Below are 144,179 nucleotides of genomic sequence, written 5' to 3'. Positions count from 1 at the left end.
ATAAGATAAATGAACTAAAACCCACTAATCTTTGACGTCACTCAATGTCGCGTTCAAAGTCTTCAAATCTTTGGTTTAGTTCGTCAAAGAATGGTTCGTAATAGACATATTAAGCAGTAGTTGGGGCGAGCTGATTTTTATTACCAATAGTGACGTAAGACCGTTTCTGTCAAAAATCGTTACAATGCGAGGACGCCGACTTACCAACTTTCCCCTAATTTATACTTTTCTCAATCGTACTTTCCAGAATCATAAAAACTTCTCCTCTAATTATTTTTAATAACTGTGACCTTCTAGAAGCTGACGTATGCTATTTAATTAACTTGTTTACTCTGGTCATCTCTGATTTGACCAGGGCTTATAGAAACTTGTCGAATTAGGTCACAGTATCGACTCGTAACTTTATTATCCGTTCAGATAAACTAGCTTAAAGCAAATATGTTTTTTTATTGTATACAATTCGCATCTTTTTGCGGACCTCCTATGGTCGTCTCTAGAACCCTCTGGGTGTCTATGGACCACAGTTTGAGAACCACTTGTCTTTTAGATGTATATTTTTGAGTTAGTATTCAAGATACATATATATTTATATATATATATATATATATATATATATATATATATATATATATATATATATATATATAGATATAGATATATATATATATATATATATATATATATATATATAGATATAGATATAGATATAGATAGATATATAGATAGATATATACACATGATTATTTAAAAATGATAATTTTATTTCTAGAGCGCTGTTAACAAACAAATTTTTTTTTTAAATTGTGTATAAATATAGTAGTTAATATAACAGAACTTACATAACTTAGCAATACAAATGTAAAATAGAAAATGTTTTGACTAAAAATCTACAACTGTTTTCATAAATGTGTTAATTATATGGCATGCTCCGTGTGCCTTCACAAAAGAGTCTCCAGTGTTTCTTATTATTAACAGTGAATAGTTGTAAAAGTGGTGCATTTTTATGAAAAAAATGCTTGCATAATTGATTTTAAAAATTAGATTTTTCGCTTTCAGAAAAGAAAAAAAGTAGCCGTTGCATCAGAACTTTGAATGGTCTAAAATATTATGATGTCGGATTTGTACAATCTTTTTTAGTTGACGAGATCTAAACGGGACGGACGGACAGACATTCCACACAAAACTAATAGCGTCTTTTCCCCTTTCGGGGTCGCTAAAAATTGATTAAAATCCTATTTCCCATTGTAGAAAAGGTAATTTAAATCTTAGCGTTATTTTAAGATTTAATTACTGCATCCACTTCAATACATTTGAAGTGTTTTTATTTATTTACCTCATTCCCAATATTAACTTTAATATCATTTTGACCGTATTTGCTTTTAAAAAGCAGTTATAAGGACGACCTGAATTCGAACTCATGGCTCGACCTCCTCAAGCTTACATATTGAATACTAGGAATGTGAGGGTTCCCGGTCATTTCATCCCTGGCCAGTTTATCCAATTGTCTTTCATCCCGATTCACTTCATCCCCGGTCATTTCATCCCCAGTCACTTCTTCCATGATCACTTCATCCCCTGGTCATTTTATCACCAGGTCATTTCGTCTCCTGATCACTTCATCCCCTGGTTATTTCATCCCCTGATCACTTCATCACCTTGTCATTTCATCCCCTGGTCATTTCATCCCCGGTCATTTCATCCCCTGGTCATTTCATCCTTTAATAAATCAAATAATAGTAGGTACAGAAGACGATCCATTGTGTTGTATTGATGTATATAGTTTGTAATGTCTTGGCCAGTTTTGCGTGTTTCTTGAAGTCAGCGTTTATTAGAAAAAATATAATGTGATATCAGGGTTTGAAATGACACGCTCAGATTCAAGTAAAAACTATTGAAAAATAATGGTAAAGTGAAAGATGGCCATCAGGAGATAAGCTATCAGCGGCACGATCAGAAGTAGTCTAATCGTTCTTGTCTCTCAAAAGACTTCCACTACTTTCAAAACACCTTGGCCTTTGATGATAAGCAATGAGCGCAGAGCGGCTTGAACATTATTATTCCAATCGTACTTCTATGTCTCAAAAGATTTTCCCCACTTCCAGCACACCTTGGCCTTTGATCATTACATCACGCAATATGCGCAGAATAAACATAACTATAGAAATATAACTAAATACAAACCCCGCTCTACAATGTATCTTCATATTGAAATATATTCTTTAAATTATAGAGTAGCATAAAGAGAGAAGGGGAACACTATAAACACTATAAACACTATGAGGTTATGTCCAAAATATCAAACAGTTGTCTAAATTTAATGCATATTTATTTACTAGATGAAATGAGTGCTTAAAGGAAAACCTTTAACAGCACAATTACACAATGACTAAGAAAAAAAATTTAACTGTGGATGAAATGACCGGGGATAAAATGACTTGGGATAAAAATCACTGGAATGAAATGACTGTTATCGTTAGTAAGGTAACTATGGAAATAAAAAAGATTGTGTAGTTATCTATTGTTTGTTACAAACTTATTTTAATGCAGCGACCTTATAGAGAGACCTAATTCAGCTTCTTCCTCCACTTTAGTCAAGTACAATTTTTTTCCCTTGTTCGAGATATCAAACTAAATAATTAATTAACAATGGTTAATTAACTAATTTTTTTAAATTGATTCTTCAGTGGTCAGGTAAAAGAAATAATTGTGCAAATTTCAGCTTAATCCGAAATTGGGAGTCGGAGAAATCACGTGAACAAACCTTGTACATGAGAGACAGACTGTCTGAGTTGAAATAAGCTTAGTAAAAAAAAATGTTACCTATTGTGTTTTACAGATGGTTTTTTTTAAGTCCGGAAAGGAGTTGGGGTTAGGCAAAGGTCGTCTTCCTGTCCTTCATCCATATGTTTGGACTGTCAAGTTTTTTTTCTTTGTTATTTTTTTCCCTTGTTCTAGACTGGTTTACTTCCCTGAAATAATAAACCAACAGGGTTTTACTTTCTATTAAATATTATATATAACGTTTATGACGAATACAACAACCATTAAAGAATGTTATATAGATGAATGAGTTTAAAACCATATTTAAAAAAAAAACAACTAAAAAAAAGGGGGAGGGGGCTTATATTATGTTTTTTTATATGTTAATTTAGATCAGCCAAGTATTTAAATTTGTAATTGATATAGAGTGAAAATATAGACTAACAATAATTAATTTAAGCGATTAGAAACATTTGTTTTTTTGCAAATTGTTTTTGCTTAGCGCATTTTAATGCTTTTAGCTTTCTCTATGATCCATCTTTTGTTAGGACCTGTTGGTAAAACGTGGAATGTAGAAAGAAAGAGGGTTGAGTAAAGGTTACTATGATAGCTTTGACGTATTTGTAAAACTTGTATGATTGGTAATCGACCTGGAGGGCTCAAGCCACCCCATACCAATGTACCATTCACCATTCAGTGCTTATTAAAATTGAATAAACTAATTGGTTTGTTGTTCTTTTGCTATTGTTGTGTCAAGTACAAGAAACAATTGTGAAAATATTTGAACTTGTTCCGAGATTGTGTGTGGGAGAAATCATGTGTACCAGACAGACAGAGTAATTTCATATAAGCTTTGTAAAAAAACAAAACAAAAACAAAAAAAAAATTGATTTGGTTTAAGAGGCTGATGTGCTTAAATTTAAAAAAAAAACGTATAGTTTTACATAGTGATGTTTGCAAATTTGATTTTTTTAAACTCAAAATTAAAATACAAATGCGTTTGTTTTATTTCACTTATATGTCTTAAGCTATCTTATATAATAAGTATATATAGTTTAAAGCCATCTCTAGTAAAAAGGAATATTATGAAATTTCTTAAATAAAGTAGTTGTTTTTTTTCATTAGAAATAGAGCTTTAACAGTAAAAATTCTTACGAAAAATGAATCAAGTAAATCATTAAAATACATTAATCTAATAAATATTCAATATAATAAACTAAAGTAAAAACAAAAATTTGCAACAAATATCTTAGAAAATTGATCTTTATTTTTTTTATTGTATAAACTACGAAAAAAAAATGCAATTATCAATACAACGACTTTGCGTTGTAACGAAATAAAAAAAAAAGACTACAATTAATTGGCTATCCTATCTTTCCAATGTTGTGTCCATTTCATTCATTCTTGTCTTTAGTTTTTGTTATGACACTACTACTTGAGATAAGACTGGCATGGTCACTACCAAGTAAAACCAACAATTTGTACCGACACCTTGGATCTACCACTTTCAGTGTTTGTTTAAGTGACACGGACTAGAACAAAGCCAGAAGCTTTGATAACCCGACGACAAGCTGGTCAACGTCGGTGTCATCGATGACCTAAAGACGGCGGTACCACGCATGAGAAATCAACCGTGACGGTGAGTGATTAGCCAATGATGATATACTTGTGGAGAAATTAGGGATAGGTTTAGAGTCGCTTTTTTACTAGTCATTCAATAAAAATTGTCGGGCTATTCAGCTATTGGTCAGAAAATTACTGACGCCATGATGAGAAGTGGACCTTATATAAACTGACCAGTTGCACCTACAGTGTCAATGTTTTCATTAAATCTCTGCTCGCTCAATTCTGTGTTACATATTCAGTTAAGACTTAGTGTTTAATTTCCTCGGATATACTAGCTGTCTTCAGTTGTGAATTTGTAAGTGTGAGTGTGTGCTATCTTAGTGTTTAATTTCCTCGGATATACTAGTTGTCTTCAGTTGTGAATTTGTAAGTGTGAGTGTGTGCTATCTCTTTGTAAGTAGAAGCTTTGTTGCTCTAAACTTTAGCTTTCTGCAAAGTCTTCCAATCTCTGTTGATAAGGAAAAGCGATCTGTCGAGACATCCGAATATGGCTGCCAACATGAGTTCTTTGATTGACGATGTTCTTGAGACAGACATCTTTGAAGAATTGAATCTCTCCGAAGTAGCAGTGCTGGGCGTCGGCGCCTATGGAAAAGTCGTTCTGGCCGTCTCGAAAGACGACCCGAACGAAAAGCTGGCACTCAAAATGTTTTCTTTAAGTGAAGATGCAGCGGATGAAGACGCCAGAAAGGTGGATGAGGAAACAAAGAGAATGTTCTGTAAGGAGGTCCAGGTCATGAAAGGTCTCCACCACTGCAGCATCATGCCTCTTCTCTATTCGGTACAAGCACCAGATTGTTTGGCACTGGTGATGCCAGCGTGCGAGCGTGGTGCAGTTGCAGATGCCATTACAACTCTACTCCCAAGTCAGCAGCTTAAATATATAAGACAGGTAAGTGTTTTAAATAACTTTGTAGGCTACTGAATTTTATTTTATTATGTCGCTATAACATTTATTAAGTCTTAACATTTAAATTCTTAATATTTTTACATTAAAATTACAAATTTCTTTGACTGAAAACACAAATAATTTGTAGAATGATATTAAACACATATTTCATCTCTCATTTCATAAGTAATGAGTATACTCATAAATTACAAGCGAAAGCCGCACTGCAAAAAAAAAAAATGATCGTAAAGTGACCTTTAAAATATGTTAATTTTATTGAAGTTGAAAAAAAAATCATTTTATAAAATACATCAATTTTGAAACATTTGTTTCTTTAAACTTTAAATCAAGTGTCCATTAAATGGGCTAAATTTATGCAAGTAAAAATACGTATGCAAGGCGTAAAATATCTTTTTTAAGATTTAAACTCTACTAGTCTAGATCTAGATCAGGTTTCATACAGCATTTATATAGTTGGATAGGTCTATGGTCTGTGACCGAGTCTGATAACCTAATATAAAACTATGTCCTATTAAGTATTAACTAGTAGGCCAGCAAATTAACGACATCTACAAATGCATATAAATAGGAATCTAGTTTAAGACCTAAAAAATTTTAATATTTATTAATTTCCACTATGATATTGTAACTGTTACTTTTTAAAAAATAAATATATAAAAAGGGCAAATGTTTTACTTAAGTATAAGCCAACATTTATTTATGCAGCTATGCCTACGTACAATTGGACACATAAACTATACGTTTAGAACCTTAAAAATACACATATCTTAGATTTTGAGCTTTTATTTAATTATCCTTTAAAATACAGACGATACTTCAAAAAAAAAAAGATTACGTCTTACACGTGTCATTAGGTCAAACAAGTCAAGCAATAATAGCCTGTACTGTAGTGGTACAAACTCTTCGTATGTTTGTTGTGAATTGTTTCTCTATCAGTTACATTCACATTTACAGACAATTTAGCCAATATTATAGAGCTCTTCTATTTTGAATTCACCAACCCTGTAATTATTATTTAATTACAAAAGTTAAGCTGTTTAATTGATCAGCTATTCTAATCACTAAAATAATCATGCTTCTGAGCAGTAATGCGCATGGTTTCCAAACCGGGGTTTAGGGGTTCGAATCCTAATGAAGACTGTGATTTTTAAGTACGCTATCCTTTGGCGCCTCTAAATTTAACATAAGATAAGTTATATTGATCCAATCAAATGGAAATTCAGTCTGACTACAATTGACAACCTTGGCATAACCACTGTACCCATATCTAATGTGTACCTGACATTAGTTAGGGAAAGTTATAGGTGGTTGGTCGTTTTGCTGACCACACGACACCCTCGTTAACCGTGAGACACAGAAACAAATGACCTTCACATCATCTGCCCCATAGAGCTTAAGGTCTGAATGGGGAACTTTGCTTTATATCAATATCTTTTATACGTTTAATATAAATAGTCTGAACTAAATGGTTTGAGTTACGTGTACAGTTTAGTAATCCGACGTTTTTGATACTCCAACAGCCCCTCAGGCTCGTAACCGTCAGACTATCGAGAGTTTATTATATTAAGTATAACTATGGTTACGGATCATGTAAACAACTTCTGCTCAACTACTCACCCCCCCCCCCATCATTTTTATTTATTTTAAAAACTCCAAAACAAACACAGACACCCTCTCAAAAATGTTGAATTATTTCATAAATTCGGCCTACTCTCATTGTAATGAAATAGATTATCTTCTTTACATTTGTCCGATTTTGAGACTACACTCGAATACTGTGATAAAAATTCCTATAAAAATAAATATTAAAACTGTTTCTTTCTTTTGAATAATATTCTTGAACACTATAAAACAAAAATCCCATTAATAGCTGTTTACTTATCAAAAAAGTTTAACTATTTTCCATTCTATATGTTTTAGCTGTGTCAGGCCATACACTACCTCCATGAGAAAAACACGGTCCATCTTGATATCAAAGCAAACAACATCCTGATTGACGACGACGACAACATTCTTCTCTCAGACTTTGGCTTCTCTCGAGTTCTTCCAAACAAGCATGTGGAAATCTTTGTAGAGCTCGGAACCGAGTATTACAGAGCCCCAGAAACATACTACATATTAATGTAGAATGTGCTCATATTTTGTTTTTAAATTCCTTTTATATTGCGAATATCTCCTTCTTATAACATGTTCAGTGCGCCATAGTCCTATCTCTTTTGTGGACCAGTTAGTGGGGAGAGGATGGGGGATATCTGTGAGAAAGTTTGTGTTGCACTCAGGCATTTAGCAAACACAAATATCCTTTAGAAGAATGGTTGAACTATTAAAGAAGCTATTATTGTAATATATATTTGAACATATTTCTAATAAAATAAGTCCGCCAGTATTTAAAGTATAAGCCACATAATTGTTTTGTTAAAAATACGATTAGTTTTATTATAGATTAACATTATTTTGAAGATTCATATTTAGAACCATAAATTCAATAGTTTTTGGTAATCTTTTCTCCAGGTGGACATGTACGCCTTTGGAATGACCTGTTGGACTATAGTGATGAAAACAAGACCTTCAAAAGTGGACTTTCTGGACATCATCAGAAACAGCTTGGGTGTGCCTTACATATACAGGTAAACATTTGATACATTGATGTCAACTTTAATTTTTTTTTCTTTGTATTTATTTATTTATTTTTGATGTTAGTTGTTCAAAATTATCTCTTCATTTTCATGTTTTCTATTCCAGAAGGATGGTGACTTTCCTCATGCAACCTGACCCCGACCACAGGCCTTCCGCTGCTCAGGTCCTTGAAATAGTTTGTAAACTTTAGCTTGCAGTCGACTTGGTACAAGGATTCCCTCATAGAGATTGTCACTCTATCTATAGGTCTCCAGTGAGTAGTTCCTGTTATGAGGGCTAATCAATTAAAGAAGTCGAAGTTTTATAAATAAGAACCTCTTCTTGTAATGAATACACTATTCAAAACTAAGTCAGGTCCAAAGTAGATGTCCTGACTGTGTGATTTTCTTAGACTTACTTGCCTGAGCATCATATCTAGGCTAGAATTGTATTCTACTAGACATGTGCAACACTACTTGCCTGAGCATCATATCTAGGCTTGAACTGTATTCTACTAGACATGTGCAACACTACTTGCCTGAGCATCATATCTAGGCTAGAACTGCATTCTACTAGACGTGTGCAACACTACTGGCCTGAGCATCATATCTAGGCTAGAACTGTATTCTACTAGACATGTGCAACACTACTTGCCTGAGCATCATATCTAGGCTAGAGCTGCATTCTACTAGACATGTGCAACACTACTTGCCTGAGCATCTTATCTAGGCTAGAGCTGCATTCTACTAGACATGTGCAACACTACTTGCCTGAGCATCTTATCTAGGCTAGAGCTGCATTCTACTAGACATGTGCAACACTACTTGCCTGAGCATTATATCTAGGCTTGAACTGTATTCTACTAGACGTGTGCAACACTACTTGTCTGAGCATCATATCTAGGCTTGAACTGTATTCTACTAGACGTGTGCAACACTACTTGTCTAAGCATCATATCTAGGCTAGAACTGTATTTTACTAGACATGTGCAACACTACTTGCCTGAGCATCATATCTAGGCTAGAACTGTATTCTACTAGACGTGTGCAATACTACTTGCCTGAGCATCATATCTAGGCTAGAACTGCATTCTACTAGACGTGTGCAACACTACTTGCCTGAGCATCATATCTAGGCTAGAACTGCATTCTACTAGACGTGTGCAACACTACTTGCCTGAGCATCATATCTAGGCTAGAACTGTATTCTACTAGACATGTGCAACACTACTTGCCTGAGCATCATATCTAGGCTTGAACTGCATTCTACTAGACATGTGCAACACTACTTGCCTGAGCATCATATCTAGGCTTGAACTGTATTCTACTAGACATGTGCAACACTACTTGCCTGAGCATCATATCTAGGCTAGAACTGTATTCTACTAGACATGTGCAACACTACTTGCCTGAGCATCATATCTAGGCTAGAACTGTACTCTACTAGACATGTGCAACACTACTTGCCTGAGCATCATATCTAGGCTAGAACTGCATTCTACTAGACATGTGCAACACTACTTGCCTGAGCATCATATCTAGGCTAGAACTGTATTCTACTAGACATGTGCAACACTACTTGCCTGAGCATCATATCTAGGCTAGAGCTGCATTCTACTAGACATGTGCAACACTACTTGCCTGAGCATCATATCTAGGCTAGAACTGCATTCTACTAGACATGTGCAACACTACTTGCCTGAGCATCATATCTAGGCTTGAACTGTATTCTACTAGACGTGTGTTCCTTGAATCTCATTCTACAAAGTTCAGTCTAGCGTGTCATAGTGAAAACTTTATCAACGAAGTTAATTCATTTATAGCCAGACATAATGTAGCATATTCGTCGTATAGGAATGGTTTCGAAAACAAACCACTATACCAAGATACAACTTTAATGCCGATGAGGTGTAGTCCCCTTGAAAGAGTCAATTCCAGGTACAGAAACAATATTTTAATGATGCATTTCTTGATTGAAATAGTATTGCAATACGAAAAAGACGGAGATAAAATGTAAAAAAAAAAGGCAAATGTTAAATTTTTTTTTGATCAGACCTTTTAATGTTTTTGCTATGTTTAAGTTTAGTTCACCTTTTAGCCCTTAGGATTTACATGGCAGGTGTTATAAATGTCATCTGATTCTATGTCTGACAGCAGTAACGAGGGTGTCAGGTGGCAAGTACTATAAATTTGCTATCCCCAACTAATGTCAGGTACCTATAATCCCCTAATTAAAAATTCCAGTCCTGACGAGATTACTGCTCAGCCACTTTGCACCCCTCCAGCCCCCTTATATTTAAACTTTTTAATTTTAAAATTAAATTTCTTTGCTAAATACAGTTAGTTTTACTGGTTAAAAGGTGATTTATGTCAGCTAAGCAAAGATTGTTAACTCTAATGAAATGGAGATAAATATCTGTATTTTTTACATATATTTTTTTCTTGAAAATACTGTAATAAAATTGGAATTTTCCAACTTGAGTGTTATTTCTTTATAATATCTAGAATTAGTTTTTTTTGTTTAATAAATTTTTTTGTTGTGAAAAACATGCAGAAAAAAAAAATTTTTAAAAGTCTTAAGACATTGGAAACTGGCAGAGTCAAGTTTTGTCCCTTTAAGTTGTACAATATGTTGCCCTTTCTTCCAAACTGACAAACCAACGAACTTTAATTTCTTTAGATATATTTACACATAGTGATCTATTCCATTTTATATAGTTACTCTTCAACCATACGTATTACTGTAAATATATACTTACTGGGAATTTCAATACCCAGACAGAGTGAGGAATTTTAACAGTAAACTTCGATCTAGTCTGGACTTTAAAAAAAAAATATTAGTATATCAAGGCTAATAAACACATTTTAAAACTTATTTTTCAATACAAATGTTTAATTCTAAACAATGATAATGACGCTAAATTAAAAGATCATTGCAGCAAATAAATTAATTAAGAAATATTAAATAAATACTTTTTAAAAAATCTATATAAGAGAAATATTTCCGCACTTGCAGCCTATCTCCCAATACTGTAAGATTTGTTTCCCATTTTTGATTTCAAACAAAATTAATTAATTACCTCTAATTTATGAACTAACTGGTACATTTTTTATTGATTCAAGTTTTGTTAGAAACAATGAATAATGAACAACTTGATCCGAGAATGGGAAGTGGGAGAAGTAACGTATTCAAAATTTGTACCAGACAGATAGACAGACAGACAGTGAGTTAGTTGATATAAACTTCTTTAATATATCGAAAGAACTTAAAAAACTTTAGTGTGATAGGGCTAAAACAAAATATAGAAAATATATTGAATACCGAATATTGGTGACCTTAATGCATTGGTTCTCAACCTTTTAAGTTCGGTGACCCCTTTTTACAATCCCCCATTCTGCCGCGACCCCCCCCCCCACACACACACACATACAGCAATAGAAGAGTAGACAATAACAATCCATATTTTCGATGGTCTTAGGCGACCCCTGGCAAATTGTCAATCGACCCCCAAGGGGGTCGCGACCCATAGGTTGAGAACCCCTGCCTTAATGCTATGCAGCACGAAATTTGAAAACAAAATCCATACCGTGATTACGTGTGATGGCTGTTTTTTTCAGGTTCCCAAAAAATATGTAGCATTGACATATAAAATAAAATGGACTTATAAAAGAGCCCTATAATTCAAATATCCTTGTCAAGTCTAACTACGGTACTGTGCATGCGTGTGCTGTTTTTTTTAGCAGTATATGTCTATGTTGGTCTATCTGCTTGATATCGCTTCTGAAAAAAACTAAATAGAGCAGTGAGATTCATAAAATACAAATATTCACATTTGACTAGAGGAACACATTTAGTAAAATCACTAAATTTAGAAATACGTCTGGATAGAAGACTCAAAAGTAAAGTAGCAATTATGCATATAACACAGAACCATTATTTTGAAAAACAAAACTTATTAAAATACTCAAAAAGACACAAAGCTAAAGGCCCATCACCTGTTCCTAATGCTAGGACAAATTTGTATAAAGGCTACTACTTTAGTGCTATTAGAGCATGGAATGGGTTGCCTGAGCCAGCCAGGAAAACCAATGATTTGTCAAAATTTAATTCATTGGTTAACATGCATGACTAGATTGATCTAGGAACACGCGTTTGACGTAACGCAAGTAACGTCTGTATTTTATAAGATAAGATTGGTACTAATAAGGCTCTATTTAATTTCTCTGTATTTTATAAGATTGGTGCTGATAAGGCTCTATTTAATTTCTCTGTATTTTATAAGATTGGTGCTGATAAGGCTCTATTAAATTTCTCTGTATTTTATAAGATTGGTGCTGATAAGGCTCTATGTAATTTCTCTGTATTTTATAAGATTGGCGCTGATAAGGCTCTATTTAATTTCTTTGTATTTTATAAGATTGGTGCTGATAAGGCTCTATTTAATTTCTCGGTACATTTATTACTTTGTGAAAGCGTGAAATTAGGCCTAAAACTAAATTTGAAAAGGTGTTCATTTAGAAAACTGTTCTACGAGGATGACGCAGCTATTATTATGACATCTGCTTCTCGGCAACAGACACTGGTTGACAGATGTGGGTGTAGTGAATGTAGTGTGGGAGATTTGACTGAGAGTCCAAAACCGCTTGGCTACGGCTTGGCCACCTAAAAAGGAGGCTCAAGTTCTAATCCCGTTAGTCGAGTCCGTAATAAGATGTTGTCACCTTGGATTGCTAACACCAACTTACTAATAACAACCTAACGTCTGTATGAGATAAGATAAGATAAATAAACTAAAACCCACTAATCTGTGACGTCACTAAATGTCGCGTTCAAAGTCCGTTTAACTATGGTTCGTCTCTGCATTTAGTGTCTCACGGGATAGTTCAATAAGCTGCTCCTGTATTAGTATGTATTCATCTGTGATTGGGATCTGAGTTTGTCCAAACACTAAAGGTTTGAATACCTAGTTGAGTATATCCAAGTGAAGGATGTCTTCAAATCTTTGGTTTAGGTCGTCAAAGAATGGTTCGTAATAGACATATTAAGCAGTAGTTGGGGCGAGCTGATTTGTATTACCAATAGTGACGATTTCTGTTTATTAATTTCTTGGCAATGCTTCTTATATTAATTATCGATCAAACAGAATCAATACACGCTGGAGATTATATGAATAATTTGAAAATCAAAAAAAATAAATAAATAAACAGCTGTGTTTTGTTTTAACTTCTTTAATAAACTCATTCAAATTACACATATTAGTACCTTCTCAATTCAATAACTTTACTTGAATATCTTCTTAAAAATGAACCTTTCTAATGCTTTAACTGATATAAATAATTAGTGAAATAACTTTATGATACTCATTCATTAAAAGTAACTTCAACAACTGGGCCCGCAAACGTTTAAACGTAAGACCGTTTCTTTCAAAAATCGTTACAATGCGTTACTAACTAACTTTCCCCTAATTTATACTTTTCTCAATCGTACTTTCCAGAATCATAAAAACTTCTCCCCTAATTATTTTTATTAACTGTGACCTTCTAGAAACTGACGTTTGCTATTTAATTAACTTGTTTACTCTGGTCATCTCTGATTTGACCTGGGCTTCTAGAAACTTGTCGAATTAGATCACAGTATCGACTCGTGACTTTATTATCCGATCAGATAAACTGGCTTAAAGCAAATATGTTTTTTTATTGTATACAATTCGCATCTTTTAGCGGACCTCCTATGGTCGTCTCTAGAACCCTCTGGGTGTCTATGGACCACAGTTTGAGAACCACTTGTCTTTTAGATGTATATTTTTGAGTTAGTATTCAAGATACATATACATATATACATATATATATATATATATATATATATATATATATATATATATATATATATATATATATACATGATTATTTAAAAATGATAATTTTATTTCTAGAGCGCTGTTAACAAACAAAAAATTAAAAAAAAAAATTGTGTATAAATATAGTAGTTAATATAACAGAACTTACATAACTTAGCAATACAAATGTAAAATAGAAAATGTTTTGACTAAAAATCTACAACTGTTTTCATAAATGTGTTAATTATATGGCATGCTCCGTGTGCCTTCACAAAAGAGTCTCCAGTGTTTCTTATTACTAACAGTGAATAGTTGTAAAAGTGGTGCATTTTTATGAAAAAAATGCTTCCATAATTGATTTAAAAAATTAGATTTTTCGCTTTCAGAAAAGAAAAAAAGTAGCCGTTGCATCAGAGCTTTGAATGGTCTAAAATATTATGATGTCGGATTTGTACAATCTTTTTTAGTTGACGAGATCTAAACGGGACGGACGGACAGACATTCCACACAAAACTAATAGCGTCTTTTCCCCTTTCAGGGTCGCTAAAAATTGATTAAAATCCTATTTCCCATTGTAGAAAAGGTAATTTAAATCTTAGCGTTATTTTAAGATTTAATTACTGCATCCACTTCAATACATTTGAAGTGTTTTTATTCATTTACCTCATTCCCAATATTAACTTTTATATCATTTTGACCGTATTTGCTTTTAAAAAGCAGTTATAAGGACGACCTGAATTCGAACTCATGGCTCGACCTCCTCAAGCTTACATATTGAATACTAGGAATGTGAGTGTTCCCGGTCATTTCATCCTTGGCCAGTTTATCAATTGGTCTTTCATCCCGATTCACTTCATCCTTGGTCATTTCATCCCCAGTCACTTCTTCCATGATCACTTCATCCCCTGGTCATTTTATCACCAGGTCATTTCGTCTCCTGGTCATTTCATCTCCTAATCACTTCATCCCCTGGTTATTTCATCCCCTGATCACTTCATCACCTTGTCATTTCATCCCCTAATCGTTTCATCCCCGGTCATTTCATCCCCTGGTCATGTCATCCTTTAATAAATCAAATAATAGTAGGTACAGAAGACGATCCATTGTGTTGTATTGATGTATATAGTTTGTAATGTCTTGGCCAGTTTTGCGTGTTTCTTGAAGTCAGCGTTTATTAGAAAAAATATAATGTGATATCAGGGTTTGAAATGACACGCTCAGATTCAAGTAAAAACTATTGAAAAATAATGGTAAAGTGAAAGATGGCCATCAGGAGATAAGCTATCAGCGGCACGATCAGAAGTAGTCTAATCGTTCTTGTCTCTCAAAAGACTTCCACTACTTTCAAAACACCTTGGCCTTTGATGATAAGCAATGAGCGCAGAGCGGCTTGAACATTATTATTCCAATCGTACTTCTATGTCTCAAAAGATTTTCCCCACTTCCAGCACACCTTGGCCTTTGATCATTACATCACGCAATATGCGCAGAATAAACATAACTATAGAAATATAACTAAATACAAACCCCGCTCTACAATGTATCTTCATATTGAAATATATTCTTTTAATTATAGAGTAGCATAAAGAGAGAAGGGGAACACTATAAACACTATAAACACTATGAGGTTATGTCCAAAATATCAAACAGTTGTCTAAATTTCATGCATATTTATTTACTAGATGAAATGAGTGCTTAAAGGAAAACCTTTAACAGCACAATTACACAATGACTAAGAAAAAAAATTTAACTGTGGATGAAATGACCGGGGATAAAGTGACTAAGGATAAAAATCACTGGAATGAAATGACTGTTATCGTTAGTAAGGTAACTATGGAAATAAAAAAGATTGTGTAGTTATCTATTGTTTGTTACAAACTTATTTTAATGCGGCGACCTTATAGAGAGACCTAATTCAGCTTCTTCCTCCACTTTAGTCAAGTACAATTTCTTTCCCTTGTTCGAGATATCAAACTAAATAATTAATTAACAATGGTTAATTAACTAATTTTTTAAATTGATTCTTCAGTGGTCAGGTAAAAGAAATAATTGTGCGAATTTCAGCTTAATCCGAGATTGGGAGTCGGAGAAATCACGTGAACAAACCTTGTACCTGAGAGACAGACTGAGTTGAAATAAGCTTAGTAAAAAAAATGTTACGTATTGTGTTTTACAGATGGTCCGGAAAGGAGTTGGGGTTAGGCAAAGGTCGTCTTCCTGTCCTTCATCCATATGTTTGGACTGTCAAGTTTTTTTTCTTTGTTATTTTTTTCCCTTGTTCTAGACTGGTTTACTTCCCTGAAATAATAAACCAACAGGGTTTTACTTTCTATTAAATATTATATATAACGTTTATGACGAATACAACAACCATTAAAGAATGTTATATAGATGAATGAGTTTAAAACCATATTTAAAAAAAAAACAACTAAAAAAAAAGGGGGGGGGGGGCTTATATTATGTTTTTTTATATGTTAATTTAGATCAGCCAAGTATTTAAATTTGTAATTGATATAGAGTGAAAATATAGACTAACAATAATTAATTTAAGCGATTAGAAACATTTGTTTTTTTGCAAATTGTTTTTGCTTAGCGCATTTTAATGCTTTTAGCTTTCTCTATGATCCATCTCTTGTTAGGACCAGTTGGTAAAACGTGGAATGTAGAAAGAAAGAGGGTTGAGTAAAGGTTACTATGATAGCTTTGACGTATTTGTAAAACTTGTATGATTGGTAATCGACCTCGAGGGCTCAAGCCACCCCATACCAATGTACCATTCACCATTCAGTGCTTATTAAAATTGAATAAACTAATTGGTTTGTTGTTCTTTTGCTCTTGTTGTGTCAAGTACAAGAAACAATTGTGAAAATATTTGAACTTGTTCCGAGATTGTGTGTGGGAGAAATCATGTGTACCAGACAGACAGAGTAATTTCATATAAGCTTTGTAAAAAAACAAAACAAAAAATTTAAAAAAATTGATTTGGTTTAAGAGGCTGATGTGCTTAAATTAAAAAAAAAAACGTATAGTTTTACATAGCGATGTTTGCAAATTTGATTTTTTAAAACTCAAAATTAAAATACAAATGCGTTTGTTTTATTTCACTTATATGTCTTAAGCTATCTTATATAATAAATATATATAGTTTAAAGCCATCTCTAGTAAAAATAAATATTATGAAATTTCTTAAATAAAGTAGTTGTTTTTTTTTCATTAGAAATAGAGCTTTAACAGTAAAAATTCTTACGAAAAATGAATCAAGTAAATCATTAAAATACATTAATCTAATAAATATTCAATATAATAAACTAGAGTAAAAACAAAAATTTGCAACAAATATCTTAGAAAATTGATCTTTATTTTTTATTTTTTTTTGTATAAACTACGAAAAAAAAATGCAATTATCAATACAACGACTTTGCGTTCTAACGAAATAAAAAAAGACTACAATTAATTGGCTATCCTATCTTTCCAATGTATTGTCCATTTCATTCATTCTTGTCTTTAGTTTTTGTTATGACACTACCACTTGAGCACCAACTCAGTTGCAGAAGCTGCCGGAGGGAATTTCATAGCTGATACTCCCAACGCCTAAGGGGCTTCACTCCTGATTTCTCCTCGAGGTTGTCTCCTGAAGCCTCAGTACCGCAAGGCAGCGGGGGTTTGAAGTCAGAGTACCCCTCTCCTAGATGAACTGCCTTACTAGGCTGACGAGCTCCATCTGCCCGAAGCTCCCGGTTTTGTGGCGCCAGGTATCCGCCTTCACCCCTTCACCTGTTAGTAAGAGCAGTTTCGCCGGGCTTAATATCTAAGCCACACGAGCAGGCCAGGTGCTGGACTTAGTTGTCAGAGGCTATTTGAGACGCATGCCATTAGGAGTACTTTATAGACAATGGGAGCTTAACCCCATTGACACCCCTGGCCATGACAACCTTTGAAACCAAATGTAATGCGATGCGTTCCTTTGGATCACATCAGCAAGGTCGAGAGAGGGATCATGACGCATGGGCCACCCATGACCCCTTTATCTAAGGCCCAGGAATGCGCCCCGGAGAGGAAACTCTGGTGCTGCTGCAAAGCGACTAAAACAACACGGGAGACAACAGTTACGGGTTATAAGTCCAACTTGATTGGCGTAATGTATGGACGCCACGGGTTGTCTCTGACGGTGGGAGAGGTCTTCGCGCCTCACTGATCAGCTACCGCCCGCCTCAACCTGGGCAGCCCCCAGTCAGTTAGGTGCTGATCCGCCACAGCCTGCCTGCTCTAATGGGTGCTTAGGGCTTAGTTTAAAACGACAAGTAGGCTGGAAACTTGCACCAAGCAACAAAAGAAGAAAAATTAAACTGAAAAAGAAAATCCCTGTCATGCGACTGGCCACTTTGAATGGCAGGACAATGTGTTCTGGTCTCACTGATGATCTAAGGCAGATCGACGATGCAAGGAAGACGGCAGTTATAAACAACGAGCTAAAAAGGCTACATATTGACATTGCAGCCCTGCAAGAAACCCGACTGGCCGAAAACGGCATGCTCCGCGAGACTGACTACACTTTCTTTTGGAAAGGGAAAGCACAGGATGAGACTCGAATACATGGTGTGGGCTTTGCTGTCAAGAACAGTCTTCTTCCCATGATAGTCCCCCCAGTTGGTGGCTCGGAACGGCTACTAAGCATAAGTATGATGACAGCATCTGGAAAAGTCACTCTAATTAGTGCCTATGCCCCCACACTATGCTCGCCTTAGGAGGACAAAGACAAGTTCTATGAAGACCTCAAAGAAGCCATTGCAAACATTCCTCAAAAAGAACATATGATCCTTCTAGGTGACTTCAATGCCAGAGTAGGATCAGATCACACTACCTGGCCAGACTGTCTTGGGCTTTTTGGAATCGGAAAGATGAATGAGAACGGACAAAGACTGCTTGAATTCTGCACATACCATAAGCTCTGCATTACCAACACATACTTCAGAACAAAACCACAGCACTGTGTCTCATGGAGGCACCCTAGGTCTGGGCACTGGCACCAGCTGGATATGATACTGACACGAAAAAAGGACATTGGAAATATACTGCTGACACGTAGCTACCAAAGCGCGGATTGTGATACTGATCATACTTTAGTGTCATGCCGGACAAGACTGCTGCCAACTAAGATCCACACTTCACAGGGAAAAAGAAAATCACGCCTGAATACTACTAGCACAAAAAATCCTGATCTTTGCACCGAATTTGAGAACAAATTAGAGGAAGCTTTTAAAAACTTCTCTGTGACTGAGGTAGAAAAAAGCTGGACGTTTATGCGTGATACAATCTACCAAACATCATCACTGGTCTTTGGAAACAAAACCAAGAAAAGCGAAGACTGGTTTGAAGCTAGTCTACCAGAAATGGAAACTGCCACTATGAACAAGAGAGCAGCCATGCTAATCTACAAGAAGGATCCCACCCCAAGCAACTTAATAAGGCTCAGAGCTGCACGTAACAATGCCCAAAGAGTAGCGAGACAATGTGCTAACAAATACTGGCAGGAGCTATGCGAAGATATTCAATCTTGTGCCGACTGTGGTAACATAAGAGGACTATATGAGGGCATGAGAAAAGCCTTTGGACCTCACACCAGCAAGTGTGCTCCACTCAAGTCAAAAGATGGCTCAATCATCAGCGATCGTGAGCTGCAAATGGAAAGATGGGTAGAACACTATGCAGAACTCTACCAGATTGAAAACGCCATCTCACCAAATGCTGTCTCCAACTTCCCATCACTTCCAGTTTTGACGGAATTAGACGAAACGCCCTCAGTAAAGGAGCTGAGCATTGCCATTGACATGCTTGCACATGGGAAAACACCCGGAGGAGATGGCATTTCTGCTGAAGTAATTCAGGCTGGAAAACATGCCCTAATCAAACCACTCCATGAACTGCTAAGCTTGTGCTGGGAACAAGGAATGGTCCCCCAGGAATTGAAAGACTCCAACATTGTTACAATTTATAAAAATAAAGGCGACCGCTCTGATTGTAACAATTACAGAGGCATCTCACTGCTTAGCATAGTCGGAAAGGCTTTTGCTAGAGTGTTACTAAAGCGATTACAGATTCTGGCAGATCGTGTTTATCCAGAGTCGCAGTGTGGCTTTAGGGCAGGAAGATCTACAACAGATATGATTTTCTCTCTGCGGCAGCTACAGGAGAAGAGCAGAGAACAAAAGCAGCCCCTCTTCATAGCTTTTATTGATTTGACCAAGGCCTTTGACCTTGTTAGCAGAAGCGGTCTGTTTGCTGTACTAGAGAGAATCGGCTGTCCAAATAAGTTAAGAAAACTAGTGTCAGCTTTTCACGAAAATATGCAGGGCACCGTTCAGTTTGAAAGTTCTTCCTCCAGGCCATTCTCCATTAAGAGCGGTGTAAAACAAGGATGTGTACTGGCCCCTACACTTTTTGGCATCTTCTTCTCAGTCGTACTATCCAGTGCTTTTAAATCCCTGGAAGACGGAATATACATCCATAGCAGATCCGATGGAAGGCTCTTTAACCTGGCACGTCTTAAAGCCAAAACGAAAAGGCGTCGTATCTTGATAAGGGAGCTGCTGTTTGCCGATGACGCGGCACTCGTATCTCACTCACAAGGAGGTCTACAGAAGCTAGTGAACGCCTTAGCAGCTGTTTGTCAAGAGTTTAGCCTTACTATAAGTCTCTCCAAGACCGAAATCCTGGCACAAGACGTTGCAGAAATACCTATAATACAAATTGGGAACCACACCCTTTCAGTGGTGCAGGAATTTACCTACTTGGGTTCAACAATTGTCAGTAACCTAGACTTAGACATCGAGCTGACAAAAAGGATAGGAAAAGCTACCACAGCATTGGCAAAACTCTCCAAGCGCGTCTGGGAAAATGGTAAATTGACCACAGCGACCAAAATCCTAGTCTACAACGCCTGTGTTGTGAGCACTCTCCTTTATGGCAGTGAAAGCTGGTCAACATACATGTACCAAGAGCACAGATTGAATAGTTTCCACTTGCGCTGCCTGAGACGCATAATGGGCATCTCTTGGAGGGACCATGTCTCCAATCAGGAAGTTTTGAGACTGGCCAATATGAACAGCATGTATGCTCTCCTGACACAAAGGAGATTACGCTGGCTCGGACATGTCACCCGCATGCCAGATGGTAGAATCCCGAAAGATATCTTATATGCTGAGCTTGTGGAAGGAGTCAGACCCAAGGGCCGCCCAAGACTAACATATAGAGATGTCTGCAAGCGAGACATGAGAGCCTCAGGCATCAGTGAAAGTATGTGGGAAAACATAGCCAAAGACCGGAGTGCATGGAGACAGACTGTGCGTGCTGGGACAACCCTTGCTGAGAACAAAAGAATTGAAGCGGCTTTAATCAAGAGGGAAAAAAAGAAAGCTGCCCTGTCTGCTAGCCCTAAATCAGAGGCATACAAATGTACGAATTGTGGCAAAGTCTGCCGTTCTAGAATTGGCTTGATTAGCCACACCAGATTCTGCCCCGTCTCAAGATTAAGCCAAAACCAGTGACTCACTTGGGCGCATCTATTGCCTTTCGAGACAAAAGGAGCCATATATACATACCACTTGAGATAAGACTGGCATGGTCACTCCCAAGTAAAACCAACAATTTGTACCGACACCTTGGATCTACCACTTTCAGTGTTTGTTTAAACCAGGGCTGACACGGACTAGAACAAAGCCAGAAGCTTTGATGACCCGACGACAAGCTGGTCAACGTCGGTGTCATCGATGACCTAAAGACGGCGGTACCACGCATGAGAAATCAACCGTGACGGTGAGTGATTAGCCAATGATGATATACTTGTGGAGAAATTAGGGATAGGTTTAGAGTCGCTTTTTTACTGGTCATTCAATAAAAATTGTCGGGCTATTCAGCTATTGGTCAGAAAATTACTGACGCCATGATGAGAAGTGGACCTTATATAAACTGACCAGTTGCACCTACAGTGTCAATGTTTTCATTAAATCTCTGCTCGCTCAATTCTGTGTTACATATTCAGTTAAGACTTAGTGTTTAATTTCCTCGGATTTACTAGTTGTCTTCAGTTGTGAATTTGTAAGTGTGAGTGTGTGCTATCTCTTTGTGAGTAGAAGCTTTGTTGCTCTAAACTTTAGCTTTCTGCAAAGTCTTCCAATCTCTGTTGATAAGGAAAAGCGATCTGTCGAGACATCCGAATATGGCTGCCAACATGAGTTCTTTGATTGACGATGTTCTTGAGACAGACATCTTTGAAGAATTGAATCTCTCCGAAGTAGCAGTGCTGGGCGTCGGCGCCTATGGAAAAGTCGTTCTGGCCGTCTCGAAAGACGACCCGAACGAAAAGCTGGCACTCAAAATGTTTTCTTTAAGTGAAGATGCAGCGGATGAAGACGCCAGAAAGGTGGATGAGGAAACAAAGAGAATGTTCTGTAAGGAGGTCCAGGTCATGAAAGGTCTCCACCACTGCAGCATCATGCCTCTTCTCTATTCGGTACAAGCACCAGATTGTTTGGCACTGGTGATGCCAGCGTGCGAGCGTGGTGCAGTTGCAGATGCCATTACAACTCTACTCCCAAGTCAGCAGCTTAAATATATAAGACAGGTAAGTGTTTTAAATAACTTTGTAGGCTACTGAATTTTATTTTATTATGTCGCTATAACATTTATTAAGTCGTAACATTTAAATTCTTAATATTTTTACATTAAAATTACAAATTTCTTTGACTGAAAACACAAATAATTTGTAGAATGATATTAAACACCTATTTCATCTCTCATTTCATAAGTAATGAGTATACTCATAAATTACAAGCGAAAGCCGCACTGCAAAAAAAAAATGATCGTAAAGTGACCTTTAAAATATGTTAATTTTATTGAAATTGAAAAAAAAATCATTTTATAAAATACATCTATTTTGAAACATTTGTTTCTTTATATCAAGTGTCCATTAAATGGGCTAAATTTATGCAAGTATAAATACGTATGCAAGGCGTAAAATATCTTTTTAAGATTTAAACTCTACTAGTCTAGATCTAGATCAGGTTTCATACAGCATTTATATAGTTGGATAGGTCTATGGTCTGTGACCTAGTCTGATAACCTAATATAAAACTATGTACTATTAAGTATTAACTAGTAGGCCAGCAAATTAACGACATCTACAAATGCATATAAATAGGAATCTAGTTTAAGACCTAAAAAAATTTCAATATTTATTAATTTCCACTATGATATTGTAACTGTTACTTTTTAAAAAATAAATATATAAAAAGGGCAAATGTTTTACTTAAGTATAAGCCAACATTTATTTATGCAGCTATGCCTACGTACAATTGGACACATAAACTATACGTTTAGAACCTTAAAAATACACATATCTGGGGTAAAAAACATATTAGACAAAGTACTGCTAATGTGTTGCTTAAGTTTTTGAGATTTTATTTAATTATCCTTTAAAATACAGACGATACTTGAAAAGAAGAAGATGATTACGTCTTACACGTGTCACTAGGTCAAACTAGTCTAGCAATTATAGCCTGTACTGTATAGGTCCAAACTCTTCGTATGTTTGTAGTGAATTGTTTCTCTATCAGTTACATTCACATTTACAGACAATTTAGCCAATATTATAGAGTTCTTCTATTTTGAATTCACCAACCCTGTATTATTATTTAATTACAAAAGTTAAGCTGTTTAATTGATCAGCTATTCTAATCACTAAAATAATCATGCTTCTGAGCAGTAATGCGCATGGTTTCCGAACCGGGGTTTAGGGGTTCGAATCCTAATGAAGACTGGGATTTTTAAGTACGCTATCCTTTGGCGCCTCTAAATTTAACATTATAAGATAAGTTATATTGATCCATTAAAATGGAAATTCAGTCTGACTACAATTGACAACCTCGACATAACCACTGTACCCATATCTAATGTGTACCTGACATTAGTTAGGGAATATTATAGGTGGTTGGTCGTTGTGCTGACCACACGACACCCTCGTTAACCGTGAGACACAGAAACAAATGACCTTCACATCATCTGCCCCATAGAGCTTAATAAAATAGGTTTCTTTCATTAGAAATAAAGAGTTAACTAAAAAAAAATCTTACTAAGAATAAAACAGCTAAACCATTTAAATACAGTTAGATAATAAAGACCTGTAAATTTAGATTTCTTCTATAATTTAATTTTGCTTTGCAAAACATGTAGAACTTGTCTAGCTAACCTACATTTAAGCCCTTAGAATTTTCCCAAGTATATTCTCAACCTCACTAACACAAAGAGGCTCTTCACATCATATTCCCAAACAACAAGACAAAAGGTGTATCAATAGAAATAACTCAACATCAGCCCAATGGATCTTTACATATTTAATAAAATCTAAAGTCTTATTATAGTCCTCCAAGGCATAATTAAAAACAAGTAACCGAAAGTCATGTAGATTAATATATAGACTGTATTTTTGTTTTGTTTGATTGTGGTCCGGGTTGTTGTTTTTCTTGTTGCAGAATGTAAGTAGGCTTAAATGCTGATTTAGTACGGCATGAGTAAACGGATGTATTGTTTGTCTACATTCATTTTTTTTTGAACTACTTCTGTTCTTTATACCTTTCAAAGTCTAAGACAATATCTTTTATACGTTTAATATAAATAGTCTGAACTAAATGGTTTGAGTTACGTGTACACTTTAGTAATCCGACGTTTTTGATACTCCAACAGCCCCTCGGGCTCGTAACCGTCAGACTATCGAGAGTTTATTATATTAAGTATAACTATGGTTACGGATCATGTAAACAACTTCTGCTCAACTACTCATCATTTTTATTTATTTTAAAAACTCCCAAACAATTACAGACACCCTCTCAAAAATGTTGAACTATTTCATAAATTAGGCCTACTCTCATTTTAATGAAATAGATTATCTTCTTTACATTTGTCCGATTTTGAGACTACACTCGAATACTGTGATAAAAATTCCTATAAAAATAAATATTTAAACTGTTTCTTTCTTTTGAATAATATTCTTGAACACTATAAAACAAAAATCCCATTAATAGCTGTTTAATTATCAAAAATGTTTGACTATTTTCCATTCTACATGTTTTAGCTGTGTCAGGCCATACACTACCTCCATGAGAAAAACACGGTCCATCTTGATATCAAAGCAAACAACATCCTGATTGACGACGACGACAACATTCTTCTCTCAGACTTTGGCTTCTCTCGAGTTCTTCCAAACAAGCATGTGGAAATCTTTGTAGAGCTCGGAACCGAGTATTACAGAGCCCCAGAACAATACTCTGATGAAAGAGTCAATCCTTTCAAGGTATTAATGTAGAATGTGCTCATATTTTGTTTTTAAATTCCTTTTATATTGCGAATATCTCCTTCTTATAACATGCTCAGTGCGCCATAGTCCTATCTCTTTTGTGGACCAGTTAGTGGGGAGAGGATGGGGGATATCTGTGAGAAAGTTTGTGTTGCACTCAGGCAGTTAGCAAACACAAATCTCCTTTAGAAGAATGGTTGAACTATTAAAGAAGCTATTATTGTAATATATATTTGAACATATTTCTAATAAAATAAGTCCGCCAGTATTTAAAGTATAAGCCACATAATTGTTTTGTTATTTTGAAGATTCATATTTAGAACCATAAATTCAATAGTTTTTGGTAATCTTTTCTCCAGGTGGACATGTACGCCTTTGGAATGACCTGTTGGACTATAGTGATGAAAACAAGACCTTCAAAAGTGGACTTTCTGGACATCATCAGAAACAGCTTGGGTGTGCCTTACATATACAGGTAAACATTTGATACATTGATGTCAACATAAAATTTTTTTTCCTTGTATTTATTTATTTATTTTTGATGTTAGTTGTTCAAAATTATCTCTTCATTTTCATGTTTTCTTTTCCAGAAGGATGGTGACTTTCCTCATGCAAGCTGACCCCGACCACAGGCCTTCCGCTGCTCAGGTCCTTGAAATAGTTTGTAAACTTTAGCTTGCAGTCGACTTGGTGCAAGGATTCCCTCTTAGAGATTGTCACTCTACCTACAGGTCTCCAGTGAGCAGTTCCTGTTATGAGGGCTAATCAACTAAAGAAGTCGAAGTTTTATAAATAAGAACCTCTTCTATTCAAAACTAAGTCAGGTCCAAAGTAGATGTCCTGACTGTGTGATTTTCTTAGACTTACTTGCCTGAGCATCATATCTAGGCTAGAGCTGCATTCTACTAGACATGTGCAACACTACTTGCCTGAGCATCATATCTAGGCTAGAACTGTATTCTACTAGACGTGTGTTCCTTGAATCTCATTCTACAAAGTTCAGTCTAGCGTGTCATAGTGAAAACTTTATCAACGAAGTTAATTTATTTATAGCCAGACATAATGTAGCATATTCGTCGTATAGGAATGGTTTCAAAAACAAACCACTATACCAAGATACAACTTTAATGCCGATGAGGTGTAGTCCCCTTGAAAGAGTCAATTCCAGGTACAGAAACAATATTTTAATAATGCATTTCTTGATTGAAATAGTATTGCATTACGAAAAAGACGGAGATAAAATGTAGAAAAAAAAAGGCAAATGTTAAATTTTTTTTTGATCTGACCTTTTAATGTTTTTGCTATGTTTAAGTTTAGTTCACCTTTTAGCCCTTAGGATTTACATGGCAGGTTTTATAAATGTCATCTGATTCTATGTCTAACAGCAGTAACGAGGGTGTCAGGTGGCAAGTACTATAAATTTGCTATCCCCAACTAATGTCAGGTACCTATAATCCCCAAATTAAAAATTCCAGTCTTGACGAGATTACTGCTCAGCCACTTTGCACCCCTCCTCCCCTTATATTTAAACTTTTTAATTTTAAAATTAAATTTCGTTGCTAAATACAGTTAGTTTTACTGGTTAATGTCGTAGGTGATTTATGTCAGCTAAGCATAGATTGTTAACTCTAATGAAATGGAGATAAATATCTGTATTTTTTACATATATTTTTTTCTTGAAAATACTGTAATAAAATTGGAATTTTCCAACTTGAGTGTTATTTCTTTATAATATCTAGAATTAGTTTTTTTTGTTTAATACATTTTTTTGTTGTGAAAAACATGCAGAAAAAAAAAAAATTTTGAAAGTCTTAAGACATTGGAAACTGGCAGAGACAATTTTTGTCCCTTTGAGTTGTACAATATGTTGCCCTTTCTTCCAAACTGACAAACCAACGAACTTTAATTTCTTTAGATATATTTACACATAGTGATCTATTCCTATTTATATAGTTACTCTTCAACCATACGTATTACTGTAAATATATACTTACTGGGAATTTCAATACCCAGACAGAGTGAGGAATTTTAACAGTAAACTTCGATCTAGTCTGGACTTTAAAAAAAAATATTAGTATGTCAAGGCTAATAAACACATTTTAAAACTTATTTTTCAATACAAATGTTTAATTCTAAACAATGATAATGACGCTAAATTAAAAAATCATTGCAGCAAATAAATTAATTAAGAAATATTAAATAAATACTTTTTAAAAAATCTATATAAGAGAAATATTTCCGCACTTGCAGCCTATCTCCCAATACTGTAAGATTTATTTCCATTTTTGATTTCAAACAAAATTAATTAATTACCTCTAATTTATGAACTAACTGGTAAATTTTTTATTGATTCAAGTTTTGTTAAAAACAATGAATAATGAACAACTTGATCCGAGAATGGGAAGTGGGAGAAGTAACGTATTCAAAATTTGTACCAGACAGATAGACAGACAGACAGTGAGTTAGTTGATATAAACTTCTTTAATATATCGAAAGAACTTAAAAAACTTTAGTGTGATAGTGCTAAAACAAAATATAGAAAATATATTGAATACCGAATATTGGTGACCTTAATGCATTGGTTCTCAACCTTTTAAGTTCGTTGTCCATATTTTCGATGGTCTTAGGCGACCCCTGGCAAATGGTCAATCGACCCCCAAGGGGGTCGCGACACATAGGTTGAGAACCCCTGCCTTAATGCTATGCAGCACGAAATTTGAAAACAAAATCCATACCGTGATTACGTGTGATGGCTGACTTTTTTTCTTTTCAGGTTCCCAAAAAATATTTAGCACTGACATATAAAATAAAATGGACTTATAAAAGAGCCCTATAATTCAAATATACTTGTCAAGTCTAACTACGGTACTGTGCATGCGTGTGCTGGTTTTTTTTTAGCAGTATATGTCTATGTTGATCTATCTGCTTGATATCGCTTCTGAAATAAACTAAATAGAGCAGTGAGATTCATAAAATACAAATATTCACATTTGACTAGAGGAACACATTTAGTAAAATCACTAAATTTAGAAAAACGTCCTGATAGAAGACTCAAAAGAAAAGTAGCCATTATGCATAAAACACAGAACCATTATTTTGAAAAACAAAAGTTATTAAAATACTCAGAAAGACACAAAGATAAAGGCCCATCACATTTGTCGAATGCTAGGACACATTTGTATAAATGCTACTACTTTAGTGCTATTAGAGCATGGAATGGGTTGCCTGAGCCAGCCAGGAAAACCAATGATTTGTCAGAATTTAATTCATTGGTTAACATGCATGACTAGATTTACTTAGGAACACGCGTTTGACGTAACGCAAGTAACGTCTGTATTTTATAAGATAAGATTGGTGCTAATAAGGCTCTATTTAATTTCTCTGTATTTTATAAGATTGGTGCTGATAAGGCTCTATTTAATTTCTCTGTATTTTATAAGATTTGTGCTGATAAGGCTCTATTTAATTTCTCTGTATTTTATAAGATTGGTGCTGATAAGGCTCTATTTAATTTCTCTGTATTTTATAACATTGGTGCTGATAAGGCTCTATTCAATTTCTCTGTATTTTATAAGATTGGCGCTGATAAGGCTCTATTTAATTTCTCGGTACATTTATTACTTTGTCAAAGCGTGAAATTAGGCCGAAACCTAAATTTGAAAGGTGTTCATTTAGAAAACTGTTCTACGAGGATGACGCAGCTATTATTATGACATCTGCTACTCGGCAACAGACACTGGTTGACAGATGTGGCTGTAGTGAATGTAGTGTGGGAGATTTGACTGAGAGTCCAAACCCGCTTGGCTACTGCTTGGCCACCTAAAAAGAAGGCTCAAGTTCTAATCCCGTTAGTCGAGTCCGTAATAAAATGTTGTCACCTTGAATTGCTAACACCAACTTACTAATAACAGTCTATCGTCTGTATTGTAAGAGATAAGATAAGATAAATAAACTAAAACCCACTAATCTGTGTCGTCACTAAATGTCGCGTTCAAAGTCCGTTTAAATATGGTGCTCTCTGCACTAAGTGTCTCACGGGATAGTTAAATAAGCTGCTCCTGTATTAGTATGTATTCATCTGTGATTGGGATCTGAGTTTGTCAGAACACTAAAGGTTTGAATACCTAGTTGAGTATATCCAAGTGAAGGATGTCTTCAAATCTTTGGTTTAGGTCGTCAAAGAATGGTTCGTAATAGACATATTAAGCAGTAGTTTGGGCAAGCTGATTTTTATTACCAATTGTGACAATTTCTGTTTATTAATTTCTTGGCAATGCTTATTATATTAATTATCGATCAAACAGAATCATCACACGCTGGAGATTATATGAATAATTTGAAAATCAAAAATAATAAATAAATAAACAACTGTGTTCTGTTTTAACTCCTTTAATAAACTCATTCAAATTACACATATTAGTACCTTCTCAATTCATTAACTTTACTTGAATATCTTCTTAAAAATGAACCTTTCTAATGCTTTAACTGATATAAATAATTAGTGAAATAACTTTATGATACTCATTCATTAAAAGTAACTTCAACAACTGGACCCGCAAACGTTTAAACGTAAGACCGTTTCTTTCAAAAATCGTTACAATGCGAGGACCCCGACTAACTATCTTTCCCCTAATTTATACTTTTCTCAATCGTCTTTTCCAGAATCATAAAAACTTCTCCCCTAATTATTTTTATTAACTGTGACTTTCTAGAAGCTGACGTATGCTATTTAATTAACTTGTTTACTCTGGTCATCTCTGATTTGACCTGGGCTTCTAGAAACTTGTCGAATTAGGTCAAAGTATCGACTCACAATTCGTACATGTGTATGCCTCTGATTTAGGGCTAGCAGACAGGGCAGCTTTCTTTTTTTTCCTCTTAATTAAAGCCGCTTCAATTCTTTTGTTCTCAGCAAGGGTTGTCCCAGCACGCACAGTCTGTATCCATGCACTCCGGACGTTGGCTATGTTTTCCCACATACTTTCGCTGATGCCTGAGGCTCTCATGTCTCGCTTGCAGACATCTCTATATGTTAGTCTTGGGCGGCCCTTGGGTCTAACTCCTTCCACAAGCTCAGCATATAAGATATCTTTCGGGATTCTACCATCTGGCTTGCGGGTGACATGTCCGAGCCAGCGTAATCTTCTTTGTGTCAGGAGAGCATACATGCTGTTCATATTGGCCAATCTCAAAACTTCCTGATTGGAGACATGGTCCCTCCAAGAGATACCCATTATGCTTCTGACACCAGTAGTTACGAATCTTTCTATCCAGGCTCGCTGCAAATGGCAACAAACGACAACACCAACTTAAAGAACTTGACAACTCTGGGCTTCAAAGTAACGTAATAGTTTAATGTCAATAAATAACAGCCAACACTGTACAATTGGCAGCACGTAACACAAGACTGTACAAATATCTCTCCGCCGTATCAACTCTTGCACTGGTCTCTCTCTGTCTCGTCTCGGACTTGTACTGAGCCGTTGTAACGAACTGTAGATCGGGAAGTTGTGACTGACTCGTCTCTGATACCTTCGCTCTTTATATAGGGTCCCTACTGGCCTTCTAGAACCGGACAGAACGTCGCTCGACCATTCTGTGTGGTCAGATGACTACAATTCTCGTGACGCTCCTGAGCTGTGTTCACGACGCCGATCCTTCCCGAACCGTCATGTTGAAACTCGTCTCGGCTGACCGTCGTAACTCGTCACGCTCGACCGCTTATCTAGCGCTGGCCTGGGGCGATTGGCGTTGGCTGACTACACACACACACACACCACCCCCATCTGTGCCACCACCAGGTTTATAACAGTATATATATATATATATATATATATATATATATACATGATTATTTAAAAATGATAATTTTATTTCCAGAGCGCTGTTAACAAATAAAAATTTTTTTTCAAAAATTGTGTATAAATATAGTAGTTAATATAACATAACTTAGCAATACAAATGTAAAATAGAAAATGTTTTGACTAAAAATCTACAACTGTTTTCATAAATGTGTTAATTATATGGTATGCCCCGTGTACCTTCACAAAAGAGTCTCCAGTGTTTCTTATTATTAACAGTGAATAGTTGTAAAAGTGGTGCATTTTTATGAAAAAAATGCTTGCATAATTGATTTTAAAAATTAGATTTTTCGCTTTCACAAAAGAAAAAAATTAGCCGTTGCATCAGAAATTTGAATGGTCTCAAATATTATGATGTCGGATTTTCACTATCTTTTCTAGTTGACGAGACATTCCACACAAAACTAATAGCGTCTTTTCCCCTTTCGGGGGCCGCTAAAATTGATTAAAATCCTATTTCCCATTTTAGAAAATGTAATCTAAAACTTAGCGTTTTTTTAAAATTTGATTACTGCATCCTCTTCAATACATTTGAAGTGTTTTTATTTATTTACCTCATTCCCCAATATTAACTTTGATATCATTTTGACCGTATTCGCTTTTAAAAAGCAGTTATAAGGACGACCTGAACTCGAACTTATGGCTCGAGCTCCTCAAGCTTACATATTGAATACTAGGAATGTGAGGGTTCCCGGTCATTTCATCCCTGGCCAGTTTATCCAATGGTCTTTCATCCCGATTCACTTCATCCCCGGTCATTTCATCCCCAGTCACTTCTTCCATGATCACTTCATTCCCTGGTCATTTCATCACCAGGTCATTTCATCTCCTGGTTATTTCGTCCCCTGATCATTTCATCACCTGGTCATTTCATCCCCTGGTCATTTCACCCCCGGTCATTTCATCCCCTGGTCATTTCATCCTTTAATCCATCAAATAATAGTAGGTACAGAAGACGATCCATTGAGTCGTATTGATGTATATAGTTTATAATGTCTTGGCCAGTTTTGCGTGTTTCTTGAAGTCAGCGTTTATTAGAAAAAATATAATGTGATATCAGGGTTTGAAATGACACGCTCAGATTCAAGTAAAAACTATTGAAAAATAATGGTAAAGTGAGATTGGCTATCAGGAGATAAGCTATCAGCGGCACGATCAGAAGTAGTCTAATCGTACTCTTCTCTCAAAAGACTTCCACTACTTTCACCATACCTTGGTCTTTGATGATAAGCAATGAGCGCAGAGAGGCGTGAACATTATTATTCCAATCGTACTTTTATCTCTCAAAAGATTTTCCCAACTTCCACCACACCTTGGCCTTTGATGATAAGATAAGCGCTCAGAGCGGCGTGGCCATTATTATTCCAATCGTACTTCTATGTCTCAAAAGATTTTCCCCACTTTCAGCACACCTTGGCATTTGATCATTACATCACGCAATATGCGCAGAATAAACATAACTATAGAAATATAACTAAATACAAACCCCGCATTACAATGTATCTTCATATTGAAATATATTCTTTTAATTATAGAGTAGCATAAAGAGAGAAGGGGAACACTATAAACACTATAAACACTATAAACACTTTGAGGTTATATCCAAAATATAAAACAGTTGTCTAAATTTGCATATTTATTTACTAGATTAAATGAGTGCTTAAAGGCAAACCCTTAACAGCACAATTACACAATGACTAAGAAAAAAATTTAACTGTGGATGAAATGACCGGGGATAAAGTGACCGGGGATAAAAATCATCTGGAATGAAATGACTGTTATCGTTAGTAAGGTAACTATGGAAATAAAAAAAGATTGTTTAGTTATCTATTGTTTGTTACAAGCTTATTTTAATGCGGCGACCTATATAGGGACCTAATTCAGCTTCTTCCTCCACTTTAATCAAGTACAATTTTTTTCCCTTGTTCGAGATATCAAACTAAATAATTAATTAACAATGGTTAATTAACTAATTTTTTTAAAATTAATTCTTCAGTTGTAAGGTAAAAGAAATAATTGTGCAAATTTCAGCTAAATCCGAGATTGGGAGTCGGAGAAATAGCGTGAACAAGCCTTGTACCTGAGAGACAGACTGTCTGAGTTGAAATAAGCTTAGTAAAAAAAAATGTTACTTATTGTGTTTTACTTATGTTTTTTTTTTAAGTCAGGAAAGGAGGTGGGGTTAGGCAAAGGTCGTCTTCCTGTCCCCTATCCCTACGTCTGGACTGTCATCTTTTTTTTTTTTTTTTTTTTGTTCTAGACTGGTTCACTTCCCTGAAATAATAAACCAAGACTATTTCATTGTATATTACATATTATATAAAACGTTTATGGCGAATACAACAACTATTGAAGAATGTTATATAGGTGAATGAGTTTAAAACCATATTAAAAAAAAAAACTATAAAAAAAGGGGGGGGGGGCTTATATTATGTTTTTAATATGTTAATTTAGATCAGCCAAGTAATTAAATTTGTAATTGATATAGAGTGACAATATAGACTAACAATAATTAATTTAAGCGATTAGAAACATTTTGTTTTTTTACAAATGTTTTTGCTTAGCGCATTTTAATGCTTTTAGCTTTCTCCATGATCCATCTTTTGTTTGGACCAGTTGGTAAAACGTGGAATGTATAAAGAAAGAGGGTTGAGTAAAGGTTACCATGATAGCTTTGACGTATTAGTAAAACTTGTATGATTGGCAATCGACCTCGAGGGCTCAAGCCTCCCCAAGCCAATGTACCATTCACCATTCAGTGCTTATTAAAATTGAATTAACTAATTGGTTAGTTGTTCTTTTGCTCTTGTCGTGTCAGGTACAAGAAACAATTGTGCAAAATATTTGAACTTGATCCGAGATTGTGTGTGGGAGAAATTATGTGTACACATGTGTACCAGACAGACAGAGGGATTTAGTATAAGCTTTGTAAAAAAACAAAACAAAAAATTAAAAAAAAATGATTTGGTTTAAGAGGCTGATGTGCTTAAATTTAAAAAAAAAACGTATAGTTTTACATAGTGATGTTTGCAAATTTGATTTTTTTAAACTCAGAGTTAAAATACAAATGCATTCGTTTTATTTCACTTATATGTCTTATCTTATCTTATATAATAAGTATATATAGTTTAAATCAATCTCTAGTCTTAATAAATATTATGAAATTTCTTAAATAAAGTAGTTTTTTTTCATCAGAAATAGAGCTTTAAGAGTAAAAACTCTTAGGAAAAAAGAAAGAAGTAAATCATTAAAATACATTAATCTAATAAATATTCAATATAATAAACTAGAGTAAAAACAAAAATTTGCAACAAAATTCTTAGAAAATTGATCTTTATTTTTTTTTTATAAACTACAAAAAAAAATGCAATTATCAGTACAACGACTTTGCGTTGTAACGAAATAAAAAAAAAGACTACAATTAATTGTCCATCCTATTTTTCCAATGTATTGTCCAGTTCTTTCATTCTTGTCTTTAGTTTGTGTTATGACACTACCACTTGAGATAAGACTGGCATGGTCACTCCCAAGTAAAACCAACAATTTTGAGCGACACCTTGGATCTACCACTATCATTGTTTGTTTAAGTGACACGGACTAGAACAAAGCCAGAAGCTTTGATGACCCGACGACAAGCTGGTCAACGTCGGTGTCATCGATGACCTAAAGACGGCGGTACCACGCATGAGAAATCAACCGTGACGGTGAGTGATTAGCCAATGATGATATACTTGTGGAGAAATTAGGGATAGGTTTAGAGTCGCTTTTTTACTGGTCATTCAATAAAAATTGTCGGGCTATTCAGCTATTGGTCAGAAAATTACTGACGTCATGATGAGAAGTGGACCTTATATAAACTGACCAGTTGCACCTACAGTGTCAATGTTTATATTAAATCTCTGCTCGCTCAATTCTGTGTTACATATTCAAATAAGACTTAGTGTTTTATTTCCTCGGATTTACTAGTTGTCTTCAGTTGTGAATTTGTAAGTGTGTGTGTGTGCTATCTCTTTGTGAGTAGAAGCTTTGTTGCTCTAAACTTTAGCTTTCTGTTGATAAGGAAAAGCGATCTGTCGAGACATCCGATTATGACTGCCAACATGAGTTCTTTGATTGACGATGTTCTTGAGAAAGACATCTTTGAAGAATTGAATCTCTCCGAAGTAGCAGTGCTGGGAGTTGGCGCCTATGGAAAAGTCGTTCTAGCCGTCTCGAAAGACGACCCGAAAGAAAAGCTGGCACTCAAAATGTTTTCTTTAAGTGAAGATGAAGCGGATGAAGACGCCAGAAAGCAGGATGAGGAAACAAAGAGAATGTTCTGTAAGGAGGTCCAGGTCATGAAAGGTCTCCACCACTGCAGCATCATGCCTCTTCTCTATTCGGTACAAGCACCAGATTGTTTGGCACTGGTGATGCCAGCGTGTGAGCGTGGTGCAGTTGCAGATGCCATTACAACTCTACTCCCAAGTCAGCAGTTGAAATATATAAGACAGGTAAGCCAAAGTGTTTTAAATAACTTTGTAGGCTACTTAATTTTATTTTATTATGTCGATTAAACATTTATAAGTCGTAACATTTAAATTATAAACATTTTTACATTAAAATTACTGCAAAAAAAAAAAATGATTGTAAAGTGACCTTTAAAATATATCAATTTTATTGAAGTTGAAAAAAAATCATTTTATAAAATACATCTATTTTGGAACATTTGTTTCTTTAAATCAAGTGTCCATTAAATGGGCTAAATTTATGCAAGTATAAATACGTATGCAAGGCGTAAAATATCTTTTTAAGATTTAAACTCTACTAGTCTAGATCTAGATCAGGTTTTATACAGCATTTATTAATACTGGTAGGTCTATGGTCTGTGACCTAGTCTGATAACCTAATATAAAACTATTTCCTATTAAGCATTAACTAGTCAGCCAGCATATTAGCGACACCTACAAAAGGATATAAATACAAATTAGTTTAAGATCTAATAAATTTCAATATTTATTAATTACAAATATGATATTGTAACTGTTAATTTTACAACAAAAAATATATAAAAAGGGCAAATGTTTTACTTAACTTTAAGCCTACGTACAATTGAACACATAAGTTATAAGTTTAGAACATAAAAAATACACATATCTGGGGTAAAATACATATTAGACAAAGTACTGCTAATGTGTTGCTTAGTTTTTGAGATTTTATTTAATTACCCTTAAAATACAGACGATACTTCGAAAAAGAAGATGATTACGTCCTACACGTGTCACTAGGTCAAACTAGTCTAGCATATATAGCCCGTACTGTATTGGTACAAACTCTTCGTATGTTTGTAGTGAATTGTTTCTCTATCAGTTACATTCACATTTACAAACAATGTTTAGTCTTCATTTTAATAATAGATTTACAAAACTCATAGAATATGTAAGGAAAAAAGAATTCTCAACTCAAATTAATTGTAAGAGTCAATACAAAGATAAGCGAGTACAATTTAGCCAATTTTATAGAGCTCTTCTATTTTGAATTCACCAAACCCTGTAATTATTATTTAATTACAAAGTTAAGCCGTTTAATTGAACAGCTATTCTAATCACTAAAATAATCATACTTCTTTTGTATTAAGTTTCTTATCGCTCTATATATTATAATTTGATGGGCGGTGGCTGAGCTGTAATGCGCATGGCTTTCGAACCGGGGTTTAGGGGCTCGAATCCTAATGAAGACTGGGATTTTTAAGTACGCTATCCTTTGGCGCCTCTAAATTTAACATAAGATAAGTTATATTGCTCCAATCAAATGGAAATTCAGTCTGACTACAATTGACAACCTTGGCATAACCACTGTACCCATATCTAATGTGTACCTGACATTAGTTAGGGAAAAATATAGGTGGTTGGTCGTTGTGCTGACCACATGACACCCTCGTTAACCGTGGGACACAGAAACAAATGACCTTGACATCATCTGCCCCATAGATCGTAAGGTCTGAATGGGGGACTTTGCTTTATTTTTTATAATATTACGTAGGTTAAACGATTATCTTTTAGGCTTATCTTGATCTATACAAAACATAGTACAAAAAAATAGTAGTACAAAGTGACTATAACTTAGAAATTCTTTCGTTCTTTTTCTCTATTGATATGCGGTGTTGATAAATAAATACCGTATCGGTGTCTCTTATAATGTGAAATTTCTTAAAATAAAATAGTTTTCTTTCATTAGAAATAAAGAGTTAACTAAAAAAAAATCTTACTAAGAATAAAACAGCTAAACCATTTAAATACAGTTAGATAATAAAGACCTGTAAATTTAGATTTCTTCTATAATTTAATTTTGCTTTGCAAAACATGTAGAACTTGTCTAGCTAACCTACATTTAAGCCCTTAGAATTTTCCCAAGTATATTCTCAACCTCACTAACACAAAGAGGCTCTTCACATCATATTCCCAAACAACAAGACAAAAGGTGTATCAATAGAAATAACTCAACATCAGCCCAATGGATCTTTACATATTTAATAAAATCTAAAGTCTTATTATAGTCCTCCAAGGCATAATTAAAAACAAGTAACCGAAAGTCATGTAGATTAATATATAGACTGTATTTTTGTTTTGTTTGATTGTGGTCCGGGTTGTTGTTTTTCTTGTTGCAGAATGTAAGTAGGCTTAAATGCTGATTTAGTACGGCATGAGTAAACGGATGTATTGTTTGTCTACATTCATTTTTTTTTGAACTACTTCTGTTCTTTATACCTTTCAAAGTCTAAGACAATATCTTTTATACCTTTAATATAAATAGTCTGAACTAAATGGTTTGAGTTACGTGTACACTTTAGTAATCCGACGTTTTTGATACTCCGACAGCCCCTTGGGGTCGTAACCGTCCGACTGTCGAGAGTTGATTAAGTATAACCATGGTTACGGATCATGTAAACAACTTCTGCTCATCTACTCACCCCCCACCTCCCCATCATTTTTATTTATTTTAATAAATCCCAAACAATTACAGACACCCTCTCAAAAATGTTGAACTATTTCATAAATTAGGCCTAATCTCATTTTAATGAAATAGATTATCTTCTTTACATTTGTCCGATTTTGATTCTACACTCGAATACTGTGATAAAAATTCCTATAAAAATAAAGCACAATAAATATTAAAACTGTTTCTTTCTTTTGAATAATATTCTTGAACACTATAAAACAAAAATCCCATTAATAGCTGTTAACTTATCAAAAATGTTTGACTATTTTCCATTCTATATGTTTTAGCTGTGTCAGGCCATACACTACCTCCATGAGAAAAACACGGTCCATCTTGATATCAAAGCAAACAACATCCTGATTGACGACGACGACAACATTCTTCTCTCAGACTTTGGCTTCTCTCGAGTTCTTCCAAACAAGCACGTAGAAATCTTTGTAGAGCTCGGAACCGAGTATTACAGAGCCCCAGAAACATACTCTGATGAAAGAGTCAATCCTTTCAAGGTATTGCATTTAAAATGTGCTCATATTTTGTTTTAATAGTGCGAATCTCTCCTGCTTATGGCATGCTCAGTGCGCCATAGTCCAATCTCTTTTGTGGACCTGTTAGGGGGAGAGGAAGGGGGATATCTGTGAGAAAGTTTTTGTGTCCCTCAGGCATTTAGCAAACACAAATATCATTTAGAAGAATGGTTGAACTATTAAAGAAGCTATTATATGTAATACATATTTGAACATATTTCTAATAAAATAAGTCCGCCAGTATTTAAAATATAAGCCACATAATTGTTTTGTTAAAAATACGATTAGTTTTATTATAGATTTACATTATTTTGAAGATTCATATTTAGAACCATAAATTCAATAGTTATTGGTAATCCTTTCTCCAGGTGGACATGTACGCCTTTGGAATGACCTGTTGGACTATAGTGATGAAAACAAGACCTTCAAAAGTGGACTTTCTGGACATCATAAGAACCAGCTTGGGCGTGCCTTACATATACAAGTAAACATTTGATACATTGATGTCAACTTTGATTTTTTTTTGTATTTATTTATTTATTTTTTATGTTAGTTGTTCAAAATTATCTCTTCATTTTCATGTTTTCTTTTCCAGAAGGATGGTGACTTTCCTCCTGCAAGCTGACCCCGACAACAGGCCTTCCGCTGCTCAGGTCCTTGAAATAGTTTCTAAACTATAACTTGCAGTCGACTTGGTGCAAGGATTCCCTCATAGAGATTGTCACTCTACCTACAGGTCTCCAGTGAGCAGTTCCTGTTATGAGGGCTAATCAACTTAAGAAGTCGAAGTTCTATAAATAAGAACCTCTTCTTGTAATGAATACACTATTCAAAACTAAGTCAGGTTCAAAGTAAATGTCCTGACTGTGTGATTTTCTAAGACATACTTGTCTAAGCATCATATCTAGTCTAGAACTGTATTCTACTAGACGTGTGTTCCTTGAATCTCATTCTACAAAGTTCATTCTAGCGTGTCATAGTGAAAACTTTATCAACGAAGTTACCACATTTATAGCCAGACATAATGTAGCTGATTTGTCGTATAGGAATGGTTTCGAAAACAAACCACTATACCAAGATACAACTTTAATGCCGATGAGGTGTAGTCCCCTTGAAAGAGTGATTTCCAGGTACAGAAACAATATTTTAATAATGCATTTCTTGATTGAAATAGTATTGCATTACGAAAAAGACGGAGATAAAATGTAAAAAAAAAAAGGCAAATGTTAAATTTTTTTTTGATCTGATATTTTAATGTTTTTGCTATGTTTAAGTTTAGTTCACCTTTTAGCCCTTAGGATTTACATGGCAGGTGTTATAAATGTCATCTGATTCTATGTCTGACAGCAGTAACGAGGGTGTCAGGTGGCAAGTACTATAAATTTGCTATCCCCAACTAATGTCAGGTACCTATAATCCCCAAATTAAAAATTCCAGTCTTGACGAGATTACTGCTCAGCCACTTTGCACCCCTCCTCCCCTTATATTTAAACTTTTTAATTTTAAAATTAAATTTCGTTGCTAAATACAGTTAGTTTTACTGGTTAATGTCGTAGGTGATTTATGTCAGCTAAGCATAGATTGTTAACTCTAATGAAATGGAGATAAATATCTGTATTTTTTACATATATTTTTTTCTTGAAAATACTGTAATAAAATTGGAATTTTTCAACTTGAGTGTTATTTCTTTATAATATCTAGAATTAGTTTTTTTTTGTTTAATACATTTTTTTGTTGTGAAAAACATGCAGAAAAAAAAAATTTTTGAAAGTCTTAAGACATTGGAAACTGGCAGAGACAAGTTTTGTCCCTTTGAGTTGTACAATATGTTGCCCTTTCTTCCAAACTGACAAACCAACGAACTTTAATTTCTTTAGATATATTTACACATAGTGATCTATTCTTATTTATATAGTTACTCTTTTAACCATACGTATTACTGTAAATATATACTTACTGGGAATTTCAATACCCAGACAGAGTGAGGAATTTTAACAGTAAACTTCGATCTAGTCTGGACTTTAAAAAAAAATATTAGTATGTCAAGGCTAATAAACACATTTTAAAACTTATTTTTCAATACAAATGTTTAATTCTAAACAATGATAATGACGCTAAATTAAAAATCATTGCTTCAAATAAATTAATTAAGAAATATTAAATAAATACTTTTTAAAAAATCTATATAAGAGAAATATTTCCGCACTTGCAGCCTATCTCCCAATACTGTAAGATTTATTTCCCTTTTTGATTTCAAACAAAATTAATTAATTACCTCTAATTTATGAACTAACTGGTAAATTTTTTATTGATTCAAGTTTTGTTAGAAACAATGAATAATGAACAACTTGATCCGAGAATGGGAAGTGGGAGAAGTAACGTATTCAAAATTTGTACCAGACAGATAGACAGACAGACAGTGAGTTAGTTGATATAAACTTCTTTAATATATCGAAAGAACTTAAAAAACTTTAGTGTGATAGTGCTAAAACAAAATATAGAAAATATATTGAATACCGAATATTGGTGACCTTAATGCATTGATTCTCAACCTTTTAAGTTCGTTGACCCCTTTTTACAATCCCCCATTCTACCGCGACCCTCCCACACACACACACACATACAGCAATAGAAGAGTAGACAATAACAATCCATATTTTCGATGGTCTTAGGCGACCCCTGGCAAATGGTCAATCGACCCCCAAGGGGGTCGCGACACATAGGTTGAGAACCCCTGCCTTAATGCTATGCAGCACGAAATTTGAAAACAAAATCCATACCGTGATTACGTGTTATGGCTGACTTTTTTTCTTTTCAGGTTCCCAAAAAATATTTAGCACTGACATATAAAATAAAATGGACTTATAAAAGAGCCCTATAATTCAAATATCCTTGTCAAGTCTAACTACGGTACTGTGCATGCGTGTGCTGGTTTTTTTTTAGCAGTATATGTCTATGTTGATCTATCTGCTTGATATCGCTTCTGAAATAAACTAAATAGAGCAGTGAGATTCATAAAATACAAATATTCACATTTGACTAGAGGAACGCATTTAGTAAAATCACTAAATTTAGAAAAATGTCCTGATAGAAGACTCAAAAGTAAAGTAGCAATTATGCATAAAACACAGAACCATTATTTTGAAAAACAAAAGTTATTAAAATACTCAGAAAGACACAAAGATAAAGGCCCTTCACATTTCTCGAATGCTAGGACACATTTGTATAAATGCTACTACTTTAGTGCTATTAGAGCATGGAATGGGTTGCCTGAGCCAGCCAGGAAAACCAATGATTTGTCAGAATTTAATTCATTGGTTAACATGCATGACTAGATTTACTTAGGAACACGCGTTTGACGTAACGCAAGTAACGTCTGTATTTTATAAGATAAGATTGGTGCTAATAAGGCTCTATTTAATTTCTCTATATTTTATAAGATTGGTGCTGATAAGGCTCCATTTAATTTCTCTGTATTTTATAAGATTGGTGCTGATAAGGCTCTATTTAATTTCTCTGTATTTTATAAGATTGGTGCTGATAAGGCTCTATTTAATTTCTATATATTTTATAACATTGGTGCTGATAAGGCTCTATTTAATTTCTCTGTATTTTATAAGATTGGTGCTGATAAGGCTCTATTTAATTTCTCTGTATTTTATAAGATTGGTGCTGATAAGGCTCTATTTAATTTCTCTGTATTTTATAAGATTGGTGCTGATAAGGCTCTATTTAATTTCTCTGTATTTTATAAGATTGGTGCTGATAAGGCTCTATTTAATTTCTCTGTATTTTATAAGATTGGTGCTGATAAGGCTCTTTTTAATTTCTCTGTATTTTATAAGATTGGTGCTGATAAGGCTCTATTTAATTTCTCTGTATTTTATAAGATTGGTGCTGATAAGGCTCTATTTAATTTCTCTGTATTTTATAAGATTGGTGCTGATAAGGCTCTATTTAATTTCTCTGTATTTTATAAGATTGGTGCTGATAAGGCTCTATTTAATTTCTCTGTATTTTATAACATTGGTGCTGATAAGGCTCTATTTAATTTCTCTGTATTTTATAAGATTGGCGCTGATAAGGCTCTATTTAATTTCTCGGTACATTTATTTCTTTGTGAGAGCGTGAAATTAGGCCGAAACCTAAATTTGAAAGGTGTTCATTTAGAAAACTGTTCTACGAGGATGACGCAGCTATTATTATGACATCTGCTACTCGGCAACAGACACTGGTTGACAGATGTGGGTGTAGTGAATGTAGTGTGGGAGATTTGACTGAGAGTCTAAAACCGCTTGGCTACGGCTTGGCCACCTAAAAAGGAGGCTCAAGTTCTAATCCCGTTAGTCGAGTCCGTAATAAGATGTTGTCACCTTGGATTGCTAACACCAACTTACTAATAACAACCTAACGTCTGTATGAGATAAGATAAGATAAATAAACTAAAACCCACTAATCTGTGACGTCACTAAATGTCGCGTTCAAAGTCCGTTTAACTATGGTTCGTCTCTGCACTAAGTGTCTCACTGGATAGTTCAATAAGCTGCTCCTGTATTAGTATGTATTCATCTGTGATTGGGATCTGAGTTTGTCCAAACACTAAATGTTTGAATACCTAGTTGAGTATATCCGAGAGAAGAATGTCTTCAAATCTTTGGTTTAGGTCGTCAAAGAATGGTTCGTAATAGACATATTAAGCAGTAGTTGGGGCGAGCTGATTTTTATTACCAATAGTGACGATTTCTGTTTATTTATTTCTTGGCAATGCTTCTTATATTAATTATCGATTAAACAGAATCATCACACGCTGGAGATTATATGAATAATTTGAAAATCAAAAAAAAAAATAATTAAACAGCTGTGTTTTGTTTTAACTCCTTTAATAAACTCATTCAAATTAAACATATTAGTACCTTCTCAATTCAATAACTTTACTTGAATATCTTCTTAAAAATGAACCTTTCTAATGCTTTAACTGATATAAATAATTAGTGAAATAACTTTATGATACTCATTCATTAAAAGTAACTTCAACAACTGGGCCCGCAAACGTTTAAACGTAAGACCGTTTCTTTCAAAAATCGTTACAATGCGTTACTAACTAACTTTCCCCTAATTTATACTTTCCAGAATCATAAAAACTTCTCCCCTAATTATTTTTATTAACTGTGACCTTCTAGAAACTGACGTATGCTATTTAATTAACTTGTTTACTCTGGTCATCTCTGATTTGACCTGGGCTTCTAGAAACTTGTCGAATTAGGTCACAGTATCGACTCGTGACTTTATTATCAGATCAGATAAACTGGCTTAAAGCAAATATGTTTTTTTATTGTATACAATTCGCATCTTTTAGCGGACCTCCTATGGTCGTCTCTAGAACCCTCTGGGTGTCTATGGACCACAGTTTGAGAACCACTTGTCTTTTAGATGTATATTTTTGAGTTAGTATTCAAGATACATATACATATATATATATATATATATATATATATATATATAATAATAATAATAATAATTTTATTTATAAAGCGCTGTTAACAAACAAAATGTAGGCTCAAGGCGCTGTAATAACATTACAAACATAAACACAATTGCTAGAATAACAGTTAATCTAAAAAAGTTTTAAACAAGTAGGTCTTAATGTTCTTCTTAAAAGTGGTATAGCATGTTGTCTGTCTGAGATCAATGGGGAGTGAGTTCCAAACCTTTGGTCCGTGAACTGAAAAAGCACGCAGACCGTAGCTTTTGAGGGAGAAACGTGGCACTACTAAAAGCGTTGAGTCCATTGAGCGCAGGGTTCTCTGGGGGACATATGGAGTAATCAGTTCGCTAAGGTACAAGGGCATCTCATTGTTATATATACACTGATGACAAAGTGTGGCGACCTTGTAATCGATTCTCGCTTTCACGGGAAGCCAATGGAGCGTGCGCAAGAGCGTAGTAGCAGAATCTTGTCTAGTTTTTTTAAGGACTATTCGAGCGGCGTTGTTCTGTATACGTTGCAGCTTGGCTATTTTGTCATCAGGTATACCTGCTAGCACGGCGTTGCAGTAGTCAAGGCGGGAGAGTATGAATGCCACAGCTAGCGTTTTTGTTGACTCCGTTGTTAAATATGGTCGGATCTGGCCTAATCTGCGCAGCTGCAGATAAAGACCTTTGCAGAGCTGATTTATGTGTGGGTCGAAAGATAGTGTTGAGTCGAAGAAAACTCCAAGATTCCGCACTACATGGACAAAAGGAACATGGCAGTTCGTGATAAAGAGAGAATCTGTGCTTTCAACTTTTGAGACATTGTTCCTAGTGCCAATCTTAATTATTTCTGTCTTGTCTTCGTTCATCTTGAGTTTATTTTCAACCATCCAATCGCTCACCCTTGCAACGGTACTACTGATTTTCTCTGCCAGATGCGACACCTCTGAGGGTACTGATGAATCGTATAACTGTGAGTCATCGGCAAAGAAATGGTATAAGATGCCGGTTGGCCGTATGACACCGCTGAGTGGATATGTGTACATAGTGAACAGTACTGGGCCTAGAACTGATCCTTGGGGTACTCCGTACTTCAAAAGTAAGCTTGTTGATTCCGTCCCGCTAACAACGACACTTTGGGTGCGTTCCGTCAGGTAGGATCCAAGCCACTTTAGGACGACTCCTGCTAAACCAAAAGTTGCAGAGAATCTGGCCATCATAATTTCATGGTCTAGCGTATCAAAGGCTGCGGACAAGTCCAGCATAGAAAGAATTGATATGTGGCCTTTGTCGGAATTGTGAAGTAAGTCGTTTAGTACCCTGACCACTGCTGTCTCTGTGCTACGGCACTTCCTATATGCAGATTGAAATTCTTCCAAGAGACAGTACTGTTCAAGATGAGAAAGAATTTGCACTAACACGATGCGCTCCAGAAGCTTTGACAGGAAGGGAAGATTTGAAACCGGGCGATAGTTTTTTAGACATTCCGGGTCAAGACTGGATTTCTTTAATAAGGGCCTGACAAGTGCATACTTAAATTGCTGTGGTACAATGCCTGAAGTCAGTGAAGAGTTCACAATGTTGGTAATTGTAGGTACAAGCTCATCCAAACATTCAAGGAGCAAGGAGGTTGGAATGGGATCAAGGTCACATGACTTATTTGGCATCTTCAAAATAGTACTTTTGACATAATCTTCAGATACACGCTGAAACTCGCAAAAAGGAGTATTTTGAAAAATTGGAGAGTGGTCAAGCTGTGATGAGAGGGATGGCATGTCATTTCTAATCTGCTCAATCTTCCCAATGAAGAATCTATTGAAGGAATCAGGAAGTTCAGATAATGGGATAGATGACGGCAAATGTTCGTTATTTGATCCCCCTAACATTTCAGCGGTGATCCTGAATAGCTCCTTTGAAGAATCAGAATTTTCGATTTTTTGTCGAATATGACTAGCTTTTGCGTCTCTAATCATACGGTTAACCTTGTTTTTTTCTCGTATGTATATTTGTCGATGTATCGTCAGACCTGTCTTTTGAAATGTACGTTCGGCACGTCGGCGAATAAGTTTGGCAGTCTTTATGTCTTCCGTCAACCAGGGTGCAGATGGCCTAACTGAGACTGTACGAGTGACAAGAGGTGCATGGCTGTCCAGCAACTTTTTCAAGCAAGAATTGTAATTGCTGAGAACGTCTGTGTTGCTCTGTTGCAACAGCAAAGAGGTCACGTCCATTTTGAAGGAGGCAATATCTATGGCTTTAAGTTTACGGGAAGTCACGTTTTTCTTTGGCCTTTTTGCTTTTGATAGGCGCATTTCAAAGTTTACGAGAAAATGATCTGACAAGCCGCGGTCTGAGACAATGAGTTTGGCTACAAGCTCACTTGCATTTGTAACAATCCAGTCAAGAGTATGGCCTTTGACGTGTGTCGGAACATTTATCAGTTGGTCTAAGTTGCGATCCTATATATATATACATGATTATTTAAAAATGATAATTTTATTTCTAGAGCGCTGTTAACAAACAAAAAATTTTAAAAAAAAATTGTGTATAAATATAGTAGTTAATATAACAGAACTTACATAACTTAGCAATACAAATGTAAAATAGAAAATGTTTTGACTAAAAATCTACAACTGTTTTCATAAATGTGTTAATTATATGGCATGCTCCGTGTGCCTTCACAAAAGAGTCTCCAGTGTTTCTTATTATTAACAGTGAATAGTTGTAAAAGTGGTGCATTTTTATGAAACAAATGCTTGCATAATTGATTTAAAAAATTAGATTTTTCGCTTTCAGAAAAGAAAAAAGTAGCCGTTGCATCAGAACTTTGAATGGTCTAAAATATTATGATGTCGGATTTGTACAATCTTTTTTAGTTGACGAGATCTAAACGGGACGGACGGACAGACATTCCACACAAAACTAATAGCGTCTTTTCCCCTTTCGGGGTCGCTAAAAATTGATTAAAATCCTATTTCCCATTGTAGAAAAGGTAATTTAAATCTTAGCGTTATTTTAAGATTTAATTACTGCATCCACTTCAATACATTTGAAGTGTTTTTATTTATTTACCTCATTTCCAATATTAACTTTAATATCATTTTGAGCGTATTTGCTTTTAAAAAGCAGTTATAAGGACGACCTGAATTCGAACTCATGGCTCGACCTCCTCAAGCTTACATATTGAATACTAGGAATGTGAGTGTTCCCGGTCATTTCATCCTTGGCCAGTTTATCCAATGGTCTTTCATCCCGATTCACTTCATCCTTGGTCATTTCATCCCCAGTCACTTCTTCCATGATCACTTCATCCCCTGGTCATTTTATCACCAGGTCATTTCGTCTCCTGGTCATTTCATCTCCTGATCACTTCATCCCCTGGTTATTTCATCCCCTGATCACTTCATCACCTTGTCATTTCATCCCCTGGTCATTTCATCCCCGGTCATTTCATCCCCTGGTCATTTCATCCTTTAATAAATCAAATAATAGTAGGTACAGAAGACGATCCATTGTGTTGTATTGATGTATATAGTTTGTAATGTCTTGGCCAGTTTTGCGTGTTTCTTGAAGTCAGCGTTTATTAGAAAAAATATAATGTGATATCAGGGTTTGAAATGACACGCTCAGATTCAAGTAAAAACTATTGAAAAATAATGGTAAAGTGAAAGATGGCCATCAGGAGATAAGCTATCAGCGGCACGATCAGAAGTAGTCTAATCGCTCTCATCTCTCAAAAGACTTCCACTACTTTCACCACACCTTGGCCTTTGATGATAAGCAATGAGCGCAGAGCGGCTTGAACATTATTATTCCAATCGTACTTCTATGTCTCAAAAGATTTTCCCCACTTCCAGCACACCTTGGCCTTTGATCATTACATCACGCAATATGCGCAGAATAAACATAACTATAGAAATATAACTAAATACAAACCCCGCTCTACAATGTATCTTCATATTGAAATATATTCTTTTAATTATAGAGTAGCATAAAGAGAGAAGGGGAACACTATAAACACTATGAGGTTATGTCCAAAATATCAAACAGTTGTCTAAATTTCATGCATATTTATTTACTAGATGAAATGAGTGCTTAAAGGCAAACCCTTAACAGCACAATTACACAATGACTACGAAAAAAAAATTAACTGTGGATGAAATGACCGGGGATAAAGTGGCTGGGGATAAAAATCAATGGAATGAAATGACTGTTATCGTTAGTAAGGTAACTATGGAAATAAAAAAGATTTTGTAGTTATCTATTGTTTGCTACAAGCTTATTTTAACGGCGACCTTATATAGGGACCTAATTCAGCTTCTTCCTACACTTTAGTCAAGTACAATTTTTTCCCTTGTTCGAGATATCAAACTAAATAATTAATTAACAATGGTTTTTTTTTTAAATTGATTCTTCAGTTGTCAGGTAAAAGAAATAATTGTGCAAATTTCAGCTTAATCCGAGATTGGGAGTAAGAGAAATCGAGTGAACAAACCTTGTACCTGAGAGACAGACTGTCTGAGTTTTAATAAGCTTAGTAAAAAAAATGTTACCTATTGTGTTTTACAGATGTTTTTTTAAGTCAGGAAAGGAGGTGGGGTGAGCAAAAGTCGTCTTCCTGTCCTTCATCCATATGTCTGGATTTTCACCTTTTTTTTTTTTGTTTTGTTTTTTTTTTCTTTGTTCTAGACTGGTTCACTTCCCTGAAATAATAATCCAAGAGGGTTTTATTGTATATTAAATATTATATATAAAGTTTATGACGAATACAACAACTATTGAAGAATGTTATATAGATGAATGAGTTTAAAACCATATTTAAAAAAAAACAACTAAAAAAAAAGGGGGGGGGGCTTATATTATGTTTTTTTATATGTTAATTTAGATCAGCCAAGTAATTAAATTTGTAATTGATATAGAGTGACAATATAGACTAACAATAATTAATTTAAGCGATTAGAAACATTTGTTTTTTTGCAAATTGTTTTTGCTTAGCGCATTTTAATGCTTTTAGCTTTCTCTATGATCCATCTCTTGTTAGGACCAGTTGGTAAAACGTGGAATGTAGAAAGAAAGAGGGTTGAGTAAAGGTTACCATGATAGCTTTGACGTATTTATAAAACTTGTATGATTGGTAATCGACCTCGAGGGCTCAAGCCTCCCCAAGCCAATGTACCATTCACCATTCAGTGCTTATTAAAATTGAATTAATTAATTGGTTTGTTGTTCTTTTGCTCTTGTTGTGTCAGATACAAGAAACAATTGTGAAAATATTTGAACTTGATCCGAGATTGTGTGTAGGAGAAATCATGCGTACCAGACAGACAGAGTGATTTCATACAAGCTTTGTAAAAAAACAAAACAAAAAAAAAAACTAAAAAAAATTTGATTTGGTTTAAGAGGCTGATGTGCTTAAATTTAAATTTAAAAAAAAAACGTATAGTTTTACATAGCGATGTTTGCAAATTTGATTTTTTAAACTCAAAATTAAAATACAAATGCATTCGTTTTATTTCACTTATATGTCTTATCTTATCTTATATAATATGTATATATAGTTTAAATCCATCTCTAGTAAAAATAAATATTATAAAATTTCTTAAATAAAATATTTTTTTTTCATTAGAAATAGAGCTTTAAGAGTAAAAAAATCTTACAAAAAATGAAAGAAGTAAATCATTAATATACATTAATCTAATAAATATTAAATATAATAAACTAAAGTAAAAACAAAAATTTGCAACAAAATTCTTAGAAAATTGGTCTTTATTTTTTTTTTATAAACTACAAAAAAAAATGCAATTATCAATACAACGACTTTGCGTTGTAACGAAATAAAAAAAGACTACAATTAATTGTCCATCCTATTTTTCCAATGTATTGTCCAGTTCTTTCATTCTTGTCTTTAGTTTTTGTTATGACACTACCACTTGAGATAAGACATGGCATGGTCACTCCCAAGTAAAACCAACAATTTGTACCGACACCTTGGATCTACCGCTTTCAGTGTTTGTTTAAGCCAGGGCTGACACGGACTAGAACAAAGCCAGAAGCTTTGATGACCCGACGACAAGCTGGTCAACGTCGGTGTCATCGATGACCTAAAGACGGCGGTACCACGCATGAGAAATCAACCGTGACGGTGAGTGATTAGCCAATGATGATATACTTGTGGAGAAATTAGGGATAGGTTTAGAGTCGCTTTTTTACTGGTCATTCAATAAAAATTGTCGGGCTATTCAGCTATTGGTCAGAAAATTACTGACGCCATGATGAGAAGTGGACCTTATATAAACTGACCAGTTGCACCTACAGTGTCAATGTTTTCATTAAATCTCTGCTCGCTCAATTCTGTGTTACATATTCAGTTAAGACTTAGTGTTTAATTTCCTCGGATATACTAGTTGTCTTCAGTTGTGAATTTGTAAGTGTGAGTGTGTGCTATCTCTTTGTGAGTAGAAGCTTTGTTGCTCTAAACTTTAGCTTTCTGCAAAGTCTTCCAATCTCTGTTGATAAGGAAAAGCGATCTGTCGAGACATCCGAATATGGCTGCCAACATGAGTTCTTTGATTGACGATGTTCTTGAGACAGACATCTTTGAAGAATTGAATCTCTCCGAAGTAGCAGTGCTGGGCGTCGGCGCCTATGGAAAAGTCGTTCTGGCCGTCTCGAAAGACGACCCGAACGAAAAGCTGGCACTCAAAATGTTTTCTTTAAGTGAAGATGCAGCGGATGAAGACGCCAGAAAGGTGGATGAGGAAACAAAGAGAATGTTCTGTAAGGAGGTCCAGGTCATGAAAGGTCTCCACCACTGCAGCATCATGCCTCTTCTCTATTCGGTACAAGCACCAGATTGTTTGGCACTGGTGATGCCAGCGTGCGAGCGTGGTGCAGTTGCAGATGCCATTACAACTCTACTCCCAAGTCAGCAGCTTAAATATATAAGACAGGTAAGCCAAAGTGTTTTAAATAACTTTGTAGGCTACTTAATTTTATTTTATTATGTCGCTAAAACATTTATAAGTCTTAACATTTAAATTCTTATTATTTTTACATTAAAATTACAAATTTCTTTGACTGAAAACACAAATAATTTGTAGAATGATGTTAAACACATATTTCATCTCTCATTTCATAAGTAATGAGTATACTCATAAATTACAAGCAAAAGCCGCACTGCAAAAAAAAAATGATGGTAAAGGGTAAAGTGACCTTTAAAATATGTTAATTTTATTGAAGTTGAAAAAAAAATCATTTTATAAAATATATCTATTTTGGAACATTTGTTTCTTTAAATCAAGTGTCCATTAAATGGGGTAAATTTATGCAAGTATAAATACGTATGCAAGGCGTAAAATATCTTTTTAAGATTTAAACTCTTCTAGTCTAAATCTAGATCAGGTTTCATACAGCATTTATATAGTTTGATAGGTCTATGGTCTGTGACCTAGTCTGATAACCTAATATAAAACTATGTCCTATTAAGTATTAACAGGTCAGCCCCCAGATTAACGACACTCACGAATACAATATAAATAGGAATCTAGTTTTTGACCTAAATAGTTTACATTCTTATTAATTAAATATGATATTGTAACTTACTTTTTTTAAAAATAAATATATAAAAAAGGCAAATGTTTTACTTTATTATAAGCCTACACTTATTTATGCAGCTATGCCTACGTACAATTGGACACATAAGCTATACGTTTAGAACCTAATAAAATATACATATCTTGGGTAAAATACATATTACACAAAGTGCTGCTAATGTGTTGCTTAGTTTTTGAGGTTTTATTTAATTATTCTTTAAAATACAGACGATACTTTAAAAAAAGAAGATTACGTCCTACACGTGTCACTAGGTCAAACTAGTCTAGCAATTATATTCTGTACTGTATTGGTACAAACTCTTTGTATGTTTGTAGTGAATTGTTTCTCTATTAGTTACATTCACATTTACAAACAATGTTTAGTCTTCATTTTAAGAATAGATTTACAAAACTCATAGAATGTGTAAGGAAAAAAGAATTCTCAACTCAAATTAATTGTAGGAGTCAATACAAAGATAAGCGAGTACAATTTAGCCAATTTTATAGACCTCTTCTATTTTGAATTCACCACACCTGTAATTATTATTTTATTACAAAAGTTAAGCTGTTCAATTGATCAGCTATTCTAATCACTAAAATAATCATGCTTCTGAGCAGTAATGCGCATGGTTTCCGAACCGGGGTTTAGGGGTTCGAATCCTAATGAAGACTGGGATTTTTAAGTACGCTATCCTTTGGCGCCTCTAAATTTAACATAAGATAAGTTATATTGCTCCAATCAAATGGAAATTCAGTCTGACTACAATTGACAACCTCGGCATAACCACTGTACCCATATCTAATGTGTACCCGACATTAGTTAGGGAAAAATATAGGTGGTTGGTCGTTGTGCTGACCACATGACACCCTCGTTAACCGTGAGACACAGAAACAAATGACCTTCACATCATCTGCCCCATAGATCGTAAGGTCTTAATGGGGGACTTTGCTTTATTTTTTATAATATAACGTAGGTTAAACGATTATCTTTCAGGCTTATCTTGATCTATCCAAAACATAGTACACAAAAATAATAGTACAAAGTGACCATAACTTAGAAATTCTGTCGTTTTTTTTTTTCTCTATTGATTTATGATTTTAAAAAATACATACCGTATTCGTGTCTCTTATAATTAATTTCTAGTCTTAATAAATATTGTGAAATTTCTTAAAATAAAATAGGTTTCTTTCATTAGAAATAAAGCGTTAACTAAAAAAAATTCTTACTAAGAATAAAACAGCTAAACCATTTAAATACAGTTAGATAATAAAGACCTGTAAATTTAGATTTCTTCTATAATTTAATTTTATTTGCAAAACATGTAGAACTTGTATTAGGTAACCTACATTTAAGCCCTTAGAATTTTCCCAAAACTATTCTCAGCCTCACTAACACAAAGAGGCTCCTCACATCCTATTCCCAAACAACAAGACAAAAGGTGTATCAATAGAAATAACTCAACATCAGCCCAATGGATCTTTACATATTTAATAAAATCTAAAGTCTTATTATAGTCCTCCAAGGTATAATTAAAAACAAGTAACCGAAAGTCATGTAGATTAATATATAGACTTTTATACCTTTAATATAAATAATCTGAACTAAATGGTTTGAGTTACGTGTACACTTTAGTAATCCGACGTTTTTGATACTCAGACAGCTCCTCGGGCTCGTAACCGTCAGACTATCGAGAGTTGATTAAGTATAACCATGATTACGGATCATGTAAACAACTTCTGCTCAACTACTCACCCCCCCCCAATCATTTTTATTTATTTTAATAAATTCCAAACAAACACAGACACCCTCTCAAAAATGTTGAACTATTTCATAAATAAGGCCTACTCTCATTTTAATGAAATAGACTATCTTCTTTACATTTGTCCGATTTTGAGACTACACTCGAATACTGTGATAAAAATTCCTATAAAAATAAATATTAAAACTGTTTCTTTCTTTTGAATAATATTCTTGAACACTATAAAACACAAATCCCATTAATAGCTGTTTATTTATCAAAAAAGTTTGACTATTTTCCATTCTATATGTTTTAGCTGTGTCAGGCCATACACTACCTCCATGAGAAAAACACGGTCCATCTTGATATCAAAGCAAACAACATCCTGATTGACGATGACGACAACATTCTTCTCTCAGACTTTGGCTTCTCTCGAGTTCTTCCAAACAAGCACGTAGAAATCTTTGTAGAGCTCGGAACCGAGTATTACAGAGCCCCAGAAACATACTCTGATGAAAGAGTCAATCCTTTCAAGGTATTGCATTTAAAATGTGCTCATATTTTGTTTTAATAGTGCGAATCTCTCCTGCTTATGGCATGCTCAGTGCGCCATAGTCCAATCTCTTTTGTGGACCTGTTAGGGGGAGAGGAAGGGGGATATCTGTGAGAAAGTTTTTGTGGCCCTCAGGCATTTAGCAAACACAAATATCATTTAGAAGAATGGTTGAACTATTAAAGAAGCTATTATTGTAATATATATTTGAACATATTTCTAATAAAATAAGTCCGCCAGTATTTAAAGTATAAGCCACATAATTGTTTTGTTAAAAATACGATTAGTTTTATTATAGATTAACTTTATTTTGAAGATTCATATTTAGAACCATAAATTCAATAGTTTTTGGTAATCTTTTCTCCAGGTGGACATGTACGCCTTTGGAATGACCTGTTGGACTATAGTGATGAAAACAAGACCTTCAAAAGTGGACTTTCTGGACATCATCAGAAACAGCTTGGGTGTGCCTTACATATACAGGTAAACATTTGATACATTGATGTCAACATTAAATTTTTTTTTCCTTGTATTTATTTATTTATTTTTGATGTTAGTTGTTCAAAATTATCTCTTCATTTTCATGTTTTCTTTTCCAGAAGGATGGTGACTTTCCTCCTGCAAGCTGACCCCGACAACAGGCCTTCCGCTGCTCAGGTCCTTGAAATAGTTTCTAAACTATAACTTGCAGTCGACTTGGTTCAAGGATTCCCTCATAGAGATTGTCACTCTACCTACAGGTCTCCAGTGAGTAAATCCTGTAATGAGGGCTTATCAACTTAAGAAGTTGAAATTCTATAAATAAGAACCTCTTCTTGTAATGAATACACTATTCAAAACTAAGTCAGGTTCAAAGTAAATGTCCTGACTGTGTGATTTTCTAAGACTTACTTGTCTAAGCATCATATCTAGGCTAGAATTGTATTCTACTAGACGTGTGTTCCTTGAATCTCATTCTACAAAGTTCAGTCTAGCGTGTTATAGTGAAAACTTTATCAACGAAGTTACCACATTTATAGCCTGACATAATGTAGCTGATTTGTCGTATAGGAATGGTTTCGAAAACAAATCACTATACCAAGATACAACTTTAATGCCGATGAGGTGTAGTCCCCTTGAAATAGTCAATTCCAGATACAGAAACAATATTTTAATAACGCATTTCTTGATTGAAATAGTATTGCAATACGAAAAAGACGGAGATAAAATGTAAAAAAAAAAGGCAAATGTTTTAAATTTTTTTGTTATCTGACCTTTTAATGTTTTTACTATGTTTAAGTTTAGTTCACCTTTTAGCCCTTAGGATTTACATGGCAGATGTTATAAATGTCATCTGATTCTATGTCTGACAGCGGTAACGAGGGTGTCAGGTGGCAAGTACTATAAATTTGCTATCCCCAACTAATGTCAGGTACCTATAATCCCCAAATTAAAAATTCCAGTCCTGACGAGATTCCTGCTCAGCCACTTTGCATCCCCCCTCTTCTTATATTTAAACATGTAATTTTAAAATTAAATTTCGTTGCTAAATACAGTTAGTTTTACTAGTCTGAATTATGAATTATTTATGTCAGCTAAGCATAGATTGTTAACTCTAATGAAATGGAGATTAATATCTGTATTTTATCATTTACATATATATGTTTCTTGAAAGTACTGTAATAAAATTGGAATTTTCCAATTTGAGTGTTATTTCTTTATTATATCTAGAATTAATTTTTTGTTTAATACATTTTTTTGTTGTGAAAAACATGCAGAAAAAAAAATATGTGAAAGTCTTAAGACATTTGAAACTGGCAGAGACAAGTTTTGTCCCTTTGACTTGTACAATATGTTGCCCATTCTTCTAAACCAGTGATTCCCAAAGTGGTCTATATAGACCCCCAGGGGTCCACGAAGACGTCCAAGGGGTCTACGAAAGTGAAAAAATAAATTGGGGGTCTATGAGATGTCCATGGGGGTCTACGATAATGGATTTCATTTCATTTCATTTGTGACTTAAATTTTTACTCCCATTAATGTAATTATTTCCTACACTGATATATGATCAGTACCTTAGTTAATCTTTTAAATATTTATCCTGCTATTCAAACGAAAAATGTTTGTATTTAATTTTAATACTTATTTAAATATCTTAATTTTGCCTACATTTAAGTTATGTTTAACAAAAAGAAATGTCTATTGTACACCGATGATTATTTAAAATTGGAATTCATTCTTTCCTTGTCAAACAAGCGGTTGCCTAAGTGCCTTTTTATGACGATATGAAACTAATTACGCTAGAGGATAATTTGAGACGATGCCACCCTGATAAAAAGATAAAAGTTTGAAAAAGATAAGTTCAGAATAGACCCACAAAATCTCTCTTCGACATCATATAGATGATGATGGTTTGTGAACGACTTACAATATCTATTTATTTATAGCCAAATACGGAAAACACTTTAGGTAAAACATTGATTTTACCTGCCGTTGAAATAGTTTTAAAAACTGTTTTACACAAACCTACATCTGATATTATTAGACGAATTTCTTGCAACAATACAGTTCAAGGGAACATCGGTGTTGTCTTTATATGAGAAAAGAGTCCTTGTAATCACAACACATTTCCGTAATGATCAATAAAGCAGTCTTAGTCTTAGTCTTAAAAGCTTCTTATGTAATTCTTTTCAAACGACATAAACAGCTTGGGATCAGCGGTCTAGCAGGCACTGACAGGACGTAGCGCTGTTTGCTGCAAACTGCCTAAGGGTTGCTGGCTCCTTATTTTTCCTAAGGGTTGACTCACAAAACCCATGTTTATAGTTGCAAGACAGCAGAGGTTTTAAATTCAGATATCCTTCTGCTAGGTGGGTAGAAAGCCAAGGCTAATGAGTCCCGCCTGTCCAAGGCTTACTGGTTTTGGTGCTAGTTACTCGCCTTCGCCGCTTCTGCTGTTAGTGAAAACAGTTCTGCGGACCCAATATTTGAGCCACACATGAAAGATCATGAAATACAAGAGAAACTGCTCTTTGTGAAAACGTTTACAAGAATCCCTAAAGCAAATTAATTAATTAATATTTAATGTTTCAAAGACTAATTTATATAACAACACATTTCTATATGAAACATAATATCCGTAGCAACGGATGATGAGCCTACAAAAAACAAACACTTCCAGTGTGTTTGATGATTCCAGAAATATATATTTTGTTGTTTTATTTGGTTTAAATTTAAATTTTATCAATAAAAATGACATCTGTATAACTTCAAATGCAGCTTTAAATTACTTTTTCACTCTGAGACTCACTACATTTAGAAATTAGTTTTAAAAACGTTAATGAATTTGCAAAAATGCAATATAAGTTAAGCTGGGGGTCTACCAAAAATCAGAAACCATGGCAAGGGGTCTACGAGACAAAAAAGTTTGGGAACCACTGTTCTAAACTGACAAACCAACGAACTTTAATATTTTTAGATATATTTACACATAGTGATCTATTTCTATTTATATAGTTACTCTTCAACCATACGTATTACTGTAAATATATACTTACTGGGAATTTCAATACCCAGACAGAGTGAGGAATCTTAACAGTAAACTTCGATCTAGTCTGGACTTTAAAAAAAATATTAGTATGTCAAGGCTAATAAACACATTTTAAAACTTATTTTCAATACAAATGTTTAATTCTAAACAATGATAATGACGCTAAATTAAAAGATCACTCCAGCAAATAAATTAATTAACAAATATTAAATAAATACTTATAAAAAAATCTTGCAGCACTTGCAGCCTATCTCCCAATACTCTAAGATTTATTTCCCATTTTTTATTTCAAACAAAATTAATTAATTACCTCTAACTTATGAACTAACTAGTAAATTTTTTTATTGATTCAAGTTTTGTTAGAAACAATGAATAATGAACAACTTAATCCGAGAATGGGAAGTGGGAGAAGTAACGTATTCAAAATTTGTACCAGACAGACAGACACATAGACAGACACAGTGAGTTAATTGATATAAACCTCTATAATATATCGAAAGAACAATTTTAGTGTGATAGTGCTAAAACAAAATAGAGAAAATATATTGAATACCGTATATTGGTGACTTTAATGCTATTCAGCACGAAATTTGAAAACAAAATCTATTCCGTAATTACGTGTGATGGCTTACTATTTTTTCTTTTAAGGTTCCCAAAAAATTTTTAGCACTGACATATAAAATATAATTCAAATATCCTTGTCTAGTCTAACTACGGTACTGGGCATGCGTGTGCTGGTTTTTTAGCAGTATATGTCTTTTTTGGTCTATCTGCTTGATATCGCTTGTGACATAAACTAAATAGAACAGTGAGATTCATAAAATACAAATATTCCCATTGGACTAGAGGAACACATTTAGTAAAATCACTGAATTTAGAAAACCTTCAGGACAGAAGACTCAAAAGTAAAGTAGTAATTATACATAAAACACTGAACCATAATCTTCAGATACAAAAACAAAATTTAATAAAATACTCTGAAAGACACAAAGATAAAGGCGCACTCCTCATCCCATATGCTAGGACAAATTTGTACAACTGCTCCTTCTTCCCTAGTGCTATTAAAGCATGGAATGGGTTGCCTGAGCTAGCCAGGAAAACCAATGACTGGTCAAAATTTAAGTCATTGGTTAACATGCATGACTAGATTGACCTAGCAGGGCCGGTCTTAAGCCACTGCAACCTATGCCGCCGCAGTGAATGTAGTGTGGGAGATTTGACTGAGAGTCCAAACCCGCTTGGCTACGGCTTGGCCACCTAAAAAGGAGGCTCAAGTTCTAATCCCGTTAGTCGAGTCCGTAATAAGATGTTGTCACCTTGAATTGCTAACACCAACTTACTAATAACAACCTATCGTCTGTATCGTAGAGATAAGATAAGATAAATGAACTAAAACCCACTAATCTGTGTCGTCACTAAATGTCGCGTTCAAAGTCCGTTTAACTATGGTGCTCTCTGCACTAAGTGTCTCACGGGATAGTTCAATAAGCTGCTCCTGTATTAGTATGTATTCATCTGTGATTGGGATCTGAGTTTGTCCAAACACTAAATGTTTGAATACCTAGTTGAATATATCCAAGTGAAGGATGTCTTCAAATCTTTGGTTTAGGTCGTCAAAGAATGGTTCGTAATAGAAATATTAAGCAGTAGTTGGGGCAAGCTGATTTTTATTACCAATAGTGACGATTTCTGTTTATTAATTTCTTGGCAATGCTTCTTATATTAATTATCGATCAAACAGAATCATCACATGCTGGAGATTATATGAATAATTTGAAAATCAAAAAAAAAAACAAACAGCTGTGTTCTCTTTTAACTCCTTTAATAAACACATTCAAATGACACATATTAGTAGCTTCTCAATTCAATAACTTTACTTGAATATCTTCTTAAAAATGAACATTTCTAATGCTTTAACTGATATAAATAATGAGTGAATAAACTTTATGAAACTCATTCATTTAAAGTAACTTCAACAACTGGACCCGCAAACGTTTAAACGTAAGACCGTTACTTTAAAAAATCGTTACTATGCGAGGATCCCGACTAACTAACTTTCCTCTAATCTATACTTTTCTCAATCGTACTTTCCAGAATCATAGAAACTTCTCCCCTTATTTATTTTTATTAACTATGACCTTCTAGAAGCTGACGTATGCTATTTAATTAACTTGTTTACTCTGGTTATCTCTGACTTGACCTGGGCTTCTAGAAACTTGTCGAATTAGGTCACAGTATCGACTCGGGACTTTATTATCCGATTAGATAAACTGGCTTTAAGCGAAGATGTTTTTTTATTGTATACAATTTGCATCTTTCTGCTGACCTCCTATGGTCGTCTCTAGAACCCCCTGGGGGCTATGGACCACAGTTTGAGAACCACTTGTCTTTTAGATGTACATTTTTGAGTTAGTATTCAAGATACATACATAAATATATATATATATATATATATATATATATATATGATTATTTAAAAAATAATAATTTTATTTATAGAGCGCTGTTAACAAACAGAATGTAGTCTCAAGGCGCTGTGAGAACATTACAAACATAAAAACGAGAACCAAAATGACAAACTAAAACTTTTTAAGCGCAGGGCTCTCTGAGGGACCTATGGAGTGATCAGTTCACAAGGTACAAGGGCATTTCTTTATTATAGATACACTAATGTCAAAGTGTGGCTACCTTGTAGTCATTTCTCTTTCAGAGTAAGCCAATGGAGCTTGCGCAAGAGCGTAGTAACAGAATCTCGCTTTTCTTAGGACTATACGTTCTGAATTCGTTGCAGCTTAGCGTCATCGGCTATACCTGCCAGCGTGGCGTTACAGTCCTATTTAAATGACTTTGTGGGACTATTAAATGATCATTTCTGGGTTGGCATATTAGATTGGCATATGTTTTATTAGGTCTATATGTCTTTGCAGTTCAGTTATATACGAGGCGAATATGCACACACACACACACAAACTCTTAAGGCTTATTTCTAGTTAGCGATTGACAAAATAAATGTATTTTTAAATGTAATAAGAATTCATATTCACTAGTACAGGTATTTCTAAAATACTATAGATTTTTGTTTTCTGAGTTGGGGAGGGGCCAAGTAGGATGAAAAAAAAAAAGAAGTGTAGGAGGGAAGAGATGTTTCTGTACATGACATTGACCTTTGCACTTGAATGGCCTACATGTCTATTAAGTTCAACATTTCTTATTCCTTGTAAAAACGAATAGGCGCGGCCCCAAGTAGACCTGGCATCATGAATGGACTCGTTTTGTTAGCAGAGCTTTTGTTCGCTTAGTGCAAAGTTTCTCCAACTGGTAGAGAGATTACCATCTTGGACAACGAAGTTGAATTATCGACATGAACATCTACCATCTTGTGATGATCAACTATCGGCCTGAACATCTACCATCTTGTGATGATCAACTATCGGCATGAACATCTACCATCTTGTGATGATCAACTATCGGCATGAACATCTACCATTTTGTGATGATCAACTATCGACATGAACATCTACCATCTTGTGATGATCAACTATCGGCATGAACATCTACCATCTTGTGATGATCAACTATCGGCATGAACATCTACCATCTTGTGATGATCAACTATCGACATGAACATCTACCATCTTGTGATGATCAACTATCGGCATGAACATCTACCATCTTGTGATGATCAACTATCGACATGAACATCTACCATCTTGTGATGATCAACTATCGGCATGAACATCTACCATCTTGTGATGATCAACTATCGGCCTGAACATCTACCATCTTGTGATGATCAACTATCGGCATGAACATCTACCATCTTGTGATGATCAACTATCGGCATGAACATCTACCATCTTGTGATGATCAACTATCAGCATGAACATCTACCATCTTGTGATGATCAACTATCGGCATGAACATCTACCATCTTGTGATGATCAACTATCGGCATGAACATCTACCATCTTGTGATGATCAACTATCGGCATGAACATCTACCATCTTGTGATGATCAACTATCAGCATGAACATCTACCATCTTGTGATGATCAACTATCGGCATGAACATCTACCATCTTGTGATGATCAACTATCAGCATGAACATCTACCATCTTGTGATGATCAATTATCGACATGAACATCTACCATCTTGTGATGATCAACTATCGGCATGAACATCTACCATCTTGTGATGATCAACTATCGACATGAACATCTACCATCTTGTGATGATCAACTATCGGCATGAACATCTACCATCTTGTGATGATCAATTGTCGGCATGAACATCTACCATCTTGTGATGATCAACTATCGGCATGAACATCTACCATCTTGTGATGATCAACTATCGGCATGAACATCTACCATCTTGTGATGATCAACTATCGGCATGAACATCTACCATCTTGTGATGATCAACTATCGGCATGAACATCTACCATCTTGTGATGATCAACTATCGGCCTGAACATCTACCATCTTGTGATGATCAACTATCGGCATGAACATCTACCATCTTGTGATGATCAATTGTCGGCATGAACATCTACCATCTTGTGATGATCAACTATCGGCATGAACATCTACCATCTTGTGGTGATCAACTATCGGCATGAACATCTACCATCTTGTGATGATCAACTATCGGCATGAACATCTACCATCTTGTGATGATCAATTATCGGCATGAACATCTACCATCTTGTGATGATCAACTATCGGCATGAACATCTACCATCTTGTGATGATCAACTATCGGCATGAACATCTACCATCTTGTGATGATCAACTATCAGCATGAACGTCTACCATCTTGTGATGATCAATTATCGGCATGAACATCTACCATCTTGTGATGATCAACTATCAGCATGAACATCTACCATCTTGTGATGATCAACTATCGGCATGAACATCTACCATCTTGTGATGATCAACTATCAGCATGAACATCTACCATCTTGTGATGATCAACTATCAGCATGAACATCTACCATCTTGTGATGATCAACTATCAGCATGAACATCTACCATCTTGTGATGATCAACTATCGGCATGAACATCTACCATCTTGTGATGATCAACTATCAGCATGAACATCTACCATCTTGTGATGATCAACTATCGGCATGAACATCTACCATCTTGTGATGATCAACTATCGGCATGAACATCTACCATCTTGTGATGATCAACTATCGGCATGAACATCTACCATCTTGTGATGATCAACTATCGGCATGAACATCTACCATCTTGTGATGATCAACTATCGGCATGAACATCTACCATCTTGTGATGATCAACTATCGGCATGAACATCTACCATCTTGTGATGATCAACTATCGGCATGAACATCTACCATCTTGTGATGATCAACTATCGGCATGAACATCTACCATCTTGTGATGATCAACTATCGGCATGAACATCTACCATCTTGTGATGATCAACTATCGGGATTATCATAAGGTTTTGTGAATTAACTAGTGAGGGGAAGTAAACTAACTTTAAAAGTTAAAATAAAACCAAGTTTCATCTAAAATAAAGTAGTTTAACTAATAGTTTATCATCTATTTCAAAAGATAGTTATACTAAACTAAAAAAAAAAATTAAACTTTAACATTTTTTCATAACTTTTTTTTTTTTGGAAGGGGGGGGGGATTTAGACCTAGCTAATCATCCGATTGTAGACATACGGTTCGATCTAATTCTAACAATATAAGTTAATTAGGTAGATGTTTCTTACATAAAAACTATAGCATAATAAAATTTGACCAAAAAAATGTCTAAATAAATATTTGCATTTGTATTTTCGCCTTGAATTAAAACTTTTAGAAAAGAAGGGCACTTTTATTTTTTTTTTAAATTATATTGACTTATTATATAACGTAAACTCTTATAGTACTGGTAAAGTTTAAAAACTCATATAAGAAATATATAGTAAGCAAAGAAATAAAAACGAAATCGCTGTCGAAGTTTTAAGGAACATTTGATCATCTGTGTAATTATTAATTATTATTATTATTAGTGTAAAGGTAGATCTGCGTACATGCTTGACTGACCATGCCAATGTGTTGTTTTCTTGTTTGTTCACTCAAGATACAGCAAACCTTATTACATAACGAGCAACGAAAATAAAAAAAAAAGCCCAGGATTGTCATCTCATTATGGACTGAACACTATAGTACTCTAAGCCTACATGTGTATGTCTATATCTAACATAGTTGTTAAAACAGATGGACACTCAGTCTATACTTTTTGGGCAGAAATATTTGAGTGTCAAGGCAGATCTGCATACATGCTTGACTGACCAAGCCAATGTGTTATTTTCTTGTCCGACCACTCAACATACAAACACTATTGCATAACGCGCTGGGAAAATAAATCCCAGGGTAGTCTTGTCATCATCGACTACACACTACAATATAGGCCTACATGCGAATTTTAACGTAATCGCTTTTAAAAGCATTTATAAAATAAAAGGGGGTGGGGCAGAGAACTACATGAATTCGAAGTTATGACTCAAGCCCCCTCAAGCCGATATTCTAACCACTCTGCAAGTAAGCTGCGTATGAAATAGAAGATTGTATATTTAATTATTGTTTGTTTCAAACTTACTTTAAAGCGGCGACCTATAAAAGGGCTAATTCAGTTATACCACAATTTCAGTCATGTACAATTTCTTTCCCTTGTTCGAGATACAAAACAAAATAATTTAGTATCGATAGTTAATTAACTAATTGGTCATTTTTGTTTAAATTGATTCTTCTGTTGTCAGGTAAAAGAAATAATTGTAAATTTCAGCTTGATCCGAGATTGGTATCGGAAAAATAAAGTGTACCAACGTTTTAGCAGACAGACAGAGTGAGTTGATATAAACTTTGTAAAAATGGGGCATAGTATTCAAGTAATAAAACCACTTCGGACCGAAGGGTTTTGGGTCGTAACCCCCTCCCCCCCCTGACGACTGCTATTGAACTTCGGGAGGATGATTCTGAGTTCACCGGGATGTAAAGGCGGTTGATTTTTCTATCACCTGCCCGTTGATCGCAAGTTCTGAAAAGGGTACTTATTCTGACTTTACTGACAAGCAACAATCGCTAACTTGCACATTACTCTCTATTTAAATTTTAAATTGGATACGATGGGTAATTAAAGGTATCAAGTGGGCAGAAATTCAAATCCCGATTCGAGCTGAGATGTATTAGCTGAGAGCGTAAAGGAAATGCTTATCTTAGCTAATATAATACAGATGTTACTTTAAAAAAAGGAGTAACGCTTCATGCAAGCTGGCTTGATAGCATAAACAAAATAGACCAGCCTCTCTCTTGATATCCTACTAAGAGCATCTGCTGAGCAGGACAAGTGAAGGGATTTGTTTACGTGAACTGTGACATTACCCGTAAGACGTGAGTTCTGGGACAGGTGATGATAATGAAAATTGCAGCATTGAAACCTCCTCATAGACACCTTGAAACTGTAAAGTTTTTTTTGTTGTTGTTGTTGTTGTTTTTTGAGGCTTTAGTCATAGGAAATCCTATGCCGAACTGGGAGTCAAACACTTAGTGAGGTTGTGACAGATCGTCGCATGAAGTTTGCGGGACATGTTATCCGACAAAATGAACTACGCATACCAAGAGTTGGTATCTCGAACAAGGGTAAGAAATTGTACTTGATTGAAGTGGTGGTATAAGCGGAATTAGTTCCCTTTATAGGTCGCAGCTATAAATAGAAACCATCAACCTTCTCTAGTCTTAAGTAGCAGAGTGGTTAGCACGTGGCACGATGAGGTATACCCCACGAGTTCGAATTCAGGTCGTTCCCTCTAATTTTTTTTAAAATCCCCCCAGATGTGCCCTTTTCTATTTCTCCCCCACAATTGACCCTACAAAAGTTCGTCACGCAGCACTAGTTTAGGCACGCAATGTTATCTAGATGTTAAAAATAAATTATTCATTTTTTTAAATCACGAAAATGTGGGTTTATAGTAGCGATTGAATGGAAAAATAGATTTTCCTTAGAAAGTCTACAACAAAGACTCTTGAATACCACATTTCATACATCTCGGAGGATGTACAATAAATACTTGTATGCACTCCACGCGATGTATGGCGTATACAACCAAGGTAATCACCCTTACTCTCTCACTATTGGCCCCCCTTTTCTCTCCTGCCTTTCCCCTCTCCCAACCACCCCCCTGCCCAACGTCACACATTTCCACTTGTAAACCCAACATCTGAAAATGGATGTTTGTTTATCGAACAAAATATCTTTTCTGTTTTTTCTTTTTTTTTTCTAAAGCTTTACCGGCTGAAACATTTTGAAGTGAATGTATACTCTCTTAAACCTTTTTATCTTCTTGTCCTTCTCTGGTGTTTACCTTTAATGTGTGTCTACGTTCTATGACTGACGGAACACCCCCCCCTTCAACACGACTTAAGGGAGTGAGGATACAACCTTTTATTGATACACGGGCGTAGTCCCAAAACATTTTGATACAGAACTAAAGTCAGCCGTAACGCCTGCTGAACTTGTACACAAAATGGAAAGATGCTCAAAATACTAAAATTGCGATAAATAAAACAAACAATTGGTAAGCGTTTGATTCGGTTCACTAAGTTTCAAACCTGTATGAAAGAATGAGATTTTTTTTAAAACTGTTAATGACAATTACAATTATGATTTATCAGGATTATTAATTAAACATTCATTATTATACAACCACATTTATAATCATTAAGATACATCTTTAAAAATGAATCAATTTTATTTTAGTTAGTAGATATTTCGCAATGTTATGTAATTATTCAAGTCATGAAATTTATTGTACATTTACGCGATATTATATTATATTATATTATATTATATTATATTATATTATATTATATTATATTATATTATATTATATTATATCATATTATATTATATTATATTATATTATATTATATTATATTATATTATATTATATTATATTATATTATATTAATTATATTATATTATATTATATTATATTATATTATATTATATTATATTATATTATATTATATTATGTATTTTCAGCGGATTGACTTTGTACAAGAAATGTTTCTAAAAATGGAGTTAATTCTTTATTTCCTAACAATAATGAGCCATATTTTCTGCGGAGTTACTCAGGGTAAGTTTATTAATACCCAAAATACGTATTTTATAAATATTCAGAGTCCAAAAGTATCGATGCTGTCATTTCTTTATTTAAAAGGACTCCTAAATAATAGTTATGTTGTTTATTCATAAATGGAATGAATGGGCGATGCATTGATAAATAGATAAAGAGATTAAATTCCATTAGAATACATAAGATTTTTAAAATTTAACAATTCATCTTTGACTAGTGGCTAGAATGTCCATCCATAGCTGGGGTAGCTAGATTGATAGAAAGGATAATAAATAGATAAATGGGCGGAAAGTTTATAGATTACAATAGATTTTTGGACAGTTTTGTTTTTCTAAATTTAGAAATCCATCTTTAAACTAGGTTGTCCTCCCATGGAGTTGTCCTTTTTACTTGACCAGTCTGAGAATGCCCGTTACGCAGCCTCAACTACGGACCTGTTAGCAAACTTTGATATACTGGATGAACAGCTGAATTTCATTATTAACAATATTGTCCTTTACAATAGCGCAAACATCAGGTATTTGATTTCTGTTAACCCTTTTATTATTTTTTTTTGTGGTAAAATACTATTATTTCACACACTTTTATCTTTACATATAGACAATATTTGAGGTGTAATCATTTATTAACACCAAACAAAAAAAATTTTTTTTTTTTAATATTCCTCCTTTATGAAGGTGTCGACTTCTTGAAAGAGCGATTACTTCACACTTAATGACCAATGAATGATTAATTTAAAACAAGATTACAAAGAATGTTTGGGTTATTACACAAACTCAGAGATGGCCCCCGTCGAATTCATCCATGGACTAGGAATATCCAAGCAATGGTCTTGTTTTGATTGTTTAAACTTTAAAGCGATAAAATTAAAAAAAAAATCGGCGAAATTTATTAATTAAAAGCAAACAGGACAACACGTCATCGATAATTAGACTCTTCTAACTCTTCTGGAAAAATGATTTCAAATAGAACTAGGTTGAAAGCAGAGCTACGTTAAGTGATCACCTGAAATTAGCACGGATACCTCCCAGATACGTACGTGTCCCCAATAATATCGCTTAATATATTGGACTACATCGCACTGAGCATGCATGAGAATGAAAGCTGCTTTATGCAAATGGGTTTTAAAAATATTAGATCGTAGAGTTCTAGATCTGTAATTCTAGATGTAGAGTAGATGTAAATTTCTAAATATAGATTTAGACTAGGTCTAAATTTCTAGATCTAGATCTAGACCAAGTCTATGATTCGTATGTCTTACTCTTACTTAACACGTTCATTCTTCAAATTACTAGTCTAGACCAATGTTATTGGATTTGTGGTAATAGTGTATATTATGCTGTTCGCTTCCTGTCAGCTCCTTAATGTTATACTACCATATACCAGGGCCGGCCTTAGGCATAGGCAAACTAAGCACCGTACTAGGGCCTTCGATATGTGAGGAGGGGGGGTCCTCAGAAACATTTTTAAAATGAAGCAATAGCGAAACTTTTGCCCATGCAAAATGTCAACATGTCAACAAAAAATACTATAAGGCCTGAAATAAAAGATATAGATCCAGATTACTCTAGTATATATTACTTAGCTTGTTTGAGTATATATCTAGAGATTTTAGTTCTTACCGAACCCCCTGCAGGGACGTCACCAAACTTTAAAACAAAAGATCACCACACTTCCGCCTAGCTCTTTTAAAATTTGTTGCATTATAAAATGTTCTTTTATTCTAATGTTTCTTTGATATGTTTATTTGATATAGCATCGGGGCGTATGGCTACAGCGGTGCTGAGTCAATTGAGATTATACCCTACTGGTCACCTCCCACCAATATAACGAACACATTGGAAAAGTTGCGCAGTATCTCTAGCGTAAGTTGAGAAATAACTTGTCTCAAACCCTAACAAAGTTGTTTTTTTAATTCACTATTTCACAAATATTTTTTAATTAGAATATAGGAAAGAGAAAGAGCCTAAACAAAAACATATCATATTGTTAGGCATTGGCATAAAAAGACTTGCATAATTACTTAATAATAATGAAGAAAATATGTAAGCAATTTATACTTACTATATAAGACAAGTAACAACATGGGTAAGTACATAACGAGATTGTGAACAACATCTATATGTATTGTGCACAATAATGAACAAAATGTGTAAGTACTTTATAAGGTAGACAACAGTAGAGTTTATAGTTTTGTTATTAATTACCTTCAATTTTAGAATAATTAGTACTTCAAACATGAGCAGATTGAGCTCGAATAGCAGTACGATTAAAGTACAGTACCTTTACCTTTACCTTTAGTCTGTTGGACCGCTAGGTCTCAATTTCATTGCTAGGATCCTCCTCTCTAGCTCTGCAGTCCGCGTTCAAGACTCAAAAGAATATAAAAATGTTACCATGACCAGGGAGCGCATCAGTCTGATTTTGGTGCCGAGGGCTAAGCCTTTTGTCTTTCCAGATTATTTTAAGTTTTGCAAGTGCTTCTGTAGACTGTGCTATTCGGCCCAGTAGTTCAGGTTTGGTTCCCACATCTGAGACAATAGCTCCGAGGTATTTGAAACTATTAACACCTGTCAGTTTTTCACCTCCAATACTGATCTCCCTTTGAAAGTCCTGTTTGCTATTGGTCATAGTTTGAGTTCTTTCGGAATTTATTTGCATACCATATAAACCATATACTACGGTAGTACTTTTAAACCATAAGATGGATTAGTGGTTTAATAATAATTACTATCAATATGATTTACGTAATACAGTGGAACAACTGTATCAGATATAGCATGAGGAAATTCATTATTTACATAATAAGGCTTGTCTTCGAGTCCGAAGATTAATGAGGAATGCAGTATTTTAATATTTACATAAACTAGTATAATAGTTTAAATTCATTTCTTAAATCAAATTAAATTTGAAGCTAAGTAGGAATGAATTTGAATCACAAGTAAGTTACAAAAATTGTCATTTAAGTAAGTTAAGCTCCAGATACGCTTGCACCATAAACATAGTTAACTAAGAATAAGTTAAACCATAAGTAAGTTAGACTATAAGAAACATTCTCTAGAAATACTTTGGACATTAATCACGTTAGACTAGACATACGCTAAACTTCAATAGAATTAAACCACAAGTATGTTGAGACAAAGACAAATTGCAAGAATGAAATGAATGCTACTCTCCCTACCAGTCTGGCTCGTGGACCTCCTCTGGCTTACGTAACATTGTGACAGGACCGAGATACAACGACAGTTTGCTGTTTCTCATCACATCCCAGGGATCAAGTTATACAACAAGAAGGACTCAAGCCATTGCCGAGGCCAACAGAGTCAAGAGTCTGGGATGGAGAATCATTGTCATAGCACTGCAGGTAAAAATCTCTTTCTGAATGCAGATCCATTTGCGACCTACATATTTTCCCTCATCTTGTGCAGACAAATGCGTTGTCCGCTGTCAGTCTATTTACGTTTTCTTTCCGTCTTCTGCGCCTGTCTTCAATAATGGCTTTTCTTTGAGTCTCAAACGTTTGTCCCGCAGTTTTTTGTGAGAGCTCTCCAGCTGTCTCTTTTAGAAGCCATCTGCTGCCATCTACTTTCCTCTATTGCAGTGAGGTCGAAATGGCCCCGGGATTGATCTTTATAGCGCTTCCGGGTGGGGGGGGGGGGGGGCACCTATGTGCTTGCCAAAGAAGATCGCCTTTGGTATTCCTATAAAATCTTTTATTTTCATGAGCGCTTCCCTGGCACAGGGGTTAGTGTGTTTGCCTTTTGGAGGCTTGGGGTGATTTTCGAGTTTGAGTTCGAATCCGGGTCATTTTATATAGATATATAAATGCATTTAAAAAGTGATCACAGTAACATTTACACTGATACCCCCTTCTTTTCCCCCACACCCCTTTTTCGACTGGTCCAGACAAGTGATTGAATCATAACGAATTGAGAAAGCTAATACCAGGAAATTGCGCTAAACAAAAAACAATGGGTAAAAATATTTCTAATTGCACAGATTTATTATTGTTGGTCTTGATATATTACAAATTTAATTACATGACTGATCCAAACTAATTTTATCCATTTACTCTAATATAGCTTTTTTTATTGACTTGTTTCTAATATGACTTCTGGTGCAAACGTTTTAAGGGGTGCAGGCTGCTGATTTTCCCTCCAGATTTTCTGTTTTGTTTAAGCGTTGTTGCAGCGAAGGTTCAGAGGTTAAGATTCAGAATTTTCATTCTTCCTGGTGGGTGGCCATCAAGGTTTTTTTGTTTTTGTTTTTGTTTTCTTTACCTTTTAGAGTCGGAATGCTCTTGACGACATTGAACTTTCAAGTATAGACCCTGACTATCAAAATAATATCATATCCGGACAAGACAAAAACTATTATGGCCTGGCTGATAAAGTCAACGACATTATTAATCAGAAGTGCACTATGTCTACCACTTCATCAACCTCTGCCCAGACCACTACAGTATCGGAAACAACAACTAAAGCATTATGGACAACTGCAAGACCATCATCAACAGCAACAATGACAACAGCGTTTATGGCTACTGATTCCACAACAGCAACATTGACAACATCTTTTACGGCTACTGATTCCACATTAGAAACATTGACAACAGCGTTTACGGCTACTGATTCCACAACAGCAACATTGACAACAGCGTTTACGGCTACTGATTCCACAACAGCAATTACGGCCCCACTAATGGACAACAGAACGGCGGCTAAAGGTAAATAAACAGCAATGAAATAGTGTGCTTTATTACTCAATAATGTTAACTGTATGCATTATACGTATTAATGTATTATATAGCTTTATATACCTTTTCCATAATTGAGGAATCTTTCTTTTTTTTAAATGGTCAAAATGAAATTTCGTAAAGTTGATTGTAGTGAAATTTAATAAATGGATTCTTTAAACGTTTTCATCACGTGATGTTCCATGGCTTTGCGATGGTTGTTTTTAGATTTCATAAGATAGGAAGTGCTCTCAAAGGCCTTTTAAGCTTCACAGTGACAACAAGGAAATTCTGATCAATGAGAGATTTAATTTAATCAAGGGAAGTAATATAATTTATTTTCAGATCCTGCATGTCCTCCGATAGAGTTAACGTTCCTACTTGACCAATCTCAGCCAGCGTGTGATGCCGCATCCAGTCGCTTTAAATACGATACAAATATTAGAACAAAATTCAATATACTGGAGGACCAACTAAAAATTGTTTTGGACTATCTTGCGGAGTACAACAGTACTGATACCAGGTTGGTTAAAACGACATTGTGTTATAAGATTTAGGTAATGCTAAACTACGAGATGTTTACCAACAACCAACATGAAGGGCATACATAGTGACAAAAGATATTCGTCCTTGCAGTGCGCCATTCAGGGCCGGATTGAAATATGTAGAGGCCCCTGCACGTCATCGAAAGCCTAATAAAAATCGATGTTTTTAAATACTTAATAACAATCATTACTGATAGCTAATAGCAAGCCGTATTTTTATAAGAAAAAAAAAAGTATTTGTAAATTGTATCTTATTTACCTATTTAAAAAAAAGTAACAATTATCTAATAGGCAATTTTAGAATTTAAAAAAATAAACCTACCCTGTATGTTTTTGAGTTTGTGGAGAGTAAAACCAGGGGTGACTCACTTCCGACGTTCCAAAACTGCATTTATAAATTAAGAGAACAAATTAAGTGGAAACTTCTTGACCAAGAAAAAGTTGCCATCCGTAAAATGGTTTCTTTTAACTCTAAAGACAAGAAATGCGCATTGTGCGTCAAGCGCCCTGATGAATCAGTAGTTTTAATTTCTTCTTGAGTCCGTTCAGTATCTGATGTGACTAAACAAGAACACAAAATTCGAAAAAAAAAAGTAAGAGTCGATAAACCGTCTAAATTTTAAGACTATATAAAATCTCTTTGTGGAAACCCCTTTTGTGAATTCCCCAGGGCTGTAGCCTAGCCTTCCCTGCCTTAAATCCGGCCCTGGCACAATTAGCTTGCGATGCCACTTGAACGACAGACATCTTGAGCGTATTTGGGAATATACAGTTCAACTCTAACATGTTGTCTAACCTGAGATAGACTAGATAGACTCTGAATCCAAACAGAGCTGAAAAGACTTTAAATTTTTTCTAACCTGAGATAGACTCTGATTCCAAAAAGAGCTGGAAAGATCACTCCTTCCCTAATGCTGTGGCAACATTCTGGGCTGTAGACGTAACTGTGATACTAATCTAGTGACCTTTCAGATAAATCCAACCTTAGCATTTGGAGTTAGGGACACCGTGTAAGCTATGTGACACTGTTTCCCTCGCTCTCTACAATATAGGCTTCGTATTGAGATCCATAGGGGCCAGTGTCCACATCTACACTGTGCAATCACAGACTGCTCCGATACCACCTACCATCAAGTGGGTTAGCATTCTCTAATTAAGTCGCCGAATAGAAAAGAGAATAATTACGAACAAGTCTCAAATTGTGTCAAACCCGAGCCAACTTTAGTCGCTTGACTGTACCAGCAATCTGCCCATGTTGGCTTGTAAAATGTGCACTTATAGCTAACTCATGTCCTTGTATGGTATACTGAGAAGCCTTGTGTAGTTTGTCTTTAAAATACTTGAATTGTTTTTCAAACTGGTCCAAGACATCAGTGTTTTTCTGTCGCTTACTTAACATAATATGGAGACCTGAAACAAGAATGCAAGAGGAAAGTACATATAGGTATAAAAAAAACGCCCTTAAATCTTATAGATATGGACATCCCATTATATATATATATAATGAATTTTAAAAAGTGGAACCGAAAGTAGAACCAAAATTTTAATTCCTAATTTACTTCTTTTTTGACTTACAACTTAAGGGTTGGAGCCTACACTTACAGTGGTAAACAGTCTCTGGAAATTTTACCTGCCTGGACCTCACCTGTCAACGCTGGACAACATTTGTGGAAACTGAGATTACTGCCAAACGTGAGTAACACGTGAAATTGAGTCAAATGTTCAAAACAGGATTTCACCTTAAATTGATATTGTAGATAATTTAAAGTACCCTTTTTAGACCTTACGATGTGTAGAGCAGATGATACAAGGGTCATCTGTTCTTGTGTACACGGTTAACGAGGGTGTCATGTGACCAGCACAATGACCAACCGTCTTTACTTTTCCCCAACTTATGTCAGGTACCCATTAGTGCTAGATGGCGCCCTAAAGATTTTAAATATGAAAAATCCCAGTCTTCATGATGATTCGAACCGACGACCCAAGGGTTTGGAAGTCAAGACCATTAACACTCAGCCACCCGGCTAAAGTTGCATCTAATTCTTCCATGTCACCTCACGAGATTGTACAGTGTTTATTGTTTGCAGCCACAGACACTGGGATGGATGAGAGTCGATCCCCAGCACATTACTAGGAAAGTATGCACGAAAGCCCTTCAAAAAGAAATAGCTAACTGGATTTGTATAGAAGGAATTTCTCGTTTAGTCAAAGCAATGTTTTATTTTGTATGTAATTTCAAATTGAACGTCAGCTCAATGTTTTTACCAAGGAGCAACCAACTTAGATTTCTAAATAGTTTGTGATGCATGTAAAACAAATCAATACTATATCCATGATCAATATGAATATGGTCAATAATTACAATATCAATGATCAATATGAATATGGTCAATAATACTATATAAATGATCAATATGAATATGGTCAATAATACTATATAAATGATCAATATGAATATGGTTTTTCGGCATTACAGGCTGGATCTTGGACATACTTTGGTTTGAGGAACATTAAGACCAGGCCAAAACATCAAAACAATGTTGTGTTTTTGGTGACAGCGCAGGGTTCTAGACATCCAGTGAAAAGATATCAAGCCATTGCTGAGGCCAATAGAGTGAAAGATTTGGGCTGGGATATCAGAGTTCTCGTTCTTAAGGTAACTTGATATAGTGTTTCTGTAGTGCTTGAAATACAATTTACAAAACAATAAAAAGTACTTTAAAAAATAGTTTATATTTAGAGTAGTTGTATCAATTAGAATAGATCAGTCATGTAATTAAATTTGTAATAAATCTAGGTTAACAATAAAAAATGTGCGCGATTAGAAATATTTTAACCAATTGTTTTTGTTTAGCGCAGTTTTATACTTATAGCTTTATCAACACGTTATTGTCCTATCACTTCCATGGACCAGTTGTGAAAAAGAGCTGGCGGTAGAAAGAAGGAGAGTATCTCTGTGAATGTTACAGTGATCGCATTTTAGTTAAATGTAATTTTAAAAAAATATGAACAACCTGTATTCGAACTCGAGGGCGCAAGCCTCCTCAAGCTAACGCATTTACCACTGAGCCAGCTAAGTGCTTATAAAAATATTAGGTTTTAGACTTATTGTTAGTTTCAAACTTTAAAGCGTCGAACATCAAAGTATAAATGGGAAGAAATCAACTTATATCACCGCATTAGTCAAGTCAACTTTCCCTTGTTCAATGCCAAATAAAATAAATAATTACCAAAAGTTACTTGTTTATTTTTATTTTATTGATTTTTGTTTTGTCAGGTAAAATAAATGATTGTGCAAAATTTCAGCTTGATCCGAGATTGTGTGTGGGAGAAATAACGAATAACTTTTGACAGACAAAGTTGACATTACCTTGTCAAAATTAGAAATCAAACCATCGATTCCACTGGAATCGATCCAATTCAACTTCATAATTTCATAATACCATGCGGGTAGAACTCTTGGTGGTGTAAATATCAGTTATTTTAAAGTATCTTAAATTGGATTGGACTGAAAAATAAAAGCCCAATCAATTTTTTGCTGACTAAACTTCTAAGTTTCATGTTGAAGGGTGTCGACTTTATTGGAGACAAAATGAACTCTTGACAACATTTGCTTCTTGAGACATTACAAAAACGAAATGTATCAGCGGTTGCACCCAAAGAACATTCCAGACTTCACGGTGGTTACTTTAACCTTAATCTCTGATTTTAAACAAGACTATTTCCTTGGAGGGCTTTGGGCTCATTCATCGATTCCTTCCTATCAAAATTACGCTCTTGTCACATTCTCAGGTCTGGACAACAGGCTATCGCATGTCTCCACTTTCTTTCCCCCCCCCCCAAGCCTTGGTCTTCCTTTATGCCTTATTCCAGTTTAAATTAGGCTATTTACAACCTTGACCTCTTTGCTCATCAAGTAGTTATCTGCTGTATAATACTAATACTAATACTACTACTACTAGTACTACTACTAATAATAATAATAATAAAAATAAGGCTTGTCTTCGAATCCAAAGATTAATGAGGAATGTAGTATTTCCCGTGGTTACGTAGCCTTAGCTGTGACCTAAACATTTTGCTACATCCATGGCAAGCATAACTATGTCCGTCGGTTGTCGAATAGGATTTTCTTGTCTGTGTCTGTCCTCTACAGTGGATTTTCTTTTGGTCTCAAATGTGTATCCTACGGCCTTTGTGAGTGACCTCCAGCTGTCTCTTTCTGAGGCCGCATGCAACCAGGTGCTCTCTTCTATGTCAGCTAAGGCAAGTTGGCGTCTAAGCTGGTCTTTAAAGCGTTTCTGTGGGGCATCTGCTGTATACTAATCTACAAAACATAGTCAATGTTCAAGTTGTTTTTTCTCTAACTTTGTTATAAAGCGCGACTGGAGCAAAGTCTTAGGTTGGATTTATTTTGTATTTCTTATAAATGTATGTTGTTCTTCAACAGAGTTCAAGTCCCTATGATGTGGCTGAGTTATGGGGCATAGACCCACACTATATCGTTGTATCGGACAAACCCAACAGTTATACTGGACTTTCAAGGGAGATCATCCACGTGCTGAAAAGTTTGTGTCACGAGAAGAAGCCCAGAAATTGTCGAAATCACGAAAAGCAAACAAGAGACCATCGTTACCATGGTGACAGCAGTGAGGAAAATGATCTTTGATTGTTATAGTAGTACAGAGAATACTATGTATCTACTGTTAGGATTGTACCTATGAAGGCTTCTGATTAGAGTAGACTATGGCTATATTTGTATTGACCATTTCATGGCAGATCGAGTAAAATAGAGAAATAAGAAATGTCGTTTGAATTTATGAAATGTAAGATTCATATATAATTTAAAAAGAATGTCTACAACAAAGCCCAGTCTGTTGTGTTTCTTTGTTATTAGTAATCGTTAGCTTGTTTCATTTATTTTGCATTAGTTTGTTCTATTTTTTTAAAAACAAAAAGGTTGATTCCGAGAAGATGCTGGTTAATAGTATACATATCTGTATTGAGAGCTTAAAAAAACAAGATGTTGGTATTTACACAATGTAAGAGCACATACGATTTAAATCACTCTTATTTTTGATGTTCAATTACTATATCTAGATTTAAAATTAAATTATATGTTACATAGGTTATGGTTGAAAAAAAAACTTTAATTCTTATAACTACTTTACGAAAAAAAAGCCTCGCTTCAACTTAAAAAAAAATAATTTACGACGTTTTTTTGTAGTTTAAAAAAAATCTCCATGTCCAGTCTAGATACACACACACATATAAATCCTGGCTACGCCCATGAACAGCATAGTGTGTCAATTAAACTAATAGAAACACAATGGATGGTGAGTACACAATGCCTTCAGTGACCACTGGAAAGGCAGCGGTGAAACTGATGTATATAGTGTGTACCAGACTGACAGACGGAGTAACTCGATATAAATGCTTTGTAAATATTGTAGAAGAGAGTTACATTAGAGGCAAATTATAGGCTGGGTAGCAGTAAGGTACATAGTGACTATAGGTAGTGGTAGAATAGAGATAGATTGGTAGTAGAGATAGAATAAATTGAAATAGAGAAGAGATTATCTGAACATTAGGCATGACAATGTGTCGTAGCTGAGCTATCAATTATTCAATGAAAGAAGACTGTGTAATCACTGGGGCATACCAGCGAGTAATGTACACATACTCTGGTACAATGGATTCAAAAATTCGATTTACTTCGTTCCACGCTATAACTTTTAGAAGTACAATAGTGTGCATGGTCGGTGTGAAACCATTAAAAGTGGATCAGTTGCTTTTTTTATCCAAATATAAAACATGCCAAAAGTGACAAGAAGGTTACTTCACTAAGAATACAAAGCCAATAGGTGTGCTTACATGGAATAGCTGCAACTCATTAGAGGTTATTAATAAGAATAAAATTAAAAAGATTTCTGGTAGGATTGTGCATTCTTTAAATTTGAATAGTCTTGTTTCAACTGTTTCGTCTGTCCTAGCCTAGGCAATGGATTTTCTTTTGGCCTCAAATGTGTATCCCACGACCTTTGCAAGTGATCTCCAGCTGTCTCGATCTGAAGCCGTCTGCAGCCAAAGGCTCTCTTCTATGTCAGTTCAAGCAAGGTGCAGCCTAAGCTGTTCTTTAAAGCGTTTCCGTGGGGCACCTAGTGACATTGACCACCTTGCAGCTGACTAAAAAAAAGACTGTTATTGGCATACGTTCTTGCTCCATACGGGATACATGACCTGTCCAGCTTAACTGTCGGACCATAAGAAACTTGTGCTTCATCATGGAAATACGATGGCGAGACAGCACTACAAACAGCGATGTCCTTGCCAACGCCTCTATGGACAGTATATAGGAACAGTAAATATAGTACTATAAAGGTCTTTGGTGCCAATGTGTGGTCATTCAAATATATCAAGGCCGAAAACAATCATCCTTTGAAGGGTCAGGGGTTTAAACGGGATTCACTTTAAAACACTGATTCATTAAGTCTGGTTACGCTCTATGCGGTTCATATCACAGCCACCGAGTAGCAAGGTCAGGATGATCTCTACTGCTCGTAAGTCTTGTTCAGTAAGACCCGGATATAGCTATTTTAAAATTAAGCCACGTAATCACAGTGTCGTTTTTTTAGTTCAGGTAAAGAGTTGTACAGGTGCGCCTGTTCGTAGGCTGATAAGAATGTTGCCTCCATGTTTTCTGTCCTGATTAGGGCAGCATTTCAGTTTCTATTTCATTATATCACTTATACTCAGAATATAATTTTATAATATTACTTATCATAAGTAAAATATAAAACTTATAATATTAATATAATAATAATATAATATAATCATAATCTTATAACATACAGACGTTATTTTAAAAGACACGATAATTACGTCTTACTCGTGTCTCTGTTTCAATCTAGTCATATATGTTAACCCATGACTTAAAATCAGCCAAATCGTTGGTTTTCCTGCCTGATTCATGCAACCCATTTCTTGCTCTAATGGCACTAGGGAAGAAGGAGAATTTGCATTAATTTGTCTTTGCATATGGAATAAGAAATGAGCCTTTAAGGTTGTGTATTTCTGAGTATTTTATTAGTTTTTGTTTCTGTATTTGTAGATTATGGTCCAGTGTTTTATGTATTTTTGCTACTTTAATTTTTAAGTCTTCTATCCTGAAGGGTCTAAAAATTAAGTGATTTTATTAAAGGAGTTACTCTAATCAAATGTGAATACTCGTTTCTTATAAATCTGACGACTCAATTTTATGTCTGTTCTAGTTTCCTTGTGATCTCAAGAGTTGAGGGTTCTCAAACATAGGAAGTCCATACTCATACAGCGTTGTTGCGTCTTTCAAAATCATAATACTATAAGCAATATTGACAGTTTATTCTTACAATTGTCTAAATCGTTAATGTAGAGAATAAGGGGAAGGTGAGAGGTAGGGTGTTAAAGCCTTAATATAGTGGATAAATACTTAAATAAATGTACCCTTTTAGGTTTTTATATTTCGTGGATTCTCGGTTATCAGGGAGATTCTGGAAAGCATCTCTCGCCATGAACAGGAATCACTCAGACTGGTATAGAGACTTCTTTTCAAGGGAAATAAGTTAATTTTCACTTTTGTCAACAAAACTTTTGTAGGTCTCAAAAGTATGTATCCATGAAGAAAATTAGGACTAATATTAAACATGTAATTGTAGAAGCAACAGCTTCTTAACTTTGTCCAAAGATATTCAATTTTATTATGAAACAAGAACAACTTGGTTATGTCTTTTATATGTAAATAATCTCCAATGTTTTGAAACGAAATGTAATAGTCTGTGCATGCTAAAACTGAATGTGCGATTACTGATCAGCCTTTCATTATATTTTTATATTTACTAGACGACCGGCTGCGTAGAATACACCGCTATTTTGCAGGGCCGGCCTTAGGCCACTGCAACCTAAGCGACCGCAGTGTGGACCCCGCACTTTCATAGGACTCGCGCTTATTCAAGGTGTATAAATTATTGAATTAAACCATTTTATAAATTTAAACAGATTTCCCGCGCCCTCCTGTAGATTTGCCAGGAGCTACTTGAAATCTCCCGAAATTGCAAAATATACGAAAAAGTCCTTAAAATAAACGGGAATATGTAGACAAAAATTGTCATTATGGGGTGTCATTCAATATGGAAAACGCCAATCCTACGCGTGATAAATAAAAATGGCATTATGCATTAGCTGTAATTGTGTAATCCGGTGAAAAAAGCTTGTCGCGCCTCAAACTAATGAAGCATTACTTGAGGTCAACAATTCTCAAAGATATATTGAAACATTTGGTAATTCTTGCTATTGAGCGTGATCTATGTTTGGAAGCAGATTTATTATGATATACTATATGACTTTACTACACACAAGGCTCGTAAAGTAGTTCTGTACGTAGTAAAGAATGAATAAAATGCATAGACGAATTTATTTTCTAATACAATCTCTTAAATTTCACTTATTATCCGCTTCCCTACCCAAACTTGGCCCCGCGAAATCCGTTTCGCATAGGGCCCCACAATGATTAAGTCCGGCCCTGCTATTTAGTGACGGGTGAATATACATAGTAGTTGTTCTCTTTCCATGACTTCTTGGTCACAATGGTTAAGTCCGGCGCTGCTATTTACTGTTTGCAAAATGTTTGTTTGTAAAATGTTTTACATGTTTCGGATGTTCATTCAGAGTTGAATGACGAAGGGGGATGGGAGCGGGCAGGGTTTGATAAATCCAAACGACAGTCCAGCGCGCAAACCGTACGACCAGACAGCCATACCTTTTTTTTTTTGTGGGGTGACTATCCCCAGAAATAAGAGAGTGATCTTTCCTTTACTTCTTCTTACTTCTTCTCGTCCAAACTCTTGAGTCATGGAGAGAATTATATATCTAGATATAGAACACACGCCTTGCCAGTACACGCGTCTATTCATAAACTTGATTGAAGACATTTCAGGAAAAGAAGGAGAGCTTGCGGAGCATCAACATTTTTGCTTTTATTCTCCCTCAAAACCGAATTCCGTCCCTTTTTTCAGCCCACTCTGTTTCATAACGTGAACTTTTTTGTGCTTTTTCTGTACGCCTGCGTTTCGGTTGGATTCTGTTGTATAGACTACATTAACCCTCCCCCTCCCACTGATATAACAAACAGAACATTCAAGGCACAAAAGGAACCAACAGAGCGTTATTTCTTAGTCACAAAAGGCCTAAGGTACGACATGAAGTTGTGGACTTAGAAGATTGAATAGTGTGATGAGGTCGAAGTCCTGTTTGTAAATTTTATATGTGAATATGGGACTAGTACAGTCAATTTCTAAAGACAGGTAAATAATGGCATATTTAGAAACAAATCTGTCAGCTCGAATGAAGTTAATAATGTCATTATCTATCTATCTATCTATCTATCTATCTATCTATCTATCTATCTATCTATCTATCTATCTATCTATCTATCTATCTATCTAACTATCTATCTATCTACATCTACATCTATATCTATGTCAGTCTGTCTGTCTTTCTATCTATCTACTTTTCTTTCTTTCTGTCTATCTATCTATCTATTTCTCTATAGAATATAAGTAGAGTATAGGCAGAGTAGTTAATTGAATCTTGTTACTTAAAGAGTGTGTATTCATGACCATATTTGTAAATGCGTGACTCCTCAGGTCTTCTCGGAAGCTATTACAATCATGTAGTAAAGTTGACTCTGTTGAATGTTCACAAGAAATCTTCGAGTTAATATATCATCGCGCCAATTTCGGATGTAGACTCTGTTCTGCTCTTTTGTTGGAATTATGTTCACTAAGAATTTTCAACATACAGTCATAACTATCAGTCTGATTACTTTGGTAATAGAAGGAGAACTTGAATTCTGATTATTTAGCTATCTTTTATAACTTAATTGCTTTTAAGTAATTTTTGCAAATTTTATATCACTCACTCCGTCTGTCTGTCGGGTACAAACTTTGTACACGTTACGTCTCCCACTTCGCAATCTCGGATCAAGTTGAAGCATTGCAAAATAAGTCATTTTCCCTAGCAAAACACGAATCAATAATAAAATAACCACTAAAACTATTAATTAGTGGTTATTTATTAATGTGTTTGACATAGCAAAAGGGGAAAAAATATTAAAGTACTTAGAAATATGGCTGTAAATGTGTAATTCTTTTCGTTATATCATCTTTGGTGTGTGTTTGCGCGTTTCCAGTTTTAAATACCTCACTATTTCTTTATTTAGTCTCTGATATAAACTAGCTTTTTATATCTAAGAATATTTTTCTACATCTTTTGTATGTCTGTGTTCAGCAATTGTTTTCATATTTCCAATATTCTGTATCTGTGTTTCATTTCTGCATGGTGTCTCCTTCCATCACCAGAGACCCTATGACGAAACCCTAACTTAGAGTTCAGCAAGTGATAGCAACTAATTTTATTAACAAACTGCCAGCCTTTATATAGTTCATAAATCTTCATGATCTAAACATATTGTCACGTTAAATATCCACAGAATAACAGTCTAACTATACTATTTACAACTCCATTAGCACAGCCAGTCAGTCTGTCTTGAAAGCCCGCCCCCCCTCCACACCTTACACGTCTAGGTTCAGACGGTAGAGAAACACCTGGGATTCCCTATTACTGTCACGTTATTGCATGCATTTTCTTTTGTTGTGCTTCTAGTTATTTTTAACTATAATTCGTTCATGTTCTGCTCTTCAGTTTTCGTGATTTTTATGACCTATTTAATTGTATATCTATCCCATTCTAGCTTAGTTGTCTCGCTTGTTCTGTTTCAAAGTGACTAACTTTATATGCATGGGTGATTTCTTTGTTGTATTGTAGGTCACGTGTGTTTAAACAAAAATCCATGTTCTTGGTTGATTTGTATTCATTAATAATCTGTTGTTTGTGAATTAACTCAATATTAGGCTGCGCCAGGAGTTGAACCCGGCACTGCTAAATTTTGAGTGCAGGCCCTGAATATGCAATGATATTTATCATTAATAATTGCTTTGAATATAGAAAAAAAATATTTTTATAGAAATATTGAAGTTTCGAAAAGTTCTAAATTAAAATCGTAAACATGGACTATTAAAGAAAGAATGGATTAATAGAGAATGACAGGGGGTAGGAGGGGGACAATGCCATTAAAAATCTTCAATGCCTTTTACTTTCCAAGAAACTGTAACATTAACAAAATTCTTTAAAATCATGTATTGTAAAGCTTGTTTTAACATAAATTGCAATGATACACCTTTTAGACATTACTATCTATGTAGCAGCTGATGTTAAGATCATCTGTGGCCACAGGTAGCTTGCAGAGGGTACCCCGACAAAATAGTGCGGACATAATAGCACCGACAAAATAGTGCGAAAAATATAGCACCGACAAAATAGTGCGAAAAATATAGCACCGACAAAATAGTGCGAAAAATATAGCACCGACAAAATAGTGCGAAAAATATAGCACCGACAAAGTAGCGATGAAAAAATATATTTCATTATGAAAGAAATAATTTAGATATCGTAAAATACGATTAGAGCCTATATTTTGAGAAGATTATTCGCTTCTATCTCATTTACTTGAAACAACTAACTATACGCCAATTCGTCTTGCGTCAAAGTGAATTAAAACCTACATAGAAACATCCGACGACGGCGTCGTTCCAGAGCTTCTATCAGACTGACAACAGTGACGATGCGTGCAATGGGGAGGTGTGTGGTGAAAAGCGAGTACAAGTGGCTGAAAGATCGAATCGGCGCCTTATCCTCCTTAAAAGATTGAGAACTATTTTAAAAAAATGTGTCAATAAAATAAATAATATTTGCGTATGAAACAAAGAGCCGCAGCTTCACATCCAAAGAGCCGCATGTGGCTCGCGAGCCGCAGGTTGCCGACCCCGGAGTTAGGCGAGGGAAGGCGCTGTAGCTGAGAGGTAAAGCGCTTGGCTTCCGAACCGGGAGTCCCGGATTCGAATCCTGGTGAAAACTGGGTATTTCAACTTCGGAATCTTTGGGCGCCTCTGAGTCCACCCAGCGCTAATGGGTACCTGACATTAGTTGGGGAAAAGTAAAGGCGGTTGATCGTTGTGCTGGCTACATGACACCCTCGTTAACAGTGGGCCACAAAAACAGATGAACTTTACATCATCTGCCCTATAGACCACAAGGTCTGAAAGGGGAACTAGTTAGGCCAGGTTCACATCTAACTTTGCATTCACTTGCACCTATCCGTTGATCTGCTGGACCGTTGGGGCACTACACAAGATCTGTCAACCTTCTTTCTCCATTCTTATCTCTCATTTGTCTTTGATATAATCTCATTCGGATGTTTTTTCTCAAAATATTGAAGCCTGCCTGGGTGGACCACTTCGGGGACCTTGTATTTTAATGTTATAATTATTTTTCAGTCACTTTGCAGATACACTTAATATAACACTTAATATAAGCTAAAATGAATAGTTTCAAAATATATCATTTAGTTACATTTTAAAAGTGTACTTTGAAAACGGGCAAAGATACACACACACACACAAACTTTGACAAAGTTTTAATTGTAGGTAATGTCAACTAGAAATTCCATCACTGGCTTGGTTCCGTACACTGACAACATAGTTGCAAGACATCTGTCAAGTTGGAGGTACTTTGTCTTGCTTGCAGCTTGACTTCGTTCTCCAGCAGGTTTCTATTCTTGTCTCGTGGAGGGTGTGCTTGGGACAGACGGGAGGTTCATTGATGGCTACAAACTAAATTTAATATCTATGTGATGGTAATAGACAAAGACGGACAGGAAATACCAAAATTAAAGTCACTGCCTGAGATTAATCAAACGTTTGGCGAGATAAGAAAGGTGAAAACGGGGAATAATATAAAATTTAAAGTACTCTCGTTCTCTGCAAATATGGCATACTTTAAATCAGTGATTCCCAAAGTGGTCTATATGGACCCCTAGGGGTCTACGAAGACTTTCAAGGGGTCTACGAAAGTGAAAAAAGAAATTGGGGGTCCATGAGATGCCCAAGGGGGTCTATGATAATAGATTTCATATAAGCAGGTCGTGACTTTAATTTTTACATCCCATTAATGTAATTCTTCACACTATATATAATTTGTAACTTAGTTAATCATTTAAATATTTATCCTGCTATTCAAACGAAAAACTGTTGTATTTAATTTCAATACTTATTAAAATAACTTAATTTTGTCTTCATTTAAATAATGTTTAACAAAAAGAAATGTAGACTGTCTAGCGTTGATTATAAAATTGTTCATTCTTTCCTTGTCAACCAAGCGTTTACCGATAGCCTTTTTATGATGATATGAAACTAATTACGCTTGAGGATCATCTGCGACAATATCACCCTAATAAAAAGATATAGATTTGAAAAACTTTTGAACATTCAAAGATAAAGTTCACAATAGACCCACAAAACCTCTATTCAGCATCATGTAGAGAAGATGGTGGTTTATGAGTCTTACAATATCTGTTCACTTATAGCAAAATAAGGGTGTGGTGATAGTGGTTAAGCGCTTGGCTTCCGTAATTGGGGTCCTGGGTTCGAATCTGTGAATTTTGAATTTCAGGATTTTCAGGGCTCCCCTGAGTCCACCCATCTCTAATGGGTACCTAAATTATGTTAGTAAAGTAAAGGCGCTTGGTCGTTGTTCTGCCCACATGACACCCTGCTCGTTAACCGTTGGCCAAAGAAACAGATGACCATAACAGCATCACAATGTCTGAAAGGGGAAATTTACTTATTTATGGCAAAATGCTGAAAACACCATAAGTAAAACATTGATTTTTATCAACCGTTGTAGTTTTATAAACTGTTTTACACAAACCTACATCTGATATTATTAAAAGAATTTCTTTAAGCAACAATACAGTTCAAGGTTGCTTCGGTGGCATAAGTTATAAAATTAAAAGCTGCATATGTAATTATTTGCTATATATATATAGTTTGGGCTCAGCAAAGCGTCACAGGTTCTGACAGAATGTAGTGGTGTGTGCTGCAAACTGCATTATGGTCGTCGGCTCCTTATTTTTCCTCAGGTTAACCCACAAAACCTTTCCCATGTTTGAGTTGCAAGACAAGAGAGTTTTGAATTCAGTTTTGGGGAAAGTAAAGGCTGTTGGTCGTTGTGCTGGCCACATGATACCCTCGATAATCGTAGTCCACAGAAACAGATGACCTTTACATCATCTGCCCTATAGACCACAAGGTCTGAGAGGGGAACTTTTTTTTCTACAGATAGAAATTAGTTTTAAAAATGATGAATTGGCAAAAATGTGAAAGTTAAGCAGGGGGTCTACCGAAAACCAGAAAACATGGCAAGGGGTCTACGAGACAAAAAAGTTTGGGAACCACTGCTTTAAATCTATTAATATTGAAAAAGATAAAGACATCATCAAAAATGCTGCTCAGGACATTAAATGACAAATAACCCGGTACTTTTATACACATCGTATATAAATCCGCGCTATTTTGTCGGGAAATTCCGCGCTATTTTGTCGGGTCACCCTTGTAGGGTTGACTAGACTCAGCTACGACCTAAAAATCTCGAAATATCCCAGTCCTCACCGAACCTGAGAGCCCTCCTTTAGAAGCCGAGCGCTCTAACATTCAGCCCCCGTCCTTATAAAATTGTTAAAAGAATGATCCATTGGAGCAGAAATATAACATTTTCATAAAGAAAGGGAGGATTTGAAAAAAAAAAAATATAATTAGGTAGTCTCATAATTATTTTTTATTAACATTATTTAATAAATCTAATTTCTTAAACTCCAATTTTTTCACATATATATGAAATTGTAAATAAGTTTAATTTATAATTATTTTTTTATTTGAAATTGTAATGTACTCAAAATAACTTGCTTCAAACATTGATGATCAGCATATACAAATAATACATAAATCAACAATATAGTGGACTAATGCTGCATTTTCTAATAAATCATTTTCTAATGACTCATTTTCTGATGTCTCATTTTTCTAATGTCTTATTTACTAATGTCTTTTTTTCTAATGTTTCATTTTTCTTGTGTCTCATTTTCTTGTGTCTCATTTTCTAATGTCTCATTTTTCTAGTGTCTCATTTTCTAGTGTCTCATTTTTCTAATGTCTCATTTTCTAGTGTCTCATTTTTCTAATGTCTCATTTTCTAGTGTCTCATTTTCTAATGTCTCATTTTCTAATGTCTCATTTTTCTAATGTCTCATTTTCTAGTGTTTCATTTTCTAATGTCTCATTTTCTAGTGTCTCATTTTCTAATGTCTCATTTTCTAGTGTCTCATTTTTCTAATGTCTCATTTTCTAGTGTTTCATTTTCTAATGTCTCATTTTCTAGTGTTTCATTTTCTAATGTCTCATTTTCTAATGTCTCATTTTCTTGTGTCTCATTTTCTAATGTCTCATTTTTCTAGTGTCTCATTTTCTAGTGTTTAGTTTTCTAATGTCTCATTTTCTAATGTCTCATTTTCTTGTGTCTCATTTTCTAATGTCTCATTTTCTAATGTCTCATTTTCTAATGTCTCATTTTTCTAATGTCTCATTTTCTAGTGTTTCATTTTCTAATGTCTCATTTTCTAATGTCTCATTTTTCTAATGTCTCATTTTTCTAGTGTCTCATTTTCTAATGTTTCATTTTTCTAATGTCTCATTTTCTAATGTCTCATTTTCTAATGTCTCATTTTTCTAATGTCTCATTTTTCTAATGTCTCATTTTTCTAATGTCTCATTTTTCTAATGTCTCATTTTTCTAATGTCTCATTTTTCTTGTGTCTCATTTTTCTAATGTCTCATTTTTCTAATGTCTCATTTTCGGATGTCTCATTTTCTAGTGTTTCATTTTCTAATGTCTCATTTTCTAATGTCTCATTTTTCTAATGTCTCATTTTTCTAATGTCTCATTTTTCTAATGTCTCATTTTCTAATGTCTCATTTTTCTAATGCTTGTCAACGAAATAGCGATCGCACAAAGAATGCACATTCCTTTTTCTTGGCATGGCTGTAATTGGACCATTCCTAAGCCATTTTCATATTGAAGTTTTCAATTCAATTTTCCACCACAAAGCACCAAGTAGCGTTACAATTTAAACTTTTCAATGTTTTTTGTTGGTTGTTTTTTTTTTTCTTTTGCTTATTGAGACTATACTTTCACTTCTTATAACACACAAGACAAGAATGTTAACGCGTCCACGTCTGGACCATATAACACAGTCTAGCAGTCTAGGCCAGTGATGCCCAACCTAATTCGGCCCGCGGGCCTTTATAATTTCCTACACTCGTCTCGCGGGCCACATGAACGAAAAGTTATAAAATGAAATGAAATTGTTCTGAAACTATTTCGGTAGAAACCTATGGATTTAATACTTAATTAATGTTATTTGACAATTATAATTTTTTTACGCGGTAGATACCATCATTATCTCTCTACTTAAATATTAGCAACACCGGCTCATTTTGTGGTTTCTTTTTGATAAATTTCCATAGATCCTCCAATATAAGCATAGTTTAACAATTTATTTCGCGGCTGAAACCAAGAATGCCACCATATTAATTTTATAATGCTTTTTTTTATGTTGTTGTTTTATCAAACAGCCACACTTTCTTTATAAAATAAATAAGTTGGCTTATTATCATGTTCATAAACACACAAATGTTAAAGATCATGATACCAATCCATCAGAGAAAAAGTGAGGGCCCAAACGTAGGTAAAGATACATTTTTTCAACTTTTTTTTTTTGTTTGGAAGGTAGATTTCTACATTTAGTGCCGACATTGCGGCGGGCCGGATGGAACCACTTCGCGGGCCGGATATGGCCCGCGGGCCGTAGTTTGGGCATCACTGGTCTAGGCTATCGAAATATTGCGTATAGATCATGATCATTTGCATCCATTATGATATACCCGCGGTAGCTCATTGATTATAATTCATTATAAGTTATGATTTATAACACATACCAATAAGTGTGTGAACCAGAAATTTTTTTAATGTTTATCACAAAGAGTCTGGAACAGACACAAAATAGAGCAGTGAGATTCATAACAAACGAATATTCACATTTGACAACAGTAACACCTTTAATAAAATAACTAAATTTAGAAAGCCTTGAGGATAGGAGACTTAAAAGTAAAGTAGCAATATACTGAACCATAATCTTCAAATACAAAAACAAAATCTAATAAAACACTCAGAAGTACACAAAGATAAAGGCACATTCCTCTTTCCTTATGCTAGGACAAATTTGTACAAATGCTCCTTATTGCATAGTGTTATTAGAGCATGGAATGGGTTGCCTGGCAGAATTTCAGTCTTTGGTTGACATGCATGACTAGATGCATGACGCGTAGGACGTAATCATCTTCTTTTTTGAAGTAACGTCTGTATATTATAAGATAAGAGTCAAGATCTCAGATTTCTGACTACACGTAAATACTAAATAGTTTATAGTTGTGAACTTGTGATTTGTATTGTTTGCTTAGTATCAAAGCCATCACTACAGTATCACTAATGCAACGCTACTAATATCAACTTATAATTGAGTATCTCATACATTACATGAGTATACAACGTGAACAATAATGATCAAGAATAGAAAATCTTCATAACCCAAATGTTTTAAAATTTTATTTAAATGAATAAAAATGTATGTAACCTTTTTATGGTTTTTAAAAATGTTTTATAATGTATAAATTTATGAATAATACTTTACATCAATTTTATGCATGTAACCAAATAAAAAAAAAAAAAAAGGTTACAAAGACAGTGTGAAGAAACAAGTCCTTTTAAGTATAAACTGCCTTTTATTGTGCAGCATTCAAACAGAACATATTTACAAGGCGAACATTATCTACAGATAACCAACTCCACTAGATCAGGGGTCGGCTATCTGCGGCTCGCGAGCCACATGCGGCTCTTTAGATGTTAAGCTGCGGCTCTTTAGCTCCAAGCGCAAATATTTTATCTTTTTTATATAAAAAAAAACATTTAAAAATCGCTCTGATTCGATTCTATCTCTCAGCCACGTGTACTCGCTTTTCAGCGAACCTCGACCCCATACAGCTAATGTCGTGCATAATTATCTTGAAGACAATTTAATCAATATAAATAAAATCGTTTCAATAGCAACTGATGGAGCCAGAAATATGACAGGAAAAACGTAAAGAGGTAACAACGTTTCTTTGGCGAAAAATAAACCTCAAAATTTCTATGTTTTACTGCATAATACACCTAGAAGCGCTTTGTGTCCAAACCTTTCTGGTTGAGATAGTTAAGGTCATAAATTTGGTAATCAAGATATTTAACAGCATCTTGTCAAAAACACTCTACCACCGCCAGTTAGAAGAATTTTTAACGAAATGGAGACTCAGTATTCCAACCTCCTTCTTTACAATAAAGTACTATGGCTTTCCAAAGGTAAGGTGGTAAAAAGTTTTGCTTTGTGCTTGAATGAATGGAATGCATTCCTAAATTAAAAAGGCATTAATCCCCCTGAATTAGAGAACGACAAATGGTTGCAAGCATTTTACTTTATTTTGGATATAACAGAAAAGAAAAAATAAATGAGCTAAATCTAAAACTGCAAGGAAAGGGAAACCCAGTCTATGTTTTGGTAAAAGAATTGGTTTGTTTTGAAGACAAAATGTTTTCTTTTTGCAGAAGATATTCAGAGCGGCGTGTTACTTCATTTTCCATTTGTAAATCAATATTGCGATAAAACCAGTGCAATGGCTGACAATTGTTACTTCAGCACAGCTATAAAGTAAAATTTAAGATGAATTTGCTAATTGATTTGATCAATTCAAATCAAACAAAACGATTGTGACATTTATAAAAAAAATCTTCTCAACACTAATAGTACCGAAATCAACATCGAGCCATTCGGAATCGATACTGGATTTCTAGACATGCAGATGATCGATTTAAAAAGTAAAGCTTTGTGTAGTGGAGAATTTACAGAGTTAAAAATCAAAAGAGTTGAAGGTCCAGAAATGTATGCAACGCAACAAAAGTGGACAGCTTTAAAAGAAATGCCGCGAGATTAACGCATGGAATAGTCTTCCAAATTGCTGCAGTTAGGTGAAAAAGTTGGCATTTGGAAGGCTGACTATCTTCGGATCGGCATATTCGTATGAGCAAGCGTTCTCTTGCATGAATATAATTAAAATTAAAGTAAGAAGCCAACTAACAAATGAAAAATTAGAGTCGTATTTGAAACTAAAAACAATCTATAAGACAAATTTATTCAAACTTTCTAAAAAACCATGCAAAGACATAGTTACCACTGAATTTTTTAGCTCAATTGTTTGTTATTAAAAAAACAAGTTAGTGTTGTATGTAAATGTTTAATTGTTTAATTAAGTTGTATACTTAAATAATAAGTAATTTTATTAAATGTAAAAAAAAACAACAAAGAAATGATAATTGATTTTCGTAGGGACAAGAAGGAAAATGATATTGTTTCTGTAGCTGGAGAGACTATTGAAATTGTGCAAACCTTTAAATACCTTGGTACTATCCTAGACAATAAACTAAATTTTACTGCAAATACTGATTATATCAGCAAAAAAGGGCAGCAAAGATTACGATTACTAAGAAAACTGTCCTCGTTTAATGTTAGCGAAAAGGCCTTGGCTATGTTTTATCACGCTCACATCTGCAATATTTTAAGTTTCAATATCACTGCCTGGTATGGCAATCTGAGCATTAAAAATAAAAAATAAACTTAATAGAATCCTAAATGCTGCTGGCAAAATCATTGGCAAAAAACAAACCCCATTTGGGCAGTTGTTTGAGACAAACATCTATAAAAAAGCTAACAAGATCCTCGAAATAAAGAATCACCCTTTGTGTCAGATTTTGTGATTTTACCATCACAAAAGAGATACAAGACACCGATAGCAAAGACAAACAGACACAAACACTCTTTTGTTCCCATGGCAATCAAATCATTAAATAAGGACAATCTGGTATAAACTTTGTCACATGTAAATTATAAGTGAGTCTGGTGTGAATGTACACTTTGGTTTCTTATAGTTATAATGTTTTTTGCTTGGTGTAATGCACAAATATATATATATAAGCTTACTCTACTATTTTAAAGATATTAAAGATACAAAACAACGATGGCAAAGACAAACAGACACAAACACTCTTTTGTTCCCCTGGCAATCAAATCATTAAGTAGGAGCAATCTGATATAAACTTTGTCACATGTAAATTATGAGTGCGTCTGGTGTGAATGTACACTTTGGTTTCTTATAGTTATAATGTTTTTTGCTTGGTGTAATGCACAAATTGTAAGACAAATTTCCATACGGACAATAAAGATTATTATTATTATTATTATAAAATCTAATTTTTTGTATAAAACACTATTGATATAATGATAAATTGATGTTTTCTTATTAAAAATAGATTCGTTTTTTTAATCAAAAAACTTTATTTATGCCAGTACTATTTATTGTTATTAAGAAAAAAAATCTTGAGGCTCTTTAAAAACGGTGAAATTTTGTAAATCGTAATTTTTGGCTCTTCCGACTCAAAAGGTTGCCGACCCCTGCACTAGATGACTTCCTCTCTTCTTGTTTACAACACTCGTCACTTTCCGCAAGTCCCCTAACTCTCCGATACCCAACACTTAACCGTGTGTAACGGTTGACCACACACAGTAGCCGTGTCATAACAGACAGTTTGTGTGGAAACACAAACTCAAAATCGGCCCCCGAAGTGGTCCACCCTGGCAGGAAAAAAGGTAGTTTTCAATATTTTCAGAAGAATATCGGTATTAAATTATATCAGAATAGGTCCACCCAGGCAGGTAAAAAGGCAGGTTTAAATATTTTTAGAAAGAATATCTTAATGAAATTCTATCCAAGGCAAATGACAGAGAAGAATGGAGAAAGAAGGTTGACAGATCCTGTGTGGTGCCCCAAAGCTCCAGCAGACCATGGGATAGGTGAAAGTAAATGTGAAGTTAGATGTCAACCTGTCCTAATTGATGTCTTGTAATGAGTATCTAATTGTTTGTAAAGGGTCAATCTCTTATTCAAAGCCTCAAGGAAAAAAAAACATCTCCGTAAAAAAAACCAAAAAAAAACATTCCTTTAGTTTTGCGTTCAGTGACATTTCGCCCCATGGCAGTTCACGCGATAATATGTAAAACGACTTTTTTTAAATTATGTCCAACTTATTTGCATAGTGAATAGATTTTTTCTCTTTAAAAAAAAGTTAGCATTTTTTTTTTGGAAATGTAGTATTTAGTATGACAGAACTTACATAACTTAGCAATACAATTGTGAAATTTTTTTTTATGGTAAACAGCCATCTCCCTTATTAAAAGGCTTCCAGTGTTTGTTTTGTTACTATAAATAGTGAATAGTTGTAAAAATGGTGTATTTTTATGAAAAAACTGCTTGCATAATTGATTTTAAAAATTAGATTTTTCGCTATCAGAAAAGTAAAAAAGTAGCCGTTGCATCAGAACTTTTTGAATGATCTAAAACATCATGATGTCCGATTTTTATTTTCTCTTCTAGGACAGACGGACAGACAGACAGACATGCCACACAAAACTAATAGCGTCTTTTCGCCTTTCGGGGGCCGCTAATTTATAAGAATGTTGCATATTGAAACAAAATGGGTATTAAAAAATATTTAACAATATTTAAGAACAGAAAGGTCATTTTAAATTCGCTGAATAAAATATATACTTAGTCGACAAAACAAAGTGTAATATTTCAATCAGAGACTATATTGAAGTAACAAGTACTGTACAATAATTTATATGCATCATATTGAAAACAATGACATACGAGGTAATAACAACCCATATTGTCCGTATGGAAATTTGTCTTACAATTTGTGCATTACACCAAACAAAAAACATTATAACTATAAGAAACCAAAGTGTACATTCACACCAGACGCACTCATAATTTACATGTGACAAAGTTTATATCAGATTGCTCCTACTTAATGATTTGATTGCCAGGGGAACAAAAGAGTGTTTGTGTCTGTTTGTCTTTGCCATCGTTGTTTTGTATCTTTAATATCTTTAAAATAGTAGAGTAAGCTTATATATATATATATATATATATATATATAGCGATTGTTCATTAACATTTTATCCGAATTGAATTAAATCTGATCAAATCCGGAGCGAATTGTCCATGAAAAAAAAAAGTCCAGTAATGGGTATCGAACCTTCACACCCGCGTTAATAGTACGACACTCTCATCCTTGCTGCTAAGTTTCTTCAATGTCCAGACTTCCATCCATCCTTTTCATTTCAAGTTTTTACAGGCACTAATAAATAAAGTACAAACTAATATGAGGAATCAAATAATCCTCTCTTCAATCCAGTATAGTCATTGTTTAAACACAACGTACCTTTGTCTCAACGCCACCCCATTCTTATTGTTTACTCATGGAATACACACTTTATCTCATCAGATAGTCACCTATCAGCAACAAGGGTCTCCAGATTTCTCAAGTGGAACCAAAAAAAAAGATGACGTTTTATCAACTGCTTGCACTTGCCAGTGTTTGCCTGTCAGGAGTGTCTCCATGTAAGTTCTCAGAGTGCGTCTTTTTCTTAGGGATTTCAAACGGGTCAAGCTGCGCCGAGTAAGGCACCTTGCGCCGAGTAAGGCACCTAGCGACGAGTAAGGCACCTAGCGACGAGTAAGGCACCTAGCGCCGAGTAAGGCACCTAGCGCAGAGCAAGGCACCTAGCTTTTAAGGGCAGCGTATTGAGAACGTGCTTTGTGACACGGTCAAGAAATCCGTGTCCGTAACCCAGGAAGAGCTCGCCATGCTTACCAGTACCGTTGCTGACATGTTATCGCGTGTTTTTTTTTATTACAAAGTTATATCAACTCACTCTGTCTGCTTGTCTGGTAAAAAGTTTGTACACGTTATTTCTCAGACACCCAATCTTGAGTCATGCTGAAATTTTGCACAACTATTTCTTTTACTTGACAAAACAAAAATCAATTTTAAAAAAATTACTTAATTAACTATTAATAATTCATTATTTTATTTGGTATCTCGAACAAGGTAAAGAAATGGTACGTGACTGATGTGGTGGTATAAGATAACTTAGTCCCCTTTTTAAGTCGCTTCTCTACATTGACACAAACAATATATAACTATAGGATCTCTACTAGGTCATAATACCTCACTAGAAGAGTTGTTAGCACGTCGGGCCTCGTGTGTCACGAGTTCGAATTCAGTTCTTCCCCTCCCCCTTTTTTTGAAATGCTTTTCAAAACCACTCACGGTCAAATTCACCATATCAGGATATTCTGATCTTCCAGGAAAGAACTGTGTCGTAAACTAAAGAGAAACTTAGCGGGGGGTGGGGGGGGGTCAGCATTACTACCTCTAGCATCATACCACTAACTTGGACGGGTCTTGGCTCCTTATCAACAGGTCTCGAGGCTCGACTCCCGCAGAGTTGTTGTTCCTGATCGCCTAAAGGCAGCACAAAAAACCTTCTCCCAGATTCCCCCTCCCCATGACGCTCTGAGCATGATGGGGACATGACAGTTGCACAATATAAAAGCTATTTTTAAAAATAGAATCACTACACTAGAAGCACTAACACTAGAAACGCTACCACTAGCATAGCGCTACCACTAGAATCACTACCACTAGTGTAACAACACTTGTGCCAGATGTAACAACATGCACGATGTTACGATGTGTTGTTATGCCGGGGATTTTACTTGAATTCAATAGTTGCAAAAAATGACGATCTAGAATTACAATTAACGATTCTTTGATAAAACAAAACTCTGGAACTTTATTCAAACACAACGTAAGTACAGCTTATGTACAAAATTACAAATCAATGAGCATGAAACATATTACAAAGGCTTTTCAAACAGAGCTCCTAGAAACGTGACTGACTACAAGAACATTATTTTATCGACTCCCTTTACCTTCTTACTACCGCCAATTCTCTGGCGCTAACTCTTTTAAAAAATGTCTTTGTTTAAATTCAAATCAACCAATAGATTTCAAACATACTAATTACGTCCCTTGGGTAAATCCTGACTTGAACGTCAAGTGTCTAAATTTGAGGATTAAATCCCGAGACTCATGTCGAGGGCTTATATTTCTTTACAAATGAGAAATGTACACACAATTCTATAATGTGATCTGTGACATATTACCCCCCTCTCCATTTAGCATTTGTATGGTAATAGAAATGCTCATATGTATACATAAAATACCATACATGAAACTATAGAAAAATGGTTGAGGTAACATATGACAAAATAAAGTCAACTTGGAGATAACAACAATAATAAAAAATGTAAATGCAGTGAATAAAATTATTGATGACTTTGAATACCTGTCTCACTATTCAAGTGGTTATGAAAATGAGACAATGCTTGTCATGAACAATATCAAAAGTTGTACAAGGCATAATACTTGGATAAATTAAATATTGAATTGAATAGGTTACTTCTCTTCATGGTGCTTCATGATAATATTAAAATATGACATTATAACTCATTTGGTTAGTACTAATGTGAAAATGTGTACATGGAAAAATATATTGCATATGAAAAATTGACATTAGAAAAAATAATTGTGATAGTACATGTCAATCTTCTGAGAAAATAATACTCAATGTGATCAATCTTCTGAATAATAATAATCAATGTGATATAAATCTCAATATGAAAAATTCCAATTGTCTGTCATGTATCTGTACTATCATAATAGGATATATGCAATAATAATATACCTGAAATAAAATGCTCATGATTTAAAAATTAAAATGTCTGATGCATGTCATATGCAAAGATGCTGAAACATAATTAAAAAGTATCTTGAATGAGTGACCCTCCTCAGTGGGTTGCTTGGTGCTGAAATAAATACAACATCTGATATAGAACTCCTGTGGAAAAAATGAGTAGACAAATTAATTGATTAAGTACAACTGAATACTGTTCTTCCTTGACGAGTATGAATGATAATGGATCAAGTGACCATGAATTGTCGTCATGGATGTGTATGTGCGTTTTCTAAACTTGAAGAAAAGGTCTTTCAGTTTATGAAGCTGTTGTCTCCATATCATAATGATCTCACAGATAATGTCTGGTTGAACCGCGTTTGAGTTTGGTGAAAATAAGAACTGTCCGAAACCAAAACTCAATTTTCTGGTTGATGAACTTTGACGCTGTAGAACAATGGTAGCAGAATGCTTTGCGTTATAATGTTCAATAGAGCAATGACTGAACATGTCTGAGTTCACTCGGTCAATACAGCAATGTTGAAGAAGTTCATTTGTTCCTTTCTGAAGGAAAGTTGTCCTTTGAGTGGACGGAGGATGAAACTTGGTGCTGTCAATGTTATAGCTTTCTGAGTTTCTTTCATCTTGCAGTACTGGAAATGTTTCAGAAACACTGGTAAAGAAATCTGCATGGTCTGTAAACACTTTAGTGTCCTTCACTCGCTGTAGTGCTATGTCATCCAGAGTGATGACCTTGGGAATGTCAAATTGATTTGATGCTGGTAATGAAACATCTATCTCAGGAATGGGTGTTGATGATGTTTCTTCTTCCTCAGGAATAGTTGCTAAGCTTGTAAAATGTTCAACTTCTGCTTTGATGTTTTCATTATCTGTTTCATGGTAATGTTCAAACATATGAACATGAAATACTCTGGTAAACTTGTTGACATTGATTTCATAAAGCAGGTTGGAAATCTTTCTGGTGATGGTAAATGGACCTTGCCATTTGTAGAATAGCTTGTTACTCCAATCTGGTAACAGTAAATTGATTTGATCTCCTTGAGCAAAATATTTTGATTTCATGTGTTCATGTAATATTCTTTGACCTTCAATGTTCTTGGATGTAATGGCTTCTTGAGTTGACTCACATTCTTTCAAATGAGGAATACTTGTATGAGTGTTAGAGTCAAGTTGCATAGTTTTTCTTTTGTCTGGTATAGCCAAAGTTGATTGAATATAAGTATCTGCTTCTGGTTCATGAGACTTGTCTTGATTGTAGCAGAAATGTTCAATGCATATCATAGTATTTGATGCAGATGCAGTCTTATTCAAGTCTTGATGTATGAAGTCATCATGTGTGAAATATGACTTGTCTTGATGGACTTCAGTTTGGCCAGTTAGAGTTTTTGTATCATTGCTAGAGACTCTGGGCATGTCGTCAAATTCGGACGTGTCGTTTTCATCTTCTTCTGGTATGACTGCAAGACATGAAATGGCTCTTTCATTTTGTTCTTCAAAGTTCAACAATGGACATTCGGGAATTGGAGGTGGACTTATGACCGGTAGGGATGGGCTTGATGTAACTGGGGGTGTCCATGTTGAATGTTCTTGATTGTTGCTGGCTACTGGACTAGTAACTGGTTCTGTTGCATTCTGCATAACTTGAGTAACTGAGGTAGCCATGTGATTATTTTGGCTAACTTGTTCAGGTGCCAAATGTTCTTGTTGTCTGGACATGGATCTTGTCATTACTGTTAAACATTTTTGACCTTGCTCTATGGCATTTGTACATTCAGCAAGTTCTTGAGGAGTGCATTCTTTAACTCCTTCTATGTTTCCAATGATTAGGTCCACAGGTAGATAGGGTGTTACTAATGCTTTTGTTTGACCACTGAAGAATGGTGTAGTAACATAAATGATGGCTTCAGGTAACTTGCTGACAGTTCCGTTGAATGCAGTGACTTGGACGTGGTTGCCTGTGAAACGGTTTGCGTGTACGAAGCGTTCATGTACTAATGTGGACGTGCTTCCGGTGTCACGAAGAACTTCCACCTTCTTGTCTCCTACAAAGCCTGGATAAAATTTGAGACCATTGGACTTTGCAATGACTGTCATAGTTGAGTGCTCATTGTAATAGCTTCTGTTATATGAGCTTCTGTTTGGCATATATTGTGGTCTGGAGTCCTGTGAATGACTTCTGTAGCGAGGTTTGTTGTTATCTGGTTTATTGTTTCCAGGTGCTTTGTTGAGATTGTATTGCTCTCTATTGCTGTATCTTTGAGTTGGTGATGTGGGTCTATCAAAATTTTGATTTTTTGAGACTGCCTGTTTTTTCCAACATTCATGAGTTTGGTGACCCTTTTTATGACAATATGAACATTCTGTGGTTCTGCTGCGGCATTGAGACGTGAAATGCCCTAGTTTATGACATTTGTTGCATTTGATTTTGTCATCTGACTTATATCTTGCATTTTTGTCTTGAGCAAAGCAGACAAAATTTTCTTCAACAGATGGTTTGACTGACTTGTTTGGATAGGCTGCTCTATATTGTCTGATGATCTTGGTTAATGTCTGTATATCAGTAGGATTTCTCTCTATAATGTAGGATTGAATATCTTCTGAGTGAGCATGGGTGATGTTGTCGATAATAATATGTTGACGAAGAGCTTGGTAACTTTCTTCTATTTTTGCCATGGATACCCATCTATCAAACCACATTGACATATTAGCTACAAAAATTTGAGGATCATCATTTTGCTGTGGCCTTTCATTATAGAATTTCTTTCTATAGTTGGCTGAAGTTGCTCCGTATTGGCGCAGTAGAGCTTCCTTGATATCAGAGTAAGTGCTGCGTTCATTGATTGACAGTTGTGAGCAAATGTTGACAGCTTTGCCAGTCAAGAGGGTAAGGAGTGAGCTCGACCAATGTGCTTCAGGTAGACCGGATGTTGTAGCTATTTCTTCAAATCTTATGAGATACGAGTCCATATTGTCAATGTTTTCGTTGAAAGCCGATATTTTGTTCATTAATCTGTATTTGTCAAACATACTTGAGTGACTTTGAATTGGAATGCTTTCTTTATTTTGCCTTTCGAATTCCATTTTTTCTTTTTCATGTTGTCTTTGCTTTTCGGCGTCTTGCCTTTGTTTTTCAGATTCTTGCTCTTGATATTCTTTTTCTTCTTGTCTCTCTGCCCACTGCCACTGGTTTGACTTTGGGATTTGCTTTTCTTTGGCTAATTCTACCAATTCGAAGAATCGTTGTGTTCTAGCACTGGAAGCCATATTTAATTTTTTTGTTAGTTTCTTGTATTGGAGCAAAATGTTCAATATCTGGATTTTGGCTTTATCTCAGATATTATAAAATAGATCTAGTGACAAAGTTCTTGAAGCCTCAATTTGCTAATAAATTCTTGACAGTAGACTTGTAGTTACTGGAGTCGTATGATTGATATATAGATCTATTGAGCCGATGTACTTTTTACTGGTTTAACAGTTGGTTAAATCTGGTCTTCTTTATAACGCCAGTTATTTGATTTACTGGTCTTTTTTATAATGCCAGTTATTTGATTTACTGGTCTTTTTTTTATACTGCCAGTTATTTGACTTACTGGTCTTTTATATTGCCAGTTATTTGCTTTACTGGTCTTTTATATTGCCAGTTATTATGTATATTGGTCTTATTCCTTTTGCCAATTACATATAATAATAGATTTCGTGAGTTAGACGTAACTCTAACAAAAATCTTTATAAAAGAATTATCGATAACCAACTGACCTGTTAAACACAGAAATTCTGTCCTCCGTTAAATAAGAATGAAGTTCCTTTGAAGAGTTTTAGAAATTGGTCCTAGATCTTGAATAAATTTCGTTAAAAGTTGTCCATAAACTTTTATTAGTCGGAGAGTGCCAAATGTACCAACATTTGGGCTAGATGTAACAACATGCACGATGTTACGATGTGTTGTTATGCCGGGGATTTTACTTGAATTCAATAGTTGCAAAAAATGACGATCTAGAATTACAATTAACGATTCTTTGATAAAACAAAACTCTGGAACTTTATTCAAACACAACGTAAGTACAGCTTATGTACAAAATTACAAATCAATGAGCATGAAACATATTACAAAGGCTTTTCAAACAGAGCTCCTAGAAACGTGACTGACTACAAGAACATTATTTTATCGACTCCCTTTACCTTCTTACTACCGCCAATTCTCTGGCGCTAACTCTTTTAAAAAATGTCTTTGTTTAAATTCAAATCAACCAATAGATTTCAAACATACTAATTACGTCCCTTGGGTAAATCCTGACTTGAACGTCAAGTGTCTAAATTTGAGGATTAAATCCCGAGACTCATGTCGAGGGCTTATATTTCTTTACAAATGAGAAATGTACACACAATTCTATAATGTGATCTGTGACAACTAGCATAGCGCTACCACTAGAATCACAACCACTACAATCAATACCACTAGCATCACTAAAAATAGAAATATACTCTTAGCAAAACTACAATACGCAGAATTAGCACCACTACCAGCGCGGCTTCAATCTGCTCACTATCATAAGCACTGTTAGCACCTTTACCATTAGCACTAATACCATTGGTACCAATGCCATCGACCACAACCATTAGTACCACTACAATCAGCAGCCATACCATAAGCACCACTACCATTAGCATCAATATCATTTGAACCTCTATCATGACAATTACCATCACCATTGCAATTTCCACTACCATCACCACTACTAGCCCCGTTACCATCAACATCAAATAATTGTATTCTTTTCGCAGCGGTTCCTCCAATAGAGTTGAGTTTTCTGATTGACGTGTCTAACAATGCTCTTGCTGGCGCCACCAATGTTGTCAATTTCGATATTCTGGAAGACCAACTTCGCGCCATCTTCAATAGCTCTGTGCTGAATCAGGGCGGAGAGGTCAGGTAAATACATACATGTATAAAGAGACATATCAAGTTAACACACAGATATAGCAACACGTCATGTAAACATAGTGACACTTAACGGCTGTGAAAGACATCGGCTAAGCATGCAGACACGATGATCCTTCACTTAGACACACACACACACAATACTAATAATCCTTTATTCCTTTATCGCTATGTTACGTTTTTCAACACCAAATGTAGTGACGAAATTAATTAATGTACCCAAATGTTTTTTACTATTCCTCTTATCAGCTTAAAAAAACTCCATGAGTAGCAAAACATAAAACATGGATGGGTGGACAAGGATCTCAAAAATGGTTCTAATGATTTTCCTAGAAATTTGACAGTTGATGTATTTCTTTGGGAAAAAAAATTACTAGCTGATTGGCCACACAGGAAAACTCTGGTTTGACCGTTATAATTTTTTAAAAATATAATCATCTTAAAATTAAATTTGACTTTTTAGTACGAACATAAGTACGTCGGTACCTGATGTTAGTTGGGGAAAGTAAAGGTCGTTGTGCTGGCCGCATGACAACCTCGTTAACAGTAGGCCACAGAAACGTATGACCTTTACATCATCTGCCCTATAGACCACAAGGTCTGAATGAAGAATTTTACTTTTTTCTTACACCGTTCCCTGAAAGAAGATCTTTGCGTGCCCCGAAGACCTTGTAATATGGCCATAGATGGGTTGTGTTGGGTAGTTGGAAGCTAGTTAGAACTAAAGAAATATAAAAATGAAGCGGCAGTTATTTCTTCAAAGTTCAAATTTCCCAGACTGAAGTATGAGTGGCTAGAGATTTTGCTAACGTGAATGTAGTGGGTTCGATCTCCATACGGACCTTTTTTTTTTTGTTTCCTTTTTTTTTTTAAGCCAATAAAATATCAATGTTTACTGTATTATTTCAACATAAAGTATGAATTCATTTTTACGACGCTTATATTAAGTCACTCTGTCTGTCTGGTACAAATTTTATACACGTTATTTCTTAAACTTTCCATTCTCGTATCAAGTTGAATCATTGCACAACTGTTCATTGCCCCTAACATAATGTGAATCAATTCAACAATTGATATGCGTAATTGTTTAATTGTGTATTTATATGGAATATATTGTAAAAACGCGCTAAGGTACAAAAGGTAGGCCTACATCGACTTACATTTATCAATTACATATTACAATCAGAGGAGACGAGGTGACTGAGTGGTTAAACGGTTAAGCACTGGGATTCCGAACCTGGGGTCCTGGGTTCGAATCTCAATGAGTACTGGGATTTTCAACTTCGGGATTTTTAGGGCGTCCCTGAGTCCACCCAGTTCTAATGAGTACCTGACTTTAAGTTGGGGAAAGTAAAGGCGGTTGGTCATTGTGCTGGTCACGTGACACCCTGCTCGTTATTGATCTTTAACAGCATCTTCCCTAAAGACCGCATGGTCTGAAAGGGGAAACTTTACTTTTCTTTTTACTCTATTACAACCAAAAGCGACCATACAACAGAAACAAAAAAGAACGCCCCTAAAATGTAAGAAGTTCACATGTCCATAAATTATTCATAGCCGGTGACAATACACGAATCAAAAAAAAATCAATAAAAGGTAATGTTTTAGTTTAATATAGAAAAAAGAGCTAAACATTATAGTATTGAAGTACATGGCATGATAAGCCTTAGATAAGGTTGTTTTTTTCAAAGCATTTTTGAAAAAATATTTCATCTCATCTCTGCCTATGGTCTCATCTCTGGTCCTGTCTGGGGTATAAGCCACCAACCAGCTTTCTCCCGGGTGTCTCGGTTCCGGGGGAGTCTCTCCAGCTGTCCCCATGTCTCGCCCTTCAACTTGACACCCGCTTCCAAATCTCAGCGCCATGTATTTCTTGGCCTTCCCTTCTCCATTTTTTCTCGGGATTTTCATGACTTTTAAAAAATTATTATTTCGTCCATTGCTTCTGAAATAACATAGTATCACCATACAATGGAAAGGAAGGGTAATCTAACAAAAATAGTCTAATCGGAGTTTATTAAGGATTTTACAAAATGTTGAAAAACTCTTACCAGTACTATTTACCAAATATGATGAGGTTCGTTTAAAGAGGATAACTATAAACAACTAGCTATTTTATGCATCTGGTTGTCACGGATGAATGTGTGTATGTACTAAGTGTGTATAATCTATTTTTACATATATGTTAGTTGGAACGCATACATGAATGACCGGAAGTGTGTTCGTTTTTTAGACCAGGACAGAGGCGGTGTGATATATGTCATGAAGTTCTAGACCGAGTTAAGTGTTTTGTTATTACAGCTGAACTCAGAGACACCTGGGCTTAGTGAGCTAGAAGATTGTAACACTGTCGTACAGAAAACAGATAAAAAATCGCTTCACTTTGTCATTTTGAAGATATACGTTTAATTGTGTGCAATTTTTATAAGATAAGTTAAAATAATTTTTATTGGTCCAATCAAATAGAAATTAAATTGTACTACAATTGACCAACTCAGTGTAACTACTGTAACAATAACAATATAGATGCAAATACGAAAGACACACTTATCACCAGCTCTTTTATGAATTCGACTTCTTTGTACTTCTCGATGTCGACAGATGATCTTTCAACACTCCAATATAGAGGGATAAAGGAGTTTTTAAATCTTACTGTTTTAGTCCTATTTGAAAGGAGACGACCACTTCTTTCAGATCTGATGTAACAGTGGTTTACTGGGTGCAGGTTGTCTTTAAGAATCATGTTTGTTTTAGAAAGGCTTCTTTCATGTAAAAGTACTTCAAGAGATGGTAGCTGTGTTTCAGTGATATACGATGCTTTTTTTTAAGCAGACGACAGTAATATTTTAGTTTAGTATCCATGGCATTGTTTAAAATCAAACGTTTAGAAGGACATCTCTAATAGACGCATTATTTCTTATTGTGTTTTTATTCCTAGATTTCTCTTTTCCTCAGTCCGCCCTTTTTTTCCACAACTGGACCAGATAAATAGATGATAGAATCATAGCATGAAAAATCAATTAGTAAATATATCATTAATGAAACAAACAAGTTAATGTCTAGATCTATTACAAATTTAATGGCATGACTCATCGAAACTAATTGATACACTTTCACTTCGTATAAGCTTTGGTTTTTTTTTTTTAAAGTATTTTTTCTGTTTCTCTTGTTGGTTTTTCAGCATCGGAGCATACGGTTATAGTTCTGACTCGATTGAAGTCATCCCCTATTGGACCTCTCCTAGCAACGCCCCAAACACATTGTCAAAGTTGCGCTTACTGGCCAACGTGAGTTTGGTTCACATACATTATAGTTAAACAACATTGCTTGTATAGGTCGAAGAAAGCCAGATACTTCACTAAATGACTGAATCACTCATACTTATATCACTAAGTAGCCAAAGACTTCACTGACTGAATCACTCATACTTATATCACTAAGTAGCCAAAGACTTCACTGACTGAATCACTCATACTTATATCACTAAGTAGCCAAAGACTTCACTGACTGAATCACTCATACTTATATCACTAAGTCATGTTTAACTTTCACAACCTCCCTATTCCTTTATACCTGTCAACAATTCCTCCTATTAGCTTTTAAAAGCTTCATAGGCTCAAAAAGTAACACACCAGAAGTTGGACACTGGGTGGATGGGTATTTCGAAAACGGCTCCAACCATTTTCCTAGAATTTTGGCAATTTGCAAAAAAAAATAAAAATAACCACTTAATTGGTCTCTCGGCTAAATCCTGGTTTTAACGAAATAATTTTCCAAAATGTAATCATTTAAAAAATTCCATTTGCCTATTTTGAACACACTTTCAGTGGGTACTATCAAACGTTTAGTAAGGAGTTTAATCCATGAATAGAAGGACATGAACAGTTTGATTACCGTCTTCAGTAGAAATTATTAGCTGCAATATTTGTACAAATTGATTGTGCAAAGAAAAACAACAGCTCTAGACTACCAGTATAAAGGAGGAAATGATTTAAAAAGAAAAAAAAAGTGTATGCTACTTTTTCAGGTAATAGACACACGGTCGAAATAAAAACAACTTACAAAACAAACTCCTTTTTCTCCTACATGAAGTGCACGAAGGCTCGCGTGTGTGTGGACGAATTCGGTTACCAAGTCTAGAGTATACAATGTATAACATTACCTAATGTAAAACACTATTCAATTAGAATCATTTCTAGTCATACATATATTCTAGAATATAAGAATATATCTAGACCTTCAAATCCAAAGAATGTCAGAGTAATTTTTTTTCGGAATCATTTCTAGACATAAATATATTCTAGAGTATAAAAATATATCTAGACCTTAAAATCCAAAGAATGTCGGAGTAAAATGTTTTTTCGGGGCGGGGAATGGGAATATTTTATACAAGACATTTCTTGGGGGTGAAGATTTTGCATTTATTAACAACAATTATAAAAATGTGTGTAAATGCCGGTACGGACATTTCGAGAATTCATTTTTTTTTCTTACTTGGACTGCAAACGATAGTGCGGGTCTAAACTAGAAATAGCATTACTTTACTGTCATTTAAAAAAAGGATACAATGGAAAATAAAACAAGGTTACGAAAACAGTTTGTGAGGAAACACAAACTCAAAATCGGCCCCCGAAGTGGTCCACCAAGGCAGGTAAAAAGGCAGATTTCAGTATTTTCAGAAAGAATATCAGAATGCAATTCTATCAAGGCAAATGACAGAGAAGAAAGGAGAAAGAAGGTTCACAGGTCTTGTGTAGTGCCCCAACTGTCCAGCAGACCAAAGGATAGGTGAAAGTGAAGGAGAAGTGCGATGTGAGCCTGGCCTAACTGATGTCAAAGAATAATTATCTGTAAGGATCAATGTCTTATTCGAACCCTCAAGACAAAAAAAAACATTTCCATTAAAAAAAATTCTCCCATCCCTTAAGTTCCGTTTTTCAGTGTGGCATGTCAATGTAGCTGTTCTTGCGATGATATGAAAAACTACTTATTAATTGTTGTTTAAAAGTATGTTCTAGTTATATGCATACAAAATCGATTTTTTTCTCTTAAAAAATAAAAGTAAACATTTTTTTAAATGTAGTAGTTAGTATGACAGAAAGTGTAAAACTTTGCAATACAATTGTAAATCAAAATAATTTTTTGGCAAAACATAAACGTGTTTAAAATATGGTAAATAGTTATATCCTTAACTAAATAGCCTCTAGTGTTTGTTACTATTAATAGTAAATATTTGTTAAAATGGTGTAATTTTATGAAAAAAACTGCTTGCATAGTTTATTTTAAAAATTAAAATTTTCACTTTAAGAAAAGAAAAAAGTAGCCGTTGCATCAGAACTGAATGGTCTAAAATATCATAATGTCGGATTTTCAGTATCTTTTTATAGTTTACGAGATCTTAACGGGACGGACGGACAGACAAACCACACACAACTAATAGCGTCTATTCCCCTTTCGGGGGCTGCTAAAAATGTTTTCTGACAAACTAGACATTATTAATATATAGTTAATAATTATCATTACTCTCTTTAATTTGCAATCTTCCATCTCCGAATAAAAAATTCAATGTTTCTACTTCTAGGGGGAATCATTGACTTATTATGGACTTCGAAACATCGTGACTGCACCAAGGTACAACTCGAGCATTCTTTTTATTATAACATCCCAAGGCTCGTACTACAGCATGAGAAGAAGACAGGCCATTGCTGACGCTGTCAGAGTTCAGTTTGTATTGGGATGGAGAATCAAAGTTATAGCTGTAGCGGTAAAAAAAAACAACATATAATATATTTATTTTGCCAAATCTATTTATAGCTACAAAAATTTATATATGACATCTTCTTGTATAGTAATTAGTAAATAGTAATTAGTGTCTTAGCACCTTCTACAGCAGCCTCCACTAGAACATTGTTATTTGTAAGGTAGTCTTGCCAGCGAATGCATCTTTATGGGAAGCTTTTGAGGAGCATTAAATTCCTTCTACAGAGCACCAAGATCTCAGAGGCCTTACAAAAGGGTGGTGAAAAGCTCTGTTTTAGAGATATTCGATTTTTTTATTAAGAGAAGAGACCTATTCCGCCTTATTTTCAATAGCTAGACAGAACAAATAGATCTCCTCGGATTTCAATTTTTGTCTGCATCATATGTAATAAAATATAAAGGTCGGAACTTGGTTTGTTGAGTTAAGTGAAACACTACACTCATACTTAATCTTTGGACTCGAAGGCATTGTCATATAGCCCACTTTCTAAAAAAAAATATTTAAAGCATATTCCCACACAAATGCAATAGAATAATAGAATAAATAATAAATAAACATACATGGGAGCAAAGGTTAAAAAGGCTTCAGTTGAGAATGACCACGCCGAACAATGTTCTGGAGTACAAATGTAGAGTGTTAAATGATAATATAGAATCAGAACTCTGGCTGCTGCCCAATAAAACATTCCCTAAAAGGACCCTGTGCTTTTGCTCCAGATCGTTCTCAATTCAAATTAATATCTTCTCTTCGAACAGTGTCATTCGTATATAGGTGATCTTTAAAATGTTTCTTCCAGGTCTAATTACGAGGCCTTATTTTTTTTTTTTACTGACTCCAGGTCTATGGAAAATTATGCCAGAATTTCATAACCCTATAAATGGCAGTGTGTATTCTATGTCATATACGTATATCAGCCGTGCCAGGTTTAGGATTACGATTAGAATTAGAGTTTAGCTAAGTGCTGTTGGTTGGCGACAGGCACCACTTGTTTGTAAATGCTGCTTCTGTGTAGAAGAAGATCACAGTCACCTATCCGAAAGAAATAACTACTCAATACTACATGTAAATAGCAAGTCTAATTGATCTTCCAGGTACATTTATTCTTCTCGGGAGAGTTTGTTTTCACAAGTCTAACCCTTTCTTGTGTAAGCCTTTTAATGGCAAATGGGTTCCCCTTCACCTATTCCTTAGTCTGTTGGACCGTTGGGGCATCACACAAGAATTGTCAACCATCATTCTCCATTCCTCTTACTTTTGCCTTGGATGGAACCTCTTTCAATGACAGGCCTGACCATTCGTTTATGTTGTCATCGCATAACTTTCTCTGTCTGCCTCTTCTTCCTATTCTTTGTACCAGTACTGTTCCCTTTGCGAGCCCTGAAGAAGAAGACAATACATTACTAGAAGTCTGATTCTGTAAAAGTGTGCGTGTGTGATTTTTCTTTTGTTTTGATGTCAATAATCATAAGTTTTTAATCATCCTACTCTAGAGTGGCCAACCCCTGGACACAACCGAACTTTCTACCATCGACCCTAACTACATCGTTCTTAATGGTAAACCTAAAAACTACGTGGATCTTTCGTCGGAGGTCATTGGACTTGTCAACGCTACACTCAATGCTTATTCCATTCAACCTGCAAACGCACCAGTGGAACCACCCACTACTGCTTCACAAACGACTCAAGGGATTATATCAACAACTGCGTCTCCTGTGCCCACAGCTGTAGCCAGCTCTCCAGCAACAGTCATCAGTAGTCCTAACTCAACTCCAGATAAATACTCCAGTAACTCTAGCTCAACTCCAGGTATATACGTCAGTAGCCCAAGCTCAACTCCAGAAAATTACGTCAGCAGTTCTAGCTCAACTCCAACTAAATACGTCAGTAGCCCAAGCTCAACTCCAGAAAATCACGTCAGCAGTTCTAGCTCAACTCCAACTAAATACGTCAGTAGCCCAAGCTCAACTCCAGATAATTACGTCAGCAATTCTAGCTCAACTCCAACTAAATACGTCAGTAGACCAAGCTCAACTACCGGTAACTTTAACTCAAGTCCAGGTAGGTACATCAGTAACTCTAACCAAACAATTTCTTTTTCAGCCAATAAACTAGTGGCGCATTCAGCACAGACTCACATCTAAAGTAGCAAATCTTTTAACCGCTTTATCAATTGAAATCTCGCACGACGGCTGCGGAGATTATAATAATATATAATAAATAATAAGCCTATAAATCATCAGGGTCGGCCTTAGGCCACTGCAGTGGGCCCCGCGCTTTCATAGGCCCCGAGCTAATTCTAAGTGTACATTATTAAATTAAACCATTATAACCGTATATAAAATAGCAGGGTTTTCGCGACCTCCTGATTTTCCAGGGCCTCCAGGAAATCTCATGAAAAGGCAAAATATACGATAAAGTCCTGAACTTTTTTTGAATTTATTAAAATCTCCTGAAGAATAGACGAAATTGTCATATTAGGGTGTCAATAAATAAAAAGTGGCATTGCAAGCTTTCATTTGATAAAAATTTATTGCAAAGACGAAAGTAGGCCTATTTTCTAATTCAAAAAAATAATTTTGACATTATGCTTATCCCTACCCAGACTAGGCTCCGCTCGATCCGTTTCGCATAGGGCCCCGCAAATGCTAGGGCCGGCCCTGTAAATCATCCATCCATCCCAGCGACACAACAACCCAAAAGAGGGCCGGGCCTGCTGTAGCATATCTTTCCATTCTCATCTATCTTGGGCTTTACTTCTTGTCGCTGCCTGGTTCTGGTTGTAGGCGTGATGACGCGAATGCCTCTGAGTGTTGTAGATATTGCTGTAATGTTCTTTAATTAAATACTTTCTCATACGCACTAAATTTGAAGGTGCGCGAGAACACTAACGTACTGAACTCTCCAAGCACAAACGTTCCGAATTATTAATAAACGCTCTTGTAGCAGACAAGAATTTTATTACATATAAAATATAGTTCACAAAAGATACTGGCGACTTCAGCCTTCACAAAATATGATGCAATAAATACTGGCTGCTCATGCCATGTAGACAAAAATAATCACATGAATAAAATATTCACAATATAAGTCCGAAGAAATCTTTCAAACTAACACATGCTCAAATTTGTCACTGTACATATTACAGACAGAGAAAATTATATTACATCCACTCTCTGCTGGAGTTCTTCACTAACTGATTAACATTGACCCTTATTTTAGAGTCCCTTAAACTTATTCTCGTGTTCTTAGCACGGAATATTACAATAGGTGACTGAGTGTCACTTCATGTCACAGAGGTTCTAAAACTGGACTGTGACACTTCTCCATGTCCGGGCTCTTAGCTGTTGTAGATCTGTCTCTACATCATCAAGCAACCTTTCTCGTGGTCTGCCTTTGAGATGCCTGCCTTTTGGTTGTTGCAGGTGAACAATCTTCTCCTTTCTTCTCTGGCATTCTTTCGAGGCGACCTTCACAACGTATTTCCGTCACTATGGAGGGGTCTACATATAGCTGGTATATTTCTTGGTTGGTGTGAGTCCTCCATCCGGTTTCCTCGTGTATCGCACCATACATTTTCCTGAGGATTTTCCTTTCCTAAGTATTTAGCAGATTTTCTATGTTTTTGTCAGCGTCGAGGTTTCACTTGCATAGTAGAAAGTTTTCTTTTTGTTTTCTTAGATATAAATTATATAGATATAACCAGTGACGTAGCAAGGTACTCGTGGGCTTGGGTTCAAGAATATGTTGGTGGAATAAATTGAGTAGTCTGTATATTTACCATAAATTACATTCAAATGCTGATAGTTTTAATCGGCTCATGTAGGTCCCGATTGGTCCCGATCCCAATCGGAATTATTCCCACACTTGACTTGGTTTGAACGTCACAGGCTTTAGGACCCTATCGTCGTAGGCCCGGGTTCATTGAACCCCTTCGCCACATGGATACTACGCCACTGGATATAACTAAGTCTATAAGTATTTTTTTTTAATGTCTGTTGTTAAAATAAAATCACAAAACGTGTAACATCGTGTGTTCTTATTTTGTGCCTCCAGTACCTCCAGAAACAACAAAGACTGCCATCAAAACAACAACAGAACCATCGACTGCTGAACCTTCTGCCACAAGTAACTTTTGATATGATATTTGTTTATCTAACTAATAACAAAGTATCACTATGTTCATTTTACAACCCTATTTTAACCCTTTTCATGCGTGAGCAAGAGATATAATGCCATAGAAAAATTAGCAAACATACTTTATACCAACATTTTTTAGTTTACAAAGTCACCGATAGGGGAGGGTGGGTCAAAACGTCCACTATAAAGGACGCTAGACTTGATAGTTACCAAATTTTTATATAATGATGACATATTTTAATGACTAAAACCAAGTAACAAACCAAAGAACATAAAAGAGCGAAATACTAGTTCGAGGTGGAGATAAAACGAGATACTTTTGAATGTCCAAACATTAGAAGATCAATCATTTTAATAGATACTCTCAAAAATAGCAAGAGATGGAGGGTGAATAAAAGAGATACAAACCCTTTTCAGCTTGGCATCCGCTGCCATGAGCAAACTGTGGAAAATCTGGAAGAGCTACATCAGCTTCTAAGTGAAATTAAAACTGGATTCTTTGCTTCCATCTATAAAGTTGCGAACGTTGGACACTAAACGCTAAGGCTGAAAGCAGAATCCAAGCCTTTGAGAGTTGTAATATACTAAATCAACTCATAACCTTAGCAACAAGACTTTATTTCAATAAAACACGACTGATACACACAATAACACAGTTAGGACTGGTCACGATTCACAGATTACGATAATGCGAACACGATTACAAATACTAGCACGATTACAAGCACGGGTAACACACAAGTTCATTTAACGATCACTCCAAAAGTAAAGGATACAGGAACATGCTGGGATACCACGAAAAGAAGACAAATGAGTTTGTATTTTACACTGCAAAAAGAAAGAACACTTCCATATTATATTGTTACGTATTTCTGAATCTTCTGGCTAAATGTACTAGTAGGCACACAAATAAAAACACTGTAAAGAACTTGACGACTAAACTTTCAGCTTCATATAACTTTACTGACTATTAACTCTAACAATTTGTTACTGTAACATGTAGCGTAGAAGACTGTACAATATCAATCAGTTTACAGTTAGCTATACTTCGTTGCAATTCATCTCTTCACTTCGTTGCAATTCATCTCTTCTCAACTTGCCTCGAGCCGTATTCCACAGAACAGACCAACGACACACTTCCCAGTGTCGCACCAGGTCTCCCAAAACTGAACCAAGTCGTACTCAAGTCTACCGAATCAGAGCCGCACACGTCTTACATCGACTGTATCGACTGTAACGGCTCAAGTCCACTGTACTTCGCTGTATAGACTTTAACGAAAGTAGTCCACTCCAGTTAACTCTACCCTAGTTAACTTGCATCGAGTCGTACACATCTCTCTTTTACTGTCTCGCACAGTAGACAACAGTACCGACGACTCACTCACGACTGACTTTCACATTAAGTCCCTAATCGCTTCTCCAAAGTTGCACAAACACTGCTAGTATCGTCTGGAACAACACGTGAGGAAACGTCACATCCTGTCTTTGTTTTTCCATGTAGATTCCAGAGAGCACGTACTGACCTCTATCTGTCACTGTTCATTTGTAACAATATACAGACGAAACCTGAGCTGGTTTGGTCCTATTGTAAGACATGACTCACTATCAAAAGTCATTCTTCATGGTACAGTGGTGCCATCACGAAGATAGGCCATCCAAAGAAAAGCTGGATGACATAAAAGTATGGTCCGGCCTCTCTCTTGATATTCTGCTAAGAACTGCTGCTGACCAGGAAAAGTGGAAAGATTTGTTTACGTGAACTGTCACAACAGCCCAGCCCACTACGAAGGTCAAAGGACAGATGATGATGATAAGTTCATTAACGATACTTCTAAACTGCACATAATGAAATCACAACCAAGTTATCTGTAATAAGCTTTGTTTTCTTCCCTTGACTTTCTGATACCCCTTTTATTTTTATTTTTTTTTTGTAGTAAAAAAAAAGTTAAAAGTTAGGTCACCAGCTTACTAATTACTAATTAATTTGACATTGATATAAAACGCGAGTTAGCTGTTTTCCAGCAAATACATTGAAACAATTATCCCAAATGTTTCTTGTTATTTAATTGGCATATAAATATATATATATTTTTTTTTAAGTAGTCTTACAAGGGAGATAATAAGAAATATTTTATTTCTAGGATGTCTAGCTCAGTTGTTGTTCCTACTTGACCTTTCGCAAACTGCACAGGAAGCAGCATCCAGTAGCTTCGGTGATGCCAATTTTGATATACTGGAAAATCAGTTGAAATTAGTCTTCAACTATTTGAGTTTCAACTATAGAATTCAAGTCAGGTAAGCGATACATTTGTTATTCAAAAATGTGAGCATGTGGAATGTGTGGTTCGAATCCAAACCCTAGTTTAGTTATGTTTGTTGTCTAAAGCTAAAACAGTTGTAAGTTTTTTGAAAGCGTAAAAATTTGAAATAAATACACAATGTGTGCTTTCATCTGTCGTGGATAATTATTCATCCGCAGTCTTGTGACTGATGCTTATGGTTAAATTACATGTTTGTTTTGTTGTTGAACGCAAGTAATACAAAGTAAGTACCTAATATTCAAACTCGACAAGGCAACCAACTAAGAAAGTTAGAATGCTAGAGTTACCTTTCAAAGTTATTATTGTTATTATTTTGCGTTGTGCCAATTGTGTTGTGTGAAAAAAAAACATTTAAAAAATACATTTTGAAAAAAAACAAAACAGTTTGGATCAGTCTTGTAGTGATAAATGTACAGACTAACGCATAATATATCTGTGCGATAAAAAATAATTTTACCAATTGTTTTTGTTTAGTTTTTAGCTTTCTCAATGCGCTATGACCCTATCACTTGTGGAAGAAGGGGGTATCTTGGTGAATGCTTACATGATCCTTTTCTAAGGGGACCAATTCAACTTAAATCACCACATCTATCAAGTACGATTTCTTTCCCTTGTTCAAGATACCAAACAAAATAATTAATTACCAATAGTTAATTAGCTAATTGTTGCTTTTTTTATTGATTCTTTTTGCGGTCAGGTAAAGAAATAATTGTGCGAAATTTCAGTTAAGTCCAAGATTGGATGTGGGAGAAATAACGTGTAAACACTTTAGACCATACAGAGTTGATATAAGCTTTGTAACAAAAAATATCTTATTTATTTATTAAATTTTCTTTCTTTTAGAATAGGAGCTTTTGGTTACAGCGGTTCTCAATCTGTGCAAATACTACCTTACCTGACCTCCCCGGACAAAGGAAGAAGCAAATTATGGAAACTACGGACAATATCGAACGTAAGTCAGTGATTCAAATGACTGCAGTCATCCAAATGTCACAGCAAACTGAGTTCCGCCCAAATATAGTATCCAAGAAGTTAGTTGTATGTTGAAGACACTCTCATGTATATTTATCTGTTTATTCTTTCATCTTGTTAAACTGTTTTTAAAAAGCATCAACAACTTATTTATTAGACCCCATGTCTCATTCTATGAGTTGCTTCCCTTAATCCTAAGGATTTAAAATGAGTTTTAAGTTCATTTCCAAATCAAAAACAATATAAAAAAAAATGTAATACTCCTCATTGACTACAGACTTTGACTCAAGCGTGTCCCTCTTAAGAACATGTATTCAATGTAATAATACATTAAAGAGAAATGTGTTTCCCTTTGGGTCAAGATTCGTGAAGAAAGTATAATCTTTAAATCTTGTAGGCCTATTCCCAATAATATTACTCTGGCAACTTACGTTGTTTTGTTATTGTTTTTTTGTTTTCTTTTCTACAAACGGTCAGATTTTACCGGGTTCCTATGTGACGCATGGGCGCAGCCGGGGGGGGGGGGGGGGGGGGTTTCAACCTCCCCCCTCCAGGAAAAGAAATCCCCTCCGCAGGGGGGGGGGGGGGAGTGGAACTTTGTGACTGATTTTTTGCTATGATTTTGTTTATTTTAGGTGCGATTTTAATATTTAACCATCGCTTGCCCCAGCGCAGACAAGGGAGTTTTGAGTTAAAAACCCCTACAAGGGGGTTTTGCGATTAAATCTTCCTCTTCTATAAAACAAAAAAAAAGTGCAAACGATAATCCTCAAATTCCAAGACCATAGCTAAGGAAGATTTTGATTTTAGAACCCCCTCCGAAATTTTTTTTACGATAAGGCCCCCTCTTCAATATAAGACTAAAGCATACATCCGTCACCAGATTCTATGAGCATAGCCAAGATGGGTTTTTTGTTTAAAACCCCCCTCCAGCGGGGTTTGAAGCTAAAAACCATCTCTTCAATATAAAAAAAATAATTACACAATCAAAATTCTATTAGCGTAGCCAGAAGGGGTTTTGAGTTTAAACCTACCTTCTCCAGAGGGCTTTAAATTTAAAACCCCTCCAAATTGTTTTGAGCTTAAAATCCCCCTCTAGCGGGGTTTAAAGCAAAAGAAACAGCTCTGCAATTTAAAAAGAAAATCAAATTACATACTCAAAATTCTATGAGCGTAGCCAAATGGGATTTTGAGTTAATCCCCCCCCCCTCCAGCGGGATTTGAGGCTAAAAACCACCTCTTTAATATAAAAACAAAAACAAATTACACACTCAAAATTCTATGAGCGTAGCTATTAGGGGTTTTGAGTTTGAACCCCCCTCCTCCAGAGGGCTTAATGTTAAAACAGCATCCAGAGGGTTTTGAATTTAAAAAAGCCCTTCAGCGGGGCTTGAAGCTACAAGTCACCTCTTCAATATAAAAAAACAACTACACACTCAAAATTCTATGAGCGTAACCATGTTTTTTTTTAGTTTAAATCCCCCTCCTGTAAAGGGCTTTAAGTTTAAAACCCCTTCAGATGGTTTAGAGGTAGAAAACTCCTCTCTTCAATATTATTCTAAAGCAAACTAGTCACCAAATTTTATGAGCGTAGCTAAGGGGGATTTTAATTTGTTTTAAAAAAATCCAGAGATTTTTTAGTTTTGACGATCAAACTTCCCTTTTCGACATAAAATCTAAAGCAAACTACAGTCACCTAATTCCAAGAACGTAGTCAAGAGAGATTACACATATTTACCAGTGGCTTGGCTCCATTAATAAAGTGCAGTGAATAGTCATCTGTCAAAATTGAAAAAAGACTAAATGTGGCCCTAAAAAGATTGCTAACACGGATTTTAGGAGTCAGTTTTAGAGATCGGGCCTCAATCAGGGAAATCCTGTGCTGAGCTAGGAGTCGACCCCTTAGGAAGGTTGGGACAGAGCGTCGCATGAGGTTTGCGGGACATGTTTTCCGACAAATTGAATAACGCATACTAAGAGTAGCGATGACATGGAGGCCATTACGAGGAAAGCGCAAACTGGCACATCGTAGTAAAACTTGGTGCCACAATTTTATGGAGGTCCTCAGAGCAGTAGACACCAGGTGGGAAGAGGCTTCAGACATTGCCATTTACAGATTTTTGTGGAGGCAGCTTGCCGCCCAATGCGCCGAACGGCGCGGGAGAATCTTAGTCGTAAATAAGTAAGAATAGCAGATTAGGTTTTTGAACTAAAAATTTTTAATTGCAGGATAATGCACTGTAGATACCTTAGAACAGGGGTCTCAAACTCATTTCAGCATGTGGGCCACAGTGGAAAGTAACAACCATTCAGCGGGCCGCACCACAAAAAGAGAATGTTTTTTCATTAAATTTTACGAACACTACTGTCACTGCTGTTAAATGCTAAAATAAAGTTTTTATAATTATTAATTACATTTAATGTAGTTTATTACATGCACAGGCAGTATAGTTTACTAAAATAAGTTGACGTTGTCTCTGTCACTTATTAAAAATCAGAAATAGTTACCCAAAAAACTAACTATAATTTCTAGGCCTACTGCAGATGGCTCGTCACTCATGTTGCTGTCCACTCAGCTGAGAGCGTTTGGCAGAGACCAGACCATCGGCGTTAGGCCTGAAATCGCGTGTAGTGGCAAGCCGCAAGGTTGCTCTCAGATGCTCATCAGTCAGTCTTGATCGTAATGCTGTTTTGTTGATCATTCTGAAAAAAAAACTGTTCTCAAATGTACGTACTCCCAAACATCGCTAGAATTCTAGCAGCTGCGCAGAATAAGTTTGGAAACTTCTCTCTGGGAAGAAACTGGTAGAAATCTGGAACGCCAACATCAGCGTATTTTTGCTTCAGAACAGTGTCACACTGCAGGTCCAGTAGTTCCATCTGGACTTCCTCTGGAACGTTTTTCACGTAAATTGCGAACGGATTGGCAAAAAGGAAAAACTGTGATTCGAGAGCAGTGAATTGCTGAAAGCGGTAGTCCGGAGAGAATGTCTACGTAGTCTTTCAGGCGCTGTGGTTCAACCGTAATGCTCTGTAGAAAAGACAAATGAGCCAGGTTTCCATCTGCCAGCTGAGTGGCCAACAAAATCAGCTTGCATCTGAATGATTTGATGCGGTCAAACATCACGGTAATCAGCTGCTTTGTGCCCTGTAGTTGTGAATTTAGTGCATTGAGATGTTGCGTGATGTCAGTAAGAAAAGCAAGATCCGACAAAACAATTGGGTCACTGAGCTGAGGTATGTCCCCGTCTTTCATTGCCATGAACAATGCTATTTCCCGTCTCAGTTCAAAGAATCTCTGCAGCACTTTTCCACGACTCAGCCATCTGACTTCCATATGATAAAGCAACTCACCGTATTCCGTTTCTAAATCTACTAGAAATGACACAAACCGTCTGTGGTTGAGACCCCGTGCACGTATGAAGTTCGCCGTCTTCACGACAACATCCATCACTTTCTTCATTTGTAAACTTTTGCCACAGAGTGCTTCTTGGTGCAGAATGCAGTGTATGGCTGCAAAAGGTCACGCCAAGCTGAGCTGATTTCGTTTCACTACCATTAATCCAAAAACACCAACCTTCTCTGAACACATTGCTGGTGCACCATCCGTAGCCACTGAAACAAGTTTTTTCCCACGGTAGCCCACACACCGGCCAATAAAAGCTTCCAGTTCTTGAAACACGTCGCGTCCAGTCGTCGTTCCTTTCATGGTAGTAAGTCCAATAGCTCTTCAGCAATGTTCAAGTTTTCGTCGACCCCACGAATGAATACGGCACAGTATGGGGTGTCTGTTTACACCAGTAGACTCGTCCAGTGCAATTGAATATGCTACAAATTCTTTTGCAGCGGCAATCAGTTGCTGTTGAACATTTGTCGCTGACTCGGTGATCCTGCTTGCAACTGTGTTCGCAGGCAAACTTATGCCTTCGAAGAGTTTCTTTTTCTTGGGGCAGATAATTTCACACGCCTGTAGCATACACTCTTTTACAAACTGGCCTTCAATGAATGGTCGTGATGCCTTTGCTATCAGCTCGCTAACAACAAAGCTTGCCTTCACAGAATCTTCGCTTGCAGTGGGCGGGCACCTCATTTACTGATTTGTGCAGTTGTAAATCATTTCACAGATTATATGTGGTCATTGTAAATTTTATCTAATTTTTTTGAATTCGCGGAGGTGGCCGCGGGCCACACAAAATTGTTTCGCGGGTCACGTGTTTGAGACCCCTGCCTTAGAATATGATTTTTGGGGGCTTTAAATACCGGAAATAGTGCTCTTCGGCGGGACTCTGCCCCGCATCCCGCTGGAGGAGCTCACAGCGCTCCCCTAGACCCCTTGATGGCAAGGGCGGGGTGTCTACAATTTATCAACTAACTCCATGAAGAACCTATTATAGGGTACAATAAAAGAAAGAATGAAGGTTCGGCATGTAATAAAGATTAATTATGTACACACATATGTAAAAATATCTATGGCGGTGGTGGGGAGAAAAAATCCCCAACCCCCCCCCCCCCCCCCCAAGAAAAAAAATAATCCTGGCTACGCCCATGATGTGACGTCACACAAAACTATTAATTTAATCTTTTGACTTACTGTATAATGAAAAACGTACAGTAAAGTTAACATTCTTGTAAAAGAAATAGATCTTGGTTTATAGGTCTATGCAGTTAGATCTAGATCTTGTAAGCAAAGAAAAAAATACGTGTTAAGAGTATATCTACATGCTTGACTAACCACGGCAGTGTGTCTCGCCTGATCATTCATCAAACAACAAACATTATCACTGGATTGTCTTGTCATGGCTGACAACACGTAACCTATGCTGGCCTCACACTGACCATGAGCTGTAGCGTCACTGGGATGGATGTATTTAATTTGGTTAAGACAAAAGATATTACTTTGTAAACTCAAGAAAAATGCTTTCTAGATAAAGTGTTTTGTTTTGTTTTTTGAAGACTATAGAAGTGACTCTGTGTCAAGTGCTGCCATTTTTCTTAACCTGAAATATTATCTCCCTTCTTTGTTCTCTAATAATGTATCTCCAACTCACTTGCCCACTAGGCTGACTCCTGGATGTACTATGGACTGAGGGCTGTTACGACTAAGGCTAAATTCAAAGAAAACTTTCTCTTTCTTGTTACTGCCCAAGGGTCTAATAAGAATGAAACAATGCAAAACAAATCTGAAGAAGCTGATAGAGTGAGAAGCCTTGGTTGGAACTTGAGAGTATTCGCTATGAAGGTAAGCTCTCAATAAGATACTCTCTCTTTCTTTAAAAATCTTGGTAAAAAGATGAGATATTAATTATTTAAAAAATATAATGCTAGTCTTTGTACTTATTACTTAATATGGCCTAGATATTAGAGTATTAAATGGGTCCTTCCATTGAAATGTTTCATTATTTAAAGATAGCCTTTAGTTAATACATTAGTTAATCTATTTTAAATATGAATTTTTACGAATTACAAACGTAATCTTATCTTATCTTATATAATACAGACGTTACTTCAAAAAAGAAGATGATTACGTCCGACGCGTCATGCATTCAGTCATGCATATTCACCAATGACTTAAATTCTGCCAAGTCACTGGTTTTCCTAGCTTGCTCAGGCAACCCATTCCATGCTCTAATAGCACTAGGGAAGAAGGAGTATTTGTACAAATTTATCCTAGCATGTGGGATGAGGAATGTAAATATGGAAAAGATGATTACGTCCTTCCAGTATCCATGTGTTAATCTAGACATTTATGTCATTAAGTGACTTGAACTCATTCAAGTTGTTGGTGTTCTTGTCTGATTCAGGCAATCCTTACCTGCTCTAAGAGCACTTGTACACATTTTATATATGAGGTATTGGGGAAATCTTCTAAGTATAATTCACTTCATAAAATATAATTTGCATATATTCTTGTTAGAGTTCAAGTCCTTTGGATGTCACTGAGCTATCCAGCATAGATCCGAATTTTGTCACACTCTCGGACATACCCAAGAGTTACAGCGGACTTTCAAGGGAGTTAATCAGCGCTATTGACACCTTGTGCGATGGAAGAGTCAATCCAGGGGTGACAAACAATTGTGAATCCTAAAAGTAGACGAGTCAGATGTGAGCAGATGTGAGCCCAACACAAGCAGCGAAGCAGAAAACCTTACCAATGATGTTCCATTTTTTTTTACATTAAATAAATACACGCATTAACAGATCTGAAAACATTTCTATATTAATAAAATGCCGTCAATTTGGTCCTTTGAACAAGATACGCACTATATCGTATAGCTATATTCACATCTAGAAACGGATGTAATTATCACAGATTGTTACAGAGCTTATATCAGTTCATATGGTACGAATATATAATGAGTTATTTCTCCCACTTCGCATTCTCGGATGAAGTTCAAACTTTGAAAACGTATTTATTGTCCCTAAATAAAAGAGTTAATTAAATAAAATTTACCAATGAATTGATTCGTCAATGGCAATTAATTAATTTTGTTTGATATAAGAAAAGGTAAATAAATCTTACAGAATTGAGATTTTTATATGGCTGTAAATGTGCAGTTCTTTCAATTATATAAGCTTTTATTTCTTTTATTTTGCTTAATTATTAGCAGCCCCTGAAAGGGGAATAGCCACTATTTGTATTGTGTGGTACGTCTGTCCGCCCGTCCGTCCCGTTTAGATCTCGTAAACTAGAAAAGATATTGAAAATCCAACATCATGATATTTTAGACCTTTTAAAGCTAGGATGCAATGACTATTTTATTTAATGTTTAAAATCAACTATGCAAATAATTTTTTTTCCATAAAAATACACCATTTTTTACAATTTACAACTATTCACTATTGATAGTGGAAAACTATTAGATAAGGGACTGTACACTTTGCCATATTTTAACACATTTATGTAAACGTTGTAGATTTTTTTGTAAAAAAAAAAAAAAAAACAAGCAAAATTGTATTTGAAATTTTATTACTTAATTAAATAATTTCTGTCCTACTACCTACATTTACAAAAAAAATGTTTACTGTTTTCAAAGAGAACAAAATCTATTCTGAAATTATTCAATAAATGGCATTTTGTTCAAATTTGCTTTCTCACGCTTTTTTATAAATGTTTTTCTAAAAAGGAGGGGGGGGCGCTAAGGATTTTTTAAAAGAAAATTACAAAAAGGCGGCGGTAGGCCAAAAAAGATTGAATCCGGTGTACGAAAAAAGAAAGCTTTGTTAAGTTATGTTTTAAAAAAAAACACATGATAATTTTGTGTGCACTTTTAGCCTTGCAGAATCCAATTGTCTATGAGCTCAAGATTAAGATTCTCTAGTCCTTGAGCCAAATTTAAATTATTTTGTTTATGCTTTGAAACATTATAACGGTCAAACAAGAGTTGTTTTTTTTAGTGTGACCAAGCAGCTAATAATTCTTTTCCCAACAATATGCATCAACTATTTACAATAACTCTGCTCCATCGACCATGTTTAGGTTAAGCACCACTGCACAACGTTCAAGACTGGTTGAAGACATCAGTCAAGAGAAAAAGCTTCTTTTCTTTTGTAAAATTAGAATTTTCTTATTAGCATTTGTTACAAGAAGGGTGGGGTAGGAGGGCTTTACGAAAGATAATTTTTGGCGATATGTAAAATTATCCGGACGTTCCCAGTTTGATGAGTTGCCTGATGAATGTTTTGCGCTCACACACAGAACAAATTATTGCATAAATATTATGTCATACGTGTTTTTGTACCCCCCCCCCTTCTCTCCAAACATTTATTCACGTTTAGACCACAGATTTGAAAAACACTGTCGTTCATCTCTTATAAAAGCTGCTAATTATCTTCACGTAGACAGCCCGATACTAGCTGAATATTAATATCTCCGGACGAGACGAGAACTTTACAAGTCACACATTAAAACCAAAGGCTTTATTGAGTGTGGAGACTGACGTGTGGGCAACAACGTCCAAAGCCAACGTCCAGGTTTTGAGTTCAATATGTGTGTGTTGCAAGTGAGGGGAGGTCGGCCAACAAGAAATACCTATTTTTAATGTTATTTTTTGGAAGCGTGCCCAACCGTTCAATGTACCAGTCTCTGTTATGAGTGGGTTCGAATCCTACTGCTGACATATTTTTTTTTTAAACAAACTAGTCTGGACAAGGGAGAGAAGGAAGGAAAGTAAAAAGTTCTTAACATTACGAAAATATATTTTTTTAAATTTCTTTCTTTTAATTGAAATGTAACGAATAAGAGAGACAAAAAGAACTTAGTTGCTATTCCAAATAGTTTTTTTTAAAGCTTGTCATTCCCACTTTAATTTTATTTATGTAACGTAATGATATATTTTTTCTTTCTAAGATATCTTATTACGTATTTCACATATAATATATAATTGGTTTTAGGGATTAGGAATGGAGTATTATAACATCACTTTTGCCCTAAATGCCGCAAACGAAGACCTTCAAAAGAGCCTGTCCCTCTTCGCTAATGCCTGCAAAAAGTTTAGCCTTACCATAAATGTAAAAAAGACAGAAATGCTGCACTAACCTCCTCCAAATAAATCTGTCACAGAACCAAACATTCTCATAGATGGCTAGAAATTAAACGTCAAAAAGTTTGTCTATCTGGGAAGCACCATAACAGCAAAACCCAACCTAGAGGATGAGGTTGACTTCCGAGTTGCTCGTGCCAGTGGTGCTTTTTGCAGACTACTAGAACAAGTTGCAACGGAGAGGACTCAGCATATCCACAAAACTGAAAGTCTACAGTGCTGTAGTTCTCTCGTCACTACTATATGCATCAGAGTCATGGACCCTATATTCCCGCCACACCAAAAAAGCTTAACTCTTTCCACCTACGCTGTCTAAGGAGTATCCATAATATCAGACACAGAAAACATAAAGCTGTCAAACATGTACAGTATCAATGCGACAATAAAAAGGTCTCAACTGTACGGGGAACTGTGTGCTAGAAAGCGCTCCCAGGTAGGCCAATACAAGCGCTACAAAGACACTCTCAAGAGCTCCTTCAAGGAATGGGATATCGACATTCACGGCTGGGAAGCAATAGCTCTCGCTCGAAGCTGTGAGTCTCGGAGTCTCAAGATTTGAAGGAATAAGAGTGGCCAGGGTGAAAGAGCGCCAAACCAACAAAAAGCTGAGAGAAGAAGCAGGCCTATCTTCTACTGACCAAACACCCCCCCCCCCCCCATGCCACGTATGCGGCCGGCTTTTAAAAGCGAGGATTGGACTTTACAGTCATCTTCGAGTCCATAGAAAATGAGAAATGTGCTCATCTTAGACCTCGAAGGAAAAGCTATATATGTCCAATCATTATTTTTTTGTTAATCATACAAATATCTTTCTTTTAATTTCATAGTTAATCATAATTCAAGTGTGGCAATGTGATCATTGCGATGGTTAAATTTGTTAAATTATAAATGCTGCTGGCTCGAAACCCATTACTGCTACATTCAAATTTTTACATTTTGTTTTTTAAACCATACGAGACTGGACTGATGGAAAGACGAGCGAAATACCAGAGAAATGTTGAATAAAAGTATATAACAAACTTTTTTTTTAATTGCCCAGAAAAAGAGACTTCATCTGATAGTAGTGTGACAAAAATAGAAAATGTAGGTCGCAGTTGGGTCATTGTATCCACGTAAACAGCTCTAAAATATGGACTTAAGAAACAGTTGTTTGTTTGTTTGTTTGTTTTTGTATTATTTTAATCCAAGGTCTATCTAATCACGCAAAATCAACTAAGTAAAGTTTATTATCTTTAGTTTTGAAAATCTTAAAACTATTATTGAATCAAACGAAATAATACGGGATGGAGGGTGACCTTTGACACCATCAAATTACTCCAGAAATAAAGCCACGAACCTGAACTGAAAAGCAGTTCGACAAGATGTCAGGACAGCTGAACTGGAACCAGGCTTTGTGCGTGTCTGATTTCAGTCACAGACCTAAAATTAAGACAGACTTTTTAAGCAGAGCAGTCGACTATTGAAGTCAGTTCTATATACGCTCAATTACTGGAGCATAAACTGGAGCATAGACTCAGTGTTTTGAATACCCGATGTGAAGAAAATTATATTCAATACATTTGGACGTGGGTGTTGGAGCTAGCTAGAAAGTACTAAGAAATTTGTGTTTAGCAAAGCAGTTGCCGTTGTTTAAAAACTGGGTTGAATTCTTCTTCACATAGAGTAAAAACGTGTTTTGTAGTAGTACGTATGCACTTTGTATATGTGTATGTGCGTGTTTGTGTGTGTGTTTGTGTGAAGATAAATATAAAATATTGCTTTGAGTGATAATTATTTAATGTCATTGGGTATAAAGTACTATATAATAAATTGAAATATAAAGGAATGTTTTCATTATGTCTTTTTCTAATACCAGTAGGAAGCAATAAACCACTGAGTAGTTTAAAATACAGTTTTGTTCACAAGTGAATTTTCTAGAAGCTCAGTTATGGTAAAGTCGAAGGACAAGAGGATATATGTAAACAAAATGTTACCTTACTTATTCCTTTTCATTGTTCTATAGAAAATGTTACCTTACTAACTTATTCCTTTTCATTGTTCCATAGCATGGCCAGGACGAAATGGCCCAGTCGCTTTTGTGGAACCTGGGGGAGTATCTGGTAGAAGGTTTCTGTGCTGCCATTTGGCGAAGTATTTAATAAATCTTTAATAATATGTATGCATTTCTCAGCTTTTTAAAATCCAATATCTAAACTTGACTAAATTTTCGTGATTAAAACCGATTCTACTGCAAGTTTTCTTGCTAAACTCTAGGATAACCTTCATTTGCATAATTCCATTAATTATGTACATGCTTAAGTAGAGAGTTCTTAAAGTTACTCTTTCCGACATAGATATCTATGAGGCAGATGTTGTAAAGGTAAATTCTATGGCATACGGTTATAACAAGGGTGTCTTGTGGCCAGCACAACGACTAACCGCTTTTCATCTCCAACAAATATTAGCTACCCATTAGATGTAAGTAGACTCAGAGACGCCCTAAAGATCATATTTCAGTATCGGCATGTGCAACCCCTTCCTTAATTTGAACAGCCCTTTCCTTACATAAAGAAAAATTACAACCTACTTAGATTATAGAAGCCAGGAAAATGAGTTTCTGGAGTTAAGACAGCAAAAAAAATGCTTGACACTTGAGCTCCGACCAGAACCTCACTTGGAGAGCTGCATTCCCCCTCAAAGCCCTTAGCTGGCTAAGAGAGGGGGAAGACGAAAAATGGAAATTTATTCATCTAGAGGGGCCGTCATAAGTAAAAGTTTTGAGAAACACTCAGTTACAGGGTCCTTATACTATTGAACAGAGAGATTTCATATTAGAACGGGTTCAACATTTTGTGGGGCAGAAGAAGAAAAAAAGCATAATTATGGATGGGAGGCGGGACTGGTTAAGCACTTGTGATAGCATTAACAGTTGATGTCCAAAATAAATGAACAGACTCTTTTCATCCCATGCCGGGACGTATTTTGACACCCACTGAATATAACGAATTCTAGAATAAGATTCAGGCGATTGGCTCAATCTCGTAATTATACACTATAACCGGGTTACGTGGGAGGATAGAAGATAAAAAAAACAGCCATTAAAGAGTATGAAGTGGAATTTGGTGTATATGTGTTGATACGTATATGTGTATACATGTGTATCTTTGTTGTCAAATTTACTTCGCGGTTGGTTTGTTTTGACAACATGCTTCACGTTTTTTTTTCTTTTTTCTCCATTGATATTAAAATTTAAAAAGCACAAAAGAGCTCCCAAGAAGTTTTCTCAATGCAAGCCTATAGCCTACAACTTGTAATGTAACAGGATTCTAAAGAGTGTTTTATGCCATTCTGATCTTATCTACTACAGGCTAGAGATTCTGGTAATGAAAACAATGTTTTTATAGTCATTTCAATATTTTAGATTTATTACTATTCTATAAATCTGTGTGTGCGTAAAATAAAAAGTCTGTAAATTAAATGTTCTTAAATTTTTTTTGATAAAATAATAATAATAAAAAAATATTATTTTTTTTTAAGATTTCTTACATAGTTTTTTGTCCTTATTATGAAATTCAAAACTTTGAATGTAGCTGAATGTAAACAATATACAACACAATATATTAATAAATACACATCTTTGACAGTTGTCAGCATTGTCAAGGAGAAATGAAGTGCTTTCAATTACTCACTTTGGCAAGTTTCTTCATTTTAGGAAGTTCTCAAAGTAAGTTTTGGTGTAAACATGTAACTAAAATTTTATAATTAAATCTCTTTATAGTGTAAAGATTTAATTACAAACTGTTGAAGCTAGTCATCAAATTTTATTTTCACAACTAATTTAGGAAGCTTTTAGCCAATAGGTTTTGTAGTACACAAGGAGGTAGGCCTGCGCTTTCCAGAGACTGCCTGTCGTTTGTCATGGAGTACGTTTAGCTGTATGCATCCTGCATTGCCTGCACCACAATTGGTATAGTAGTACATAGTAATAAAAAAAATTACTGTTTTAAAAATGGCGATCACGTGTGTACATTCAGTTTGTAACTATTATTTATTAAATAAAAATGGCCTACTTTCAGAACGCGAAAAGTAGTCATTGTGGCTACTTTAAGCAGGGTACAACCAAAGTTAAAATCGTATTTTGGTTTTTAAATGAACAGACAAACAGCACTATTTAGAAAAATAATTTCTTCCCTCGTGGGACGCAAAGAATGTAGAATCTTCCAAATTTCTGATTCCCTTTAAAATAAGGTCTTATAATTATAGTTATCCCAAATATTAGAATGAAAAAAAAAGATGCCAAACAAACCTATAAAAAGGTTTATAGACTAAGTTTGTTGAGAATTTCTAGACATAGAAATATGTTAATTCATTTTTTTTTAAATTGTCTCTAGCATAGAAAAAATATCTATGTTTAATTAATGGAAAAAGGGATCAAATCTGTGTAGATTTATAAGATGATGTCCCTTTATCTGAAAATGTTTATCTGATTGTAGTATAAAGATACTATTTTTCCTTCTTTAGGAACATCTTGATAAGCTAAACAGTATTTTCATCTGAAACATGGTGTTTACAGTAGATCAACTGGGTGCTAGGCCTCCGAAAAGAAGGTTCTTGGGTTCGAACCTAGGAAAAGACTGGGGTTTTAAATTTCGAGATATTTAGGAGCCTCCAAGTCCACCCAGCTCTAATGGGTACCTGGCATTAGTTGGGGGAAAAGTTGATCGTTGTGCTGGCCTTATGACACCCTCGATAACCGTCGGCCATAGAAACAGATGAACTTCACTATCCGTATATGTGAGTTGTGTGTTTTATGAAAAGGATTCCTTACTCCTTATAAGGCGAACTGGTCATATGTTAAGCATGCAGGCTGCGTATTGAAAAATCGTTTTTATTGCAATCTTCATCTTCTTTAAAAACGTATACTGTGGAAAGAGATAGATTTATTAAAATAGTTCTGTAAGACAAGTCTACTTTGAACATGGCGAATGTTTACAATAGCAATATAAATCACCTTTTATTAAAACACTCTGTCTGTCTGACCCAAAGTTAGTACACGTTATTTCTCCGACACCTAATCGCGGATCAAGCTGAAATTTAAAGTAAAAAAAAATAAAGATCCCCTTTTAGACCTTGCGATCTATAGAGCAAATGATGTAAAGGTGATCTGTTTCTGTGGCTCACGGTTAATGAGGGTGTCATGTTGACAGCACAACTACCAACGGCATTACTTTCCCCAACTAATGTCAGGTACCCATTAGAGCTGGGTGGACTCAGAGACACCCAACGATACCGAGACTTACAATCCCAGTCTTCACCAGGATTCGAACACGGGACCCCGGTTCGGAAATCAAGCGCTTTACCGCTCACCTACCGCGCCTCCTAAGCTGAAATTTAGAATAATAATTTTTTTACCTGACAACAAAAGAATCAGTAAAAAAAATATATCAATTAGTAAATTAACTATTCGTGATAAATTCTTTTGTTTAGTATCTCAAACAAGGGAAAGAAATACTACTTAACTGAAATATAGGTATAAGCTGCATTAGTCCCCTTTATAGATTGTCGTCCGATGCTTATTGCGCATTTAATGACATGACTGATCCAAACTAATCGATACACTTAATATAAACTTTGTTGTTTATTTTTAAAGTATTTTTTTATTTTGCTTGTTTCTTTCAGTATGTCCCCCAATGGAGTTATCGTTCCTTATTGATCTCTCAGAAAATGGTCGCCGTGGAGCCACTCAGAGTTTTAACCTCGACCTAATAGAAAGTCAGTTTCGCTTTATCTTCAACAGTTTCATTAATTATGACAACAGCAATGTCAGGTACAGTACACTTTGGCAGTCAGTTTAATGATCTCGGGTTAAAATCTTGGTTACGAAAAGGACTGGGGAGTTTTGTTTACCTAAACCAAAAGATATATTTAAACAAGAAAAAAAGCAGTTAAGAATGAGCAGTTTGAGACGCTTTAGCAGGAATATTAAATGTATTATAAATTAGAAGAGTGAATTCTAACAATAATTTTGCTTTAATTTGCTTTTTATAAAAAAAAGAAAAGAAACCCGGATTTTTAGAATTCTGTGAGTTTTGCAAGAAAATTATATGTAATATAATAATAATAATAATAACAATAATAATCTTTATTGTCCATAAGGAAATTTGTCTTACAATTTGAGCATTACACCAAACTAAACATTATAACTATCATAACCAAAATGTACATTCACTCCAGACCCACTCATATTTTACATGTGAAAAGTTTATATCAGATTGTTTCTATTTAATTATTTGATTGCCAGGGGAACAAATGAGTGTTTGTAACTGTTGTCTTTGCTATCGGTGTCTTGTGTCTCTTTTGTGAAAAGAGACACAAGAAACCGATAGCGAAAAACAAACAGACGGACAGACAGACTACACAAAAGTAACAGCGGCTTTTCCCCTATCGGGAGCCTCTAAAAATGGGATGTTGAACAGAAAGATACTGAAATGTGAGTGAATATTGAAGCACGCATAATGTAGGTGTGAGGCGTGATCCTTGTAAGATTATCTCCGTGTTTAGCTAGACCTGTTAAAGCAGGCCTGTTGTGGTCAGCAGGTGACGTCACTACAACGCCGGGTCAGCGCCTCTGGGAAAATTTGATTTGTATAACGTGCGCGAAACGGAGTCTTGCTCTATGATTTGATAAGGAAGTATAGAGAATTACCTGACCTCAGCCTCGAAATCCCTAGTTGAAACAAATCGAGAGGACAAAAGGTGAAGAACTACTAGCCCCATGGTGTACCTGAATGCAGGGGCGTAGCTAGGAATTTGACATCGTTTGGGGTCCCGGGGGCTTGACATTTTTGGGAGCCCCTGCATTTTGCGTAATATTTAATTTTTAATGTAAAAACACTCTCCTCCCTCCACCCTAGCTACGCCACTGCCTTCTTGTTAGTGCTTTTGATAGAAAATTTGTTAGGGACCGACCCGGTCAGCAAACTGCTGCTCACATTGGGATATGTCCCGTTGAGGCCCCTTCAAGTAAGAGGAGGTACATTATAGGAATATTAGGTTGACATTTCAATGTTGTGTACACTTCTATATTCAACATATCTAGAGAACACTATACTAATTAATTAGATTAGCTCAAAAATTTAAAATAATAGTTGTTAAGATTAGGTAGATTATTGGTAGATTATTTGTAGATTATTTGTAGATTATCCTAAACTACCACATTGATTTACCAGGCCGACACTCCTCTTTTCCAGGCCGATGCTCGCTATTTCCAGGGTTCCTTGCACGACCTTTATAGGATGGGGTTACATTTTTGACTCATATTGAAAATAGAGAGGGGATCGTAAAAGGGCGGATTGGCTATATGGGCATTGGGGCCCAGTGGGCCGGTTCTAAATGGGCCTTTATTTCCTTGTGGGTTCGCCACCCTCTTTTGGATTTACCAATGTCTTATTATGATACCTAACCTAAAAATTATTCTAAATGTATTTGTTGTTTCTAAATCATTTAATATTAAAATGTATGAATATTAATGGATACGTACTATTTGATTTTCAGCATTGGAGCCTACAGTTATAGCAACACGTCATCACTATTTATCCCTTACTGGACCAGTGCAGACGGTGCTAACAGTTATTATAACAATGTGTATGGGTTGAAATACGTAAGTTAGGGCAGAAAACATATTTATGTGAATATCAGATACAACCGATATGCGTGAGATCAACTACCAATACTCAATGCAAAAATGATACTATGATAAGCTTTCCGCTCTTTTTTGTCACATATGGCCCGTATACTCGGCCATCCCGATTTCTCACACTTTTACACCAGCGGATGCTCATTTTTTCTGCATCTATATATTAGTGGTTGAGGTGGCTGAGTGGTTAAGCGCTTGGCTTCCTAACTTGGGGATTACTGAGTTTGAAGCTTGTTGTTTATCATGCACCTAAAACTGAACTACAAGTAGTAGATTATGAGAACTTCAATCCTGGTTCAAAGAATAATAAAGTAAATGATCTCCTCGTTCACAGTACTCCACTTTTCAAACTTTTTTTTTATCCCTCTTTCAACACGCATCGGCACCATTTCACATTCACACTATGCTGCGCACGTAACAGACACTAAGATGTTAATTAACCCGGACCTACAGGCTCATTAATACACCACTAAAAAAATATATACTAAACATTGATATTTATATTTGATTTTATGATTGTTGCATTGTTTAGTATTTAGATTTTATACAAATGTATCGATTTTGGTGCATTCTTTGCTATTCTAAACTTTCTGCTACAATAGTATTGAGTTTTCTTGATTTCTTATCTTCAGCTTGAGTCCTTGACTTACGTTGGACTGCAAGCAATGAACATGACAGCAAGGTCAAACAACAGCTATGTGCTGCTTATAATATCACAAGGTTCTAATTCTGAGTCTGGAAGAGCTCAAACCTTAGCAGAAGCTGCAAGAGTTCGAGGCCTGGGCTGGAAAATTAAAGTGTTCGCTGTGCAGGTATTTCCATTCTATCCCTAGTTCTGTTTTAAGTTAGAGTAACCTTCGGATACGCTGACAGAACAAGCACCTTAAAGAGAAATCTTATGGGATGATCCGTAACTTTTAAACCTTTTTTTAAGACAAACACTAAAAACTTTAACGCTCTGCATCTATCTATCTATCTATCTATCTATATCTATATATATATGTGAGCAGGTCAGGCAGGCGCGAGTGGGAGGACCTATTCTTACTGCTGCTCAACATTAAATTGTATACGGTAGGCAGATGTTTGCGCTACTGGGTGGGCCCAATCTGTGCACCTCGGTCTGCGACCAAGGGGCTAGAGTCGCCTAAGCAACCAGACAGCACAATTAGATTAAACTAACTAAAAGAAAGCAATAACGAAACTTTTACTTTAGGATAAATAAAACAAAAAGAAACTTTATTTACATACACAAATAAATCAATAATAAAATATAACATATACACTAACACTACAACTGAACTCAGCAACTAACTAAAACCCTCTAAATCTACACCACTACAAACACTAACAAACTAACCAAATGTCTAACTATCTTCACTAAATTACACCTAAAAATACCAACACTAAACACAACAGTACAGCAGAACTAATAATGACAGGTAGGCAGTAAATAATGGCAGCTATAACTGCGGCAAACAGGCAGTAGACTAACAGCAGTTACAGTAGATGTAACGACAGGAATTATAGCCTGCAATTACAAATATAAACAATATTCAGATAAGAAAAATAAAATAATAATGAACTACTTGAATTAGACTGGTCTAGACCTAGTCTAGCGCATACTCCCAATACAAGCATGAGGTAATTTCAATTACCTACATGTAGCTAATAAAAGCAATACATGAGTTTCTAAGCCACAACCAACACAGGTCAGGCTAGACTACCATAAATATAAGCTAGATTTGGCTCTACAAAGGCCGCCATGACAGCGATGCTTAGGGCGCAGCCATCTTTTACATTTAAAAAGTAGGACAAATTGCCAACTTAATAGAGCGGTTATCCTAACAATAAAATATTAATAAAAATACATAAGAAACATAAGATAATAAAATATTTACAAATAGACATAGTATAGAAAAACAATAAGGGGATCATTAGGGATAGCTGGGGGGGGGGGAGAGTGGTGACGCTATCCAGCTTAATGGACCTTCCGGTTCCATCATAGACAGTGGCTAACTAATTAATTAGTCTGAGATGCACGGCACTAATCCGTTTACATCTAAACAATCTAACAGCAATCTAACAACAATCAATCCTAATTAAAATATATCAAGTAAAAATAAAACAATTTCTCAACTTACAGGCGGTCCCAGCTGAATATAAGCACAACAATTAAATAACTATTACTTCTACATGGTCACGCTGACCAACGGTCAACACCGGAAAAAAGAAAGAACTGACCGCACCCTTTCTATTTATAGAGCCAGGTCATGACTCGTACAAACTAACTTCTAAAGTAAAAGAGCTGGCGGGAGACATGCACGCACTCAGCACTAGCCTAGATAGTTTACAAAACTTAAAATACAGATAAAAATAGATAAAAATTAAGTCTAGGATCGCCAGCTCACATATATATGTGTATATATATATATATATATATATATATATATATATGGCTCCTTCTGTCTCGTAAGACAATGAATGCGCCCAGATGAGTCACTGGCTTTGGTTACATCTTGAGATGGGGCAGAATCTGGAGTGGCTGATCAAGCCAATTCTGGATCGGCAGAGTTTGCCACAGTTCATCTGTCCTAGGGCTCACTGACAGGGCAGCTTTCTTTTTCTTTCTCTTGACCGATGCAGCTTCATTTCTTTTGCATTCAGCAAAGTTCGTACCAGCACGTACACTCTGTCTCCATGCTGTCCGGTCTTGGGCTATCTCCTCCCACATACTTTGGTCGATGCCATGGCTCTCATGTCTTGCTTGCAGACATCTCTGTAAGTTAGTCTTGGGTGGCCCTTGGGTCTGGCTCCCTCTGCTAGCTCAGCGTACAGGATGTCTTTAGGGATTCTTCCATCTGGCATGGGAGTGACATGACCGAGCCAGCGTAGTCTTCTCTGTTGAAGGAGAGCATAGATGCTGTGTATGTTGGCCCGTGTCAAAACTTCATGGTTGGTGACACGATCCCTCCAGGAGATGCACAGTATGCCGTGCAGGCAGCGTAAGTGGAAGCTATTTAATCTGTGCTCTGTCTGTCTCTTTGTCTCTATCTATCTATCTATCCATCAAGTTATATATGTGATTAAAACAAATTGTGGCAAATTTTTTCAGAGGTGCGACATCTCAAATTCAAGGGCCGAAAGTTAGTGGTCAGGGTCAATATCTATTGCCTGGATAATACTAAAATAAATGTTAGGGGAAGTCATTATAATGTTTCACGACATAAAAAAGATTTCATGTCAAATTATCAAGAGTTTATCTTAAAGCGCTTCTTCATTTCAAGATTAAGACAAGGTTACAAAAGACAGTTTGTGTGGAAACACAAACTCAAAATCGGCCCCCGAAGTAAAATGTTTTACATAATTCGGATAATCCTTCAGAGTTGAAGATAGTTTACTTCCTAGTCCAAACCTCCCGCAGGACGACGGGGGATGGGAGCAGGCAGGGTTTGAACCTTCGATCGTCGATAAATACAAACGACAGTCCAGCGCGCAAACCGCACGACCAGTGGTCCACCCAGGCAGGCTTCAATATTTTCAGAAAGAACATCCGAATGAAATTATATCAAAGACAAATGAGAGATAAGAATGGAGAAAGAAGGTTAACAGATCTTGTGTAGTGCCCCAACCGTCCCGCAGATCAAAGGAAATGTGAAAGTGAATGTAAAGTTAGATGTGAACCTGGCCTAACTAGTTTGTGGTCTATAGGGCAGATGATGTAAAGTTCATCTGTCGTTGTGGCCTACGGTTAACGAGGGTGTCATGTAGCCAGCACAACGACCAACCGCCTTTGCTTTTCCCCAACTAATGTCAGGTACCCATTAGAGCTGGATAGACTCAGAAGTTGAAAATCCCAGTCTTCACCAGGATTCGAACCCGGGACCCTCGGTTCGAACTAAATGTTAATTTCTTTGAAAAGGATCAATCTCATTTTCGAATTCTCAAAAAAAAAAAAAAAAAAAAAAAAAAAATTCCGCTATATAGGAAATGTTCACGAAAATGATGTTTATAAGATTACTATTCGTCTTAAATTAGGTGTAACATATAATGCATACTAATTAGCTTTTTCTTATAAAAAACTGCTTGCATAATCGATTTTTAAAAATTAGAATTTTCGCTTTCAGGAAAAAAAAAGTAGCCGTTGCATCAGAACTTTGAATGGTCTAAAATATTGTGAAGTCGGATTTTCAATATCTCTTCTAGTTTACGAGATCTAAACGGGACGGACGGACAGACGGACAGACATTTCGCACAAAACTAATAGCGTCTTTTCCCCTTTCGGGGGCCGCTAAAAAAGTGTTGATTAAGAGTTAAGCAAATTAATGTTTAGGAAAATTGTGCGCATCGTCTTCTAAGTCTAGATCCAATGGCCTATCATTGGAAATATTATAGGCCTCTAGCTCTGTAGATCTATACATTTGCTAAACCAGGATATTTTCTCGTGGGAAAAGGGGGAGGGGCGGGTATAAAAGTTAAATTGTTTTTAAGTCTAGCATTCAATAGTTGTGAAGAGAAGACCAATCGCTCTATACGTTGTATGAATGAGGTATAGTCTTTTTAGCAAAGTATTTTAAATATTTTTCAAGTTTTAACCCTAATACGTTTACGACTATATTTTTACAAATCACTCTGTCTATCTGGTAAAAAGTGGAGTGGAGCCTGAACTAAAATTAACTGACATGTATAATCAGTGGCGTAGCTAGGGTGGGGGAGGGGAAGAGGGGGGAGAAATAGAACCCCACCCCGGGGCCCCACTTGAGGAAGGCCCCCAAATTAGTGTTTTTTTTACGTTAAACATTTAAAATGATAACGCAGGGGCCCCCAAAAAATGTCAAACCCTCTGTACCCACAAATGATGGCAAATTCCTAGCTTCTCCCCTGTCTATAATGTCGTTACGACACACCAACAAACTCCGACAGGAGCTGACGTGTAGTTTAATGAACTTAAAGGAATCAAGTATAATATTACTCTTCAGCCATATGCCGCTGGCCATACAAATAGTTATCACAGAATATATGTCCATGTATGGACACAATCACTAAAATAAATTAAGTCTCAAAATACAATACCTTGTCTACGTCATCTCTCTACTAATCTCCGAAAATAACAATTAGAATAATTTGAGTTAATCACCGAAAAGTCTCTGGTGGACGCGTCCACTCCCAACTGAGCTCAGCTAGTAACTGATCTTTCACTTCCTCTGTATAAAAGCAGAAGTTTCCCGTGCGCCATCTTGACACGGTTTTAAGTGACCACCTGTCACTGCCATAATGAAGCTGTGACATGTGACATGTCCCTAACAAAAAAAAATGAATAATTAAAAAAAAAAAGCAATTATTGATTAAATTAATTAATTATTTTGTTTGATAACGAATAAGGGAAATAACTTCTACATTATCTAGATCATATTTTATAATCACGGAGTTCTTTCTCTTAGAGAAGTTTTTTTTAAGTTTTTTTTTTTTTATATTTGGCTTCTTTAATGACATAGTCCAACTTGTTTGATTCATTTTAGAGCATTTTTCAACTGGACACAGATGAACTTTCTGCAATTGACCCCAATTACGTCAATATAACTGGACAGCCTAAAAACTTCAACGGTCTTTCAGCGGTGTTGATAAAGTTTATCCAAGAACTATGCACCCAACCTAAGCCATCGACAACACTACCACCGACTACTACTACTCCAACCACACTACCACCGACTACTACACCTCCAACGACACTGCCACCGACTACTACACCTCCAACTACACTGCCACCGACTACTACACCTCCAACGACACTACCACCGACTACTACACCTCCAACTACACTGCCACCGACTACTACACCTCCAACCCCACCGCCGCAGACTAATGCATCCTCAGCACCTTCAGGTAAATATATAGTAGCTCTAACTTGCCTCAATGTAAAAAAGAGAAACATACCCAATAGAAATAAATGCTATTATCTAACTGTTTAAGAAATCTTGTTAGAGCTCAAACTTCTAATAGATTTTCATACATGTTTTACCAAAAATCTAACAATCTGTTTACGAGCTTACCCTCTAACGTTTGTACCACACTTATCACCAAAACAACTTTCTCACTAAGATAAATTCTAGCCTGTTTATTACGTATTGCCAAGGCTACAATTCTAATTTAAATTTTTAATGAAAATGAAAATATGACAACCTGCTATTTAAGCGTTGGCCAAAGAAACAGATGGCCTTAATATCATCTGTCATATAGATAGCAAGGTCTGAAAAAGCGAACTTTAAAAAATTTTTGGAGCAATACTTTTAACATGTTGCTCTTTATCCCAATCAGTTGGAAATGAATCCACATTGGTTTGGAGCAATAACACAACGGGCACTTCAAAAGTTCCAACAACTATTCCACCAACCACTACTGTTAAACAAACAACATCTAGTAAGTATTTTGTTTAATATTTTCATGAGTACCTTCTTTGTAATCATCATCCTGTCCTTTGCGTTCCTCGTGGAACATAGAGCCTTAGTAAAAACACCATTCTCCACGGTCTCTTGCTAGTTTTTTAATGACTTCCCAGCTCTTTCCTGTCCTCTCGACTTCATCTAGTACACTGCGTCGCTTATTTTGGTCTTTCACTGCGTTCCCTGGATGTCCCAATCTAAGTCCTGTCTAGCTTTTTTGTTGGCATCTTTTCTTAGGGTGTGACCAATCGAAGCCAATTGTAATAGAGGGCCTTAACACTGACCTGCAACGTCAGAGGATGTGGGCAGTTTAGACCACTATCTTATTGCCACGTCACGGATATATTATATCCTATTTAAAACATCAATAATACTATATTCAAATACCACATCTCTAATGCATATAAAGATTTATCTTTATCAACATCTTTAATATTACTATTGTAATGCTCAACTTATTGAATACATCTACAATATATCTTTAAAATGAAATCTTTAATATTTCATATGTAATAAGACATTTAAAGAGAAAAAAAAACATTTACACATTTAAATGTTTTATTATGTTCGATGCAAAGGGAAATAATAACATATTTTAATGTGTAGGATGTCATGCACAGTTGTTGTTCCTGTTAGACCTGTCCAAGACCGCCCAGGATGCAGCCTCGAGCGGTTTCAGGGGAGCTAAGTTCGACATTCTAGAGAATCAACTGAAATTATTCTTCAACTATTTGACTTTTTACTATAGAGTACAAGTCAGGTAGAATGTAAACGATACTTTGTATTTTTTTATTGCATACTAGCGAGGCTCTGCTGTTTTTGTCGAAATTTCATCTTTCTCTTTCCATAACCAAAAATTTTCGTAATTTTAACTCTTTCTCTCCGTAATTATATTTCACATTCTGATGGAATTATTAATTTTCTCATTAGTGTTTCACTACCCTGTTAGGATTAAAATTTCAATAACTTTTTTGTAGGTATATAATTATAGAATGATGCATGCTCTTTTTATAAAACACAAATCAACTTTATAAAACCAAATATTAATATAATTTAATTGGGTCAAATCAACAATCAGTTAGGAAAGAAAGAGTTTAATCGAGCTTGAATTTTAGCAATATTTGCAATTTATGCTTGCACAACCTGTTAGCCCTACATTACTGAATAAAAATAGCATCATTATCATATACGATTTCAAACTTTTTGTTTCTAATTACTTATGTGGGAAGCGTTGTCGAGAGGCTAAGTACGCTTGAACTGGATTGTCTTGGCTACCTATGAAGGGGGCTCGAGTAGAGTTGTGTTTCCTGAGCGCCTAAAGACAGCACGGAAAACCTTCTCTCAGATACACCCTCACCCTGAGCATGCTATAAGGAAGACGGTAGCGCTATATAAAAGCTATTATTATATTATTTTATTATGGATAGGGTAACTTTAATGCTATAAGCATACCCACTGCACTCTAGGCCAATCTCTTTGGTGGACTTGTGGGAATAGGATATCTGAGGAAGTTTTCCGCGCTACCTTCAGGCGCACTGCAAACACAACTCAGCTTAAGCCTAGATTCGAACCCGAGTCCCCATGATAAGTAGACAATCCGTTTATTTCACTCAACCACACATCTCTTTTTGAGATATGGAGCGCTTTATGGGGGCGCGGTGGCTGAGTAGATAAGCGCTGTGTTCTTCCAAACCTGGAGTCCTGAATTCGAATCTTGGAGTAGACTGAGATTTTGAGTATGGAGATTTTTAGGGCGCTCCTGACTCCACTCAGCTCTAATGTTTACCTGACCTTATATGGGAAAAGTAAAGGTGGTTGGTCTTTGTGCTAGCCACACGTATTACATTAGAGGCAAATATCATTTTCGAGTACCTAGAGGGTTAGGTAAATAATATATCTTTAACTTTATATTGGGTGCTACACCCTAAAAAGTGGGAGTCCTAAGCTATGGCTGTTGTTGCTTATATGTAGATCCTGTAATGTATTCCATCACGGCATTATGGGACATTACAAAATGACCAAATACAAAAAAATCACTTTTCTTAGTACCATTGACTACGTGTCCTTTCCATGTGTACCCAAGGCATTAAATACTTCAAGGACATGTAAGCTTTCTGAAATAAGTCTAGACAATATTCTTCAAAAGCTATTCTCACCTAGATGTGAATGCCTATAGATAAGGGACATCTTTAATATGTCTTTAATGCATCTTTGATGTGTCATCGTTAATATGTTATCTTTTAATACGATGTACTTATGACGTTTTAGTTATAGGTGTTAACTAGATGTTATAGATAAGGGGCAGTATCAGTAACAAAGGAATAATATGTAGACATTTATCTTTTACTCTTAGAATCGGAGCCTTTGGTTACAGCGGCTCTCAATCCGTGCAAATACTGCCTTACTGGACTTCTCCGGACAAAGCAGGAAGCAAATTGTGGAAACTGAGGACATTATCTAGCGTGAGTTTGTGATACTTTGCACTTTTATTTACTAAGCAGTTTGTTATAAGCACATCGAGACACTATTGTATAGTCAATAATGTGTAACAGCATTATTTCCTGACTTACCTACTTATGTTTTAAACACATCAGCTTTTATGTTTGAATTATTATATATTTCGGTATTGGTATATTTGTCATTTTACTTATTTATTTTACTTAAATTCTTATATATTTATATTAGCAGGAACGGATTTATGTTAGTGGAGATCCCGGGGCATAATTTTTTTCGAAAGCTTTAATAAAAATCCACTTATAAAAAGCATGCCATATTTTAGAAGAAACAAATAGAGTTCTTGTACATTTAATCATATTTTTTATTTTAAAATGTTGTAGAGAGTAAGGCCCTAGGTTGGCACACTACTGGAGCTGTATCTATATATTACAACCATGCCATAAGCTGACACTTCTTAACCACGAAAGTGTTGTCAATCGTAAGATTCAAATCTATGTTGGTAAAAATGAGAAAAAAAAAATGTAAGCAATGAATCGGTTTAGATTTCCGACCCTTGGAAATTCGGATATTTTTAAAAATGTCTATTGTAGATACGTCGCTCTCTTGTGGAGGCCCTCCCTTGTGGAGCCCCCCCCCCACCCCATTGTGCAGACCCTTTCTTGTGGAGGCCCCCCTATTGTGCAGGCCCCTCTCTTGTGGAAGCCCCTCAGAGCTTTACATCATCTGCCCTAGAGATCTCAAGGTCTGAAAGGGTTACATCTGGTAATATAACTTTCTCTCTACTATTCACTAGGCTGAATCCCGTACGTACAGTGGATTGAGAAGCGTTGTGACTGAAGCCAAATACAAGGAGAACTTACTGATTGTAGTAACAGCGCAAGGTTCTAACAATGACTTACTGAGAAACAAGTCCTTGGCAGAAGTGGATAGAGTGAAATCCCTTGGGTGGAACTTGAAAGTGATTTCTGTGAAGGTGAAATTGTATTATATTTATGTGTGTGCATTGTTGCGATACGTGGTTATAATAATAAGATGAAATAAGAATAAGCATACATTATTGTAACTAACAGCTAACTAGGTAACTTAATTTAGTTTGCAGTGGAAGCGAAAGAGTTTAGTTATTCATCTGCACATAATTCATTGTATAATCCCCAAATCCAGCTGCGTAACTAGGGTGAGGGGGGAAGTCCAAATTTGAAAATCCCACAGGCCCCCACTTGAGGGGTAATCCCTAATTGGGTGTCTAAAATTTGTTTTTACATAAAATATTACACAATTATATCATGCCATGATCTCGATTGTAAAAATGCAAGGGCCCCTAAAAATGTCAATCCCCCCCCCCCCCACGGGCCCCCAAATCCCTAGCTACGCTGCTGTCCAGCTAATAAACACTTTCTATTTTCTTTACACCGGATACACCAAAAAGCTATTACTTACAGTGAACACAGCTTGGATTAAGATCTTCTATAAGCTCATCATCACTGCTGTATTGTGTATATTAAAAAAGATTAATAGATAAGAACTTCACGAACTGATTCTGTCCTATGCTTTTTTTTCCTAAATCAATTAAATGCATGTTGTATTATAATATGTTGTTGTTGTTTTTATATACATTTTAGGGCTCAAGTCCTTTCGACGTGGCTGAATTATCCAGACTTGATTCAAACTACATCACGCTGTCTGACAGGCCCAAAAGTTATACTGGACTCTCAAGGGAGTTAATTAGAGTTATAGATACCATGTGCAGTGGAAGCGTCAATCCAAGGGCTACAACCACGTGCAAACCTAAAACAGGCGGCGGGAGACATAAGCACGACTCGAGCAGCGAGGAAGAATACTAACAATGTCCTGATATGTACAAAATAGAGGGAATATGCAAAATAAATATTTATAGGCCTTTTTTTTTAATTTACAAAAGAAAAGAAATGTCTTCAACAATACGCTGCTTTATATTAGTATGTGTCTTAACAACATTAGTTGCATGGATTGGAGCTGATAGTGTGTGCCGTCAGCAGTTTTGCCAAATTCAAAACTGCAAAACCTATATTTACTCACTAAATTTGTTTGACTGGTACAAATTTTTTGCACTTTATTTCTCCCACGGCTCTTCCTTGGATCTAGTTGAAACTTAGCACAGCTATTCATTGTTCATAACAAAACATGAATCAATCAAAAACATTAATTAATTAAATAGCGGTAATTAACAAATTTCGTTTGAAATTGAAGAAAGGAAATAAACCTTACAGCATTGAGATATATGATTTGTTTCCCTTATTTATAATGGCTTTTGTTTTTTACAAAGCTTATATCAACTCACTCTGTCTGTCGTTTTTGTTTTGTTTTTTACAAATATTCTAAATTTAAAATAAATGAAATTCAAAGGTATTTAGAGACCTTTCTTTCGTTACATGTATGAGAAACTCAAGGGCGCAGCATCCCATAGTACGGTATACCTCCCATTTACTTAATAATTTTGAATTTTGCTACATAAGTTTCTAACGATATTGTAAATTCCCCTATGCTTTACGACTTTTCGTCATAGCTAAAAACAAAAAATAAGATGATATAGAAGTTTTGTTGTTATTTTAAACCATTTACAATAGACAAAATCGTGTCAATTAAAACAAATATTTCATACTAACAGTACCACACCGGCTACACCCGTTGACACATTCTCGAACTTATAGAGGATTTTAATCAGGCTTTGATGCCCTCCTACCTTCCAAATATTCTCAAGCTGCTTCATGTGGGACCAAAAAGGCAGATTAGATACAATGGTAGCCTGTCTGATCACTTCCCAATAGACAATGACGTGAATCAGGGCTGTGTACTTGACCCTACTCTTTATTGGCGCAATGCTGGGTCGAATGAGGCAGCGATTGCTCGAAGGCATCTATGTCAGGTTTCGCTCAGACGGCAATTGTGCTCAATCTTCGAAATCTACTGTCCCAGGCCAAAACAAAGAAAAAGGTCATAACGGAGCTTCACTATGTGGATGAGTGTGCCTTACTAGTCCACAAGCTCACAATGAACGTGATCGCCAGATAGCGGTGTTATGGAGTGTGTGTGTGTGTTCATATGGTGACGGTGAAAAGAGGTTAGCGATTGGTTGTGAATGGTGCAACATAGGTGGCATTGTCGTCATTAGTTAGGACAGACTACTACATAACGTAAGACTGAAAGGCTGTGTTGCTGTAGTGAGCTAGATTTTGTTTAAGAATATTATTACTTAAGTCTAGTACATTTATTTGATTTCACATTCACAATTTGTCCATATTAAACATTTAGTTATTTAGGTTATTTTTCACAAATGTAATTTATTAAAGCTATTTGAAGTCTTATTAGTTAAGATACACTACGCCTACTATGATTTAGTTGTCTACTAGCAGTTTGGTGCTACAAGTCAATGACCGGTAACAATACGCGGTCAAAAATTTGCAAACGCTGCCGCCTCTTCACTTTATCTATAAAACTCGGAAAACAGAAGTCCCCCAATATAACCTATTCAGCCCTAAGGATCACCATAAATGGACAGCCCCTTAACGTGATAGACCACTTCACACATCTAGGAAGTATAGTATCAAATGACACATCGCTTTCAAGGGAAGTTGATAACCGTCTGGCCAGGACTGAGTGATAAAACTTTTAGCTTTAGAACCAAAGCATCTCAGGTTCGAATCTCAATGAAGACTGGAATTTTTTATTTCGGAATTTTTATGAATGCACTCAACATTAATGGGTAACTGGCTTTAGGGAAAAGTAAAAGAGGTTGGTCCTTGCGCTGGTCACATAAACACCCTCGTTGAACGTGAGCCACAGAAAGAGATGACCTTTAAATTATTCCCACGAAAGAACGCAGGGTCTAAAAGGGAAACTTTAATACTTTTTCATTAAAACCATCCTGCAAGGAACAGTAACAGAGAAAAACAGAGAGGTAGGCTAAACAAAGGATGGGAAAACAAGAAACAATAAGGAAAGGACAGACATGTCAATGTCTGTCTAGGCATACGATAGAGAGAATTGAAATGATCTGGCGACAGATCATGTGTGATGCCCCAAGTGACTAGTATGGCAACGACGCTATGTAAATCAGTACATCCATAATCATAATTCTGCAGCTCAAAGCATTATTGTAGTTATTGTTTTTACATTATGAAGATTTATTAGGACAAACCATTAAAAACAAAATATTCAGCCTTATGTTCAGAATCTTAAAAGTCTATGAGATATTTTCTTTATCTCATATACAAGATTACATCTACAAGTTGTGCGCCTGCTCGTACTTCGCTTTAATCTTTGCTCAGAAGATCAAAGATATGTTCATTGTTCACCATACTTGAAGTATTAAAGCTAATAGCTAT

At 35.5% G+C, this 144,179-nt stretch overlaps 7 protein-coding genes across 7 annotated transcripts; all 7 read left to right on the top strand.

The window, feature by feature from the left end:
• Window positions 1-4,873: 4,873 nt before the first annotated feature.
• LOC129928564 (probable serine/threonine-protein kinase MARK-A) lies at window positions 4,874-8,123 on the top strand. The gene is made up of 4 exons (XM_056043209.1): window positions 4,874-5,278; window positions 7,217-7,366; window positions 7,808-7,923; window positions 8,039-8,123. Exons 1-4 carry the CDS (start codon window positions 4,874-4,876, stop codon window positions 8,121-8,123), a joined length of 756 nt encoding a protein of 251 aa, XP_055899184.1.
• Window positions 8,124-21,963: 13,840 nt separating this feature from the next.
• On the top strand, window positions 21,964-25,770 carry LOC129928563 (probable serine/threonine-protein kinase MARK-A). The gene is made up of 4 exons (XM_056043208.1): window positions 21,964-22,368; window positions 24,874-25,092; window positions 25,455-25,570; window positions 25,686-25,770. Exons 1-4 carry the CDS (start codon window positions 21,964-21,966, stop codon window positions 25,768-25,770), a joined length of 825 nt encoding a protein of 274 aa, XP_055899183.1.
• Window positions 25,771-35,044: 9,274 nt separating this feature from the next.
• On the top strand, window positions 35,045-39,138 carry LOC129928562 (probable serine/threonine-protein kinase MARK-A). The gene is made up of 4 exons (XM_056043207.1): window positions 35,045-35,449; window positions 38,222-38,440; window positions 38,827-38,942; window positions 39,054-39,138. Exons 1-4 carry the CDS (start codon window positions 35,045-35,047, stop codon window positions 39,136-39,138), a joined length of 825 nt encoding a protein of 274 aa, XP_055899182.1.
• Window positions 39,139-50,475: 11,337 nt separating this feature from the next.
• Window positions 50,476-54,498, top strand: LOC129928561 (probable serine/threonine-protein kinase MARK-A). Its single transcript, XM_056043206.1, has 4 exons — window positions 50,476-50,880; window positions 53,578-53,796; window positions 54,182-54,297; window positions 54,414-54,498. The coding sequence occupies exons 1-4, from the start codon at window positions 50,476-50,478 to the stop codon at window positions 54,496-54,498; spliced, it is 825 nt and encodes a 274-aa protein (XP_055899181.1).
• Window positions 54,499-65,793: 11,295 nt separating this feature from the next.
• Window positions 65,794-76,653, top strand: LOC106060274 (uncharacterized). The gene is made up of 10 exons (XM_056044120.1): window positions 65,794-65,948; window positions 66,416-66,509; window positions 66,870-67,026; window positions 68,266-68,374; window positions 69,694-69,873; window positions 70,797-71,235; window positions 71,590-71,767; window positions 73,373-73,481; window positions 74,266-74,445; window positions 76,237-76,653. Exons 2-10 carry the CDS (start codon window positions 66,437-66,439, stop codon window positions 76,453-76,455), a joined length of 1,644 nt encoding a protein of 547 aa, XP_055900095.1. The 5' UTR covers window positions 65,794-65,948; window positions 66,416-66,436; the 3' UTR covers window positions 76,456-76,653.
• A 4,292-nt stretch (window positions 76,654-80,945) lies between these two features.
• Window positions 80,946-120,908, top strand: LOC129928699 (uncharacterized). Its single transcript, XM_056044119.1, has 11 exons — window positions 80,946-81,124; window positions 94,263-94,378; window positions 101,362-101,509; window positions 104,700-104,805; window positions 107,100-107,282; window positions 108,770-109,337; window positions 111,333-111,404; window positions 113,558-113,711; window positions 114,581-114,689; window positions 119,769-119,948; window positions 120,624-120,908. The coding sequence occupies exons 2-11, from the start codon at window positions 94,321-94,323 to the stop codon at window positions 120,792-120,794; spliced, it is 1,749 nt and encodes a 582-aa protein (XP_055900094.1). The 5' UTR covers window positions 80,946-81,124; window positions 94,263-94,320; the 3' UTR covers window positions 120,795-120,908.
• A 5,493-nt stretch (window positions 120,909-126,401) lies between these two features.
• LOC106070612 (G8 domain-containing protein DDB_G0286311-like) lies at window positions 126,402-141,828 on the top strand. The gene is made up of 11 exons (XM_056045212.1): window positions 126,402-126,608; window positions 126,873-126,952; window positions 128,908-129,055; window positions 130,783-130,888; window positions 131,557-131,736; window positions 136,441-136,804; window positions 137,237-137,338; window positions 137,968-138,121; window positions 139,715-139,823; window positions 140,612-140,791; window positions 141,438-141,828. The coding sequence occupies exons 2-11, from the start codon at window positions 126,895-126,897 to the stop codon at window positions 141,657-141,659; spliced, it is 1,623 nt and encodes a 540-aa protein (XP_055901187.1). The 5' UTR covers window positions 126,402-126,608; window positions 126,873-126,894; the 3' UTR covers window positions 141,660-141,828.
• The last annotated feature ends 2,351 nt before the right edge of the window (window positions 141,829-144,179 follow it).

This window comes from Biomphalaria glabrata, chromosome 10 (genome assembly GCF_947242115.1).
Source record: "Biomphalaria glabrata chromosome 10, xgBioGlab47.1, whole genome shotgun sequence".
NCBI lineage: Eukaryota > Metazoa > Mollusca > Gastropoda > Planorbidae > Biomphalaria > Biomphalaria glabrata.
Note: the sequence above shows the minus strand (reverse complement) of the source record. Positions and strands in the feature narration are given on the sequence as shown.

Excerpts from the sequence above, each read along its gene's own strand:
- LOC129928564 (XM_056043209.1), top strand. The coding sequence starts at position 4,874 with ATGGCTGCCAACATGAGTTCTTTGATTGACGATGTTCTTGAGACAGAC. Across the intron at positions 7,367-7,807 it reads ACAAGCATGTGGAAATCTTT|GTGGACATGTACGCCTTTGG; the intron begins GTAGAGCTCGGA and ends TCTTTTCTCCAG. Across the intron at positions 7,924-8,038 it reads GGTGTGCCTTACATATACAG|AAGGATGGTGACTTTCCTCA; the intron begins GTAAACATTTGA and ends TTTCTATTCCAG.
- LOC129928563 (XM_056043208.1), top strand. The coding sequence starts at position 21,964 with ATGGCTGCCAACATGAGTTCTTTGATTGACGATGTTCTTGAGACAGAC. Across the intron at positions 22,369-24,873 it reads AGCTTAAATATATAAGACAG|CTGTGTCAGGCCATACACTA; the intron begins GTAAGTGTTTTA and ends TACATGTTTTAG. Across the intron at positions 25,571-25,685 it reads GGTGTGCCTTACATATACAG|AAGGATGGTGACTTTCCTCA; the intron begins GTAAACATTTGA and ends TTTCTTTTCCAG.
- LOC129928562 (XM_056043207.1), top strand. The coding sequence starts at position 35,045 with ATGACTGCCAACATGAGTTCTTTGATTGACGATGTTCTTGAGAAAGAC. Across the intron at positions 38,441-38,826 it reads AAAGAGTCAATCCTTTCAAG|GTGGACATGTACGCCTTTGG; the intron begins GTATTGCATTTA and ends TCCTTTCTCCAG. Across the intron at positions 38,943-39,053 it reads GGCGTGCCTTACATATACAA|AAGGATGGTGACTTTCCTCC; the intron begins GTAAACATTTGA and ends TTTCTTTTCCAG.
- LOC129928561 (XM_056043206.1), top strand. The coding sequence starts at position 50,476 with ATGGCTGCCAACATGAGTTCTTTGATTGACGATGTTCTTGAGACAGAC. Across the intron at positions 50,881-53,577 it reads AGCTTAAATATATAAGACAG|CTGTGTCAGGCCATACACTA; the intron begins GTAAGCCAAAGT and ends TATATGTTTTAG. Across the intron at positions 54,298-54,413 it reads GGTGTGCCTTACATATACAG|AAGGATGGTGACTTTCCTCC; the intron begins GTAAACATTTGA and ends TTTCTTTTCCAG.
- LOC106060274 (XM_056044120.1), top strand. The coding sequence starts at position 66,437 with ATGTTTCTAAAAATGGAGTTAATTCTTTATTTCCTAACAATAATGAGC. Across the intron at positions 68,375-69,693 it reads AGTTGCGCAGTATCTCTAGC|TCTGGCTCGTGGACCTCCTC; the intron begins GTAAGTTGAGAA and ends TCTCCCTACCAG. Across the intron at positions 73,482-74,265 it reads AACTGAGATTACTGCCAAAC|GCTGGATCTTGGACATACTT; the intron begins GTGAGTAACACG and ends TCGGCATTACAG.
- LOC129928699 (XM_056044119.1), top strand. The coding sequence starts at position 94,321 with ATGACGTTTTATCAACTGCTTGCACTTGCCAGTGTTTGCCTGTCAGGA. Across the intron at positions 107,283-108,769 it reads TCAAAGTTATAGCTGTAGCG|AGTGGCCAACCCCTGGACAC; the intron begins GTAAAAAAAAAC and ends ATCCTACTCTAG. Across the intron at positions 109,338-111,332 it reads TAACTTTAACTCAAGTCCAG|TACCTCCAGAAACAACAAAG; the intron begins GTAGGTACATCA and ends TTGTGCCTCCAG.
- LOC106070612 (XM_056045212.1), top strand. The coding sequence starts at position 126,895 with ATGAAGTGCTTTCAATTACTCACTTTGGCAAGTTTCTTCATTTTAGGA. Across the intron at positions 130,889-131,556 it reads ATGTGTATGGGTTGAAATAC|CTTGAGTCCTTGACTTACGT; the intron begins GTAAGTTAGGGC and ends TCTTATCTTCAG. Across the intron at positions 136,805-137,236 it reads TGCATCCTCAGCACCTTCAG|TTGGAAATGAATCCACATTG; the intron begins GTAAATATATAG and ends TATCCCAATCAG.